The following is a 144,179-nucleotide window of genomic DNA, read 5'->3' on the forward strand; positions in this document are numbered from 1 at the left end:
TATGATGATATTTTTAATAAGTTATGTTTTGTTCTCTTTTCAAGTAACATTTGCACCCACTGCATCACCCATACCTCCTCCTACTGTTTCCTCTCATTCTTTCCACCCTCTTCCTGACCATGAATCCAATAGGAGATTAGAGTTCATTAATAACTCCTTTGTTCAGCTGTTGCACCAACACCAACTTGTAATGAACACGACTAACTGTTGGGTTTGTGGTATTATGCCTCACACAACAGATAAAGGTATCCCTTATCTGGTCCTGCCTTTCAGCCATAATGGTTCTGTGTGGGCATACAGAACAATGTTCATATACGCACGTGAAGTCCAACCCCTACGTTCTGTAAAAGACAACCCCAAGACTAGCGCCCTAGTCAAAGGTATAGTTGACATGATTAAGGGAGAAATCCCCTATGAAAATACCCCGGACGATGAGATATTTGCATATATAAATTGGAACGTGACCGGATATGAAGCTACTCTGAGTGAGAAACAGCAAGCTAAGAGATCCTCCCCAATTTGGATTGTACCCCATCAGGGTCACCTGTGTCTGCAAGGTACTGGCAAGAATCCCAGAGCTCAGTTCGGGAAGAGTGTCTGTACTGAAACGTATGTTTTTGGGTCTCAGACTTCCCCTGCGTTTTTAGCAGCTAAGGGTACTTATTTCATCTGCCATGATAGAGCCTATACATGGTTGCCCCCTGACTTTTCGGGCTCATGTTTTGTTTCATTCCTGTTGCCTCCCACCTACACAGCAGCGGTAGATTACCACAGGACAAGGATAGTTAGAGGTGTCTTGAGTAAAGAAGACACTGCAGGTCAAGAATTTGGGGACTTTGCAAAGGGTTTCTGCCGTTCTGGGGATCCATGGCTAACAGCAGGAACATAAGGCAATTGACAAGGGTAGTTGAGTCCACTGTGATTGAAACTGCTGGTGCCCTTAGTAACTTGACTGCTGTGCTCCAGTCGGATTGACTTATGACCCTTCAGAACAGGGTCGCTTTAGATGTCATACCGGCAGACCGAGGTGGGGTATGCAGATTGATCCAATCGAGTTGCTGTGTTTTCATCCCAGATAACGCTCCAACAGTGTACCAGGCCATCTCCAAACTGCATAAGATTTCCGAATCTATTCATGTGGATAAAGGAGATTGGTCGTTAATGGGGTGGTTCTAGGAACTGATATCCGCCTGGGGATGGAAAATTCTGATGGTCATTGGGATGGTCTTAGCCATTCTTTTCCTGTTTCTGCGTACAGTGTGCTCCTGCAATATGTGGCCTTTGTGTCACATCATGTGTAAGGAAGCCTGTATCAATAAATGAACTAAGTACTAGAATGATGTTACAGCAACATCTCAATGACTTTAGGAATATAGATCTGGACTCAGATTAGCATGAGGATGGATTAGTTGCCTATGTAAGGGCAAAAGGAGGGTTTGTGGTTCTGAAAATTCTGGACTTGTGTAATTATTCTGGACTCGAGAATAAAAACTTCATCGCAACATGACGAGTTTAGTATCAAAAGACCGAGAATGACGAGTACACCATGTACAAGCATTTTCAGCATATTCGAGTGACGATTTCACCTCGAAATCATCATTATCGTTCAGAACCCTTGGCTTCCATTTTAAGTATGGAAGACATTTTGTAAGTTGCCCTTTACATAGGCTTATAATCCAGCTGAATTCGATTCCAAAAGGACACGTACACCTTAATCGACTTTCCTATGACCTGTGCAAGTTGGAACCATTGCCCCAGGCCGAACCTGTTAGGTCAGTTCCTCTCCCAGTGGCCGAACAAGATAGCATCAAGGCTCAACAAGCCATAAAACCTTTTCATCGCACACACACCTGCCGTATCTTGCTCACATCTGTCTCTGCTCTTTTTGCTTCACTTGCTTTATGATGGGGAGGTGCCCGTTTTATTGGGGGTCCACCGATATCTGATGGAAATACTGGACCTTGCCGGGTAATTTATTAAGGGCTGGACGAAGTGAAATATGGGCTTGTCACCATGACTCTGCTTTTCCTTTGTAAACTAAAGTATGGGAATAGTATATTGTAAATTCCAGAATGTTTGCCTGAAGCTGAATATTTTGTATAAAAAGAGAAACCTGGCTTTGTGAATTCGAGCAGTCTCCTGAGAATATACTTCCCGTGTGTTGTACTTCTAGGACACTTGTTACCTTGGTTGCAGCCAATAAAATCGATCCTTGACTTCACCTAGAAGACTCTGAGTTTCTGTGGTCTGAATCAGGAAGGACTCGAGGTCTCTGGGTGTACCCTGACACCGCTGGGTTGCCGGTTCTGTGCCGGTTCTTAAAACCCCAGTACCTCAACGTCACCGGAAGTCCGGCGGCGGCCATGTTTTGCATTGTCGCGCCGGACTCCGAGACGGGGAGAAGCAAAGTCCGGCGCTCCCGGAGTTATTATAATTATTGAATAAATAGCAAAGCATTTACGCCTATACAGCGTCTGTAGTGGTCATTGCCTGGAACCTGGGCTAATTTACTATTTTACAGTCATTAACAAGGGAATGGTCTTTTAAAGACCTGTGAAGGTGGGGGGGGGGGGGGTGTGTGTGTGTTTTTTTTGTTTTTTTTTTTGCGTGTTTGCTTGCTTGCGTGGGGGAGATGGTATGCACTGCAACAACCTGCCAGGCCAGTGCACAACCCTTGCATCACCCTCTCGCTGCATGTCATTGCGCTCCATGCTACTGCGTATCTAAATAAAACACAAATCCTTGATCTACATGTTAGACTGTGTGCTGCATAGACTCCATGCTACTTCGAATCAAAACTGTGACCGGAAAAAACACATAACTGTTACGATATTATAATTTATAATCTCATAATTGCTGAGCACACAATGATCCGTTCACCCTATCACATACTCTCATGCATATCCTTGCTGCTAATTTCATTGAAAGCAGATTTTTATTTTATTAAAGTACAAGTTCACTGTTAGATGATGATTTTCATGCTCTGCCACCTTATGATCATTCCACCCAATGTTCTCTGCCAGACTTTGATCCCCCAATTAATGGGTTTCCGGAATATATTTTTTTCATCGCAATTCAAGCCCTGGTTGTACCGACACACTTTCATCCCCTATCCCAAATCGTTCGTAGTCTCATCAGCCGGAGTATTCCCCCCCCCCCAATTCCAGACCACTCAAACCTATCAGACACACCAATCACAGCTGAAAGCGCGCCTCGAACAGTACTATTGTATGTACACAGTAGATGCACGTGGGGATTTTCAGCCAATGAGCACTCCGGATTTTTTGAAGCGTAGTAGGCAAGGCTATGGTGCTGGCCTGCCCCAATCCATGGCCAACTTACATTTGACGAGTCCCTCCCACACCAGAATGGGTTCAGCCATCGAACTGGCTGTTACACGACCCGGAAGCAATACAATTTCGTTCACATGCAATTTGGGACGAATAGTTGCCAATAAGTCCGAGTCGCTGACAGTCCGGGTATTCAGTGGAAAGGTGGTGTGTCATCTTTGAGCGAGGGAAATAGTCGGCGATATATGCCCGGCGAAGTAAGCCTCATGGCGAAAAGCCAGAGGGAGCGAGAGCTGCGAGGGAAGAGCTGCGAGGAGTTGCGGGAGATGTTGAAGCGACAAGAAAGTCTCATGGGAAACAGGCATGTTTGACAAGAAAGATTTTGCGTGTTTGTATGAGACTTACCTTTGCTTTCTTTCGCCCATAACCCTCCTCTTAAGAATACGTGTTACCCTTCACCTACCTTACTGTACGGCTTTCAAATCCTTATCAAGAACGTTTTGTGGCCGCTGATCACCTTGGAGTCAAACAGTCCTGGAGCACACTTCAATGTGTGCACTTTTTATAAATCGTCAGTCTGGCTAGGATGTTGTGTGTGTCTGTTTAGCACCATTCTTATGTTTGTACAGTCGCACATCCATGACTTTGAGTGAGATGGAAAAATGGGGGCTCACTAAAAGGGTAGCGGCCAATGTAATTAAGACTGTTACTTAAACACGTAAACTAAATTTCTCTAATTACCATGGTGTTCCACCCAACCTGTATGGTTTTCCCTCTCTTAAGCTTTCCGTGATTGTATTCAGATAAATAACCCAGCAACTGGCATACATCTACAACCAGCCAGGACCATTGTCATTAGTTGTTAGATATTCAAGATAAACGAGTAACAAATAAATATTGAAAATGTTTCAGTTCTGAACTTTGTTGAGACTGTGAATTAAACATTATTGAGGCCGCTTCAGAGATCTCGTGGCCATCATAAACACCCTACCCAAATCATTTTTAGGTCTCGCCTGTCGATGCGCATGCGCATCGAGCAAGCGAGACTATAGGGGCTCATCCACTCTTTATCCACACTGCAAGGAATCGTGGCGATTCCTTGCAGTGCCCGTGACTTTTAAGCTCAATGCGCATGCGCATTGAGCTTAAAAGCGCGTGCACAGCCGCCCGCATTCCTCCGACACCTTCGAAGTGAAGCTTAGCTTCACTTCAAAGGCCCGGCTTCCACGGCCGCCAGGCCACATCAAAGGCTTCCCCAGCACTGCCCCGCCCATCAATCACCCTCCCACTGCCACCCCCCTCCCTCTCCATATGGTGCGCTCTGCCTTGTTTCTCAAGCCGCCCCTCTTAGCACCCATATCAAGGCCACCGCACTGTCAGTAACTTTTAAAAACATTTTGCTTTCAGCATGGCACTCATCTAACGACCATCGCACTGTTCGGTAACTTTTAAGGATGGCGCCATGTGGAGCCACATGAGCAGTCATGCTGTAAAAGAAAATAAAGTGTGTGTACGTTTAACATACATACCAATATAAATTGTGCATGTTTAAAATACATAACGCAACTAAGTAGTGCAACTGATCTCTAATGCTGCTGGCTACACTCCTGTCTTTAGACGCTGCAGATGGTCTTACTCTGCTGACTGGTGTGGTTCTTCTAATGTGAATGTTATGAACCACCCTTTTCATGCAATTTCCCGTAAACAGCCTGCAGGCTCCTCTGCTGCTGGAATTTCCCCCTCCCTTCTCGCCCAGTACTTTGCGCGCAGACACCATCTGCCTTAAACAGCCTGCAGGCTCCTCTGCTATTGGCATTTCCCCCTCCCTTCTAGCACAGTCCTTCACCTCGGCGTGCACTCGCACCTCCTTTATCCCCTTTCGGCCGCTTAGATGTTCTCAGTTAGCCACGTGCTCTCAGCCTCCTCTATGCCTTTTAACTCCGTATTTCTTGCTCTAGGTCCATTCCGTTCTCCCCATTTTTTCCTTCCTCACTGACTTTATCTGCATCTTTCTCCCTATCCTTCCATCCTTCAACTTTCTCAAGCTTTCTTCCTCCGGATTTCTGAATGTTATGAACCACCCTTTTCATGCAATTTCCCGTAAACAGCCTGCAGGCTCCTCTGCTGCTGGAATTTCCCCCTCCCTTCTCGCCCAGTACTTTGCGCGCAGACACCATCTGCCTTAAACAGCCTGCAGGCTCCTCTGCTATTGGCATTTCCCCCTCCCTTCTAGCACAGTCCTTCACCTCGGCGTGCACTCGCACCTCCTTTATCCCCTTTCGGCCGCTTAGATGTTCTCAGTTAGCCACGTGCTCTCAGCCTCCTCTATGCCTTTTAACTCCGTATTTCTTGCTCTAGGTCCATTCCGTTCTCCCCATTTTTTCCTTCCTCACTGACTTTATCTGCATCTTTCTCCCTATCCTTCCATCCTTCAACTTTCTCAAGCTTTCTTCCTCCGGATTTCTGCTCCTCCATCTCATGTGTGCTTTCTTCACGGGCTTCTGTCTCCTCCAGTGTTGATTTCCCACTCCATGCCTCTGACGCCTTCTGCTCGCAGCCAGACTGTCCGTTTCCTCTCTGACACTGTCTGATTGCTAAATATTGCATCTGCTGGTGTCATACCACCAGCCTGGCTGGGGCGCCTCCTGTGGAATATGACCGAGCCAACATTCCTCTACCAGGCTTGGAACTCGTCCTCACTCGTCCTCACACTACTTTATGACACACACACTGAGCCCACACACTACTTTAGGCCACACACACTGCGCCCTCACACTACTTTAGGCCACACACACACTGCGCCCTCTCACTACTTTAGCCCACACACACACTGCAGCCTCAAATTACTTTAGGCCTCACACACTACGCCCACACACTCTGCACCCTCACACACCCTGCACCCTCACACATACTACACCCTCACACACACTGCACCCTCACACACTCAGTGCCACATAATTGATGTGCACGCCTGTGTGCACTGAGTAGACCTTCAAAACAATCCAAGTTCTCTACCGGAAAACTGCCAGTGAAAATTCATATACCAACTTCTAGCTCCGCTCCTAACCGTAGCAGACCTCACCTTGAACCGCTCCGCATCCCCACTGAAGCGTCGCACGTCAAACTTAGCCCCGGCTCCGAGCTTTCGGAACAGATCGAAGGCATCCATGTCGATCCCAGCATGCTCCGGGGCAGCCGCCGACCAGCCAGCATGCGAGCCACGGAAACTAAAGAAGGACTACAAGAACAGGCCAAACACTGTCTTAATTATTTGCATTTGGCACGCGACCTTCTAAATCTGCATCCTGTCAGGCAGTTCCATTTTCGGTGCGCCTTGCACCTTTTCCTGGAGTCTCCTGCGTGCATTGAAATGTACTTTATCCGTATTCTCTGAAGTTATCCAAGTTCTGGCAAGCACCATGCAGGAGTCCTGCAACACCGCCGCTGCTGCCGTGAGCAATTCACGGATTTCCGGCTATTTGCGCGTCCACAACACTGTACGCAGAACAAGAATATCTGGGGGCGCCGCCATGCTTTCAATAATCTCCAAATTCTCCACGGACCACCCTCCGGCGTTTTTCACAAAGCTGCTCCTATTTCACACTCCCCAGTCTCACGTGGTACACCCCTCCTACCAGCCTTAGTGGTACTCAACCCATACCAACCCCAGAGATCTTCTTGCCATTCCAGCTTCGCGCGGGTTCTCTGTCCTGCCACTGTCCCAGTGCGTTTCTACCCTGGGAATGCCCCACCGTGCGCCGGTCACAATATCTCACACAGTTCGCACCTTGCTGTCTCGCTGTGGTGCTCTCTCTGCCCTGCAAATCTCTGGCCGTTTTCCCGCTCTATCAACTCCCAGTGGTATTTATGCTATAGCCCCCTCCTGTGGTATTTCTGCCCCCCATAGCTTTGCGGTCCCTCACTCACCCTCAACCCCTCACCCTCACTCACCCTCACCCTCACTCACCCTCAACCCCTCACTCACCCTCAACCCCTCACTCACCCTCACCCTCACTCACCCTCACCCTCACTCACCCTCAACCCCTCACCCTCACTCACCCTCACTCACCCTCACCCTCACTCACCCTCACTCACCCTCACTCACCCTCAACCCATCACCCTCACTCACCCTCACTCACCCTCACCCTCACTCACCCTCAACCCCTCACCCTCACTCACCCTCAACCCCTCACCCACCCTCACCCTCAACCCCTCACTCACCCTCAACCCCTCACCCTCACTCACCCTCACCCTCACTCACCCTCAACCCCTCACTCACCCTCACTCACCCTCAACCCCTCACCCTCAACCCCTCACCCTCAACCCCTCACCCTCAACATCAACCCCTCACCCTCACTCACCCTCACCCTCACTCACCCTCACTCACCCTCACTCACACTCACCCTCACTCACCCTCACCCTTACTCACCCTCACTCACCCTCACCCTCACTCTCACTCACCCTCAACCCCTCACCCTCACTCACCCTCACCCACCCTCACTCACCCTCACTCACCCTCAACCCCTCACCCTCACACAGTGGAATAGGTCTCGGAGCATTTGAGTTCGAGCTTTTAGAAATGTTTATGGTTTTTTTTTTTTTAATTCTTTAGCATTGGCTACAGGAAACAAAAATGCTAAAGATTTACAAAAAAACCCATAAACAATTCTAAAAGCACTAACTCTAATGCTGCGAGACCTATTGCATTTCCAATGCTTGTTTTGTTTGCCATGATATTGCAGCTGTCGCCAGATGGAATGTAAACCTAAAAAGAGGTTTATGAGTACTACAGAGGTGCTTTGGCTCTGCCCGCATGGAGGTAGCCAGTAGTACATGCGTACTGTACTTAGGCAGTCTTAGACAGGTCTTAGTTGTAGCAGCAATTTATGTTACCGGCAGTGACCCAGACCTCCGGCCTCAGAGCTTCAAGTGGCGCCTCAGGGCAAATAGCGTCACTTCAGTGAACTTCACTGTCCGGTCACGCTGGTTTGTGGTTGTCTTCTCCAGAGCCTCTCCTCGCACCTGTGGTTACAGCAACTTCCCACACAAGGGCGATGGTCCAATTGATACAACACCATTTATAAGTGCCCAACGACAACTCCTGGCATACGGGTCGCCATCCTTCACAAAATACTGCACACAGGCAATGGCCCGATCAATGCAGCCATGTTCTGGGTGTGCGGCGGCCCCTCCTGGTGTACGGGGTCACTGAACTTGATAACACAGCCCACGGGCATGGCCCGATCGGTGCAGCACATTTCTTTGCACAGGAGCTCCACACGTCTGGGCTGCCCTGTGGATCTTCCTTCCTCCAACACACTCCTCTCTCTCATGGGCAAAACTGTCTTGGCGAGCAGGCAGGTACTGGGGCTCCAGGGAAGGTGATCTTAGTTTCCCTGGGTAATGTACCCTCACCGAGCAGGGAGACTAGCAGGCTAGGTCCCTAGTCCTGGTCACAGACAAACGTCTTGCAGAGCTTCTCCTCCTCATGCAGCCCAGCTGGCTGCTTGGCAGATGACAAAGTATGGGTTTCCGGACTCCCCTACTATTAGTTCTTTTCCAGGCATAAAATGTTATTTAGGGTCTGGACTTTTGAAGTTTTATGTTGGGGTTCTGCTCCTTTGATATGCCATCGCTTCCCTTCAGCCTTCCTTCTGAAAGATTTCTGTCACAGCAGGCAGGATTCCAAAGCTGATTGACCCACAACATGATTTATGGGAGGGGACAAAGTTCACACCTGGATGTCAGCTACAGTGATCTATGCATCCCATTTCAAGTCTGGGCCCTTAGCCCTACCCTTTATGATTCCCTTATCAACCTCATCTCCATCTTCCTGAGATGTCTCCAGGCCCTTGCCTTGTGAACTGTCACTGAATGAAAGAGCTCTTTGAAATGCACAAGTAGAAACTGGCTCCATCTTACCCAGTACTTATTTCGCCCAGCTCACAGGAATGCAGCAATGTACAATTCTGTCAGTGGAGATTCTTCTACTCATGTTTTCTCCAGGCAGGCCTGGGCTTCCCAAATCGGAATCCAAGGTCCTCTGTGCGGTGTTCCATTACATGCATTTCTCCTTCAGCATACATGCACAGCACACACTACTGTCTAGTATTGGTGTGCCCATGTACCATGCTATCAGCAGCATTTCTACATGCAGCACATGCACTCAGTTGCACACACTGTTCAATACTACAGTCTCTCTGTACTGCACGAGTGTCACTTTAAACCCACACTGTCAATGTACACACATTTACCATGTGCACACTGTTCCTTACTGCATCGTCTGTGTAGTGTATGTCTTGTGCACTCACATGCACTTCGCACATGTTTTCACTAGGCACACACTTCTACATCAACCTGATGTAGTCCAAGTATGAGCTTTACACACAGCAGCAGAACCTTTGAAAATGCGAGTGAGCCTGTAGGCCTCACTACAATGACTCAAGGGAAAAAGGACCTGGTTACTACTATTGATGATCACACAGTACTGCTACCACCGTGCTTGTGCTGTTTAACTCTGGTGAAGGCAGTAGCCTTCTACCATTATGAGGGCAGCGATTTGGGTGCTTCTCCCGGTCCAACAACACCGCAGTCCATGAGACAGGCCTATGCCAATTCACACACGCATGATCCGTGTTCACCTATGGCAGAAAAAATCCGCTTTAGGAATCCAGACAATTATACAGTTGGGTACTCAGGACAGGGGTACATGTCTTTACAATGCAGAGGACTTTTCCATCCCAATGGCAGACATGAGGGATGTAATGCAATCCCATCCCCTTACATCATTAACTTTATACATCGGAGTGCATTTTTGTGTTTGCAAGAGTTCAGTCGGAGCTGCCCAGAGAAACACTAATCTACATGAATTTTATTGACTGGCTTAACAGTGCAATTGTTGACTGACCATAGGTGCTCCACAAAAATGAGCTTTCAGAGTACTTCTGAGAGAGACGTTTATGCTCCACAAATGTTGTAGTGAGTATAGGATTTGATTGGCCCGAATTTGTGTGCTTCCACATAAAGACTGCTTGTAGTGTAATTTTTGACTTATGGCAATGTCTGTACTCGAAACAGCGGGACTGAGTTCGTTATGGTAGCAAGCCAATGAAAATAGCTTTACGCATAATCTACTTATTACGACATTTTATGATCAAGGCAATAGCAGGGATATGGAATTCCTATAGCCCTACGCCCGGGACATATTTTTTGGGATCAAGGGCTACACGTTTTCATGTGTACTTTGTCCTTGGGACATGTAGGGCCAACCCCCTACAGCACAAACCCTTTGGCTGCCAATTTACAGTCCCACATATTGGATCAGGGACGAGCATTGTCTGTAGTTAAGGTAATATTTGTGTCCATGTGTTAATTCTGTTCAAATTTGTATTTATGGTTCATTAATGCAAACCCTTTATTATTTTTGCACTTGATTAAGATCAACCAGGTGTATAAATGATCTGTTAGATGTTCAACATTTGATTCAATGCCTTTTAGACTCCCCATTTCACTCTTGTTTCGATTATTGTTTTGGGTACTAGTTATTATTCCTGTATATGATTATTGTATGTACTCCCCTTATCTCTCTATGCTCCATCACATAGCCCTACCCTACTCGTGCACTCAGGTTATATTGAGCTGTTATGTTTGTACTAGTTGATTCAATGCCCATTAGATTCCCCATGTTAGACTAATGTTCTGATTTGTTACCTTTGCCTCAAATTGTAAAGCGCTCTGATATCCTTCGGGATCAAGTTTGCGCTATATAAAACTTTATAAATAAATAAAATAAATAAATTAGGGTGCGCGCTCTAAGTGAATGTAAGCTCAGATTGCATTACTGATAGAGGTTCCAGTATAAAAATGTGTACACACGTTTTCAATGTTTAGCAATATGAGGCTATGTATAATGCTCCCAGAATGCTACCTGATTAGATGCAAATATTTGCAGATGCTTGAAAGCAAGATTGGTGATTCTTTGCTTCCAAAATAAAATGTTCACAAACAAATGCAAAAACATTTAGCTAAACTTCTGCAAAATTGTAGGTATCATTTCATTGCAGCATCATTTAGTAAATGTGTTGATGTATGCTAGTATTCCCCAAAAATATTCATAATGGAAAATCATTGTAACCAGTTTTAATAAGATTATGGGGAAAATAGAAATAAACCGGCATTGGTAAAGCAAATAGGTCTGAAATTGTTGATCAGCCTTTTGGTTTTGTCAATGCGTGACTTGTTCTGGCATGGTTTTTGTAAAACCTTATTGGTGTGGAAGCTGCTGGGCCCTCACCATTATAACAAACATTGGCAAAAGCAAAAACAGTTTTGGTCTCAAAAAGCACACCTTGCCACAGTAGTTCCTGGCACTGAACAAAACAATTGTTTGTCGATGTGCTCCTTGTGAAAGAACAGAATGCGGTCACTCACAGTGAAGCGAGCCGATAGAGACAGAATGTTAATAAACATTAAAGGCCATGGTGAAGCCAGACCTAATTATGGGCCCAATTATTAAATAAAGTCTCAAAAGTGCACCCATGTCCTTGCATTAAGTGCAGAAATACAGCTTTCGTGAATTCATAATACTTTACAGTAGCAGGCCAAGAAATAGTACTCCTGGAAGATATTTGTGAACTGCATTTTAGCATGAGCAAATATGCAGATGAATTTGCTCATGAGAAAATCTGAGTGTTTGCAAGTTCACTTTCCCTCCAACCACTTTTTTTCCAACCCCGGAAGACGTTTTATGTCTGCCATTGTCAGGAGTACATTTCCAACCTTTCTCAGTAGGGGAAGAGATTATAGATGAGTTGGTGCACACCCTTCAAACATGTAAGTTAGTAAGTTTGCACAGACTTAATAGGGCATTCTAACCCTGGAACTGTTGCTTACCATTACCTTCAGCCCCAGTATGTACATCTGTGGAAACGTAGCAACATAAGGGAATTGCTAGTACTCAAACCCTACTATCCTATGGTATGAGCCCTGCCATAATCAGAGAGGCTATTTCAGATCTCTTATATAATGAGATGTCAGAAATAATTTGTCGCCGCATTACATGGTTCAAAGGGGACAAGTGGATTTTTTTACAGGACAAGTAGATTTATGAAGCAACCTGCTCCATGGACTAGTAGACATTTGATTAAATTCCACACCCCTGCAAAAGGCTTAATCTATTTACTGTAAAAAGCATATGTTAAAGTCAATAGGCCTTTAAGGCTGGATTGTTATTCCATTCCTGTAATAACAATCCTAAAAGCCTACAGATAGGTATTTTGATACGTGGATTATCACCGTTTACTGAAGTAGGCAATTCTTTTGTTGTAGGTGACTCCATATGAAAAACTGCAGATATAGAGGAGTTACTCTTTGGGAATTCTGGTTAGGCCATTTTAGGAGAGAGCGTATTTGCTTAGCAAACTGTGATTTTGCATATACCTTTCTAAGTTTAATACTGTTTGTCTGATTGTTGCCTTGTGGGAAAAGTTTATGCTCAAAACTGCAGGTCTCAATTTATTATGGTGATGAGCTATGGGTGTGACTGGTACGCTCGGAAATGTTATGTCCAAGGCAATATTTCTAGCCTGCTTATTATGAAACGCTATGACTAAGGCAGTTGGTTTAATTTGTTTGCTTTTGTCATTATTTATTTTAGTTAGTACTTTTTTCCTTGGTTGGGTAAAGCATCCTCCTTGTACTGCTGTGGCATTATTTTAAAATCAGTTGATTGGTGGGTCTACATCAATTCGGTTCCATATATTCATGAGCAGCACATATAATTGTCCACCCAGGATAATGTCTTTCAATAGGGATAACTCATTACCAAGCAGACATCGGGTCCTTAGTTTACCTCGAAGTTTTTTCCAAAGGTATTGCGCCATTCTTTCTTCAAAAGTATTAGTAGCATTACATGGCACCTGATGTATACAGATAATCTACATTTTTCAGTACCTCACAATCACCGGTCTCCAATATATCCCACTTTTGCAATTGAAAATCTGATTCTTGGGTTGCTTTTTTCTCCAGCATTTCATGAATTTTCTCAACTTACATTTATGTAGATAGTAGGAATAGGAAGTCTGTGAATATAATCAAAAGGAACGTCTCAAAACTATTGCAGCATTTAAATTATATTTTAATATTCATCATGGTTTCTACAGTGCCACCCTCATTTTCTTCAGCAAGTTTATTTCTGGTTACTTGTTCCTAATTGTAAAATACTTCTCAAAAATACGACCTGTAGCCTAATTTATTTTTTCTTTAGTATATTTCCATTGTTATTTTCGTTTAATCTCCAATTCATGTTTTATCACTTTATCATGGATAATTTGAAGCTTTCACTGGATGTTTGTTCATCATATGTTGCTTATTTCTGCAATAGTTTGTCATCTCTTGTAGAATAACTTCACGGTCTATCCATTGCATGTTTAAATATAATTTCCAGTATTCAGTTGGAGTCTCTGTAGCCCACTCATGTATGCACTGATTAGGATTTGCATGCATAGGAATAGTGTAAATGTAGTCCTCTTGGGATGTGACTTACTTCACTGTACCTCCGTAATTAGGTCCCCTGCAGCACTTATTGAGTTGTCTTTTCAACAGTTTCTCCAACCGTTGTGATTTCTGTTGCAACAGACTACTCACACTTTTTTGTTGACTGTCCTACCTATTAAGATTTATATACTGTTTCTTTAAGTAACTCAGCTGCTTTCCCCTTAAGTCTTTTTTTTAGTGGCATTCATCCTCTAATTTTATATAATTGTATACAGTAAACGACACTCCTAGTTTAAAAAAGAAATATATTAATTCAGGGCTAATAATCTATGTATTTCTAAGTAAGAAGCTACATGATATTTGTCATTAAGTGCTTACTTTTGTTCTTGTTGTGCACTTTGCTTGGTCTATTGTTTTACTGTGATATTGGAGCACTATTGAAACAAAGATAGGGCTTGTAAACATTCACCATGATGAAGACCATGCAGGTTGAAACATGTTGGTGTCAGCTGCTGCTAGTTATTGATATCCCTATGAAACTATGGAATTACTGCAATTTAGGTGCAGATTGTCATTTCATTGTGTTCTTATGAGCACCCACACACATTCCAACAGTTTGTAGCAACACTCTTTAGTACAGAAAAGCAACACCAGTGCATTTCAGCTCAAATATGCCTTGTTTACAATAGTTTGACATAAACTCATGTGACGTCTCAAAGACTCATGCAATCTTAGCTGTAGCCAATATGTATATTCTGAGGCATTGTTGGAATTGTAGTTCCCCATTCTCCAAAATTCATAATATTTATCCATATCCTTTTAGGTTTTATACATTTTCAATTTTTTGTTTTTAGACAATTGACTCATTTGTCAATAGAAAGTCCCAGTTGATCCAAACAATAATATATACACATTCTATGAAATTTGCAGAGCTCCTTGGAACAGAATTAAGGAGAGTGACAAGGCAATCATTTTTTGTAGTGGTCCACCGTAATTTTCAGATACTGTTGTTCACATTATAGTTGTCAGAGAACTGCTGTAACGATCATTAATCGATTGTGCAGCATGTGCGGAATATTTGATTACCGCCATATCTTAAGCCGTTGTCTGCTATTCAATACATGTATCTTATCCTGCCCTGTGCCTACCTTACAAAAGTAATTTTCTGTATGAACTGGCATATTTATTCCCTACCCAAGTGGACTCTTGCTGTTCAAAATGTACATGTTTTCACAATAATGCCATCATTCTGTTGTTGGGCAAATCAACATTACTTTGAGGTGTACCAAAAGTTAATTCTTTGCCAAGTCAATAGCTCTTTTTTTGGCCAGTATAGCCAGAAAAGCACACATAAAACCCAAATATAACATTAGATAAGATGCAGTACGCATTACACCTGTACATACAAACATGCATTAACACAAATATACAAACAGTAATTTAAAAAAACAAACCTGGCACAGAATTCTGTGTAATTGGGGTAAAGAAACACACTAAATACAAGATCTATATTATTTCATCATCACAAAAACAGGCCTTATTCTGTGTAATAACAGTGCATGTTGGATAAATATGTAAATCTGACTCTATTCAGTTCCTTTTGGTACAAAATTATATTTTGTTCCCATGGCTATTCACTGTATATATTTGTAATTATTTAATTGGATCTTCTTTTTTCGCTGTTTTGATATTTTCAGTGATTATTTTTATATACATATAATTCATTATTTACAATTCACAACCACATATGTGCATAACACACACATATATATATATATATATATATATATATATATATATATATATATATTGTGTATCACACAGACAATACATTACAGTGCTATACGAAAATTCACATTCAAAACTAAGAGAGGAAGTTACGTGAAAAAACAAAATCCAGGATATATAAACTGTACAGAAAAAGGAGAATTAAAATGTGAATTTAAAGTTCCTTAAATAGAATAAACCCAGATACAGCTGAATCACCCGTGAACAGAAAAAGTTTTATTACTTCGATAGTTAATTAGCCATGCTCACGACCAAGCTAAGGTCGATGGAAATAAAGAAAAGAGAAACAGGAAATCACTGCATTGGTAATCCTTTCTGTTTTGCTGTCCATAGACTAAACTATTATTGTCTTCAATCTTATTAAATTATTCATCATTATTTATAACCCGTGTGTCAATGAGATAGTGGGTGAATAAAGGATAAATTAGTGTCATTATCCTGTAGTCCTAAAGCAAAGCAATGGTCTACAATCTGTGACAGCTGAAGACAATGTTCCTCAGATACGGTGAAGCGTCACATGGGTTCATTCAACTCTATAATAATATGAAGCATAAGGAAACATGAATTAATTATCTCTATACATTATTTTATTGTTCAAAATACCTGATTATTTGAATAATCTATGGAGATATTGTCCTATTATGTACCTGATTGTAAAGAACTGTTGAGTATCAAGAACCAAATATTGATCTGATTGATGACTCCCAAGGGTTACTCAATCTGTAACAAGCATTTGCAATGCAATAGGTCTCGCATTTTTGCGAGTTTAAGCTATTGGCATTGTAAATGACAATGCCTTTTATTTATGTTTTAAAAAACAAAAATCATAGGCATTGTCATTTACTATGCCAATAGATTAGACTTGCATACATGCGAGACCTATTGCATTGCAAATGCTTGATTAAAATTTCCCTTCATTGCTTCCCCGCCCTTCTCTGTTCCATTCTGTAGCTCATCGTTTACCTGCTGCCCTATCCCTCCACTCCTCCATTGCTCCCCAAACCCTACCCAGCCTGCTTCTTTTTTAATTAATTAATGTTTTGCATACTTTGTAGGAAGGCCAGGCAGCTGCAATTTGCTTCCAGGACGCCCCTCTCTGCCTTTCTGTATATACGCTTTCACATTCCTTTTTTCCTTTTTAGTTAGTGCTCCAAGATGGCTTGGAGAGTTAGAATTGAAAAAAAATACACAATTCAAGTCACTTGATGATTCATGCGCACATATTGATCATGCTTGTTCGTATATACATCAGTGCTATTCAGAGTTAGTAATACCCATTATTTTTTCGACTGATGTTAAATAGAATCGGGAAAACCAATATCATAGCCAAAATGTGAGATGCCTTTGCTTTCCAATGATTGTGATCGGCAGTCAGTGGCTATCTCACACAAAATGAAGGGTCCGGTCTGTCCTGCATCGTATGCATGCGGGAATAATGGGTAACTCTTCCCTGCCACAATCTCTGCCATGCGGTCCTAAAGATACATACACGATTTGCTTAAAGTGCCCTCAGTGGAACAGATCTATAAAAACTAGGGAGCTTTAGGTCAGTAAACACTGCCATTACCCCACACCTCTGTTGAATGAAACGCCGCAGCCCGGCTTCAACAGGAAGCCAGGCAACCTTTGTTGGGATGGGGGCGGGGCCAGACAAATACAGGAAGCAGACGGGAGTCTACCCCACGCTCCTGTGCCCGCCGGAAGATTTGCGTGACTGCGTCTCAGCGCGGCACCCGCCTGTTGCCCAGAATGACTGGATGGCTGCCGAGGGACACGAACGAAGAACATGGTGAGTGGGGCGGGTCTGGTGGGGCGGCGGGGGTCTTGGTGCGCTTGTGTGTGTGCTGTGTGTGTGTGCGCGCGCATGTGTGTGTATGCGACGGCGGGGGTGGGTTCTCTGTATGTATGTATGTATGGGTGCATGCGTGCATGGGCGCTTGTGTCTCTGTGTATGCGTCTGTGTATGCAGTGTGTGTGTGTGTGTGTATGCGACGGCGGGGATAGGTTCTCTGTATGTATGGGTGCGTGCATGGGCGCTTGTGTGTCTCTGTGTATGCGCATGCGTGTGTGGTGTTGGAGCTTCCGAGGCAGGAGATGGGCACGGCGCCGTGCGCGCCCACGAGGTGCAATCTGCGCTCGTGCATATTTCTTGTTCACATTCCCAAATACGGGTGACAATAGGTTTCGAGCCAGACACAAGCAAGCTTCGCTTGCTTGCATGTCTAGGCTCGACCTAAAAATGAATTTGGACAATATTTGAAAAAAAAACCATTACTCTACAGTCTGTGCTAAAGTTTTAATTTGAGAAAAAGTTTATTTTAGCGTGCTAGTCTTATAATATTATTGTGGGATTGGGTTGTAATACTCACAATATATTTAAATAATGGCACTCCAGCATCTTAGAAATTGGAAATAAAATTGAATAGTTATCTTCATATATCTGATAGCTGGTCTACGATGCTATAAAGGGATTAAATGATAAATAAAGAACAGTCTTTGACAAGAGCCACCCAATGGCATTCCTGATTACCATTGTTATCAATCTAGTCTATTTATACTTACTTAAGAATTTTGCAACTACATCTGGAAGGGATTCTAGATGGAGTCCTCTGCCATTTATATCATATTTATCTCCCACCCGTTTTATCTGGAACAATAGATATAAGCATGTATGAAATAACCTATGTGATGCATTTCCCCTGTAGTAGGTGATATCAATGTTTCAGATGTTATTTAAATTGTGTATATATACACCCGTGAGCAAGAAGCTTAGGCTTCGAAACGCGTAGGGTTTGTTTCTCCGTGTGATAATAAATACAGCACTTTGAACACCATTGGGGCCCCGGTTCTGGTCTTTTTTCGTTGAAATACGGACTCGTTGTACCAAGAGTGTGTGGTATATACATATGTATATATACTTTCGGGGTATCAATTCATGAAGAAGTTACTATTTTAGGGGTTTTGAGGTATTCGGTATCTCCCTATTCCATTCTGTACGTTCTCACATGAGATTTGTAATGCGGGTGTCTGTCACGAACAGTGTATCTTTATACCCTGCTGATTGAACAATACACGGACCCACATAAGGCTCACAATCAAATTGCCATATTAGGAAACGTGTGGTTAGGTTATTATTGCAACAACCCGCTGTGTATGGGGCTGTGTGGAGATATCCACCTCATTCTGCCTTAAATAGAAATGGGAGTTGTATAATGGCATCTAGTTCTTAAACTCTATGATTATATTGCGCTTTTAAAGACAATGTCACAGTTGATATCCTGAAATTGCTACTTAAACTGTCATGTAGTGGTCACCTACTAAACTTCTATAGCATTAGTGCAGGGGTCGATTATTCACTTACCCACATGAGGGGCGGCAAAACCTCTGGCGGAGTGCTCTGTTCTGCGAAGAATCAAAAGAAACAAATAGATTTGATCTTGGTTGCTTTTATAGGATCTGAAGTAATGCTTAAATGGTGTCTGACGTTATGTTATGTTAATTTCGATTTATATAGCGCCAAATCACCGACAGGTCTCTTAGCACTTGCTTTGGGAACCCGTCCTGGCTTTCCCTGCGAGATTACCCCTACTGGGCATCCCCAAGGAGAAGACCAGGCATCCCGCCGCGGGAGGCCGTAGTGGAGATTAAGCAAGCTATTGCCCAGAGCTGCAGAGTGTGAACCCATGATTCGAGTAGGCACCGAGACGAGAATTATCGAGTCCGTGGACATTTGGGCTCAAGACCCTGCCGCGTCGGGAATTGAACCCTGGTCCCGGGTCTGACCTCTGCATCAGGGTCTGCCTCCTCTAACCAGTGAGCCACACTTCTCCGAAGTGAGACAAGCGTTGGATGTTTCCCCTTTAGTTTGTCTACGCAAATCACTTCATGAACATGAGAGATGAACTAGATGGTATTACAATGGCGGCGGCCATCTTGCAGTGGATGCTCCTACTTCTTTTTACCGAAAGAAGCATCTCATCCTGCGTAATTTAAATGCCCTATTCCAATCGACATCACTAATTATTCTAAAATACAATGAAAATTGAAGAAAATGTACAAAACAATAACAATTTAAGTTCCTTTTCTGCCGATAGGCCGGCTCCAAAATTATAACAATGAGTAAGACTGTGTCAAATATATGGTAACTATGTATAACTTGACTATTTGTATGGTTACTCAGTAGTTGTATTTTAGACTATGAACAAATTGAACAAAAGCTGCAGAAAAAGACACTTTGCTCATTTCCTGTTGGTTTACACGGCAAACATTTCGCCAACATTGTTAAACCTGTGTAATGATCGACTTGAAGCATTGGCCATTTTTCAACATAGTGGAGAGGCGTATTTGGCGGCACATTTGTTATTTTCATTCTCTGGTTTAGGATATCTTCCACTGTTGCGGTGGTATTGAGGTGGGGGAACTGCTGGCTTATAAGTGAAAAGGGGTCAATTAGAGCTGCATTGAGGCACAAAATGTTTGACTGCCACATAGAGAAAAGAGAATTTTTAAAAATGTCTTTATCGAAGCTAATGAAATGTTAGAGGTTGTTCAAATTGGGAATCTTCCACTGCCAAAATCTCTTTTAATAAGCTTTTTGAAGAAATCATTAAGCATGAAAAGGGATCTTTTGCTTTGTCTGCAGCACATGGAAAAAGCCTCGGCCTTACCTTACTGGAATCTTCCTCATGGAGTATGCAGACTTGTTTTGCTTTTAAGGCCAAATTTACTCCCTCTGTGCTGCGTGATCACTGGAATTTTTGAAGGCGCATCCAAGGAAAAAAGGCTTGGTTGGCTTGTAAGGCCAAATTTACCCCCTCTGCGCCGTGCGATCACAGGAATTTGGGAAGGCGTACCCAAGGAAGAGAGACTTCATGAACTTTTCACTACCCATATACTCAGCAGTTGAAGCTCATCAGTGTTTTTTTGCCTTCCCCCCCACATCCCCATGAGATGGTTTGCGCAAATATTTTTTTCACTTTTTTAAATGTTTCTGTGTATTAATCCTTTGTTTTGTCCCTGTTAGTTGCAATTATGTTTGCATAGCTGCAAACATAATTGCCTGTGCACCTTTTGCACTTTTTAAGTGTATTTGTGTTTTTTTCCCTCAAATTCAAATCACATGGTTTTATTTGTCCTAATTGCATTTTGCACGTCAGCACTTTTTAAGAGTGTTCCTTTTATAATGTTGTAACTATGACTGTGCACTTCCTATGTAGACCTCAATTAAAATTCCAAAACACAAATAATTGCCATTTAAGTGGTCTGGGTCGTGTGAACGGTAAAAAAACCTACTTGTGATAGGATGTCCACTATGTGAAGACCGTACCCGCAAGGGGCTTCCTCATCCTTCCACGGTTAATTGTAGACAAGGGATTGGTTGTCTCCAAATGGTTCACCATAGAGCAAAAGTCATATTTACTAGAGATTTGCCCACCGATGTGGCATTGCTGTCTGAAGGGAGTGGACTCTGTGAGGAGGTATGCACAGGGCGTAGTAGGGTTTTGGCCACCTAAGGGGATTTGGATGTCTGGAGTGAATACGCTGTTCATGAGGGATTATACACAGGACAAAGACCATGCGCAGCAGATGGTTTCCCTCCCATGTATGTTTAGTTGTCCACGAGGGGTTGGCTATCTGTGAAGGTTTTGGTACAGAGTGTATGCGGTGCGTACTAAGTGTTCGACCACCACAGGGGGTTTGAGAGACTGGAGGGCATTGGCTGTCCTTAAGAGGTTATGCACAGGTCAAAGACCGTGTGCAGCAGGGGCATGCCAATCGTGTACAATTGGTTGCCCACTAAGGGTTGGCTGTCCGTAAAGGGTTTGACACAGGGCAAAGGCCGTGCACAGATTGGGTTCAGCCAGCTAACATAAATGTAGTGTTTGAAGAGCGTTGGTCTGCGAAGAGTCCTATAGGCGGTTGGATTCATATTTCTTTTCAGTGGCACCCCACCCCCCAGTATTCTCGCATGGACCCCATGTGTAATCCTGCAGGAGTCCGGGCTGTGTGTCACAGAACGAGACTTATTTTTGCATTTTATTATGAAGCTTTTTGGTCCCCTCTAGCCCCCTTCCCACTCTCCCAATACTGAAAGGGGGACGGGGTACCACTACCATGCCTGCTTATATCTTATTTGTACTGTAGTTTCACGACACCTGGACTTAATCCCTGGGTCCTGTAATGGTGGCAGTCACATTGTTCAGTCCTGCAGGACTGAATGGGCCAATGGGGGGGAAAAGCCCTCCCTGTTAATCAAGTCACTCTATAGAATTTGCAGTACCACTGGAGTCCAGCAGAACCAACCGTCCAGATATCACTATTTCCAAAAATGGCAAAAACAGATTTTAACCAAATTGCAAAAAGCATGCTTTGTAAGTAAATATCTAGCTTTTTGCCAGATTTGGTGTAATTCTGTTGAGGCATTTTTTCTGTGTCACTTCCCAAAATTCCTCTGGGAAATTGCATTGGAAAAACGTGTTTTGGAACTCCCTTTTCTCTCCGCCGCAGCTTGATGGATCACCCTGAAACATTCTAGGAAGGAGCTAAGGTGGGTGAACTTTTATTTGGATAGTTTTGCGAAGATTTGTTAAACTGCACTAGAGGTATTAGCAAAACAAAAAATGCTCCTATTGAAACTCTGACATAACTATAACTATATAGGGGTGTCTGCCACTGTGCAATATATTTATTTATACATATATATTTTCAGAGGGCTGCAATTTTCTACTGGGCAATTTTTCACCCGGGCCGATTTCCAAAAGATCTTTTGCATTTAAATAGTTTTTTATTTACGGCTCCCCGATTGGCATCCACATCTGAGAACTTTAAAGAAAATGTTTGCCATTTGATGCCACTTCATGTTTTCTCCGTGGGCCGTAAGCACTTAATGTCAAGCTTCCGGTAAGTGGTCAACAACTAGAAAAAACTTTTCGAAACTTGCTTGTGGATTGTCTGTCGCATAGTCATGCAAACTGACTACGCATAGCACCCTGGTAGTAGATTTTTCTAACACCTATTTACTGTTTTTATGGTTTACATCTTTTGTTTAGTTTTAGGTGCATAAGTTAAACAAAAACATATTTACAGTTTTTATTGCAATTCTCTGTATTCCCAGCACACGTTTTTTCCTCAAACGCCATACCATGGACTTCATGCGTGTCATCCTGGTCTCTTATTGATCTAAAGTGAATTGCAGGTATCTCTCAACCCTATACCGGTATGCTCATGTATGAAACCTATGACACTATTAGATTGACAGATTTGGTCTCATATACCCTGCTTTCCCTTTCTATGTGGTTCCATTAGTGTGACCATCCATTTGCAGGGCCACATATATTTACCTTCCATCTACTGTCCCTACCAATATGAAACCTTACCACGGATGACCCCTCGCTCTATTAGGGTAGATAATACATTTGAGCATCTGGCGGCCATGCATAAACTCATTATTGCAGCACGCTATTGGACTGGGTGGCTGAAAAGAATTAAGAAATGCTTTTTAAGTTCTGGTAAGAGGCAGCCGAAAGGACATCGGGCTTAGTTTGTACTATGTAGACGGAGAAGGTACCGTTGCTATCTCTGGTTTTTTAAATCATTTGTTGTGTGCACAGTACGGCTGTTTATCTACGTAGCTGTCAACTGCCCCCATGTTCCCAAAGTGACTACCAGGCAGTTCTGTGTTTTCAGTCTGCAGGGCAGGATTTGTATTTCTTATGGGAACATCAAACTAGTTGAACGTCTAGGTCCATCATGTGTAATAGTTCTGAGTGAAAGCCATCCTCGTCACTTAGTTAAGAGCTATGTAGTTATTTGATTGTCTTCCATTTGTTCAGCATCAGTATTGTATCGATATGGACTCAGACATTGATTCTTTCGGGCCACTCATCCAGCATTGCTGATTCTGCCTAATCATAGCATTGGGTGGTAAATATTCCGAGGTGTGTGGGGGCTCTTAAGGCTTTGATATACATCTACACGGAAGTCTCCTCTCACCACGTATATCTACTTTAGGAACAGTCTTGCTTGTTTGCCCTCAATGATGGCTAATTAGCCATTAGATCACATATATACTGAGCTTATGCCTCTCATCGGTTCAAACCTACCTGTCCAGTCACTCTGCCTACATGGACATTTACCATGACCTGTCTGTTTCGTGATGTTCGTATGTAAACGAACAGCACCAGTAACTCCTTCACCCCTAGTACGTCAGTGTTCTAATCCATCTGGCCGATTGCACATTGTGTAAATACCATTACTCCCCTCTCACACAGGCAGTTCACATTGTCCACAAACCTCTCTCTGTACACACACATATACCCTTCCATTTACCCCTAAGTTTGGATCGCTTGCTCTTTTGTGACTACTTTAATGCCCCCTCATAGTCTCCTGCCCTGGTCGTCACTGCTACTATGAACCTCAAGCCACCAAAGGGATTTCAGGTCTCAAAGTAACGGCTCAGTACCTCCACCCTCATTCTAACCACTGCCCTCTGGGCTCCTCTTTTACAGTCTTACATAATTTCCACCCAAATGAGTGCAGTTGATTCCGACACCTGTCAAGTGCCAAGACACAATCATTTGATTTGTGCTATATGAAGAGTAATTTTTATTTTCAAAAAATGGCATTGCATTCGATTTTCTAGACAGCTGTGGTAGTCCATCCTAGCATGATGAGTCTTCTCTCAAAACCTAGTTGACTTAGACTAAGGTATTTATTTTTGTACTAATCTGAACGTATTTGTTCTTTGTTGACATGTCTCTATTTTCTTTTTATTTAGGGCATTCATTTCTAAACTTCCAGATAAAGGTAAAAAGATTTCGGATTTTGCTGAAACCCTGAGAATTGCCATCGAAGAGCATGAAGAGCTGAAAAAAACAACCGAACTGCTGTCTGCTTTTAGAATTGATTTTCAGGAGAACCTTAACAATGTAAGCAAGAGCAAATCAAGCACTATTACTCCAGAGCCCCATTTGCAAACTATACATGTGCCAACAGCCTTAACTTTAAGTGACAATAGCAGCGAAAACCAGCCTAGTGTGACAGAAATTCAAAAAGAAAAAGATTCTATAAGTGCGTGTAATAAGACGAAGATTGCTGTAAGCCAAAAAGAAGGTACAGAAAAGATTTTTGACATAAACAATGTAAAAGAATCGAGCAAGTCTGAAAGCAGTGCCTCCTCAATAACTGATGTGAACAGCAATACAAATGATCCCCAGAAGGAACGCGAGGAAGTTAACACGGACATGCTGATAAGTGCTATCCAGCAAGTTACTATTGATGATAAACTTGGTGACAGTGAAAATACAATAGGACAACATAAAAAAGTGAAATTAAAGATAGCTGTGCCTTTTCTAACTGGTCCACAAAAGAAACTTCATTACATTGAAGTTCTGGAAAACCGAGCAGAAAACCCATTAACAGCGAGACCAAAATTTAAACCAAATAAGTAAGTACTATGAAAACTCAACATTGTTTCGAGGTTGGAAATCTTGTTCATGTTTAATTTGGGAATGCTGATGAAACCTCATGTGCAACTAAATGTTTTTAAATTCAGACCTAGTTTGTGGTTTGTTAATGTGACTTATTTGGAATCAATTGTGCTCTTTCCCCCAATACCAGGCCATTGTGCCACACACTAGATCCATTCCTTCAAGAAACATTGTCTTCCAGATCAGAAAATTATTGATAATGTATGGCAGTGATGTTTGCTCTCCCCGTGGAAAAATATTTTTTGTTCAGTGTACTCAGTGTGCCTGAAAAAGTAATGCTCTATGGTCCCCTCAATGAGCATCTTCACAATCCAGATTTTGAATCATGGAATTGCACTTTTGACCATGTCTCTGACAGCTCTAGGAGTGCTTAGAGTTTCAAGGTCTTTTTTATGTATTATTTTGTGTGTGTGCTGCATATCACGGGTGTTTGAGTAACTGTCCTTCACAGTGGTTCTCATGGTCTGCACTTTGATTTTGTATGGATATCCCAGCTTCCATTTGGTGGGCAACCCATATGCATTCAGGATATAATGGAACAATTCATCGGATGACTTTGATCACCAAAGGACTGGAGTATGTGTGCCTAATGGGGAGAGGATGTGAGCACCTGCAACATTTGGATGACATAAAGCTTATCAGAAGAAATGTGTTATTAGCATTATTAATGCAAGTAGATTGTGATTAAAGAGAAGATAATAGAGTAGGCATGCACAATTTTACAGAAATTGCATGAGGGATTTGCTTTTTAAAGAATTTGTAAGGAGTTTGTTGAGCACTGATTTTAGGGGAGTGGTACAGGAGTGAGCAGTTGAAGACATTTCTGGGTCTATCAGTAGGATTTATATATTGCATTGTGTGCTGAGACAAACCCAATTTTTGGATATATACATTTTTGGATTGAGTTGGTGTGGATGGCCTCTTTCTCTTCATTATAGGAACTACCAGGTTTAGCTGCTTAATGAATTAACACATGCTTTACAGGGATCTGTGTTTCACTGTCTCTGTGGTTACAGACTTGATTATCAGTGAGTCCATTTAGCCGTTAATCTTTCATAGCTCAATAAATGAGTACCATTTAGTTGGGTTAAAATTGTCATTGTCTGTCATTAGAGTCCAGTGACCCCTCCCCCGACAAATAATTTTGTCATGTTTTTCCTGCTAAAAAACGTTTATATCAGCCAAGTGGCTATATGAAAGCCAAGCGTTGGAAAATCAGTTTCTTCATTAAATTCTGCTAGGCGTTATTCAGCTCCTTTCTTCAAGGCATGCCCCAAGGCTGCCTTCTTCTAGCAATCTGTAGAAATGCCTACGTTTCTGTTCCTGTACCTGGCAAGAGGAGTACCCAAACTCTAAAGCTCAGAAGAGGAGTTTTTCAGGCCGCACTGGTTGAGCTTGATGTATTCTGGTAGAAACATCTTGGCACACTGGCTACAAGTTTGTGGCCCACCGTTTTACTAAGTTTACATGCAGAGTTTGTATATTCCAATAGTTCAGCTCTGTGACTGGTTTTGGGCAGTTCTGCCTTTTGCTTATTCAGTCATTTGCTTACGCAGACAGTCCAGTCATAATCCTTAACTTTGGGTGTCAGCAGGAAGGTGGGGTGGAGTAGAGTCTCCTATCTGGGAAATCCCATAAGAAGAGCGCAAAAGAGAAAGAGGTTGTTCCATCTAACTACCTTTTAACCTGTGATTGGGAGTAGGTAGCCCTTCTAGGAAAGAGTGGCAGAAAGTTGTGGGGGAATTTCCCTAAACGTCAAATGGATCCTCTGTCTCCTCTCCTCCACGCCCTAGAATCTGATCTACTACAAAATACCTCAGAACTGTCCTGAAAGGAGCCCCTGCAATTTACGTTGCGGTCTGGGACTCCCTCCAAACTCCGTGTTAGTACCATTTGAATTCAGTAAAGTCGAAAATGAGAAGCCGGTAGGTGACTCTTTCTGGCAGGTGATGGAGAAAAAGGCTTGTCTTGCTACTATAATTAGTTTCTTCTACCACTGTTAATTCTCGGCATTCTATTGAGCTGACTGGAATGTTGTGACCCACCAGACCCTTGCTCTATGCCTCATTCCATGTCACAGGAAGCCCCTAGAGCACAGCATGATTGTCATGTGTGCTTGGGTAAAATGTCAAAAACCTAAGAGGTGAAATGTCAAAAACCTACGGAACCCTGATGTGGTAAAGTCGAGCCAGAGGCACATGTTCCTCAGTGCCATGCAGGGGGGCTTTTCTGCCCTAGCTTGGTGCTTTCATTAAAACAGTAAAGAAAGGCAGTGAAGTCAAAAGAATAAAAAATTACTGTGGACTCTGTTCTACTGTTCTCCCTCATTCCAATAAGACTAGAAATAGCTTGTTGATATATATTTAGTTCAATTAAAAGAATTTTGGAGCTCTTTATGCATGTGTTTTCTTCCATGTGTATTAGCTCTGCCTCTTGTGCGTGCGTCTCTAAGTACCTGTTTTGTTTTCCTTGTCTATTGTGCAGAAAACAATATTGGCTTCTCTGGTGCTTAACTTGTGTTTTGTTTTTCCCTTGCGTGGTGCAGCTCGTTCTCACGACATTTTTTATTTGGATTGGACTGTCTTTCAAAGATCATTCCTCTCTCCATCGTACATTCCATTCACAACTGGCTTCAAGCATGCCTTCCCTTGCATCATGCCGTTCTCTGTAGCTGGCCCACAAAAGCCTGCTTTTTGCATCTGAGGTACCAGAATCCAGTACGTTTCTACATATATCCTGAAATGTGAGGTCACTGAGAATATTTGTACTGTGTATAGATAGCCAATAAGTGATGTCAAAGGAGACCTCAAATCCAGAGCGGGACAGAAGCTACTATCTCCTTGTCGACTTGGTAACCATGCCAAGGACTGAAATAAACAGTCCCTGGTGTGGTTACCAAGTCAGCAATGCCGTTTGATACTGGATAGTTGGTTGTCTTGGTTGACCGGTTACTCCATCACCAGGGTGACTGATATACCGTCTGCTGAAATATAAATACCATTATATCCTATGGGGTTTATATTTCGTTAGGCGGGATTTCTATCACCGTTGTGGTGGAATAACCCGTCCGCCAAGATCCAAATCAGGTCCTAAATTGTAAAAACTGGTGTGCTGTGGTATCGTACAACTTTTTCAAACCAGATCTGGGTAGGAGTGGTACCAGATTCCTGATCCAGTACTCCACCAAAGAAGCTTTGAACACACTTGCCTTTGACCAAAATCCTAATGCTAGCAAGTTTGACCCCTTCCGGGGTTCTGTTCCTAGTATTTTAGTACCATGATTTCCTGAGACCAAGCCGTTAGCATTGAAAATACCTAAAACAACGTATCCTACACTATTTCTTGAATAAGCTGTTTATGGAGCAGAACATAAGGCTTTTGCATCTACATCCGTACTGTTGTGGGTAGAGTGATTCTTCTGCTTATGAAGGAAAAAGGTTTAAGGCATAGGAAGAGGAAAAACCAAGGATAGAAGTGAAATTCCTTCTGTCTTTAGTCTATACTCTTTTTCCAGATCTGAAGTATTTCCAGCAATGTAGCTTGTTTTCCTGCCTGTATTGCATTATGTTTCACAGGCGATACCATATTCTCTGGAGGACTTTGACTACAATTGCCACTTTCCAGTCCCTCCAGAGCTCCTCTTTAATGTGATAGGGAGAGAAACCAAGTGGCCTCCTCTGTATTCTTGACCATTTGGTTGCTGCATGTTGAGACTGCTTTCTGTTATCCTTAGAACAGAAGGAACTGTCCTACTCCTCACTCTAGTTTGTCAGGGCCCTCCTCCCTTTCTAATGAACTTGCATGTTACATGACTTTTTACATTTAAGATATCCTAAAGCTACTACAGATTCCTTTTTATCTTCTCCACTTTTACAATAGAAATGACTTGTACTCTTCTTTATTTGAACAGAAAGAATTACAGCAGGATTATGATGGTATCCTTGCAAAGGACAGCCTAGATGTGTTAAAACATTGCACTGTTTTGACAGATTGCTCAATGATATCAACAAAATTCCAGTTCTGTATTCTTTTGCTGTAACTTCTTCTCTTAGAGTTGATTCTCCACACATGAAGGGGAAGGACCCTGTTCTTTACCAAAAAAGCAAAAAGTAGACTAGCATTCTTTGAAGTCTGATGTTAAACAGGTACACCTGCTTTGATTCTGTGGCATCCAATACTGTAGATGCACCAGTCATTTCCTCCTAATTCCGTTTCTTCAGGTTTCATGTCAAGTTTCGAAAAAAATATGGGCGGTGCAGGATTGACTTTGAATGGTATCTTATTTATTTGACGAATTTTATATAGCGCTGGCTAGACCCAGAGGTATCAGAGCGCTTTACATGAGGATCTGTGGGTTACAAGGTTACAAATTACATATGTTACACAAAGCATAGTAAAGCCTAAGAAAGAAAGAGCCAGTTATGGGAGTTCATTGGGGGCAGGGGCGGGGAAGGGGACACAGCGTGGAGACAGGGAGAACAGTGCCCAATATCTGTCTGGGTAGGTGACTGCCAAGGGGGTGAACCAGGGCAGATCTCCTCTATAGCTGTCTAAGCAGCTCCACAGGGCATCGGCCATAATCACTCGGTCTCCAATGTCAGGGTAAGGAAAGCGGTAAATTGTAAAATGGCAAGATCAAATGGGCAAATTGGTGAGATATGAAAAAGCTAAACCAAAGTGTATGAGGGAGTCCACGAAGGGGGTAGCTTCCAGGGGATAGAGGTCTAGAAGCCAGTCCCAAGCTAAGGGGCTTTCGGTCGGAGTTAATCCTCTGTTGGCCATCTTGAGGACGTCCATTAATGAGAAACGGTGCGGGGAGCACCACTGTGAGCGTCCTGTTCCAGGTGCCAAGATCACAGGTGGGGCCCGAAATCGTGCCTTTTGTTGCCAAGGGCACTCTGGTTGCTTAGTGAGCTGTAGTCACGGCTGCCTTAAGGAAAGAGTAGGGTCTATCTCCTTTACAATTGTTGGTTTTGATCAAAGGCAAAAATATCCTGGCAATTCTTCTCCCTTTCTCAGATAAATGCTACTCGAGTTATGGCTGTTTACTGCTTGCATACTTTTGAAAACTAATGCCTTCAGAGTTTTGTGGGGGCAGGAGGGCATTGTGCTTGCTGGCAACTGGCACGAAAGCTATAATTTCCCTGGAATGGATGCTTTCTAGACAAGTCTTCAAAAATGAACTGATGCCGAAGGGGTTAATAAGGACTCTAATGCTTGCCGTGAATGGGTCGGTTTACATTTAGAGACATTCCGGGTTGAGTATATTTTCCTTCACTGGGATAGTTGGGGCAGAGTCCTGCATTTGCCCTTTATTCCCAATACTTTATTTTCTATTTATACCTATAAGGTGCTAGGAAAGTGCAAAAGATTTGTTGGCACTGTGAAGTCACTAAATATGATAGACACAGGCATGCTTCCTAGCAGTCTTTTAAGCTCAGCAAAAAGTCCAAAACAACAGGCAACAAGCAAGAAATGTGGCATTTTCATTGAAAGCTTTTTTTTTGATAGGTTATGTACTGGGTGGGCATGTGTCCTCTAAAAGCCCTAAAGCTCACATTGCCAGTAGGCGGGAGACTGTCGTCCTTTGTTTATGGTGTTTTGTTCAGATTATTTGGTAGCCCACATCATCAAAAGAGGCTATGCTTTTACCTTCATTCTGTCTGCGCACACCACACAAGATTTCAGAGGCAATTGCCAGAGCTCCAGGAAACTATAGTGATTTTGGCCTTTCCAGAGCACCAACATGTTTGGAATGTTTACACCAGATTCTGTATTGATCTCTAAAACCAAGGGCATATGTCTAATTTGTAGTCCAACTATCTGAATACCTTTACTTTTTTAAATCTTTTCACAGGGCTTTTGCGACGAGGGCATGCAGTTAGGGTATTAGATGACATCTGTGGAGCCCAAAGATGTGCACATCCGTGTTCCAGTCAGGGAAACTCATGACATTTTCTGGAGTTTTGCCATCGTTGTTTTGGCTTTCCTCTGCTCATGTGAGTGTTCACAAATACTCTTGCACATCATCAGAAAATTAATCTACTCCCTTATTTTAGTGACTTTTTAAAGCACATTCTCTGGAGAACCTTTTTCTAGTTTACAATGCTTTTTGCAATCTGGGATTTTCCTTCAAATGGAAGAAATCGCATTTGATTCTGTCACATGCATTTCAGTTAATAGAAAACGACCCTGAGAAGGACCCTGAATTGAGCAGTTATATTTTATTTTCAACTGTTCTGTCACTTTGGTCTGGCTGTTCAAGAGATTTACTCATGATGACCTCTCATCACCATGTTGTATCTGCGGTTCAGCTACAAATGTTTTCAGAATGTAGATCCCAATTCCATGATAACTGCCTTTCCCTGTCAAGTGCTACAGTGTCTTCCACGGTAGAAACCAGGGCCCAACCATATGAAGGGACCTTCCTTTCAGGTCCAGCCCCAATGCATTACAGTGATTATACATTTGGCTCAGTAGACTGAAGAGCTCCTCATGAAAGCCAACATACTCAAGTACCCTTGCAGAATTCTACACATCGGCCACCGAAAGTTCAAATCTATTAATGCTGGTCTACAGTCTTCTCTCTCTGAGTGAAAATGTTTACAGATCCTCACATACAAAACTACAGCAATGTTATACTGTCTAATTTACTTTGCCAGTGCGTTCCCAATAGCATCCTAGCTTCAGGGGAAGAGGAATTGGTAGGCAGAACCTCGGCTTATTAACAGTCCAGTCTGAGGAAAACATAACTATTCTGCATAAGACTAGAAATGATTTAAGTAGCAATCTATACAAAAGTATACTGTTAACATTTTTCCACTGGATATATGATAATTGGTCAACACGCCACATCCCCACCTTCTCGCGGCATTGAATGATCTGCCTTGAAACTAATTTTTGGATGTTATAGAGGTTACAGAGGATTTTTGTAAGTATTATGTTTCAGCCATTCTCTGAAACATCTTAAGTATTCTCTTAGCGGACCAGGTTGTGAATACACACATGCAGGTATGTTTGCATGTTTATTTCTCACTTCTGAAGAGCAGCTTAACATCTACCCAACTGACTCTTCTCCACCCATCAATGGTCCCTCGTTCTACCCAACATTCCACACCTAACTTTCTACATGAAGACAGCTACTGCACAACTTTCACCTTAAAAAATAACATTCTGCATGAAAAACGGAAGTACAACATAACAAAAATAATTACAAAGACATAACATTTGCATAAATTTCAACAAGAACATTTTGCATGAATTTCCAGATCAAAACATTTGGTATATACCCCCACCTCCCCTCCCACCCAAAATGAAAGTATCCTTTTCGACATGGTCACACCCACTTTTTGCATGGTATTTCTTTTTTTTATTTTTTTTTTATATATATATTTTTATTAATTATAACGCAAGAGTGAAAATATACATATCGGGCATCATTCGGAGGAACATATCGTATTGGCGGACGGGCAAATCAATTAGGAAAATACACAACAAGTACAAGCATCTGAAAGACATCAATAGCAGTGTAGGGCAGAGGTAGAACAGTACGTTACTGTTAACCTAAGCAAACATCGCCGAATCCCGCCCATCCAGAATACAGGATATGAAGACCAGACACTCGATACCCGAATATGAGGAATAAAAATCAGGAGAATACGCCACATTTCTTGTGAAGAAGGGAAAAGGGAAAAAGAAAGGTCATAGAACAAAAGAAAGGAAAAATACCAAACCCCCCTCAACCCCCCACCCAGCAACCCTGCGGATGGCTACGACCTAACCCACTAGCAGCGTGCCTGTCGCCCACTAAACTAACCCCAGGGAAGGGAAAAGATGGAGGAGGGAATATCCTAAAAGCAAACACCCCCGGTCTCCCATACCCCCCGCCAGCAGTGACCACCCCGAGATATAATCGAACCAACATTTTGTGGTATATAAATAAATAATACCGGATCTATTTTTGTCTAGGCATAGCAATAACAGATAGCTCAATAAATAAGAGTCAAGATTCGAGGTAGTAGGAGTTTTTGCAGGTTTATTACAGCATAAAGGACAGGAGCGGGACAACCTGCATAGGAATAGGATGGCAGGGCCCAGCAGCTGCCGGGGCTGGATCTGGGATGAGCGCGCTAACATTTAATAACAATACACGATCATATATACTAAAACAGTTGCATTACAATACATACGATAGGCGGAGCAGTGGGTGTGGTGAATAGCAGTCGCGAAAGATAAGGGTGAAAGATGGGTGTAACAGGGACGTATACATAGACATGTGATGCAAACGAAACAGAATATGTCATAAATGGGGCGGAAACATGGAGGGGGCTACCTAAGGAGCCGGGACCTCTGACCTGATGGTGCGCGCAAACTGGCAATGACGTGTTACTAGGAGAAGCTGGGGGCTACGAACTCTGTGCTAGGAGCAGAGACTGAAGTCTGGAGAGTCAGGGCGACATGTACCTAAACAGTATCTAGTATCTGATGTTTAGAGAACATGTTGATAGAATCCAAAAGTTATCGGGGTAAAGGCGAACAGACTCTAAGACTAGAGCATGCATTATTCTACATGTAGTGCGTGATGAAGAATATTAAATGACCATTAAATGCAGTATTTCTCTTACATGGAGACGTAAAGGCTAGACAATGACGGAAACTATTGATGCAGTTCAGTAGCTTAGGAATGCAGAGAAGGAGGGCTGAACTGATAACTGGAATCATAACATACTCTTGGCAGACTCAGAGGCAGAGCTAGGCTGAGCCGGGCACTGCGAGGCAGGAAGTAAGTGAAGGGTCGAGGATACAGGTGGGGGCTGTATCGCTCCTCAGCGAGGCTTCAGGAGACAGGAGCTGAATCTGGTGTCCGGGCCCTTTTGAGGCCTAGAAACGGGGACTTTACAATGGAATAACGTGCACACTGAGAAACGTGGCAACGTAGCTTTACATAGGCCTGATATTCGTAGTGTTCACGAGAACTGGAAACTGACATACTAGAGGTGGACACAACTGTAATTGCGTCTTTAATCAAACATGGGGAATACATATGCATATTAATCATGCACAGATAACATATGATGGAGGACGCGTAGGGACACAGAACATGGCAAAATTTATTTTTCCACATTCCCTCCTTGTCACTACGTTTCCATCAGGAAACATCAATATTCATGATACCATCTATCATTTCATACAGTATCATTTGCTCGTCTCGAATTTTCTTGGAACGGGTTTTAGAACGGGGCTGGGGACTAGGAATACAAGAGGTAGCACAAATGCCGCAAATCGCAGGGCCACATTGTATACAGAGGCAGCAGCTGAATATGATCGCTACTGCAATACCCAGAAATGACAATACTTTCCATCCCCAAGCGGAAATTATAGTCCAGAACCAACCGGACCATGTCCAGGTGCCTGGATCTTGGTGTAACAGATGGGCAATTTTATGGAGTCTGGTTATAGCTGAATAAACAGACGGCGCGTTATTTGGAATGAAAATGCAGCAACTAGATCCGATGACTCTACAGGCCCCGCCCCTATCGGCCAATATGACGTCAAGGACGAGACGATTCTGGAGCACGACAATTCTCATAAAGGATTGTTCTTCGGTTAAATTACTTAGAGCAGAAGTAGTCTCAATTACTACTGCTTCGAGTGTTCTGGTTAATCTACGTATCAGTTTACTATTCACGACTGTACCTAAATAAGGGAAGACACCTTTATTGATATCTATATATTGTTCTAGAGCAGTTTCAGTATAATCGACAATCGGGAGGTTTCTCTTGTGTCTAGTATGTACTAGGTGGGAATTCCTATGGTAGTCGGGTGGGGCTAGAAAAACCGGTGGCAGTAGGAAGGCAATGTAACAGGTTCCCTCCCAATCGAGGGGCAGACGAACATATGCGGTCTGACCACAAATAAAATAAGAATGGCGTGAAGCTTTGAAAATAGATTTCCCACTGTCACTGTACTTGACAATAGTAGTACAATCACTGTCCTACATGTACGGAACCATTATTTCGGACACATAATTCGCCTTTGACTGGTAGTACTGAAATAGTAGGTAAGTCTGGAGTAGTATCAGACTGAACATTCAGGACCATGAAATTCGAAGAATAATTACCTAAATTGTAAACTTCATTTTCTAGATCTAACCCTGTTCTGTGGGGAAGACCTTGCTTGTCTGGGAAACATGTACTGTTAAGAAAAGACATATCTGTTAAAGATGACGTTAACGTGGACCATGCTCCACACGAACCATTATGTGAGAATGGATAAGGAAAGAGTGGCAGAACTCCCTTCGGTGTCTGAAAAGGGGGGAGTCGACCACACACCCAACAATCAGTGGCATTGCTGGTCTGGTGTGAATAATGTAACATGCGGATAAAAGAATTATTACGCATAGCGAGGCGGTAAGAGAGTTCATGAGGAGGCAGATCACTAAACGTGTGCTCTACTGTAACATTAGAAGACTTATTTACATGAGAAACTGGAAAATACAGGTAAAATGCATAACTGGTGCAGGAAATCATAATACTGAGAAATAATATGAAACATAGAAAAACGATACATCGGATTGAGTTTTGACTAACTCTCTCCCTATGGGGGTCTATTTTATACATGTCCGAAACCGGTCTAACCGTTTCACCTAGGGGAGGACTTAGACAATCAAACTGGCTGATTAATTTTACTAGACCTTAACTTGAGCTTATACTCCTGTTGCGGAGTTGTCTCTAACTGGGAAGGGTTCGTAGCAATGTCTTTTGCGAGACAGTCCTTAAGAATAGTACTTTGGCAGTCTTTAGAATCCTGGGAAATGTTCTTTGAGACTGGCTTCAATCCATAAAATTTTTTAATATGCGAAAGATGCACCCAGCCTTTGCGTCCCTCCAACTTCACGGCTGTACGGGTGGCGAGGAGGACCTGTCGGGGCTCCTTCCAGCGAGGCTCCAGTGGACTTGAGCGATCGAAATTTCGCACTAGGACCATGGATCCGGGAACGATTTCATGCGGTGCCACCTCAGTATTGTCTGGAAATGCGGCGGCAACCTGTGAACGACAAGAGTTGAGGGCAGACATCAAGGAAGCTAGGTAATCTGTCAGCATATTACTTGAAACATCGGTAATACTTCGGGGTCTAGGAGTACCCCACATGTTAGGGGGGCGGCCGAAAACGACCTCATACGGGGACAGACCTGATCTGGAATGTGCGACCATGCGCATATAGAACAGGGCGACTGGCAGAGCTATGAGCCAGTCCACACCTTTCTCTTGACAAACTTTTGCAATTCGAATTTTCAGGGTCTGATTATGTCTCTCTACGAGACCGGCTGCTTCAGGATGGCGTACACAATGGAACTTCCACTGGTACCCTAACAATAGGGAAACATGCTTCATGAGTTCAGATGAGAATGGCTGGCCGTTGTCAGAATACACGACTCTAGGGAGTCCATAACGGGGGAAGAACTCACGAACCAACTGCTTGGCAGTAGTCGCGGCTGTGTAATCTGGAACTGGATATGCTTCTGTCCACCTGGACAAAGCGCATACAACTACAAGGACATACTTGAAACCTCGACATCGCTCCATCTGAATATAATCCATCTGGAGGACTTCAAAAGGGTGGTCAGGGGGCTGGAATCCACCTTGTTCCACCGGGACACTTTTACCTGGATTGAACTGACAACATATCATACAGGTACGGACTTTCTGCTTGGCTGCAGCTCGTAGATGCTTGTTGAACCAAATATTCTGGATACTGTCTAACATAGCTTTCTCTCCTAGATGTGCTGGACTATGTGCGGTATTGATAATGACTTGAACCATAGAGTCGGGGAGAAACCATGTGGCTTTACCCTTCGTTACCCATCCCTGATCTGTCTGGACCCCTCCTTGTTCGGACCATTTCTTGATTTCATCGGGAGTAGCGTGTAACTGGATATCTATGACATCTTGAGTAGGGTCCTTAACTGTCATACAGGTAGTCAGATCTGGAGTGTATGTCGGTGTCTTATTAACTGGAATGTCTGGAGTCTGAGCTGTAAGCTTGGCTGTGCGATCTGCTAGATCATTACCTTGGGAAATAGTGTCAGTAACTTTCGTATGTGCTTTGCACTTCATGATAGCAATGGATGTCGGTAAATGTATTGCATCTAACAGAGCCTGAATGAGGAGACCATGCTGAATCTTGGTTCCGTGAGAAGTCATGAAACCTCTCTCCTGCCAGAGCACTCCAAAGTCGTGTACGACTCCAAATGCATAACGTGAATCTGTGTAAACATTAACTTTCAGGTTCTTGGCGTGAATGCAAGCTTGTGTCGGAGCAACTAGCTCTGCTGCTTGAGCAGACAGGGTGTCAATACGGTGTGTTTCAATAACTTCAGTGTCAGTAGTCACTGCATACGCGGCTACTAGTTCTCCTGTACTTGTTCTCATGCATGAACCATCCACATAAAGTGTCAGGTCGGGATCTGGTAATGGAATATCTGTCAGATCTTGTCTTGACTTGGTCATGATGTTAACTACTTCCACACAGTCGTGTGTGGCAGGATTTGGATCAACTGACGGTAACAGTGTAGCAGGATTTAGGACGTTGCAGCGTCTGATTTCTATGTGTGGCTGAAACAGTGTCAATTCATAACCTGTTAAACGTGCAATTGTCAAGTGCTGAGTTTGTGTTCGGTTTAAAAGAACTTCCACGGAGTGTGGGACTTGTAATGTCAGGGAGTGTCCTAAGACTATGGAATCACTTTGTCTGATAGCTAGGGCTGTGGCTGCAACTGACTTGAGGCACGCAGGCAGAGCCTGGGCTACAGGATCTAATGTGCTCGAAAAATAAGCACAGGGCTTGTATTGTCCTGCTTGGTCTTGTGTGAGGACAGATAATGCTGTACCTTCGCGTTCAGTGACAAAAAGTGTAAAAGGCTTACTGTAGTTCGGTGTAGCTAGAACCGGAGCTTGACATAGGGCTTTCTTTAACTCATTAAAACTAAGTGTATGTTCAGATGTCCAAGGGAGGACAGTCGATACGGCTGCCTCCTGTGTCGTTAACTGTATCAGTGGCTTGGCTAGAAATGCATACTGAGGAATCCATTGTCTGCAGTAAGAAGTGAGGCCAATAAAAGCACGTACCTCCTTCTGGGTCTTGGGCTGAGGAAGACTCGCTATTAACTGGATACGGTCTGGTGTCAACTGCCTACCCCTCTTGGACAGTAAGTGTCCTAAGTAGACCACTTGCTGGACACAGAATTGAAGCTTAGAAGGGGACACCTTGTGCCCCATCTCGGCTAGGAAATACAAGACTGTAAGTGATGCTCGCTCGCAAGCACGTTCAGAACGGGCTGTGATCAGTAGATCATCGACATACTGGAGCAGGGCAGTGTCAGTTGGCATGTGAATATTGTCTAGTTGTCTCTTAAGTGCTTGACTGTAAATACTAGGACTTTCTGTGAAACCTTGAGGAGCTCGTGTGAACATATAGCTCCTTCCATTTAAACAAAATCCGAAAAGAAACTGGCTGTCTGGATGAATGGGAACACTAAAAAATGCGTTCTTGAGGTCTATGACTGTAAAAAATGAAGCTTCGGAATCAATGGCTGTCAATAGGGAAGAGATATCTGGGACAACTGGGTACTGGGGAATAATACATTTATTAAGCTCTCGGAGATCAATCACTAATCGATATACTGGAGGTGCATTTGGATCAGTACGTTTCATACCAGGAATGATCGGAGAATTGCATACATTGGAGTCAGTTTCTACAACTACTCCTTGAGCCATGAGCTCGTCAATAATTTTGGATAAGGCTGCTACAGCCTCAGGTGGCAATCTGTACTGTCTGATTCGTGGCAGGACTACACCTGGCTTGAGAGTCACACGATGGGGTGTGATTTGCATATAACCAACATCAGTTGGACCTTGCGCCCATAGATGCTGCGGGACATTGGACAATCTTGGATCAAAATCTCGTAATACATAGTGACCCTTGAAGTCACGTAGGAACAATCGTATTCCCTCTGGGGAACAGCATATAACTGCACCTAATTCTTTCAGTGTTTTAATGCCTAATAGATTTTCTGGACATGACTTAGTAAGTAACAGGTCAGTAGTGCGGGACAATGGACCTACTTCTAGAGTAACTGGCTTTGAAATTTCATTTACAATAGGTTTTCCTGAAAATCCAAGGGAAACATTTCTAGAGCCTGAGAGCGGAGCCCCTGGAACTTCGGCGTGACTTATAGTGGTCCTACTTGCCCCTGTATCAATCAGAAACTTTCTGTCTTTCCCTAGTACTTGACTATGAACATAGGGACCTTCTTGATCTACAGGTATCTCGATGAGAGGCAAGCCTACCTCCCTCTCTAGGCTGTTTCATGAATACGGTTGATACTCTGGATACTCGGACTGTGCATACTGATACATCTGCTGTGTAACATGCTGTGTTGCAGCAATAGGCTGCGGTACAGTAACTGTCTGTGGTGCATTCTGTGGCTGAGAAGTCTGTGAAACTTGTTCTTGTCTAGGCGGACGTGGTCTTTCTTTAGTCTTACCAGTAGCTATGTTGTGTTTCAGAACTACACACTCGTTTATAAAATGACCTGGCTGTTTACAATAATTGCATGTCCCTTTAACGGGAACTGCAAGATGACTGGCTTGATTCGGACCCCTCTTCTGACTGTCTTGAGGAACGGATTGTGCAACTAGTACTTTCATTTTCGTGTCTTTCATACGTTTCCTTTCATGTTCTTGCTCTTCTCTGATTCTATTCTGGTGATATTGAAGCATCTGTAACATCTGGGACGGGGTATTAGCTTGCCAGGTACTTTCGACCTTCAAAACTCGATTCTTAACTTGTGGACTTGAATTCTCGACTAATTTAGTAACAAAAAGATGAGGGTATGACTCACTACTTGTCTTGAGACCACTGTTTATGATAAAACATTTTTCAAATCTAGAATAAAAATCACTAGTGTCTTCGTCTTGTTTCTGTTTACAGGCTGAGATTGCATCCCAGTCTTCCTTTTTAGTTGCTAATAGTCTGGGCAAAACTTGTATTAACAGTTCAGGTAATTCTTTACATTTATCTCCAAGACCGGTACCTGGTACTCGTGCCTTGTCTTCAGCGTCTAGGACTGCCCAATCGATCTTTTTCTCTCCCACCTCCCATTCTTTTTCCTTGAGTTTCTCATATACCCCTGCGGGCAACAAGACTTTTAACATTTTAATAATATCTGGATACGTGTATTCTCCCATACGGAGCATGTCTTTTAATTCTCGGTGGAACCCTGCTGGATCTTTGTCATGACAGGGAATTAACTTTTTCATCTCTAAGAGTTCCATCTTTGTGATCGGGGTGTAAACAAACACTCGTTGCATTTCACCACCGTCTGTCTTAACTGGGTGTACTTCTCGTAACGGATTCTGTCTGTCTATGTAAAAGGGTTTATTTTCTGGGGGTGAGACATGAACAAAATGCGGGTTCAAAAACATACTATATTTGTGGCGCTGTTCTAGAATGACACTAATTAAATCGGTACCTAAACCTTTCCATTTATACTGGAGTAACTCGTTCAGGACATCATGTAACGGACCTGGATCAGAATGTTGACCCTCATACAATGTAATGAGGTGCTGAATCATATACATACCCGCCAGTCGTTGCTCGGCTGGGGGCATTTTCAGAAACATTTGTGCCACTATTTCGTCTGGAAAAGTGGTAGAATCAGTAGTCCATCGGACTGCTGATCGGACTAGTTCTTGTTCATGCATGGTACTTAACTCGCTATAACCGATTCGTGATTTCAGAATGTGATCGGTGGCTTGAAATACTTGTTCTAGAGAACCTTGTTCTGGTGCTGGATGGTGAAAAATTGACTTGTGTTCTAGGCGCAAATGGCGATCTGGAAATTTAGATTTTCCTACATACGCTATTCTGTCGGGATTCTCGTCCTCTACCTCTTCTGTAGAAGAGTCATTTTCTTTCTCGCTTACTTGTGCTGCTTTACGTTGATCGTGTAACCTTATTATTTCTTTACGAATTTTCTTGTACATACTCTCTATACTACCGATAGTCTTGTGCTTACCCTCGGCTATATTATCACTCCACCTTGTCAGGACTTTCATTTCGGCTCGATCTTTGGTCGGATAATCTTGTTCCCTTATTAGACAATTAATCAGAAACTTTAATAGCATGAGCTGGACTTCAACTTTTCTTTGGCACATGACGTCACTAATACTTTCTGGATCATTCCCTGTACGGATGAAACGATATATTCTGTCTAGATCTTCTTTCATATCTGGTAGGGTAACTAGATACTCGGTCACTTTTCTCACGCGTAATGAATATAAAACCATACTATCCTCGCCTGGGACTGGATCATAGCCACATTCGTTAAGGGCTTTTCTTATTTCTGCAACAGACTGATATCTGGGCGTACGCTGTGACGCTTGTGCATGTAATTCGGCTAACGTTAAACGCTTGTGTGGCGGCGGGGTTTGAGGAGGACCTCCCCCTGCGGCCCCTAAACTAGAGTCGTCTACTGATGCTCTTCGTCCTGGCAGAGTGGGAAATGGAAATGCAGACTGGACTTGTATGGCGGGCTGGACCGGGGGTACCGTAACAGGTACTCCGGTGTCTGGAGGAGCGGGAAGTGCCTGATTTACAGGGACTGGCGGAGTAGTAACAGGATTTGCATATTCTGGGACTGTGTCGTCCAAATAGGACGAGATGAAAATATCAGCTGCGGTCGGTTTGTGACGTAGCTTGGTCGGAACTAATGGTGGCGGAAAGTTACTGGATGCCTCCGGGGTCGCTTTTGGCAAGCCCTCGGCAAGAAGAGGATACATACCCTTAATAAGAGCATGCCTCTGTCTGTCTGACTGTTCGGTTTTAACTCGTTCACCAATCTCGATTAATTCCCTTTCTTGGGCTCGTTCCAAGGATTCTCTACTTAATTCTGACTTTCTGATTTCTTTTTCGGTTCTTTTATGAGATTCTTTGCGCCATAACTCGATGGCATCTTTCTGTGACTGTCTGGCTTTCTTTTTCCATAATGCTTCTTCTACTCTCATGATGCACTCGGCATCCCATGTGCCTGACACAGGCCATCTATACTTTTCCTCTAACTGTTTGGTATACTCGACCCATAAATCTAGATACAATATGGCGCTTATGCCATGCTTCTGATACATAAAATGACCTGGACTGTCCCTAGGCGGGACAGGAACTGCTGCTTCTAGCAGACCTTTTCTAGTTCTCAACTGACGCAGTTTTGAAAAGAGCGGCATGACTGAACTATAATCTGGACACAATACAATACATAATAAACACGATAACTACTTCACACTCATACCACGACATCAAAGTACGTGAAGAACATTTAAAATAACAGTTCGAACAGAATACCACCTGGAATACGGAAAATAGAATACATGAATTTTCTCGAGAACAGAACTGACTAGAACAGAAACTAGATGCACTGCTGAAACAGTACGAAACTCACCGGTCTCATAAAGAGACACGTCAGGACCCGCATCCACCGAAGTGGACACTTCGTTTGTGGGTCTGTGTACCACCAACCCACGGACCAGAGTCAATTAGATCGACCCTGTCTAGATACTACCCCAGTAATGGTACTCACCGGGCAGCAAGAACGGAAGGCCTCGGACTGGACTGGACTGCTTCGACACCGGACGGACGTACTTCGGACTTCTGTTACGGGTGGGCCTCCGGATACCTCGGACCTTGGACTCTCGGCTTGGGCTCTGGTCGGGACTCGCCGCGTTCCTCCACCGTCTCGTCTGGATGCTGGACCGCCTCCTCCGTCTCCTCCGTGGGCCTGAGGGATACTTGAAGCAGAAATATCTGCCGGTGCGCAGAAGAGTTCCGTCACGACTGCAGAGGGTCAGGGGGTCGGCGTGGCTTCACCGACGCGTGGGGAAAGGGCAAGTCCCTGTTCGGGCGCCATTATGTGGTATATAAATAAATAATACCGGATCTATTTTTGTCTAGGCATAGCAATAACAGATAGCTCAATAAATAAGAGTCAAGATTCGAGGTAGTAGGAGTTTTTGCAGGTTTATTACAGCATAAAGGACAGGAGCGGGACAACCTGCATAGGAATAGGATGGCAGGGCCCAGCAGCTGCCGGGGCTGGATCTGGGATGAGCGCGCTAACATTTAATAACAATACACGATCATATATACTAAAACAGTTGCATTACAATACATACGATAGGCGGAGCAGTGGGTGTGGTCAATAGCAGTCGCGAAAGATAAGGGTGAAAGATGGGTGTAACAGGGGTGTTGGACAGGCCACGTGTAAGGCTTGCTCCCTCCCCGCACGACCAGGCCCGAGCCCCGCTCCTCAGGCGTTACACGCAACAACAACCCGTTTCCCGTCTCCTATAGGGCCCCTGCCCCTGAACATCTCCACATCGTGGGCCCGATTCCCTACCGGCTCTCTCGCCCGGCCTGGGCGCCATCTTGGACACGGCACCACGAGGCCGCGTGGCCTCCGATCAACCCTAACCCTGGGCCTGGCCAGGCCCCGACATCCCGGCACCACCATCCACCCAGGAGGTGAGCGGACTACTTGGCAGGTCAATGGGAGAAAGAGGTGTCGATGGCTCTCCCCCGCCAGGTGCCGATCGCCCCCAGCTCCCCCAGGCGCTGGCTCCACCCCCCTGCTGGGTGTCTGGACTCCCTCATCCCGGACCTCCCGACCTCCCAGTGCGAGGGTCCGGACATCAAAGGGCGCCAGACCTATAACTGGCGCAGCTCCAGAGCAGGAAGGCAGTTGTATCCTGGAGTCGAGAGACGCAGTGAAGAACTCATCCTTGACGGACTACTGGCGCTGCCGTAGCCCTGCCTTGCGAACTACCGACCTGCCTGCTGGCGCTGCCGCGGCTCTCTGCACCCATCTTCATCGGGACCTGCTGGCTCCGCCGCGGCCCGATCATCTAGAACGCCGAGCTCGAGGATTGTGAGCTAATTCATCTACAACCACATCCCCCAGAGTGGTAACGAGACTGTCCCGCTACCCCCTTACCCAACCAAGAGACTAGAATAGAGGGGACCCCGGAGTCCAGACCTCCTTGTACCACCTCACCGTACTTAAAGAATTGCTTATAAAGTAACGTTGAACCTTATCCTTGTGTGGTGTACGTCAGTGGGGGGGAAGTTATTGGTCTGTACGATTGCTGGAGACGGATCTCCCCGGAGACCTCTCCCCTTATCCTCGGCCGACCCTCCCGGTCCGTCTAACAAGGGGCGTATACATAGACATGTGATGCAAACGAAACAGAATATGTCATAAATGGGGCGGAAACATGGAGGGGGCTACCTAAGGAGCCGGGACCTCTGACCTGATGGTGCGCGCAAACTGGCAATGACGTGTTACTAGGAGAAGCTGGAGGCTACGAACTCTGTGCTAGGAGCAGAGACTGAAGTCTGGAGAGTCAGGGCGACATGTACCTAAACAGTATCTAGTATCTGATGTTTAGAGAACATGTTGATAGAATCCAAAAGTTATCGGGGTAAAGGCGAACAGACTCTAAGACTAGAGCATGCATTATTCTACATGTAGTGCGTGATGAAGAATATTAAATGACCATTAAATGCAGTATTTCTCTTACATGGAGACGTAAAGGCTAGACAATGACGGAAACTATTGATGCAGTTCAGTAGCTTAGGAATGCAGAGAAGGAGGGCTGAACTGATAACTGGAATCATAACATACTCTTGGCAGACTCAGAGGCAGAGCTAGGCTGAGCCGGGCACTGCGAGGCAGGAAGTAAGTGAAGGGTCGAGGATACAGGTGGGGGCTGTATCGCTCCTCAGCGAGGCTTCAGGAGACAGGAGCTGAATCTGGTGTCCGGGCCCTTTTGAGGCCTAGAAACGGGGACTTTACAATGGAATAACGTGCACACTGAGAAACGTGGCAACGTAGCTTTACATAGGCCTGATATTCGTAGTATTCACGAGAACTGGAAACTGACATACTAGAGGTGGACACAACTGTAATTGCGTCTTTAATCAAACATGGGGAATACATATGCATATTAATCATGCACAGATAACATATGATGGAGGACGCGTAGGGACACAGAACATGGCAAAATTTATTTTTCCACAATTTGGCAAAATATACAAACCAATCTGGGGAGTATAACAAAGCACCACCCAGCTCCCAGCACATTACATGGGACAATCCCGGCAGTGAGTCAAGCCACACAATCAAGTTCAAGCCCTCAAGTTCAACCCTGACCAGTACGGCATTTCAGGAGAGTCTCTTGCGCTCGAACCACCATCACAAAGGAAAAGGCAGAACGTTCATTAAAGTCCACATCAGTGTTGCAGGAGCGACAAAAGGAGAGAAGGTCACGATAACCACATAATGAATGAGGGAATGTGTCCAGAAATAGTAAATCTCCCCAACAGTCACTGTGGAACTTATTACAGCACAGAAGACTGTCCATATCTATACGGGGCGGCAGCAGGATCAAGCAGGGAACGATAGCGACGATCACGGGCTCGCTGAGTGTACATTGGGGGCCGGCAAAGCACAGTGAAGCCAGGTTCTGCCCGGGGACCTCGATCTCAGGCGTACATTGCACCGCTGGTACCACAGATGTATCCGGACTAGACGGAGAGTCGTGCACCGGCCCCAAGATACCGTCCACTTGCACGATCAGTGTCCGGAATACAGCGGCGGATTGCGAATGGAGCGCCTCAATGGCGGCCATGACGGCCCGTAGCGATGGCGTACTTTTCGTCCGCCCCATCTCCTCCCACGAAGAGGCAGAGCTGGATTCGAACCCCGGAGGCCGGCTTCTCCGGGGTAACAGGCCACGCAAATCCGATGACAATAATGGGCGCTCCCCGTCGTGCCAGATCGACACCGTCGCTGGCAGCGAGGGCCCCGGCCCGTCAACCCCGGGAAGGGCAGGGTCTCCGGGGGCCGGACCCCCGAACACGGCAACAGGCGCGGCACGCTGTTGTCTCCACGGTGAATACCGCTCACAATGTCAGCATCAGACAAGCAGTTAACGATGCACTCCGGGGGACCGGGCTCAGTCCAGGTCCAGCGGCCGTTGTTGATCAACTCCAACCCGGATAGGCCAGAAATCGAGGCCCCGGCTTCCACACGATTGTAGGCCGAGAATGGGAACACGGCGTATCTTTGGCATCCAACAAGATAAAAAGCTCGGGATCACACCTTGAGAAGCAGGAATACTTCACGAACCCGGGAGACTGGTGCAAATTCAGGATTGAGAACCGGATATACGAGCTGCTGGCGGAGGTCAGCGGAGCCGAGAGCTTATGCGGCTGTTAGACGGGGACCTGGAGGGTCGGCCGAGCACAGTGATCGCACAGACAGGTAACTTCCCCCCCACAGATGGACACCACACAAAGTTCAGGGTAACACCTTTTATAGGCACTTCTGGGAGTAGAGTGGTACGATACAAGGCAATCAGGACACGATGATCCTCTCAATTCTAGTCTCTAGTAGGGGAAGGGGGTAGCGGGACAGTCTGGGTACCCACGGGTACGGGGGTGTAACGGTGATGGCTCACAATCCTCGAGCTCGGTGTTCGGAGGGGTCAGACCGCGGCAGCGCCGGCAGGTCCCGAAGAGGTCGTAGGTGGCAACGGGCCGCGGCAGCGCCAGCAGGTCCCAACGAGGATGAAGGTTACAACGGGCCGCGGCAGCGCCAGCAGGTCCCACGAGAATGCAGGTTGCAACGGGCCGCGGCAGCGCCAGCAGGTCCCAACGAGGATGAAGGTTACAACGGGCCGCGGCAGCGCCAGCAGGTCCCACGAGAATGCAGGTTGCAACGGGCCGCGGCAGCGCCAGCAGGTCCCACGAGGATGAAGGTTACAACGGGCCGCGGCAGCGCCAGCAGGTCCCAACGAGGATGAAGGTTGCAGAGGGCCGCGGCAGCGCCAGCAGGTCCCAACGAGGATGAAGGTTGCAGAGGGCCGCGGCAGCGCCAGCAGGTCCCAACGAGGATGAAGGTTGCAGAGGGCCGCGGCAGCGCCAGCAGGTCCCAACGAGGAGGAAGGTTGCAGAGGGCCGCGGCAGCGCCAGCAGGCAGGACAATAGTTCACAAGGCAGGGCTGTGGCAGCGCCAGCAGTCCGTCAAGGATGAGTTCGTCGCGGTGTCTCTCGACTCCAGGATACAACTGCCTTCCTGTCCTGGGGCTGCCTCAGTTATAGGTCTGGCGCCCTTTGATGTCCGGACCCTCGCTCTTGGAGGTCGGGAGGTCTGGGATGAGGGAGTCCAGACACCCAGCAGGGGGGTGGAGCCAGCGCCCGAGGAGGCTGGGGGTGCTCGGCACCTGGCGGGGGAGAGCCATCGACACTTCGTACTCCCATTGACCTGCCAAGTGGGCCGTTCACCTCCTGGGTGGAGGGTGGTGCCGGGATGTCGGGGCCTGGCCAGGCCCAGGGTTGGGGTCGGGCTGAGGCCGCACGGCCGCGTGGTGCCGTGTCCAAGATGGCGGCTGGGCCGGGCAATGGTGCTGACGGTGGCCCGGGCCCTGTCCTGCGGGGAGGGAGCGAGCCCTTCATGTGGCCTGTCCAACAGCGGCCATCTTGGTTGCTGGCGTAGCTCTTCCTCCTTTGCATGGTATTTCGACTGAGAGTGCACTGGTTTCCTACTAACCAGGTCCCTCCTGTGCTAGATCTCTTTCCCAAAACTGTGTAGTTGTTTCCCCTGATTGGCGATACCGTCAGTACCCTCTGTAATTCTCTAGTAAATAGTACTCCTGGTACCTAGGGCGTGAGGTATTAAAGAGGGTCTCAAAGGGCTGCCGTACGAATGTTGCCACCCTAATGGACCTCTCACCAAGCTCATGCAAACTGCCACTGCAGGCTGCAAGTTTTGGTGCAGACAAAATTGAAAACATGGCATGGCATACAGCCTGTGTGCCATGCCTGCCGCAACTGCATGCAGTATACGTTAGTCCCCCCCTACAGCAGCCTTGCCGTCCAAAGACAGGGTGCACAGTACTGTATCTGAGGGCCTAAATGCCTGAGCAGATCTGTCCCCCCACCCCCCACATACTAGTGAGTTCCATTCCTGCCAGTACGAGTAATCAGGGAAACCATTTTAAAAGTATGTGCTGGACACTGGTGGAAACCAGTTCCCCAGCTACATGATGGCTTCATGGAAAATTGGTATAGAACATCTCATGTTAAGAAACCCACACTGATGCCAGTGTCTCATTTAGTAATACAGCAGTACAAAAGGTGGTGATGGACGGAGCATCTGAACCAATCAAACATTCACACCCAGTCAAAAGATCTGGGTTTAATCCATCACCGTTCGTTAGCCCACTCTGCCATCCCAGTTCAGACATGGCCATATGCAAATCCGTCTGACCCTGTGCCTCATGGGAACAGTCCAGCCCGAACTGCCAAGCCATGCCTTCCCTGGACCGGAAACAAGCTTCCTAGGAACGGTTTCTGGCATTTCAGCCGTCTTCAGCCAGGCTTGCTTGAATCCAGTGCAAAGTGAGCAAGGGACTCACGTCTGAGCATACCCTGCCAACTTATGGCGAACAAAGTGGTACAAAAGGGGGTGGATTTAATCCATCACCGTTCTTTAGCCCACTCTGCCACCCCAGTTCAGTAATACATGCACCCAGAGGGTGCTAACTGACTCATTTTTGCCAGCCTGCCACCAGAGACGGGTTTCTGACCCCCAAGTGAGAGAGCCTTTGCTCTCCGGGGACCATAAACCAAGCCTGTTTGGGCAGATGGTGCTTTGCATCCCAGCCCACAGGATGACCTGCGAATTAGCATTCCACTGCTAGAGAGCTTCAAAGAAGCATTTGATATTCAAATCTGTTTTTTCTCACAAAAGAGGAACCCAACCAGTTTGTCCAGAGCCCTTTGGCAGCTGAACAGGCGGGACAATTAGCTAGGAAAGACCAGCGTGTCCACCCTCAGGCAATACCACCCCTGAGCTGTGCTACCTGAAGTGGACCAAAAGTGACCATCTAGGTGATGGCAAATTTAGGATCTCTGCTACAGGGTAATGCCCACTTCCCCCTGGAAGTAGTCATATAGGGTGTGTAGTGAACAGGGGGAATTAGCCAATTGGCTACTACCCTATAGTCCCCTAACGCCCCTCAATTCAGTATTTACGGGATCGCTGGCACCAGGTCAATCAGATCCTGCCGACCAAAAGAAGTCGGGCTGAAGAGCAGCAAAAGCAAGTACTGCAGAAAAAGCAATTGACTTGGCACTCTAGCCCTGCCTGCTTGTTTGCCTATTCTCAAAAATCGAGCCAAATTTGTCTCGTCCTGCAAGCTGCTGATCCTCCAACGCCTGGAAAGACAGTCCGCATTTCCCCAAAGACTCAGTAACTCCCGTAGAACAGCAAAGCTTTTCTCCTGCATCTTGCAGGTACCAAAGACTGAGTTGTGAGGCTCCAAGACCATGAAAATCTGACACCAGAAAGCACCCCTGCACCTGAGCCGCCTAGCCCGAGCTGAAGTAGGCCTAGGGATGAAAACCGAATGCCTAAAGACACCTCTGCACCTGTGGCCCCAGGCCCGTGGAGAAGAAGGCTGACGGTGTCCTGAAGCATTGTGAGGCCTGAGCCCCCTTGTTGGTTCAGCCCAACTGGTCCCCCAGACTGAGCCTGCAGCCTCTTTTCCAACGAACCGATCTCCATTGACTTGAATAAGGCACCTTTACACCCGGCCACCCCAATGCTGCCCAAAGTAAACTGTTGGTGCTGCCTTGGACCGTGCCTCATACTCCCCTTAAGTCCAGAATATTAGCCCCGTAAGTCACAGTTGAGTGCCTGATTGCAATGCATGTTTTTCCTCCGAAAGTTAACATTACCACAAAGTGCTTCAGTTACAATTTAAAGTGTCAAAATTACCAACGCCGTAAAACAAACCTCTGCACCCAGATGCCTCATTGCCCCCAGAGGTGACCCGTTGGTGTTGCCTGGGACCTTGCCCCATACTCTCCTTAAGACACAGACAAGGGTCCTGTAAGTCGTTAACTGACCGTATGTAGCGTATGCTTTCTTCCTAAGTTAACATTGCTGCAAAGTGCTTCAATTACGATTTAAAATATAAAAAACCTGTTTTTTTCAAACCTGCTATTTTTAAAAGTGCTTACCTGATTTTGATGATCTTGGAGCCTAAAGTTATATAAAGAAAAGTGTTATTTTTATAATTTATTGAATCATTTGTATCATTTATTGGCTGCATGTTTGCATGGATGCGGTACCTTGGAAGAGAAGTTATCAAAGTCGATGAAGTAGCCAGGGGCTGTTCGATCTTCTCGGCAGCTCAGCAGGTTTAGTAGAATTGGGAGATGACTCGATCTGTGGTACATTGATGTAGACCATGTTCTTTTCCGGTTTCTGAATTGAAATCTGTATTTCTGTACTAGTTGACTGTACAGTTGCTGTAGTTGTAGCAACAGGTAGAAGACATACTTTGATTTTTGTTTATTGTTGTCTCTGGTTGGAGAGAGGATGCTTCATTAGGTATTAAGGCTTCTGTTTGTTTATTGTTGTCTCTGGTTGGAGAGAGGATGCTTCATTAGGTATTAAGGCTTCTGTCTGAACTTTCTGCACAGTAGCTAGAGGAGGCAGGTAGCTACTCAGGAGCCCATGTGGCTTAGTGTTGAGAATCGGCCACATAGTATGGTTTGATCAGATCAATGGAGACAAATCTTTTGTCTTTGCGACCGGCAAGGAGCAGAAGAAGCACAGTTCTTGTACATTCAACAGCCAGGACTGGAATTCTTTCTTGTCCACACTTTTCTCTCCGACCAGCTCCCCTACCTTTGGGACTCAGGCGGATCTTTCTGGGACTTCCTTCACTGCCCCAGTGGCGGTGTGTTTTACTTGGACATTGCTGTTCTCGTCCAGGAGGTGGTTCAGTTCCTGTAAAACAGCTAAACAGTCAGTGATGTCAAATGGTGATTCTGCCACCACTGCTGATATTGTCAAGGTCTGCGACCCACACCTTTACCCCAAACAGGATTTCGTAGTGAGTTTGACCACCCAGGGATTTTTTTTAATGCAGGTTATAAAGTGCCCTCTCGACTCTGTACTTCACTTGCCTCTTTTTGCACCTCTCTTGGCTCTTTCTGCTTCTCTTGCCTCTTTTTGTATCTGTCTTGCCTCTTTCTGCATCTGTCGTGCCTCTTTCTGCACCTTTCTTTCTCTTTTTGTACCTCCCTTGCCTCTTTCTGCACTCTCTTGCCTCTTTCTGCACCTCTCTTGCCTCTTTCTGCACCTCTTGTTTCTGTGCCTCTTTCCTCTTTCTGCGCCCTTTTCCTCTTTCTGCACCATTCTTCCTTTCTGCAACTCTCTTGCCTCTTTCTGCACCTTTCTTGCCTCTTTCTACATCTCTCTTGCCTCTTTCTGCACCTTCCTTGTGCCTTTCTGCCCCTCTCGTGCCTTTCTGCCCCTCTCGTGCCTTTCTGCCCCTCTCGTGCCTTTCTGCCCCTCTCGTGCCTTTCTGCCCCTCTCGTGCCTTTCTGCCCCTCTCGTGCCTTTCTGCCCCTCTCGTGCCTTTCTGGTGCCTTTCTGCCCCTCTCGTGCCTTTCTACCCCTCTCGTGCCTTTCTACCCCTCTCGTGCCTTTCTACCCCTCTCGTGCCTTTCTACCCCTCTCGTGCCTTTCTACCCCTCTCGTGCCTTTCTGCGCCTCTCGTGCCTTTCTGTGCCTCTTTCTGCCCCTCTCGTACCCTTTTCTGCCCCTCTCGTACCCTTTTCTGCCCCTCTCGTACCCTTTTCTGCCCCTCTCGTACCCTTTTCTGCCCCTCTCGTGCCTCTTTCTGCCCCTCTCGTGCCTTTCTACCCCTCTCGTGCCTTTCTACCCCTCTCGTGCCTTTCTACCCCTCTCGTGCCTTTCTACCCCTCTCGTGCCTTTCTACCCCTCTCGTGCCTTTCTACCCCTCTCGTGCCTTTCTACCCCTCTCGTGCCTTTCTGCGCCTCTCGTGCCTTTCTGTGCCTCTTTCTGCCCCTCTCGTACCCTTTTCTGCCCCTCTCGTACCCTTTTCTGCCCCTCTCGTACCCTTTTCTGCCCCTCTCGTACCCTTTTCTGCCCCTCTCGTGCCTCTTTCTGCCCCTCTCGTGCCTCTTTCTGCCCCTCTCGTGCCTCTTTCTGCCCCTCTCGTGCTTCTTTCTGCCCCTCTCGTGCTTCTTTCTGCCCCTCTCGTGCTTCTTTCTGCCCCTCTCGTGCTTCTTTCTGCCCCTCTCGTGCCTCTTCCTGCCCCTCTCGTGCCTCTTCCTGCCCCTCTCGTGCCTCTTCCTGCCCCTCTCGTGCCTCTTCCTGCCCCTCTCGTGCCTCTTCCTGCCCCTCTCGTGCCTCTTTCTGCCCCTCTCGTGCCTCTTTCTGCCCCTCTCGTGCCTCTTTCTGCCCCTCTCGTGCCTCTTTCTGCCCCTCTCGTGCCTCTTTCTGCCCCTCTCGTGCCTCTTTCTGCCCCTCTCGTGCCTCTTTCTGCCCCTCTCGTGCCTCTTTCTGCCCCTCTCGTGCCTCTTTCTGCCCCTCTCGTGCCCCTCTCGTGCCTCTATCTGCCCCTCTCGTGCCTCTATCTGCCCCTCTCGTGCCTCTCTCTGCACCTCTCGTGCCTCTCTCTGCACCTCTCGTGCCTCTCTCTGCACCTCTCGTGCCTCTCTCTGCACCTCTCGTGCCTTCCTGCCCCTTTTGTGCCTTCCTGCCCCTTTTGTGCCTTCCTGCCCCTTTTGTGCCTTCCTGCCCCTTTTGTGCCTTCCTGCCCCTTTTGTGCCTTCCTGCCCCTCTTGTGCCTTCCTGCCCCTCTTGTGCCTTCCTGCCCCTCTTGTGCCTTCCTGCCCCTCTTGTGCCTTCCTGCCCCTCTTGTGCCTCTTTCTGCCCCTCTTGTGCCTCTTTCTGCCCCTCTTGTGCCTCTATCTGCCCCTCTCGTGCCTCTATCTGCCCCTCTCGTGCCTCTATCTGCCCCTCTCGTGCCTCTATCTGCCCCTCTCGTGCCTCTATCTGCCCCTCTCGTGCCTCTATCTGCCCCTCTCGTGCCTCTATCTGCCCCTCTCGTGCCTCTATCTGCCCCTCTCGTGCCTCTATCTGCCCCTCTCGTGCCTCTATCTGCCCCTCTCGTGCCTCTTCCTGCCCCTCTCGTGCCTCTTTCTGCACCTCTTACCTCTTTCTGTACCTCTTGCTGCACCTCTCTTGACTCATTTTGCACTTCTTGCCTCTTTCCGCCCCTCTCGTGCCTCTTTCCACCCCTCTCGTGCCTCTTTCCGCCCCTCTCGTGCCTCTTTCCGCCCCTCTCGTGCCTCTATCTGCCCCTCTCGTGCCTCTATCTGCCCCTCTCGTGCCTCTATCTGCCCCTCTCGTGCCTCTATCTGCCCCTCTCGTGCCTCTTTCTGCCCCTCTCGTGCCTCTTTCTGCCCCTCTTGTGCCTCTTTCTGCCCCTCTCGTGCCTCTTTCTGCCCCTCTCGTGCCTCTTTCTGCCCTTCTCGTGCCTCTTTCTGCCCTTCTCGTGCCTCTTTCTGCCCTTCTCGTGCCTCTTTCTGCCCTTCTCGTGCCTCTTTCTGCCCTTCTCGTGCCTCTTTCTGCCCTTCTCGTGCCTCTTTCTGCCCTTCTCGTGCCTCTTTCTGCACCTCTTACCTCTTTCTGTACCTCTTGCTGCACCTCTCTTGACTCATTTTGCACTTCTTGCCTCTTTCCGCCCCTCTCGTGCCTCTTTCCACCCCTCTCGTGCCTCTTTCCGCCCCTCTCGTGCCTCTTTCCGCCCCTCTCGTGCCTCTTTCCGCCCCTCTCGTGCCTCTTTCCGTCCCTCTCGTGCCTCTTTCCGCACCTCTCGTGCCTCTTTCCGCACCTCTCGTGCCTCTTTCCGCACCTCTCGTGCCTCTTTCCGCCCCTTTCGTGCCTCTTTCCGCCCCTTTCGTGCCTCTTTCCGCCCCTTTCGTGCCTCTTTCCGCCCCTTTCGTGCCTCTTTCCGCCCCTTTCGTGCCTCTTTCCGCCCCTTTCGTGCCTCTTTCCGCCCCTTTCGTGCCTCTTTCCGCCCCTTTCGTGCCTCTTTCCGCCCCTTTCGTGCCTCTTTCCGCCCCTTTCGTGCCTCTTTCCGCACCTCTCGTGCCTCTTTCCGCACCTCTCGTGCCTCTTTCCGCACCTCTCGTGCCTCTTTCCGCACCTCTCGTGCCTCTCTCCGCACCTCTCGTGCCTCTCTCCGCACCTCTCGTGCCTCTCTCCGCACCTCTCGTGCCTCTCTCCGCACCTCTCGTGCCTCTCTCCGCACCTCTCGTGCCTCTCTCCGCACCTCTCGTGCCTCTCTCCGCACCTCTCGTGCCTCTCTCCGCACCTCTCGTGCCTCTCTCCGCACCTCTCGTGCCTCTCTCCGCACCTCTCGTGCCTCTCTCCGCACCTCTCGTGCCTCTCTCCGCACCTCTCGTGCCTCTCTCCGCACCTCTCGTGCCTCTCTCCGCACCTCTCGTGCCTCTCTCCGCACCTCTCGTGCCTCTCTCCGCACCTCTCGTGCCTCTCTCCGCACCTCTCGTGCCTCTCTCCGCACCTCTCGTGCCTCTCTCCGCACCTCTCGTGCCTCTCTCCGCACCTCTCGTGCCTCTCTCCGCACCTCTCGTGCCTCTCTCCGCAACTCTTTCTGCACCTCTCTTGCCTCTTTCTGCACCTCTCTTGCCTCTTTCTGCACCTCTCTTGCTTCTTTCTGCACCTCTCTTGCTTCTTTCTGCACCTCTCTTGCTTCTTTCTGCACCTCTCTTCTTTCTGCACCTCTCTTCTTTCTGCACCTCTCTTGCCTCTTTCTGCACCTTCCTTGTGCCTTTCTGCCCCTCTCGTGCCTTTCTGCCCCTCTCGTGCCTTTCTGCCCCTCTCGTGCCTTCCTGCCCCTCTTGTGCCTTCCTGCCCCTCTTGTGCCTTCCTGCCCCTCTTGTGCCTTCCTGCCCCTCTTGTGCCTTCCTGCCCCTCTTGTGCCTTCCTGCCCCTCTCGTGCCTTCCTGCCCCTCTTGTGCCTTCCTGCCCCTCTTGTGCCTCTTTCCGCCCCGCTCGTGCCTCTTTCCGCCCTGCTCGTGCCTCTTTCCGCCCCGCTCGTGCCTCTTTCCGCCCCGCTCGTGCCTCTTTCCGCCCCGCTCGTGCCTCTTTCCGCCCCTCTCGTGCCTCTTTCCGCCCCTCTCGTGCCTCTTTCCGCCCCTCTCGTGCCTCTTTCCGCCCCTCTCGTGCCTCTTTCCGCCCCTCTCGTGCCTCTTTCCGCCCCTCTCGTGCCTCTTTCCGCCCCTCTCGTGCCTCTTTCCGCCCCTCTCGTGCCTCTTTCTGCCCCTCTCGTGCCTCTTTCTGCCCCTCTCGTGCCTCTTTCTGCCCCTCTCGTGCCTCTTTCTGCACCTCTCGTGCCTCTTTCTGCACCTCTCGTGCCTTTTTTTGCACCTTTCAACCTCTTTCTACATCTTTCTTCCTCTTTCTGCACGTCTCTTGGCTCTTTCTGCACGTCTCTTGGCTCTTTCTGTACCTCTCTTGGCTCTTTCTGCACCTCTTGCCTCTTTCTGCACCGCTCTTTTTTCTGTGCCTTTTTTCCTCTTTATGCACCTCTTGGCTCTTTCTACACCTGTCTTGTTTCTTTCTTCCTCTTTCTGCACCTCTCTTGCCTCTTTCTGCCCCTCTCGTGCCTCTTTCTGCCCCTCTCGTGCCTCCCTGCCCCTCTCGTGCCTCCCTGCCCCTCTCGTGCCTCCCTGCCCCTCTCGTGCCTCCCTGCCCCTCTCGTGCCTCCCTGCCCCTCTCGTGCCTCCCTGCCCCTCTCGTGCCTCCCTGCCCCTCTTGTGCCTCTTTCCGCCCCTCTCGTGCCTCTTTCCGCCCCTCTCGTGCCTCTTTCCGCCCCTCTCGTGCCTCTTTCCGCCCCTCTCGTGCCTCTTTCTGCCCCTCTTGTGCCTCTTTCTGCCCCTCTCGTGCCTCTTTCTGCCCCTCTCGTGCCTCTTTCTGCCCCTCTCGTGCCTCTTTCTGCCCCTCTCGTGCCTCTTTCTGCCCCTCTCGTGCCTCTTTCTGCCCCTCTCGTGCCTCTTTCTGCCCCTCTCGTGCCTCTTTCTGCCCCTCTCGTGCCTCTTTCTGCCCCTCTCGTGCCTCTTTCTGCCCCTCTCGTGCCTCTTTCTGCCCCTCTCGTGCCTTCCTGCCCCGCTCGTGCCTCTTTCCGCCCCGCTCGTGCCTCTTTCCGCCCCGCTCGTGCCTCTTTCCGCCCCGCTCGTGCCTCTTTCCGCCCCGCTCGTGCCTCTTTCCGCCCCGCTCGTGCCTCTTTCTGCACCTTTTTTCCTCTTTATGCACCTCTTGCCTCTTTATGCACCTCTCTTGCCTCTTTCTGTACCTCTTGCTGCACCTCTCTTGACTCATTTTGTACTTCTTGCCTCTTCCTGCACATCTCTTGCCTCTTATTGCACCTTTCAACCTCTTTCTACATCTTTCTTCCTCTTTCTGCACCTCTCTTGCCTCTTTCTGCACCTCTCTTGCCTCTTTCTGCACCTCTCTTGCCTCTTTCTGCACCTCTCGTGCCTCTTTCTGCACCTCTCGTGCCTCTTAATGCACCCCTCTTGCCTCTTTCTGCACCTCTCGTGCCTCTTTCTGCACCTCTCGTGCCTCTTTCTGCACCTCTCTTGCCTCTTTCTGCACCTCTCTTGCCTCTTTCTGCACCTCTCTTGCCTCTTTCTGCATCTCTCTTGCCGCCCCTCTCGTGCCTCTTTCTGCACCTCTTACCTCTTTCTGTACCTCTTGCTGCACCTCTCTTGACTCATTTTGCACTTCTTGCCTCTTTCTGCACCTCTCTTGCCTCTTTCTGCACCTCTCTTGCCTCTTTCTGCACCTCTCTTGCTTCTTTCTGCACCTCTCTTGCTTCTTTCTGCACCTCTCTTGCTTCTTTCAGCACTTCTCTAGCTTTTTTCTGCATTTCTCTTGCCTCTTTCTGCACCTCTCATGCCTCTTTCTGCACCTCTTCTTTCTGCACCTCTTCTTTCTGCACCTCACTCTCTTCTTTCTGCACCTCACTCTCTTCTTTCTGCACCTCACTCTCTTCTTTCTGCACCTCACTCTCTTCTTTCTGCACCTCACTCTCTTCTTTCTGCACCTCACTCTCTTCTTTCTGCACCTCACGCTCTTCTTTCTGCACCTCACGCTCTTCTTTCTGCATCTCACGCTCTTCTTTCTGCACCTCACGCTCTTCTTTCTGCACCCCACGCTCTTCTTTCTGCACCCCACTCTCTTCTTTCTGCACCCCACTCTCTTCTTTCTGCACCCCACTCTCTTCTTTCTGCACCTTTTTTCCTCTTTCTGTACCTTTTTCCTCTTTCTGCACCTTTCTCCCTCTTTCTGCACCTTCCTTCCTCTTTTGCAGTTCTCTTACTTCTTTTGCCTCTTTCTGCACCTCATTTGCCTCTTTCTATGCCTTTCTTCCTCTTTCTGCACATGTCTTACCTATGTAGGTATAGTTAGAAATTAGCATTTAAAAAACATTAGAGGGGCGTGGCCAAGATGGCAACAGAGTAACAGCGTTTGTCCGGAGCTCCCTTCGCCAAGTGCGATAAATAGCACCCACAAGCAAATCTGGGACCCAAATCATGGTGAAAAGAGGCCCGTGATTAGGAGAGCAGGCAGCAGAAATTGTGAGTGATCTATAGACCTCCGTGGCCCGCGATCTGCGGCTGAGGTGCCCTGGAAGCAGACCCCGATGAAGAGCCGGTGAGCGCCAGGGCGGACGAGCCTCATGGTCTCTGCCCGGGACAGTGATCATGACCGCTGTGAGCAAGGCGGTGCGCCCCACAGAGAGACAACGGCGCTCCTTGCTGTAAGGGGCTGGCACATCGATGACTGGTTCAGGACATGGAACGAGTGGCCTGAATGGGAGGGAGCCTGGCAAAGATAGAAAGGAGCAGCGGTGAGGCGTGGCCTGTGCTGGAAGTTAAAGGCCTGTGCAGTGGATATCGGAGGTGCCGCAGCTGGAGATAGAGCCCGTGAGCGGCCCTGCTAAGGTGAGCGATGTGGGGATAGCCGGGCTTCCACGCTGGGAGCTAGGCCGGGGACCGACTGGAAGGCCACACCCCATGCGCTGAGTTAAAGAGAGGACCGTGCAAGTGATGATCTGGGATGCCTCCTGGTGATTGGTCCTTGGTGGGAGCAGCCAGAATCGTCTAGTGAACTGGCCGGGTCCCACTGCTAGGGTCTTCGGAGACAAGTGGGGAACCGGCGAGGTCCCCTAACAGAAAGATAGAATTGGAGCTAACCCCGGCTGCCCACAGCGGCTGAGAACTAAGCCACGGCTGTCCCGGAGTGCAACATACACACCAATCAGCGTACCAAGATCCGAAGCAGAGCTTGGGGCACGAAACAGGCCGAACAGAAACATTGGCCATTTTGAAAGCGAACTGAGGCTGGGCCCTGGTACCGAGGCCAAGACCCTCCTACTATTCCTGTAGGTGAGCCACGGAGGGGGCGTGGCTTGACGCACGGCAAGATGGCAGCATAATATCACGGCTCTGCCGGCATAATCCTGCATTAATCCTATTCCCCTATAGCCATTGCGCCTATCAACACGACGGCGCCTGCTGTCCAGACACTGGGTGATCGGACTGCGGCGGTTTTGCAGCGAAAAAGGGCCCAGGATGAGAGAAATCTCAACTGCAGCTGCCACCCCGTCCGTGACAACATGGCGGGCTCTACCTCCATGATCTAGTGCGCCGGAGCCCTGGAGACGTGAAGCGGCTGCGACTACCATGCTCCCCCTGGCTATCGCCCCTGTCGACTCCTTCATCGTTTGGTTATCTGACGTGGGGCCCCCAAGGCGGTAGGCACTGGCGTCCTGCCGTCTGGAAGGCCCGCTGGCGAACGTCGGAGGTCTGTGTAGCAGGACTTCTGGAATGCAAGGTCAGCTGCGTGACTTGCCAGCCGCTCTACGGCGCTTGTTGATGCTGTGGAGGATCCCTGAATAGCGCAGTGCGCGGCGAGGGGGGAGAGAACCAAAGCTGGATACCGGCAGTGAAGATTGTAGACCCTGGGCCGCGTAGTGGAGCAGGTTAACACCAACACCGGGGGCAGACATAGAGACGAGTGAACACGCAGAGTTGAGACACTACATAGGTGCTTACTGGGACTGCTGAGGCCAGGCTATGTGCGCATTGAGGACCCCGTTGTGATGCATGCTGGCACTCTGGTTGCAGCGATTGAGATCCTCATGCCTGATTATTTAACAGCACCCCGTGTAACGAAGGCTCTACCAGAAGTACCGCGAAGGATGCCACTATTGCGCTGTGCTGCCCCAATCTGCAGAGGTTTGAGCCCGATTGTATGCTTCATTGACATTGTGCCTCGCATCTCCTGGTGTGCTGCTACTATTGAATCTGCTGGCCTGAGGAGGACCTGCGTAGCCACATGTTCGTAGAGGCGTGGTAGACTGTGATCCCTTCAGGGAGGGCATCTGCTGTTCTTCTGTAGCTCGCAGCACACCGGCCTGCACGGGTGTTCTGGAACTGTGCGTGTCCAACGGTGCGCCCCAACGCCACGCTTGTCATTGTAGACCCCTTTCGCATACTACTATGCTGATAGCGTGGGGAACATCGGCACAAGTAAGGTGCTCATCCTATTCTGCCTCTACGTTTTCTCTTTCATGCTGCTGCACTCACGCTGGTTACCTGCAATGGGTACATCAACCGCGACTCACGTTTGAGTTGCGCAAATCTGGCAAACCCCAGCATTCCTCGGACTCAGAATTAGACAACGCCACTCTGGTCCGACCGCTTTGGAGAAATCCCTTGCCGCTATACAAATGAGTTTACAATCTATAAACGACAATATGGAAGATCTTAATGGTCGAATTGATAGTATCTCAATTAAACTCGATAAGCAAGGCGTATGTATTGGTGAAGCAGAGCAATGCATTTCGAACGCAGAGGATGACCTACAAAAGGTTTAGACGAAAACATCCGATACGGAGCAACTGCTGGCGGTCATTCAAGCCAAGGATGAAGAGCTCGAAGCGCGCTCATGGCGCAACAACGTGTGTATCCTAGGACTTCCCGAATCAACCAATATTGGGCGCCTGGAAACGTATGTAGAAAATCTGTTTCGAGAGCTTGTGGCGACGACACACTATGAGAGGGCTCATCGCTTGCTGGCATCACGACCGCCCCCAGGAGCGCCGCACAGACCTATTATTGCCCAATTGCTCAATTATAGAGACGGAGAAACTATACTCAGTGCTTTCAGACAAAAAGTCACTGTCAACTACCAGGGTAACACCCTATCCTTCTACCCTGACTTTACAGCAGCAGTGCAAACCGCGCAAAAGGAATGCCAATTGACCAAGAAAATCATGATTGCTGGTGCTATGCTCTATCCAGCGCATCTTTGTATAGGGTCTGCAGATGAGGCTAAGATCTTTACTAATCCCAAACAGGCCTTGGACTTCGCCAAAACTCTGCGTCGCAAAAAGACACAATCTACCACCACCTCGGACTTTGAAGACTGAATGACCCACTCTTACACTCGTAAGATAACGTCTCTTCGCAACTCTGTTGGGAAGGCCAACCCCTGGCGCTCTCTCATGCGCCTTTGGTTCTGGATCTCCACTGTCCGGGCTCATCGTCTGTGCCTCTGCTCTGCGACAGCAGCGCTAAGACAATCTGCAATTCCTATATCCTTTTTGATTGCTGTTCTTGTGTTCTATGCAAACCTTTCTATGCACACAATAGTGATTTGTTGAATGCATGCCCTTATCTAAATGACAGATGTGATGGCTCTGGTATTACACCTGGACAATCGGTGGCCACCTCCCTTGACTATTGGGGAGTTGGTTGTGTCGCTATGCCCCCTAAATGGGTATACCCCACATTACTGTACTACTGTTTTCCTTTTTATTGGGGTGTTCTGTGGGTATTGGGTATGGCTTTGGCAATGTAAGGGAGCTGAAGTGGGCAGGGAGGTTCTGTAATGTTGTTCTAAATTTAGTTCGATGTTATCGTACAGTTGCACGAGATGAGGTCGCACCTTTTATGACTCACGCGGAGACAACCTTTATATCAGGTCCTGTTGTCTTTTTGTATATGGATTTGTTGACTGGGAACTAATGCAACGTATGGGAGTGTGGGGCATCGCTGCTCTTCATGGGGATTTGCTTCACGAGATTGTACCTATATGTTGATCACGTTGTACAACTACTATTATGGTCATGCATGCTTTAAGTCGACACTCGCTTCAGCCAAATTTTGTCACTATAGCTTATGTACGATAATCACACCTGTCTGACGTGGAATGTCTGTGGGCTCAACACCCCCCAAAAATCCATAAAGTGCTGGCTTATCTGGACAGACACACTGTTTAAATAGCCCTCTTACAGGAAACGCATCTTACCAAATCCTCAGAATCCAGAATTTCAATTAAGTGGGCTGGGTACAAGCCGGGTACAAGGGAGGGGTTCTTGTTCTGTTTAAAAGAGGATTGCAGTGCACGCCACTCAAAACGTACGTTGATGATGAAGGGCAATGCGCTATGTCATGGGAAGCTAGGACAATCTATGATCAGTCATTAACATTTATGAACCCATTTTAGACGAACCACAAGTATTTCTTTGAATGCTTACGTTGCACACTTGGCCAGATGCAGCCATTCTATGTGGGGTGACTTCAATACGCACTCGGACTCTGCCAAAGACAGATCGAACCCGCAGGGGGCACGTACTATTAAAGTCGCTCAATGTATACGTGATGCCATGCTGGAGATGGGGCTGGTCGATGCTTGGCGCCTACGCAGTGAGGAAGTTAGGACGGGCACACACATTACACCTGCACATAATACTTGGTCCAGACTGGATTATTGGCTTTTAAATGAAGAATGCAACAATTGGGTCACCCATGTCGTTTCGCTTTCACTCACCTTATCAGATCATAACCCGGTGAAATTGTGTATTAGTATACCCACATCCTTACACCGCCCATTCACTTGGCGCTTTAGAGCTGAGGCACTACTAGACCCTATTTACGTTGACACCGTAAGACAAGGGATAGCACAATTCTTTGAAATAAATGTGGGCACGGTGGAAAGTTCCCCCACCCTATGAAAGTCCTTTAAGGTCACTGTAAGAGGGGTCTGTATAAGCACAACAGCAGGTATATTGCGAGACATACGTGGCTAACTCTCCAAAATAGAAACCACATTAGCAGGCCTGGAACGGTACTACACAGCAGATCCAAACACCACCGCATTGGCGCGTTTTTAGGAACAGATAATGGAATAAAACACAATGGCGGAAACAGAAACCCGTTACCTATCACGTCATCATGTTGCACATGCATATGGCGAGAGAGGCTGACCTGGACGTCAGCTGGCCAACAGACTCAAATTCAGAACTGAACATTGTCCCATCACAAAAATAGTGGATGCACACGGGGGGAACATTACACACCCCAGGGGATAGTTGAACAATTTAGGTCCTGTTACTCAGAACTGTATACCTCGCGTGGGAGCGCGGATGAGGATGCACTTGATGAATATCTCTCAGATATTGCTTGCGCCTGGCTGGCGGATGGTCACAGTGAAAACCTTAGTCAGCCAATTGCAGAGGAGGATATAAAAGCAGCCATCCAATCTCTGCCAAACAAAAAAGCCCCATGTCCAGATGGACTCACAGCGCAGTTTTACAAGGAGTACGTCGATCTTTTAACTCCCTATCTGTTAGAGGTGTAGGCAGAGGCCCATGAAACTTGCATCTTACCATCATCTCTTCCGGCAGGCCTTAATTATCACATTACTTAAAAAGGATAAATCCCCATCCCAATGTGACTCCTATTGACCTTTGTCCATAATTAATTTAGATGCCAAAATACTAGCCACTCGACTCCAACCTCTAATGACCTGTCTGGCACTGCCTGATCAATCCGGCTTTATACCGGAGCGCTCTACGTCCCATAGTAACACTTTTTGCCATGTATCATGTTTTAACCCCAGATCTCCCGGCTGCTTCAGTAATGTTAGATGCAGCTAAAGAGTTCGATTCTATTGAATGGCGCTATATGTTTTTTCATCTTAAAACGGATGGGGTTTCCGCCCATTTTTTATGAGATGGGTGCAACTTCTGTAGACTGGTCCGTCGGCAAGGGTCCGAGTAGGGGGTCTCACCTCTGAAATTTTCTCCATTAACAGGGGCACCCGACAGGGCTGTCTTCTATCGCCGCTATTATTTGCCCTTAAACTTCAACCATCGTCCCGTCTGCATATCTTTATATGCTGATGATATGGTGCTTTTTATCCGAGAGCCACAAAAATATCTATCCCCAATCCTTCGGGAATATTTCTGCTTTGGCCTTTTTTCTGGGCTTTTATTAAACTGGGATGACTACACCTCCACAGATGGAATACCAGTTGATCTGGTCAGCATATCCTATGAAATACTTGGGAGTATGGGTGCATTGCGACCCGGAGACTAATCAGGGACAATTATGGCACAGCTCGACGGCCGCTAGAATCTCAAGTAGACAAATGGTCCTCTTTGCCTATTTCCCTTGCCGATCTCATCGCCATTTATTAAAATGGTCGTGTTACCACGGTTTCTCTATCTTTTCAATAATATTCAGATTAAATTACTGAGCAGCTTTTTCACACTATCCGAACCCATTTACTACAGCTTATTTGGAATGGCAAGCAAGCTAGGGTAAGCTGGCATACACTTACTCTGGATTATGCACAAGGTGGATTCTGTGCCCTGGATGTATACTTATATTACCTCTGTGCACAGGCACAATATGCCTACTACTGGCACAACCCGCATGCCTTCAAACCCCATGTTGTGGTGGAAGACGGGGATGCGCACCCCATTCCACTGGCCGGAATACCTACACATACACGCAGAGGCACTCAGCGAACTGAAATAAACACTGTAGACACTACTATTGCCGCTTGGCAGACTATTGGTGAAATGGCTGCTAAGCTTCCAATATTTGTCCCAGCGCTCCCGATTGCTCATGACTCCCTCTCAGTTACACAAAAAACTGGTGCGATCCGCTCGTTGCAAGCGGTGGGTATTCAACACATAAAGGATCAGTCACTGTTATTTAAGTTCACTATTCATCGCCTGAAACAGGCGCTTAAAGCACATTATAATTCGTTCCCAGCGGAGCCACCTCCATTACAGTCTTTACAGCTTTTATTGGTGGCACCTACGAAGCGAAAATTGGTAACTAAATTATACAAGGCGGTGCACACTGAGCTGGTAAGAGTGGGGGATGAAAGGCTGGTTCGGTGAAATAGCAAATTAGATCCTCCGCTGACTCCATCAGACTGGGAACATATATGTACACTAACTGGTAAACTGACCCCAAATGGCAATCTCAGAATTATCCATTTTAAATATATTCACCATGTCTACCTCGCGCATCTTAAACTGTCCAAAATCGGCCTCCGGGATACCAGTGATTGTAAAAGATGTAGCCAACCTGACACAGACTTTTGGCATTTAGCGTGGCACTGTGTGAACTTGTCGCAAAGTTTTGGGTAGAAGTAATACACTGTTTACAGGTTATGTCCCTTCAACAATTGCAATGTACGCCTGCAGTCGGTTTATTAAGCTACGTACCTCATGTAAAAGGCGCCTTGGGCAAGTTTTCGCGGATTGCTCTATTACAAGCAAAAGTCGATTAGCGCGGACCTGGGAGAGTTACTTGGCTCGGCCACTGACCACTGGATAAAATACATGGTTTATTGTAAGGAGTCCCTTTAGTTGTATGCGGAAGAACTTGCATCATCCTCTAAACCCAAAGACATCTGGGAGCCATTGCGGCACTATTTGCTGACGAATAATCAGCATGAACCAACACCTACTAACTAGGTGACATTACAATGTAATGTGTACTCCCTGTTTTGTGAATTGTAGACGATGGGCGATATCTAATTACTGTATGTGAATGCACACATAGTATTGATCACATTTGTTTGATTGTTTTAATTGTTGTGGTTGACTGTATACCGCCCTGCGTTGCGGCTTTACGAAGTACCTTGTCTTGAAAATCAAAAAAATATTATTATTTTTTAAAGTGAGCCACAGAGATGACACTGTTCTGGGGAAATCTGAGAGCGAGTTGACTCCTTAGAAAGAAATGGTGACCGCAGAGAAGAGGAGAATACCAAACGGGCTCGGGAAACTGCTGGAGCTCAGAGACCATAATGAGGAACTTTACCTCCTCATATAAGATCTTGAAAACTGCTCTAGGCGGTCCAACAACCACATTAAAGGCGTTTCTCTACAGGCTGATGGGGGAAGCTGCCGGAATGTGTAATCCGCGGTTTCCGGTATGCTGCACCAGTGCAGGGAGACAGACATCATTCTGGATCGCACACACCGGGCCGGAAGGCCAGCCACTAGCCCAGCTCAACAACAAGATATTCTCACCTGCCTCTACTCAGCAGAAGGAAATCATCATGATCGCAACCCGGGATAAAGCTACCATTGCTTTTGAGGGTCTTCAGGTTGGAGTCTATCGGGACCTATCGCCACTTAACCTTCAAAGATGCAATGCCCTAAAAACAGCCACAACTGACTTGCAAGATAAGGGAATCCGGTTTTGCTGGGGATACCCATTCAGGCTTTCCTTTGATTGGAACAAGGAGCTACAGACAGTCCGGTCCCTAAAGGAAAAGCAGGAGGTTCTGGGAATCGATTTAGATGAAGAGGGAACTACTGAGTTACAGAAAGATGATACCGCACCTCATTGGCCATCATAGCCGGGCAGAAGACTGGGGACCAGACTGGAGAAACACAGCAAACCTTCTCAGATGAAGAGACAGAAATAGAGGGAAGTGATGCTCAGGCAGATACACAATCGAGACCGGTCCAGAGAAACTTTGAATGACTTATCGCACATGTTGAATTTGTCTTCTATCCACGAGCCGTAGCAGCCGGCCAAGGAGTCCCGGGAAGACTAACAAGCATTTACAATGCAACGGTCTCGGCATTGCAAAAGTTAGAGCTATTAGCATTGTACATGAACGCGAGTTTAAGGTCTTGACATTGTAAATGACAAGGTCTTTTATTTATGTTTTAAAAACCAAAACATAAATAAAAGTCATTGTCATTTACAATGCCAGTAGCTCAAAGTCGCGTAATGTGTATGGCTAACTACAGTAGCCTCCTGACGAGTGCCCTTTCACTTAATTTTTTACAAATGGAAGCCCTGGCACTTTTTTTTTTTACAAATTAAGCATGGGTCGTGTCCGTGTCTGTGCATGGGAGTGGTGGTGTCCGTGTGTGCATGGCAGTGGTGGTGTCCGTGTGTGCATGGCAGTGGTGGTGTCCGTGTGTGCATGGCAGTGGTGGTGTCCGTGTGTGCATGGCAGTGGTGGTGTCCGTGTGTGCATGGCAGTGGTGGTGTCCGTGTGTGCATGGCAGTGGTGGTGTCCGTGTGTGTATGGCAGTGGTGGTGTCCGTGTGTGTATGGCAGTGGTGGTGTCCGTGTGTGCATGGCAGTGGTGGTGTCCGTGTGTGCATGGCAGTGGTGGTGTCCGTGTGTGCATGGCAGTGGTGGTGTCCGTGTGTGCACGGCAGTGGTGGTGTCCATGTGCGTACGGCAGTGGTGGTGTCTGTGTGTGCATGGCAGTGGTGGTATCCGTGTGTGTATGCCAGTGGTGGTATCCGTGTGTATGGCAGTGGTGGTATCCGTGTGTGTATGGCAGTGGTGGTATCCGTGTGTGTATGGCAGTGGTGGTATCCGTGTGTGTATGGCAGTGGTGGTGTCCGTGTGTGCATGGCAGTGGTGGTGTCCGTGTGTGCATGGGAGTGGTGGTATCTGTGTGTGCATGGCAGTGGTGGTGTCCGTGTGTGTATGGCAGTGGTGGTGTCCGTGTGTGCATGGCAGTGGTGGTGTCCGTGTGTGCATGGCAGTGGTGGTGTCCGTGTGTGCATGGGAGTGGTGGTATCTGTGTGTGCATGGCAGTGGTGGTGTCCGTGTGTGTATGGCAGTGGTGGTGTCCGTGTGTGTATGGCTGTGGTGGTGTCTGTGTGTGCATGGCAGTGGTGGTGTCCGTGTGTGCATGGCAGTGGTGGTGTCCGTGTGTGCATGGCAGTGGTGGTGTCTGTGTGTGCATGGCAGTGGTGGTGTCTGTGTGTGCATGGCAGTGGTGGTGTCCGTGTGTGTATGGCAGTGGTGGTGTCCGTGTGTGCATGGCAGTGGTAGTGTCCTTGTGTGCATGGCAGTGGTGGTGTCCGTGTGTGCATGGCAGTGGTGGTGTCCGTGTGTGCATGGGAGTGGTGGTGTCCATGTGTGTATGGCAGTGGTGGTGTCCGTGTGCATGGGAGTGGTGGTGTCCGTGTGTGCTTGGGAGTGGTGGTGTCTGTGTGTGCATGGCAGTGGTGCTTACGCTGAAGCATTAGTGTACATGTTCACCTCCAGTTATCACTTTCTTGTATATGTTACTAGATTGAAATGAACCGTGAAGTTGGTCATAATATTGTTTTAAATTTGAGAGGAAGAATCGTTGATAAATTCATCAGCTGTGCGCTCAGGTTTCAAGTGATCAGTGACACTTGTGGTGCAGTTACATAATAACAGACTCAACACCTTCTTCTTCAGTGCTGGTAACTTTAGGGCCGCCTTAGAGGCTTTGAGATTTTAACTAAAGGTGCCTGATCTTGTGGGAGTTCCCTGTTTCAGTGTTTCTGCGATAACGACTTTGTTGGTTCATGCTTTTTAATCATTGTACTATTATTGCAAAGGATTTCTTTCTTTTAACAAGCAGCTGCCACTTATTTGTGTAAGGAGAAAGTATTCTGAAATATTCTCAGTGCCTGCCTGTTTATCACCGCCGCGCGCCTCTCTGCAGACTCCCCCTGCATTCCAGAGAGGCGCGCGACGCGATCCGGTCAGCCCTGGAATGCCGTGGAGACCAGACCTGGCCGCGCGCACAACGTTATCCTATGGAAAAACGCTGCGCGCGGCCAGGTCTTGTCTCCCTTCGGCGTCTCAGACTGCTGAGACGCCGACAATAGTTCTCGGCGAGAACGCGCTTTCAGCGCGTTATAGCCGAGCCCTAGGTGGAAGTCGTCACTTCCACCAGGGCAAGGTGAATTGGGTCTCTGAGCAGTACACCGGTCAGGTGTGTAGGGTAACTCAGGAACAGGGGCAGGACTTTGACCACCCCATGGCCCTAGTATCCCTGGAATAGGGTGGGGAGGTGAACCAGAGGAGGGTCATAGTTAGTCCCCAGATGCCCATTGACTGCATTCTGGGGCAAATAATTGCCATTGGTGATAGAAGAGCTAGGAGAGGTGGCCGCCCAGGGAGCACTGACAGCTTTGCCATCTGGGCATACCATTCCCAAACAGAGGGTGCAGAAGCCAAGGTGGAGGGACAGGAGAGGAAGGACTCACCGCTTGACTCCTGTTCAGCTTAAGGGTAGAGGCCCTGTGTTGAAGGACCATTTTCAGGATACTACCCCTGAACTGGTGGGAGGTAGACTTGGCATTTAAACCCCCTTGCTAACCCTTAAATTCCCCCTTTATTATATATAATACACCCCTAAGGTAGGCCCTAGGAATGCTTGCAATTTGTCTAACCACTGGTTAGCTGGTTCCAGACTGAGGTGGCATGGTCAGCAAAGGAAAGATGGGTTGGGATGCTACTTGAGCGACTGGCAGTGGTTAGACAAATTGCAAGCATTCCACCCATCACCTTTTGTGTGTTTCATGTACCGTCCTAAGTAGCATGTGTATGTCCATAAGTGGGTCCCATGCTCTTTATGTCACTGGAGCCCAGCTACACTTGCCTGATGAGCCCATAACTAGGGCAAAAGCACTCCTGGGTTGCTTGTGTTCCGGTCCATGAAGGACCTGGCCTGACAGTTTGGGCTGGACTGTTCCAACGAGGAGCAGGGCCAAGACTGATTTGCATATGGCCACTTCCAAACTGAGCTGGCATGGTCAGCAAAAGAACGATGGGTTAGGATCCAATCCTGAGTGATTGCTATCCGGGCAAATTGCAATCTTCCCTCCCATCACCTTTTGTGTCTTTCAGGTATCGCTCTAAGTGGCCTGGGTATGCCCAGAAGTGGGCCCCATGCTCACTGTGTCACTGGAACCAAGTTGTACCCAGCTGCTGAGTCCCTAACTAGCGTATAAATGGTGTTGGGTTGCTAGAGATCTGATTCAGGAAGAACCTGGCCTGGCAGTTTGGGCTGGACTGTTCCCATGAGGAGCAGGGCCAAGAATGATTTGCATATGGCTGGTTCCAAACTGAGCTCGCATGATGAGTAAATAATGTTGGGTTGGTATGCTATCCCAACTAATTGCAAGCATTCCTTCCATCACCTTTTGAGTGTTTCAAACGTCACCATTAAGCATAAGCCAATAGCTCTCTTGTAGTCAAGATCTATTGCCTTTGGCAGTGCTTTCTTCTGCTGGGACAGGAGTGTGTGAGGGAGCAAGCAATAACACGGGGACAGGAGGGTGGGAGGATGCAAGCAACAACAACACAGGGGATTGTTGGAGTGACAGTAGGGTGGGAGGGAGCTTGCAACAACATGGAGGGATGGAAGGGTGCGAGGGAACACACAGCACCACGGAGGCACGTGAAGGTGGAAGGGAACATGCAGCAACACGGAAAGATGGGAGGGTAGAAGTGACCACACAGCAACATGAAGAGACAAGAGACAGGAGAGTGAGAAGGAGCTCACAGCAACACAGAGGAAGAGGAGGGTGGGAGGGAGCACACAGCGACACAGAGGGACAGGAAAGAGTGAGCAAGCAGTAACATGGAGGGACCTGAGGGTGGGAGGATGCAAGAAGACACATGGAGAGTGCAAAAAGCTAGACCACTGAGGAATGGCAGGGTGAGACGTTGCAAGCAGCAACACCACTGAAATACTACTAAGGGAATAATGAATGAAAAGCAGGAAGTCACTCAAATTGTGCACAGTCCATAAGTGTATACATATAATGGTAAGCAACACAAGAGATAACTAGGGAGTTGGAACGCAACATCACAAAGGGAAGGAATGGGGAGGGGGAGGAAGCATGCAGCAAAATGGATGGGAGCACACAGCCACATGAAGGAACAGGAGGATGTGAGGGAACATGCAGCAACACAGATGAATAGAAGAGTGGGAGGGTGCAAGCATTATCACAGAGGGACAAACGAAGCATGGGAGGGTGTAAGCAATAACACCACAGAGGGACGTGAGGGTGGGAGAGTGCAAGCAGCAACACACCGGAGGGACTTCTAAGTAAATAATGAATGAAAAGGGGGATGTCACTCATATAATTAACAGTCCTTGAGTTTGCATATATATGATCAACAATGCAAAAGACAACTCAGGAGGATAGGAGGGAGCACTCAACAACACGCGGGGACGGGAGGATGAGAAGGGGCACTCAACAGCACAGTGGGACAGGAGGGTGGGAGCAGGGGCGGCTCTAGGCTCATGGTGGCCCTGGGCAGGGAGCGTAGGTAAGGGGCCCCGGAGGAACAGGTAGGGGGCCCCCCGGAGGAACGCAGGCACGGAGGCCAGTGAAGAGGGGGGGGGGTCAGGGTGTTTGGAAGTGGAAGAGCCGGAGGCCGCCAAATCCCTGCCTGGGGTCGCCACGCAAACATGTAACCAGCCTCAGTGGGTTATTATATTAAGGATATATATTGGCGTGGTGGCCCCTGGGGTTTGGTGGCCCTGTGCAGGTGTACAGCTTGCACATGCCTAAGGCCGCCCCTGGTGGGAGGGAGCACACAACATGGTGAGAAACCGAAGTGTGGAAGGGAACAGGATAGAAGGGAACAAAGAGCATGTGAAAGCAACGCCAAAAAAGAAAGGGACCAGGAGGAAGACGACCTAGAAACACATGCACTCTTGGGGGGTGCTACATGTCGAAGAAAAAAGTAGCTAGGTGCCTCTACCATGTGCCTCGTTTAGACTTGCATGAATGAGAATAGCAGACTGTGGGCTGGAAGGACGCCCTTCCATTCCACACTCTAGTAGAAACGCCTTATTGTTGCGTTTTTAATATCTCCGGAGCCCATATGAGAATCTAAAATAGCATTACCTGAAATCTCTTTCCTGAGTCAAGAAGTTGTGTTCTTGCCCTTTTCGCCTATCTTCTCTCCTCCCTCCACCTCCTGTTCACCCTCCTGTTATCCATCATAAAAACACCTAAATAAACTCTCGAATGTGACAGTAAAATCACGGTAATAAAAGATTGCGTTTTTCAGTAACACGACCGTTGGCTGGAAATTGTATGTTTTTAAAATGTAAATTTCAAGAAAAACAGGGCATGATTGAAATGTTAGAAGTGGAATCACGAATGTGTATTTTCGGTGAGATCTGGAGGCCAGAACTCGGCTTGCCTGTGATAGATTTCACGCTCCCCCGCCCTCCCTGCCACTCCGCTGTTTCTTATATGGAGATTTACAATGACCTTTGGGCATTGACATCCTGCAATTTGCCCGCTCTTTGATAGAAAAGTGCATTCAGGCTGGCAACTTAATTCCCTTCAGAACGGTGTGATGAGGCTGCAGCAGTCACGGGTTCCATTGCCTCACAGGGACACAAAAGCACGGAAAAATATTCTCAGTGCCTGCCTGTTTATCACCGCCGCGCGCCTCTCTGCAGACTCCCCCTGCATTCCAGAGAGGCGCGCGATGCGATCCGGTCAGCCCTGGAATGCCGTGGAGACAAGACCTGGCCCCGCGCACAACGTTATCCTATGGAAAAACGCTGCGCGCGGCCAGGTCTTGTCTCCCTTCGGCGTCTGACTGCTGAGACGCCGACAATAGTTCTCGGCGAGAACGCGCTTTCAGCGCGTTATAGCCGAGCCCTAAAAAACGGTCTTTGTGGCTGGAGCTCGCTTCCCCAGAAGAGATGACCGACTACTGGACACATGATAGTGCGATCCACGCCAGATATACTGTGACTTTTTTGGTCCTTTTATTTGTTTTGTTCTCTCGAATTCCCTCTCCTCTCCTCTTTTTCTCGCTGTCGGTGTCTGCGACTACCTCTACCACAGTCGGGGAGGTCTATCAACCAAGTGGTCTGGTGGCACATAGTACAACAGGGGAAGCTGAAACACAGATGGAGGAAGATGGGGAACGATTGAAGGGAGGATACGTCTATCTTACGCAGATTCATGTTTAAACCCATTGGACACTAAACTACGCATTGCACACACATTTGAACACCATGTGGGAAACTGATACGTGGGCTGCAGCTACCTCCCCAGCGACGCCTGGGGTGGAAGGGAAGGAGTGCCTACGCTGCTATATCTTGACGACATATTGGGCACTGGGTTGGTGTGGCTTGGGAGGTATTGACTGCGATCCTCATGGGAAACCTTGCAAGCCGCACCCTGCATCCTCTTAACCCCCTCATGTCAACATTTACGGTCTTCATTTTGAGTTTTAATGTCTGAGGTCTCAATACATCAATTAAACGACGCGCGCTCCTTATGATGCTTAGAGACGTCAAATGCAATATTTGCTTATTGCTGAAGACCCACTTGATGCGCGCCGGCTGGAATCACCTTTGATCCCAATCGTTTGACAGACAATATTTCTCTTCGGCGATGGGGAAAAAGGCAAGGGTGGCCATCCTCTTAGCTACACAGTTCCTGGCAACAGTGCTGGGTGTACATGCAGAAACACCAGGCAGAATGTAGTCACTGCGAATATCGCTGGGAGCCCACATATATTCAATAGCTTCTATCTATAGTTCAAACGAGCCTCAAGAAACTTTCCTCCTGCACACGCTGAATACCATTCTCGAAAACCCAGGGAGGCGGGGGGAATTTTAACAGTGCCAGACTCGCAAATAGGTCAGTGCTGTGGGTTAGACACTCAGGGTCACTCTCGGACTCTATGGTATAGAGGCTGAGGGAGGTAGGCTTGACCAATGCCTGGAGGCACCGTTATCCCACTGACCGGGAATATACATTCTTCTCAGTGGCACACCAAACCTATGCGTACATAGATTTATTCTGGACATCCCCTCGGTCACAAGATACACAGAAGAAGTTAGAATATGGACGTCTGCTCTTTCAGATCACTCCCCGATATCTCTGTTGCTACATTTGCCTAGGGGACCCCCCCCGCCAGAGATCATAGAGACTAAATCATAACATACCCACATACAAATCCAACGTCACTGACATACGGGCAGCTGTACAATCATATTTGGCCACCAACAATGATCGCTCGGTCCCGGTACCCCTAGTGGGGGACGCATTAAAGGCTGTCATAAGAGGACTGTTCTTGGCCATTGCAGCGGGACTGAATAAAGGCAGGAGGGACAAGCGGGAGTAGTTTGAGATGCAGATCAGGAAGTTGGAGGGAGTTCACAGGCGCGGTTCAGACAAGAAGACAACTGATCACCGCGCGGAAGCAGCTGAGGGCATTGGACTGCAACTGAGTGGAATACGGTCTCCTGCGCCCTAAGCAGTGCTACTATGAGAGGGGAAACTCTTAGCACACCTGCTGAGGTCCCAGGCGATCTCACGTCGCATCGCAGGAATAAAGAACCATCAGGGAGAGATCCTTCAGACTGACTGCTATTGCGGCTGAATTCGAAACTTTCTACACTGCTCATTATGCGGCGGAGCACTTAGATTCGGCTGCAGCTGAAGTAGACGCCCGCCAGGCACCGGTGTCATCTCTCCCCATTCCAGACGCAGATATGCTGGACCCGGATATCTGTCCAGAGGCAGTCTTACGGGCTACTCAGGGACTTGCTTCAGGGAAAGCTCCAGGGAAGGACGGTTTCTCAGAAGACTTTTATAAGGTCTTTGATCCCGACCTCATTCCGCTCCTTGTGCGTCTATTCAATATATTTAGCAAAACAGGAGCTCAAACTCCCACAAGGTCTATGGCTGAGGTCGTAGTGATACCTAAACCCAGAAAGGATCCACTAGAGTGCTCTTCTCATTACCCTTTATCCTTACTAAATGTTGATCTAAAGAACTTCACTAGCATATTGGCAGCCCGCCTCGCCCCATACATGCAGGGGCTGGTGAAACCAGATCAGTCCTGCTTTATTCTGGATCGTAACTGTAGCGACGGGACCAGATGACTCTGCCACCTTCTAGATAAAACTCAACCCATTCAGCAGCCTACGGTGCTTTTGTCGGTAGATGCCAAGAAGGCATTTGACTGGGTACACTGGCCATATCTGAGACAAGTCCTCCATAGATTTGGTATTGGTGATCGCTGTCTACGCTGGGTGAATTGGATATATAACGACCCGGAGGCGCGCATTAGGGTGAACGGAATAGCGTCCCGACTTTTCGTGCTCTATATGGAGCCGTTTGCCGAAAGAGTCAGGAACCTCCCCTCTGTCACCTGGATTCAGATGGGGACAGAGAACACAAAATCTCCCTATAGGCGGACTATGTGGTGCTCTTCCTCACACAGCCTTCGCTCTCTGCCCCCCCCCCCCCACCCCTTAGATGAAATGGAAGCATTCCGCAAAGTCTCGGGCTTCAAAATCAATATCCAGAAGACACTGGATCTCAGCTTGACCCTGCCCAGGGCTGAGCACAACAATTGGCGGATCGGTTTTGCATGGGCCCATGGACGCATCCCTTACTTGGGGGCTGCAGATATTCCCCACGATTGAAAAGACCGTTCAGGCGAACTACTCAACGCTCTTAACTGAGACCCAACGGGAGCTCCTCACTTGGAAGAAGCACGCAATGTCATGGCTAGGTAGGCTAGCGGCCATCAAGATGACCCGTCTGCCCCGCATCTTGTATGTGATGCAGACTCTCCCATTGTACCCCGCCCCGATTGTTAGCTCAAATACAGCAACTTATCAGGGGCTTTATATGGAAAGGAAAGAGAGCTCGCATGGCACAACATCAGACTTACCATTCATAGGCAGGCTGAAACACCTTGAGAGATACTTTTAGGCAGGCCAATTGTGTTATATGATAGACTGGAATCGGAGAAGCATTGGTTCTTTATTGATCGCGCAAACGCAGGCATACACATTTGGAAGGTACCCTAGCTCCCTAGGCGATACCAGTCGGTGGGGGTTTAAGTTTCGCCGGTGCTGAGGGCTACCCTTGGGGTGTGGGACAGGGTGCAGGAACCTTGCAGCCTCTCCACCTCGCCTCTGACCCTTTTCATTGGTAACCTGGACTTTCCCCCAGTGATGGAGGGGAACAGATATATTAAATGGCAAGAGGCCAAATGTAAAAGAATCAGCAACCTTTTTGATGAGAAAGAAATCATGGAATTACCCTGGCTCATGTCGGATATTGGAATCCCCAAAGATGCATATTGGCAATACCTTGCGATCCGCCACTGGGTGACCCAAGCACAGGTGCAGCCTCATGCTAGCCGCCCCTCACTAAATTTGAATTATGGTACATAAACCCGCACCTCAGACTAATGCCTGTTGTCAGCTATCTACACATTCTTGAATTAGCTTAAAAACAATATTAAATCCCCTGTGCAGTGTGGATGGGAATCTGAGCTAGACCGTGAGTTCTCCCCTAAAGGTTGGCAGGGCATCATTCATAGAGCTAGGGCCTCCTCCTGTAGCACTGGAGGAAAAGAAATGTTTTCTAAAGTATGTCACTACTGGTACTATACCCCGATTAGAACCGAGCGATGGAAACTTGGTGGGAATGACCTTAGCTGGCACAAATGTGGACAACCACATTCTTTGGCAGTGCCCGAAAATACAGGCCTACTAGAACACAATTATGCAAGATATTGACACTATTCATCACAGAAATAACAGGATTCCACAGCTACACTTTGTTGGGACTCCCCAACCCCCTTGCTTACCCTCTCAAATTCTGCCAGAGTAGGGCAATCACTCTAGCGTTGGGGGCCGCTCAGCAGGTGCTGCTGTCTGGCTGGGCAACAGAGAAGGTCCCAACTAAACCGGACTAGCTATATAAGATCTGGGAGATAGTGGGCATGGAGAAGATCATAGCAGGCCTGTCTTGCGCCTTACCCAGATTCGATGAAACATGAGGCTCCACCATCGATTTCCTCTTCTCGGAGTTCAGGGAACTTACTTGTCCGAGATAACTCCGGGTATTTCCAACTCACTAATACAAACCCCCACCCGAAGACCACCCTCATGAAGAATAAACACCCCCCTGTGGTCAGCCGTCTGCACTACTGAGACAGATAACACCTTCAGGCACCATAATCCTTAACTTTATTCTATATACTCTAATTCTCTTTACCCCCTCTGACGTTCAATTTTCTTTGTTCCCCACTGACTATTGGATGTGGTTGGTGGCTGTTGTTTCAGGGTCGTTCTAGTTAAAATTAGCACTTAAAAAACCATAGAAATTCACAGAAAAAACACAGGTTTCGGGGACGTTATAGTTAGAAATTAGCAATTAAAAAGCCTTAGATATTCACTGAAAAAAACAGATTGTAGGGATGTTATAGTTAGTCTGACATTTCACTCGTACAAAACCAGGGAAATTCAGCCGTTATAGTTAGCTGAGCTAACTGTAACTTGTGCCCCCGCAATGCATTACTTATGATCTCTGATATTACATCACAGATGCAATCAGCCAGTGACTGTGGGTAGTATTGAAAGGTTTGAGTGTTCAATAAATATGCCAAGTTGTGGTAATGAATCAGTGGGTGTTTTTAGTGCCTGAATGGATGATTCAGGGGGTGCGTGACTGGCTGTGTGAGAGATTAGGTGCCTCAGTATGAATGAGTGACTAGGTTGTGTGAATGTCTCTACCAGTCTGTCAGTTGGTGTCTAAGTGACTGTATGGGTTGGTGAGTAGATACACGAGTGGCTGTTTGTGTGATTGAATGGTTGTTTGAGTAACTGCATGGGTTTATGAGGGTCTGTGTTGGTGGGCGAGTGTGTGTGACTGCCTGCATGGATGAGTCAGTGACTGTATAGGTTAGTGAGTGCCTCTGTCTGGGTGACTGAGTGTATGGCTGTATAAGTGAATGAATGTGTCAGTGGTATATTGGTGAGTAACTGCATATGTGAAAGGCAGTATAGGTGAGTGACTGTGAATGAGTGATTGTGAGAGTGGGTGTATGGATGATTGTGTGCTTGTGGCAGTGACCGTACAGGTGAGTAAGTATGTGAGAGTATCTGTATTTAATAGGCGAGTTGGTGTGTGTATAACTGTATAGGTGAATGCGTGGCTGTGTGATTGACTCTGTGGGTGAGTGAGTAGGTGGGTGAGTAGCACTATGAGTGACTGGCAGTGTGTGAGTGGCTGTATGGATGTATGAGTGGATAGATCAGTGGATGGATTAGTTGGTGTATGAGTGGCTGCATGGGTGACTGAGTGGATGTGTGTGTGTAGACCTATGAATCAGTGAGTGAGTGTGTAAGTACTGGTATGGGTGTGTTTGTGGATTTCAGATAAATGATAGTGTGGAAGTTGGAGAGGATGTATGAAAGGTTATATTTGGGTGTGAGTGGGTGCTTCAGAGATTTTGCTGATGATGTAATTTGAGATGTCATCAGTGATGTCAGTGACCATGTCATGAGTGATGTAATATGTGAGTTCAAAAGCAGTTCACTGCGGGGGCACGAGTTATAGTAAGCTCAGCTAACTACAACTGCTGCATTTCTCTGGTTTCGTGCCAGGGAACCCCGATCCTAACTATAACGTCTCTGTAACCTTTGGTGTTTTACTGTGAATTTCAATGGTCTTTTAACTAGCAGTCACATTTGCATAGTGGTGGATAAAGGGGGTTGGGCCTCTGACCAGCGATCAGGAATCCTGCTGTGTAGGACTTACAGGAGGCACCAGGAGGGCTGCTTGGCCCCAAAGGTCCCTCAGGAGTAAAGTGGACTTCATCTCCCAACCAGCAGTGCAGCACGAGCCGTGTTTACAGAGTGGTGGAGAAAGGGTACGTGGCCTCCAAACATCCCTTAGCAATCCTGCTGTGTGGGACTTACTGGAGTTAAAGGAAGGGGTAGTTGGCCTCCAAGGATGTCCTTGGGGGACCAACTACCACTCCTATTACCTCAGTAAGTCCCATACAGCAGGATTGCTGAGACATGATAGCACGCCACGCCCCCTTTCTCCACCACTCAGCAAACGCGCTTGCTGTCACACCACTAGTTGGGGGAAGAAGTCTCCTTAGCTCTTGAGGGTTCTTGGGGGCCAATTAGCCTTCCTGTTACCCCCAGTAAGACCTAAACAGGTAAATTGCTGAGAGGTCGTCAGAGGCCATGCCCCATTTCTCCACCACTCTGCAAACGCGACTCCTGGCGCACTACTTGTTGAAGGGAGAAGTCCACTTTAGTCCTGAGGCCCTAAGGAGGCAAGGGGACATCATTTCTCCACCAGCATGAGCCTCGAGGCTCGTTTGCAGAGTAGTGGAAAAGTGGCTGGGCCTCCGGCCATTTGCTGGCTTTTTTTTAAAAAAAATTATTTTTTAGGAAGGGCGGGCTGTGTAGTCCGCCTTACCTGGACCATTTTGTAGCCGGAGACCCCATCCCCTGGGACCTGACCCTTTTTTAATGAAAAAAGGAGGGGGCCCTGCGTGGCCCCCATCCGGGCAGGTTCCAGCCCTGGGGACCCCATCCCCCAGGGCATGCCTCTTTAAAAAAAAAAAAAAAAAAATTATTTAAAGGGAGGGGGCTGCGCAGCCCCCCTCCAGAGGCTGTTAGGCTCTGGGGGGGGGGGCTTCGGGTGTATATATATATATATATATATCTCTCCACCCCCCCCCCACCCCCCGGCGCCTGTTCAGCCCTGGAGACCGCATCTCTGGGGCCAAGTAAGTATGTATATATTTTTTTAAAGGGGTGGAGGCCGCGCAGCTCCCCACTCCACAGGCCGATTTAGACCCTGGGGCTAGGCCTTAATATATATATTTTTTAATGGGGACGGCGGGCTTGTGGAGACTCCCTCACCGGACCGATATTAGCACTGGAGACCCCATCCCCCGAGGTCCGTCCACTGTGTTGGGGACCGTGGGGGAGCCGGTTAGCCCCCGCGATCCCTGCCAGCTACCTACCTCCTGCGGGAACCGGCATTGCTTTGAGATACAGGGAGCTGCTGAATATGCATGTCCCACGATCCCAAAAAACACACTTGCTCGACTTTGAGCCAGCAAGAGCATTTTGTGCTCTTGCTTACTGAAAGCAGAGCACTTGTTTGCAATGGCTTGGTGGGTGCAAGCCATAGCAAACTGCAATGTCCTGGGAGTGAACAGACTTATTGGGGACTGGCGGGAAAGTTAGCAAATCAAGAAGGAATGTCCCCACGAATAATGGACAATATAAAAGTGTCCAACTTCAATGTGTATTTCCTAGAAAAAGCCTATTATTTAACGGACAGCACGCCACCAATTGGGCGGGAAAGGCAAAGGTACAAGGTTTGGCGTTGTACTTCTCCAATTCGCATTCGAGCTACAAGGTTTTATCACTGACACTAATATTTGAAGGAGACCAAAGTACAAACATCAATCATAAAATACAATGAATAAAAGAAGATAGATGATTCCCACACTATGCGTTTTATAAAACTCTGTTACAATTTATTTTGATACAAAAACAAATTTACATCATCACAATATTTAAAAACATGTCATACAATTTTTAAAAAATTCCATGTTACATTAAAAACACAAAAGAATCAAAAAAGTCGACGCGGCGTTTCAGTATTCTGGTAGTAGACCTTCTTCAGGACTGATTCTAAACAAATTTGAAAACATAGTTACCATTCTTTTTTAGTGACAGAATCATCAAACATCTCCCTGTTTGTCGGAATCAACTTCCTAACCCTTGCAAATAAACACCTTATATCACATGGGCAGTATTATTTTCTATACTGGTTCCTTATCAAACAAAGTAATGCCAAACATTATGTTGATCTTATTTCTTGAACATATTGTCAGTTATAAAAAAACATCTTCATCAAATATATCTCCACATGGCTACACTATTCACAAAACTAATGTTGTTTGCCTTTCCCTTGGACATATTGTCCAATGCTGTTAATCCCTTATTTAGGAATATTCTGCACGTATTTACAGTGGCCTTGCCATTACGCATACCTTATTCCAGTAGGATTTCTTATGACTACTGGGCACTGCTTTATGCTTTGCAAAAGGAATCCTGAAGGCTTCGGAATAATAGACCTGCCCCCGGTTTCTCTACACACTTCTTAATTTGTGGTGTCACTAGATGGAATGAACAATTTTTATTTATTTTACATTTTTGTTCGTTCTTAGTTCTACAATGATGATTATTGTTTCAATTAATACGTTTTCATCACTAACTGAATATTTTCCATACCTTATTTAAAGACGAAATATTCGCAACCCTTTGAGTTGTTGTTTATATTATTCCATCGTCTGCTGAGCAAGTATCTCTCTGCTCTATAGATAAAGAAAGGAGAACAACCGCTAAGTTCTGTCTCTACCATTTCATTAACTGTCTTATGTTTACCAAGCCTGTTGGTCTTTCTTATACCTGTCTTGGGTTATACATGTTTCAGGGTATTTGACCACCAGGAGGAGCCACCGTTCTATTGGTCGTGGTTGCCGTGTTATTGGCTATTCGATTTGGGAGACGGCTATCTCTTCATTAAGCCCCATTAATTCACGGTCGGTCCGTTTTCAATTCGGTCCGTTCTGTATTTTGGTCAAAACAAAGAGAGAGACACAAGAATAAGAGATGTCTTGAAGTTATCCACCTCGTCTATTTTTCCATATATTTGATACCTCAATTGCTACTATTTAGTTTTCACTAAAAACGTGTTTTTTGGGGGGTTTTCAATGTACCCTTTCATCCCCATCATTTTAATAGTTATGGGCGGGAGTTGGGATACCGTTCACATTGTATTGGGGCTTGATACTTGCTGACGTTACTTCAAAGGTGCCCTAGTCAGGTTTATGACTTACCCGCGATCATTAAGTCGGCCTCCCCGCTCCTCGGTTCCTGGCAGTCCGTCCTTGCTCCTTACGTCCGGGATCTTCCGAAACGAGGAAGGAAGCCCTGTTTGTTTTCGCGGTTTATAAGTATGCCGTTTTCTAATTGGACATTCAAAACCCGTTTCCCATTGGTTGTCGTTCCACCTATTGTGCGTGTGTTACTATGGTGACGAGACGCAGTTCAAGGTATCTATGGGGCGTTTCCTATTCGCTGTCGTCCAACCAATACACACATGTTACCATGGTGAATGGACGCAGCTCAAGCGGGTTCTGAAACGTTTAATGTCCGCTAATGTACTTTCTTATGTTACCCTTTATTTGTGCAAAATTATAAACGCGCCGCATAGCATTTGACATTTCATAGCGTCCGCACCAAGCATCGAGCACCTCCCCGTGGGTCTGGGTAGCCGGTTATTATTTTGTTGTCATTTTCTTCGCTATTATCGGTTCTCTTTATTGTTGCAAAAGACTGAGTGTGGCATTGTAACAGGGACCAACCAGACGATCGACTATAGTTTTAATCGCTTAAATCATTCTCTATGTCTCATCATCATTTTTTATTTTTTCGTTCCCTCGCACATGCTGGCAACATCCATACTAAGATGGCAAAATTCATTGTGTGGCTATGGTATTATTCACCTATTAGTTTATTTCACATTACTATGATTCTTTTAAATAATAGGATTGGTGATATATTACCAATTTTATTTCTCCATTACATTAATACAGAAAATTATATCCATGCCTATAAGCTCTCATTCCGCTATTAAGGTATTATACCGCCTATTTCAGTCTGCCTGACGATTATAGATTATAGTCAAGTGTGCCTTATTTAATGATTTTTTCCCAGTCTTCTCTTGAGTTCAGTCCACACCTCCCACTGTTCAGAGTAGACATATAAAACTGTTCTCTGCTTTTCCTTTTATTATTTAGGTTACCGCCTCTCATGTTACTAACTATTTTTTCTAAACCGCACCATCTCAGGTCATTCACCGTATGACCCGCTGACCTCCAATGTTCAGTAAGGGGTGCACCTACTTTATTTGTTCTCAATGCTGATCGATGTTCATTAAGGCGCAGCCTAATCTCCCTTGAAGTTTCTCCTACATAGGATTTTTCACATGGGCATTGAATGAGATAAATCATATTCTTTGTTCTGCAGTTGATAAAACTTTTGATATATATTGTTTTATCGTTTGCTGTGATCTTATCTCCTTTAATAATGTTGTCACAATTGACACAACCACTACAGGGATGTGTCCCCGTTGGTAAGGGGTTGCCATCCATAGTTGCCTGTAGGTTCTTAGGCACTTCTCTGTAGGTATGTACTAAAGAATTTCTTATTGTCCTATTTCTCCTAAATGAGAACATGGGCTTTGGTATTGCGACTTGTGATTTGTCTGAGATCAGATGCCAGTTTCTATTTATAATATTTTTCACTTTGTAACTTACTTGTGAAAAGTTCGTTACAAACATGATTGGTTGTGGACTATTGAGACTTACTTCTTTGGGATTGAACAGATTCTCTCTATTAAAATATTTGGCCCGTTTGTAGGCGTGTCATATCATTTTTTTCGGGTATCCTCTTTCACCAAATTTAATTTTTAGATTGGTTGCATGAATTTCATAGTCCTGCATCGAGGTGCAATTCCTCCTAAGTCGAAGAAATTGCCCAAATGGGATGTTGTTTTTCTGTGACGCCGGGTGGTTACTCTCATAATGTAACATACTGTTTCTATCCGTAGGTTTAGTGTACAGTTCCACTGACAATTGGCCATCTATGTGCTTAATAATAATATCTAGGAATTCCACAAATGACTTACTAATATGTGATGTGAATCTCAAATTCACATCCCCTAGGTTTAGCCATAGGAGGAACTCATTCAGGGTATCTAAATCGCCTGTCCAGATGAAGAATATATCATCTATATAACGGCCCCATTCCGAGATGTTTTCATGGAATGGGGCAGTTGGATTATAGATGTGTCTGTCCTCAAATCTGGACACGTACAGGCATGCTAAGCTTGGGGCACATGTGGCCCCCATGCTGGTCCCCTTGATTTGCCTGAAAAGATCTTCTTTATATAAGAAAATATTATTTTTGAGGATCACAGTGATGCACTCTATGATAAATGTCTGATGGTCTGTTAAGTCTTGCTGGTTCTCACTTAAGATCTCTTCCATAATCTCAATAGTGCTATCTTGGGGTATATTGGTATAAAGTGCTTCAATATCCAAAGTCACTAATACCTGTGTCTCTGGATTGAAGCTCAAGCCCTCTACTTTTTTAATCATAGAAGTGGTGTCCTTTACATAAGCTTTCTGTTGTTGTACTAGGGGCTGTAAGAATACCTCAACGTACTTGCTTAGTGGTTCGGTGAGGGACCCTATGCATGATACTATGGGCCTCATTGGGGGATCAAGGGTATCCTTATGCACTTTCGGAAGGCCATACAGTGCCGGAATCAGGGGATCTGTGTTCAACATGAACGCATATTCCTCTTCACATATTATGTCCTCATCTTTGGCCAATCTTAACATTCTCTCTATATCTTTTTTCAGTGTGAGCCATTCTTCCTTATTCGATTTTTTTATAGTGTTCCTTATTATTTAGAAGTTTAAACATTCTATCGTCATAGTCCTTGCTTTCCATTATTACTACACTACCACCTTTATCTGCTGGCTTTACTGTCAGGGTATTGTCATGCTCTAGTAATTCCAGTGCTTTTTTCTCTTCCCTCGTGAGATTATAGGGTATCCAATTTTTATGTTTTAAAAGATTGTCTATACTTTTATCCACAGATCTTTCAAAAGCCTCTACATCTTTGTGTATAATGTTCAATGGAGGAGTCCATGTGGATTTATTTTTTAGACCTGATTTATTGTTTCTAGGGAGTTTCTCTTTACCATCAAAGAAAATTTGAAGCCTCACTTTTCTAAAGAAATTTTGCAGATCTCTCTCTAGGGCATATCGATCTACTGTTGAACATATTGCATATCCTAATCCCCTTTCGAATAGTTTAGTCTCTACTGGAGTTAACTGGTGGGTTGATAAGTTAATGACAGCTGCCTTTTTAGTTCTATTTAGTCCCACTGTTTTTGGCTCCTGGTTCGAGGACGTTGAGGGTTTTGGGCTTGTGGGTATTGGGTCTGAGGGTTGTAGCTGTTTCGACCTCTCCCTCTCCCCCGTTGTTGGCTGTATGTTTGATTGCGTTTCTCTAAAAAATATAGCCCTTCTTTTGGTTTAGCGGGTTGCTCTTTATTTGAATCCCCATTTTGTTGTTTCTCATTGACTACTTCTCCCTCTGAGTCTGTGCTGCTGTAGGAGGAATCAAAAAACCTAACCCTTCTCTTGGGTTGATTTCTGGGTTGGTTTTGCCACTGTCTCCGGGGTTGGAAGTGTTCCTTTGGGCGTTCATAAAAGTCTTTCTGGCGATAGGGGTATACGATCTCAGGGTTATAGTTCTCTATATCTTTTTTCAATTTGTTACTTTTCTTTTTAATTAAGTACTCATTGTATCCTTCCACATCATTTTGAATTTCTTTTAATTTAGATATAGCATCTTCCAATGCCGTACTATCCCTGAGTTGGCTCTCCAATTCCTCTATGTCTCTCTTTATGATGACCATAAATTCATTAGCCGTCTCAATAATAAGGAGGATCCAATCCCTACTACATCTATTCGCCACAAGTGTCCATTTATCTAAGAATTTTTTATCTGTTATAAAAATGCCCGGTTCATTCGTTACCTGCAGGCCTTTGGGAATGATCCCACAGTGAGCACACTGGGACATTGCTGGAGCCGGCCCTGAGAGCTGGCGGTCCCCAGGTCCATGTAGGGCTTCTGGAAGAAGGCAGTGCAGCCCCCTTTCCTTTGTTCATATTTGCTCCGGGGAGGTGGTGGTCCCCAGGACCCCCTTAATTCTTGTATTTGTGCCCCGGGGAGGTGGCACTCCCTGGGACAGCGGGGTAGACGATAGGGCCTCTCTGCATTTCTTTAAAAAAACAGTCTCCACCAGGGAGGCGGCGGTCCCTGGGGCAGGGGGTCCGCAAGGCCCCCCCCCCCCATATTATTGAAATTGGCCCCGGAGAAGTGGTGGTCCCCGAGGCAGCTCTAGTCTGTGAGGCTCCCCTGCAAAATTGGAATTAGTCCTTGGAGGGGGGCCCTGCTCGCCCCCCCTCCTATATTTAGCATATACTGCTCCTGCCAAGCCATAGCAAACTGCTCCGCTTTGACAGAGAGGAAGCTGATGTTCACCAGCTCTCTTTGTCAATGCAGTGCCGGCTCCTGCGGGAGGTGGGGAGCCGGCAGTGATCGCAGGGGCCTTGAGGCTCCCCCCACAGTCCCGTACACTTCAAAGTGGGTGCCCTGGGTGGAACAAGGGCACCCACAACAGATTCGGGGCCCCGGATCCTAAATTGGCCTGGAAGGGCGGCCCTCTTCCCTTGTTTATTTTACTTTTTTATTTTTATTTATTAACAAAGAGGCAGATCCCCAGGGGATGGGGTCCCAGGGGCAAAAACGACCCCAAATAAAAGGTCAGCTGATGGGAGGTTTCTTTTGGGTACGTGGTGGGGGACTCTGTCATTGAGGTATTTGGGTCCGGTGTTGTGTAGGTGTGGGTGAGTATCTTGAAAGTGACTCTCTTCTTTATGGGGAGCCAGTGGAGCTTCCGTAGGTGTTGACTGATGTGCTTGCGTTGAGGGATGCCGAGGACAAGTCTGGCGGCGGTGTTCTGTATTATCTGGAGTTTGCGGAGTAGGGACTTGTTTATGCCGGCGTAGAGTGCGTTTCCATAGTCCAGCCTGCACGTGAGGATTGCATTTGTGACTGTCTTCCTTGACTCGGGGCCGGGGAAAGGGGGGGAATCCATTTAAACGTCTTACGGAAGATGCAGAGGGTGTTGAAGCAGCTGTAGGCGACGGGGTTGACCTGTCTGTTCATGGAGAGAGAGGAGTCGAGTCGAATGCTGAGGTTTCCGGCATGGTCCGTGGGGGTCGGTGGGGTGCCAAGGGCGGTGGGCCACCAGGTGTCTCATGCTGAAGGGGTGGTTCAGAGGACGAGGACGTCTGTCTTCTTGGAGTTGAGCTTTAGGCAGCTGTTGCTCATCCAGGCTGCGACGTCCTGCATTCCTTTCTGAGAGGTGTTTGGAGGCCACGCCCCCTTTCTCCACCATTTTACAAAGGTGCCTCCTGGCGCACTACTTGTTGGGGGATGAAATCCTCTTGGATGCTGATCGTTCTTGGGGGCCCAAAAACCCTCTTGTTACCTCTAGTAAATCTGACACAGCAGGATTTCTGAAAGCTGCTCTGAGGCCTGCCCCTTTTCTCCACCATTCTGCAAACGCAACTACTAGTTACAAAATCATAGAAATTCACTATAAAAACCAAAGGTTACAGGGGCGTTATAGTTGGATAATGTAATTTAAAAAAACTTTAGAAGTTCACTGAAAAAAAAATAACCAAGAGTTACAGGGACGTTATAGTTAGGCTCATGTTTCACTGGTACAAAATCAGTGAAATTCAGCTGTTCTAGTTATTTCAGCTAACTATTACTTACGCCCCACCATTGCACTTTTTATGACCTCACATATTACATTATTCATGATGTGGTCAGTGACAACACTGATGACATCTCAAATGATATCACTGATGACATCTACAGAACCCCTCATAATGCCATACAACCTCTCGTACGCCCACTCACACACCTGCACAACTACTCGCATACCATTCCCTGACCCATACCAGTACTCACACTCACTCTTCCATAGAGGTACTCACACAACCATTCACTCACCCAAACAGCCACTTATACAACCAGTCACTCACCCTACAAGCCAGTCACATAGCCACACACTCTCCTATATAGCTACCCACTTATTTAACTACACAGTCACTGACACACCCACTCATTCACCCATACATCATCTCAACACAGCAACTCACCCATACAAGCACTCACATACTCACTCACACAACCACATTCATACCAATACAGACATACATACAAGCACTCACCCATACAGCCACTCACACATATACCCACCCACTCCCTCCCCATACAGTCACTACACACAAAGTTACCCGCCCATAGACACTCACGCCACTCACTCACCTTACAGCCACTGATGCACCTCTCCACTTACCAATAGAAGAACTCAGACAGCATCTCACTCACCCACACAGCTACTCACACACCCACTTATACACGCATACAGCCACTCACAAGGATACATGCAGTCACACAGTCACTCACATAATATATGTTAGAAGTAGAATCACTCAGTAGTGGTGCACCTAGTATACTAATTTAACCTTTGTAGTAGGCTAGAATATATACTCAAACTCTTAAAACCATGCTCTCTTGATGTCATCAGTTTTGGCATTTGAGAGGTCACTGACTATGTTTAGTGATGTAATATGTGAGGTCATAAGTAGTGCACTGCGACGGCGTAAGTTGTAGTTAGCTCAGGTAACTATTACTGCTGAATTTCACTGGTTTTCTACGAGATCGGAGTCTAACTATAACATCCCTGTAACATTGTTTTTTTTAGCATATATATATATATATTACCTACTGGCGGTCGCCAGTAGGTAGTTATAGTTAGGACCTGGTTTCCATAGGAAATCCGCAACATTCTATTGGGAATAACTTTGGCGCCGGTGGACGAATCTTCGCGAATTTCTCAAAGAAGATGGCCCGCTCCGCTCCTTCCCTGAAAGTTTGGGGGGGATTCGTCAAGCGGGGGCCGAGATAAAAGGGGGGTCCCAAAACGTGTTTTCCCCATGTTAATTTCCATAGGGCGGTTGGACTCACTTGTAGCCCGAACAGCTGAATGGATTCCCACCAAACTTGGCAAAATTGTAGGGACTGGTAGCCCGATGTGCCTTTGCTATGTCTCAAGATATGTGCTCCAGTGGATTTTGCGTAATTTAGGTTAAAAAATATATATATATCTATAAGCGTGCCCTGGTACGCGCACCGGGGCACATACCAGCGCGCTACGCGAGTCCGCACGCGGAAAGCTGATTGGCTCTCGGGTGTCTGTCAACAGATTGGCTCTCGGGTGTCTGTCAACATTCCAAACAGTCCAGAGCGGCCGCCATCTTGTGTCTCGGTAGGATCGAGACACAAGAGGTGGCAAAAACAAAGGTGGAAATGATCAAAAGGGGGCAGGGTAGACCCCCCCCCCCCTCCCCCCCCCCCCCCCGACCCCCTAGGTTTGATGTGGCGGCCATAAAAGGGCCCCGCGGGGCAAAAAAAGTTTTTACATTTTTTTTCGATTTTTACGGGGGGAGCGCACCGGGGAGCGTACCATGGGGAAAAAAGAATTCGTTTTTAGGTTTCGTCCTGGCGTTGCAACTGCGTAGCAGTCGCTCCGCCCAGGCGAAATCTAATGTTATCTCTATAGTGGGGACTTGAAACCGCCCCTTCTTCCATTGGCTAGCTCCATAAATGGAGGCTAGCCATTGGAAGAGATTGGCTGTCAATCACGTTTTCCCGTGAAAACGCGATTCGGGGGCGTTTCTGGGTCTTTTTTTAAGCCCCGTCCCTTGTTGCCGTGTGTCCCGGGCCGCGCTGTGATTGGCTGCAGGCCCGGGACACCCCAGTGACGTCATTTCCCGGGCCGCGCTGTGATTGGCTGTCGGCCCGGGACACCCCCGTGACGTCAGCCAATCACAGCACGGCCCGGGACCTGACTTGTTTTACTTGCGTTCGCTCTTCACTTTGCCACATTTATATATCTTTACCATTATCGTGACCTGTCTTTTACTCCCACACACCATATATTTAATCTATTCCTTCAACGTGTAGTTTGGTCTGCCATCAGTCAGACATGTGTCGAGAAAGTGCCTGGCGGGGTTGGGTGCGGGTGGAGGGGTGGAGGGAAGAGCGGCTGATCTCCCACAGTTATGCCCTGTTTTTAAAATATATCATCTGATGTTCTTTGGGTATGGAGATGATGGTGCCAGATTATAAGGTCCCACCAGCCAGCCACGCTGCTTCTGGCAAGAATCTTCAGTCCCTGCCAGCATCAAAGCAGGCTCTCTGCGGCCACGAAGGGGTCAAGTCTGTGCTCCTGCTACAATGAGCGGACAGCAGACGCCTGCCTTACTCTGTCAGCCCAAAGCCCCACAGGTGGCAAAACACCCAAAAAGTTGGCACAAAAAACGGTCTTTTTTTGCTATGGGAAAGGGAGCGTCTCGCAGGCAAAATGTCATTTTGCCCGGAGCTCCAACAATCCTTATATTAAGTGTTTGTTGTTACTCTGTGCCTCTGAGCTTTAATGTTCACAATCACGAAAGCAAATCGAAAGAGTTCATGGACTGTAATAGACTTTGGGAAATGCACACGGCGGGCCCCAGATGTTTACCTCTGTCTGGAGGCGGGTTTCAGTGAATAATGCAGGCTAAACCCTCACTCCGTGACTGACCCCGAGGTGCGCGTGAAACACGACTCATGGGGCGGAAAGGACACATTATATGAGCCAGCCAGTGACGTCAGGTTATAATGTCGTCACAGGGGCATGCTGCGGGTGTGACCTCGAGGAGGTTATAAATGTACTGCTTGACAAAAGACCAGCCCCCTTTAAAAGGACGGTAGCGCTGGGGCGGAGTCTGCCAGATGCTGAAGTGAAAGGCCATTAAAGGGACACACGCTGGGCCAGTTCCCCTGAAAGGACAGTGGGTTGGGAGGGAAGACGCCCTGTGATCGTTAAATACCTCTGACAGCCGAGGCCAGGGTCTGCAGGTCGTATGTGGACACATCGCTGCCGGTGGGGCTGGGGAAGAGTCTGTCAGGTGTCAGGCTGGTGCTTCTGTAAGATGCTATCTAACGCACGAGTGTCTCTGCCCCAGCCCCTCCAGCCTCGGAAAGGGCCTGGCCTGCCTGTAACCTCCTGGTGTCCATCCTGTTTGTGATTGGCCGCCGCAGCCCCCACCCAGCCCGCATCTGGGAGCCCTGGGGGCAGGCGGGTGTGGGTCCAGCTCTCGTCCCACCCCTCTCTGCCCCCTCCCTCTCTCTCTTCCCCTCTGCCCCCTCCCTCTCTCCCTCTCTTCCCCTGTCCTTCCCCTCCCTCCCCCCCTCCTCATCGGGCTGCCTCTGCTTCTGTCTCACATGAGCCCGTGGAGTTCACTTCCCCTGGAAGCCCCTGCGGCTCTCGCGCTCCCGATGGCCGACTCCATCCTCAACCACTCGTGGCCCTCCTTCTCCCGGCTGTGAATGAAGAGATGGTCCTTCAAGCGAGGTAAGTCCCGGGGGAGGGAGGGGCGCCGCTGGGGGGTGCCCGGGACCCCCGGGGACGGCCCCCTGGACACTGAAGGCAGGGTGTGCACTTGCACAGGCAGCTCTGCCACGGAAGAGCTCCTCCAGTGGTCCATGTCGCGATAGGGAAAGATATCACGAGAGGCGACGTTTAGTAAATGATGTCACGATAGAGCACATCTGATGATTGAGTCACAGTGCGACTTTTATGATGTGTAATATCTCAGGGTATATGATGTCACGATAGGTCTCAGCTTGATATGTCATACGGTCTAGTCTGGTGAATGATGTCACATCGGGGCTGACGTAGAAAATGATGTCAGAATTGCCCTCGTCTCTGTGAATTGTTTACCACTAGTTAATAGGGCCATAATAGTGAATGACGTCACAGCAAGAATCGTCTGGTGAATGATGTCGCGATAGAGCACGTCTGATGGTAGTGTCATAGTAAAGCTTTTATGATGAGTGATATCTTAGTTGGGCTCAGGGTGAATGACGTCACAATCAGTCTCATATAGTGAATGAATGCTGTGACAATGGCTCTTATCGGGTTATTGACACCACACGTTTCATCTAGTGGATAATATTGCAATAGGTCGCTGAGGATGAATGATGTCACGATATGTCTCTGATGTCACAACTGAGCACATCTGCTGAATGTTGTCCTAAGAGGTCTTACATGTTGAAGGATGTGAGATGAGGCCACATGTGGTGCGTGATATCACAGCCAGACCCATCGCTCAATGATGTCACAATGTCACAGTAGGACTCACCTGATGTAAAAGAGGCGCTCTGCTAATGAGTGATGTCATAACAGGACTCATATAGTGAAGGATGTCACAAAAGTCTCACATTATGAATTATGTCACAATGTGTCTCATCTGGGGAATGATGTCACAGTAGGGCTCACCTGATGTAACAGTAGCGCTCTCATAAGGAGTGATGTCATAACAGGACTCATATAGTGAAGGATGTCCCAAAAGTCTCACCTTATGAATGACGTCACATTGGCTGGCTCTGGGTGTGTGTGTGTGGTAGTAATTGCTGTCTGCTGAGCTCGTCCAGTAGGGTGCAATAGGTCTTACATTTGCGAGAGATTAAGCTATTGGCAATGTAAATGACAATGCCATTTATTTATCTGTTTTCAAAACCAACACATAAATACAAATTTTGTCATTTACAATGCCAATAGCTCTAACTTTTCCAAAGGCGAAACCGTTGCATTGTAAATGCTTGTTTAAAAATGTAGCATTTTTTTATAAATTGGAGGTAGTTCTAAAAAGAACTGTTTTTTTAATTCTTTTTGTTGTTTTTATATTTTTTTATTTTTTGAACACTTTTTACTTTTTTTGGCTTTTATGAACAGTTTTATTTTTTTTTGTATTTTTTATGGGGACAAACAAAAAACGGAATTGTAAATGGCTCAACTGGAGCAAAAAAAAACAGGAAAAAATTAAGCGTTCTTTCGGCACCGGTGGTTGTCTCCAGCACGTTTATGAGTGTGATGCTCTGCTCCCCATAAGAAATGGTAGTCCCACAAAATATACAAGTAATCTTGTAATCTCCAAACTTGCGTTGTATGTTTGGGACCATCTCTCTAGTTTCTGGACCCGATGGAGTGGGTTGTTTAGAGGTGCTCGGAGAAGATTGGGAAGGGTTTTTGGTCAGTTATCTGACCGATGCTGCAGAATAGTTATTGGGGTGCTTTCGTTGCATGTGCCGAATCATTGTGTGATTTCCAAATGAATATTTTTTTGCAGGGTTCCCCCTGGAAAGTATTGCACCACAGATGAGGCAGGTCACCTTTGCAGCATTAACTTTCTTTGCACCCCTTGGGATTTTGAAAAACTCCCATATAAAGTGCTCCCTAGGTTTATATGGGGGATTGTCTTCAGGCAGGAACTGCCTTCTCTCCTCCTCCTCCTCCTCTTCTTCTTGACCACCAATGTGATGTTGTGGTGGTCCTTGTGGTGGTGGTGGTGGTGGTGCAGATGCTCCAGCTGCTGCTGCTACTGTAGCGATTTCTCTATCAATAGAAGCAGGTCTTCCTCACTCAAACAACAAAGTGAGAATGAGGAAAAAAGGTGGGGACTTTCATCATTTGGAAAACAAAACTGTTCTGAACCAATGAAAAGTGTTATTTTCAGGTCACATGACCCGGGCTTTCATCATTTGGAAACCAAAAGTGTTCTGAACCAATGAAAAGTGTTATTTTCAGGTCACATGACCCGACGCGCTTACGCTACGCGCCCCGGGGCGCGCCCGTGGGCGCTTACGTAGCGTGGTCGTATGCGCTCGGGCGCTTCCGGAGGCGCTTACGCCATGCGTCATTAGACGCATCACGCGGCTACGCGATACGTCACTATGATGTTTTCGTTCGCGGCAATAGCGCTAACGGGACGCTCACTGGTACGCGCACCGGGGCGCGGCAAGACTGAGCTTACCGGTGAGCGCATCGGTACGCGCACCGGCAGCGCACCAAGGCAAAAAAAGGGAAAAATATATATAAAAAAATAGTATTACATAAATATACAATATAAAATTCATTACAAAAAATAAAAAATATTACATTTCATACCTATAGAGATTTGCTATTAAAAAACCTTTGAAATTCACAGAAAAAACCATAGGTTTCACACCAGTTATAGTTGGGAATTAGCATTTAAAAAACCTTTGAAATTCACTGAAAAAACCATAGGTTTCACACCTCTTATAGTTAGCTGGAAATTTTACTCGCATAAAACCAATGAAATTCTCACGTTATAGTTAGTTGGACTCACTATAACTTGCGCGTGCAATGACGTCACATATTACATCACTCATGACATGGTCAGTGACATCACTCATGACATCACTGATGACACCATCCTTGTGAAAAAGTGACAGACCTCCTTTCACTGAAATGTAACCCTTGAAACACATATTCAAAAATAAAAACTAACATTTTCAAAAAAATGGATACCCATACCAGTTACAACAACCAATTCAGTAATTCCACTATCTATATACTCATGCACTCATTCACCAACAGTTCTATATAGTCACTCATACATATACTCACTCATCATATGTAGTGATACACCTATACATCCTATTACACACCGACAGTCATCCAAAAGATACTCTCACACATACTCACACATGCAAATAAACTATTGAGCATCCATTTATTTGCATATATAGCTATACACACACTACCACTTTACTTGTAAGGAACCTTACACATACTTACTCTCTTAAATAATCACTTATAGAAACACATACTAATTTAAACAGGAACTCTTACAATCCCTCACTCTCACATATACTCACTTATATACATGAATATTCACATATACTAGATTAAAACATATGTAGTTACTGATAAAGACACTAGTGAGGCAGTCATTCACTCACTAACACACACACATATACACACTCATCCACCCATACAGTCCTGCACATATGCTGTCTTCAAAACACATACAAAGAGAGAGTCAGTCATTCATGCATCTATGTGCTAAGTAATACCCCACCAAACCATACAAACACTCATACTGATACTAAGAAAAACATCTAATAACCCATATACATACACATGTAGCTACTCTCCAACCCATGCAGCCACTTATACACAAAGTGAAACACTAATACATATATTTTAAACATTACTCTCTAATATATGTATTCACTAAGATACACTTAATAAACCAGTTAACCAATCAATAAAAAAAAAACATCCATGTAAACACTTATTTAAACATTTATTCTTCCATCAACTTTTACATATACATATATAACACATATTTATTTTTTTAAAAGACACACATTCACTGGATGGTGTCATCAGTGATGTCATGAGTGATGTCACTGACCATGTCATGAGTGATGTAATATGTGACGTCATCAGCAGTGCATTGCACGCGCAAGTTATAGTGAGTCCAACTAACTATAAAGTGGGAATTTCATTGGTTTTATGGGAGTAAAATTTCCAGCTAACTATAACTGGTGTGAAACCTATGGTTTTTTCAGTGAATATATATATAAAAATACATATACTTGGAACCTAATTTCCATAGGAAAAGTGTTTTTTTTTTACACTTGCTATATTTTTGGCGCTGTTTGACGAATCTTCACAAAATTTTCCAAAATGCTGTCAACAGGACTTGGATCTGAGAGGGCTGGACTTGTGCTCTTCTTCCCTTATCACTCCTGTTACTACCCCTGCTTGGTCACCTTTATAAGAGATCCATCGGTGCCGAGTTTGCATCCAACTGCTTCTCGCCATGGCTCGCATCTGCCAGAAATGACATGCGTGAATTCATAGTGCAGCTCGCTTTCTGCCGCCCTGGAACAATAATATCACACTCCCAGAGCCTGGAGCACTACACAACACTCTTGTTCGAAACAGAAAGAGGACTGGTGCCACAAATAGCATTTTACTGGCACCGGAAGCAGGTCAGCATTTGCTGTCCTTTTATGTGTGTTAGTAAATCCTCCTACACGGGATAGTGTTTGGCTAAAAGAAGAAACAATGCACATGAATGCTGTGTGGAAGCCAAGATAGTAAGTCATCCCCCTGCAGTTTTAAATAACTGTTTCCTATGCAAATAGTTCCTGCTATCAGTACTTGAAAATCGATTAATCTGCTTTAAGATATTTGTTAAGTGTGTTCATCCAGTCAGACTTCATGACGTCAGTTCCGCCAGTAGTTTGGTCCTCTTTGAGAGTACTCTGTGAGATTTAAAGTAATCGACGTCTAAAGTAACAGATGCCTCTTTTATTTGCTGTAATCAAACAGGTGAAAGCAGCTATAGACACCGACCGCCTGGCTGGCGGTCAGAGAGTCACTGTTACCACGACGGAGGCATGCAATGCCCATGAAATAGGGTCACAGCACATGTCGTCGCTGTGCAGAACCTCGGGGCATTACATGTACCCCCAGGGACAATTTTCATTGACCTATGATGTCCGCGATCCCTTTCCGACAAACATTTCATGGCGGCTTTCTGGTCATGAAAAGGCTGACGGGAAGGGATATCGTAATCCTGACAGCGGTAGCTGCCTTGGCACCGCTGCCATTCTGGGATACTCCTCCGCCGGCCACACTGTCAGATCTGTGACAGCTGTGGGTCTGACCGCCAGTATCCTAATACGGCAGTCGGACCAAAGGGCTGTCGGCAGTCGGACCGCTACCGACGGGCTGTTGGCGGTACGACCGTCTCAACATAATCAGGGTCTTTGATAGGACAACCACACCATAGAGTGAAATCACGTTCTTGCTTAAAAACAAGCCAAGGTGTAAAAGTTGAAGTATGTCATTTTCGTTTAGTGTAACGCAGTGTGACAGAATGTGTATGGTACAAGAATGCATGAAACCCCATTTAGTTCAGTCACGCTACTGGACTGACTAAGAAGCAGCTGTGCTGTTCTGAAACTGCTAGTACATTCACTCTTGCAAGTTTGCGTGCGGGACATTTGAACAGAATTGTCCTACATCCATGTAAAGACTTAGGCCAAGTTTTCACACTACACCACATCGGCTACTGTATTTCAGAGTGCTTGGATCCTTGCTATAGATGTAGCTTGCATGCAAGACTAGTTCTTCAACATATAATTTAGTTTCTCACAAACTTACGTAATAAGTTGCATATTTGATTTTTGTTTATTTTCTTTTCTTTATTTTTTCTAAAAAGGGAAACCACTCCTTTCTGCTTTTATCTAGGTCAGGGGTCTCCAACAGTATCTGCCTCTGAGTAGCTCACACATAATCACATGCCAGCTGGTTTGACGATATGCATGGGTCTAAAATGCTATGGCAGCGCTTTGAAACACAGTGCCACACTGTCTGTGGTGCTTAGGAAATTTATTTTGCTACTTGGTTCTTTTCATTATTTCGTTGTTTCTTTTTCTATTTTCACTGTTTCGTGTCTTCTTTTTTTCTTCACTTTCCTTTAACTCTTTTCTCCATTTTTCTATTCCTCTCCACTTTCTACTTTTTCTTTATTCTTTCATTCTCAACTTGTTTCTCATCTTCTCTTCTTTTTCTCCTTTCTTTATTCTTCTTTGTCTTTCAATTTTTAGCTGTCTTCCTTTTCTCCATGCTTCCCGTACTTCACTCCCTTGAATCTCCTTTCTGTTTCTTTGTTACTTTTTTCTTCCCCTCTTGTATTATTCAGTTCTTTTTCTCCTTTCCAGTTTTTCTTTCTTTCACTCTTTAACTCTGTTTTTTCTTTTCTGGTCTTTCTATTTTTTCCTATCTTCTATCTTTCTTCCTTTCCTATATTTGACTGTTTCTTTCTTACTTTTTCTTCCTCTCTTTCCTTCTTATTGTCTACTCAACTTGCTCTCTTTTTCTTTTTCCTTCTCTCATTTGTTTCTTACTTGCTCGAGACTGGTTCTTACCTATTTATTTATCTTTCCCCCTCTACGTTCTCTTCCTGTGTTTCTTTGTTTGCTTCTTTTTTATCTTATCCTTTACTTTTTCTTTCTCCTTAGTTTAGTTTCTTTTTTCTTCCTTTCTTTTTCATTCTTATTGTTTGTATTTGTTATTCTGCCCACTCTCCTGTCTTTTTTCTCTTATTCTCTTCTTGTTTGTTTTGATTAGCCACATCTTTATTTCTACCTTTTTCTATTTTGCTCTCGCTTCTCCTTTCTCTTTCTCAACCTCTCTTTCACCTTTCTTTCTCTTACTTTATGTACCCTTATCAAACACCCTTATTTTGGAAGGTAGCTCAGGATTGTTTCCAATGACCAGAAGTAGCTCTTACCACAAAAGGTTGGAAACTTCTGTTCTAAGTAATGCAAATCTATTTTACTCCTAGCTGGTTTATCACTTCAGTAAGGCTATCTTCTAACATCTGATTTGTAAAGACCATACGCTTATGCTCAGAATCATCTGCATTGTGTAAATATGAACCTGTCTTTTCCACCTTCAACTCTGCTTAAAGGTTGCCTTTCATGAGGCTGCAATTACTTTGCTGACCACAACGCATTCTTTTAGTGTAGTACGGTTAGGGTGAGGTAATTTAAAGGAAGTTGGAAAAACTCAAGTTTGTTCAATTTTGGCATGTCTCTGATTACATACCGATGATATACTGGGAAATCTTAGTTCACTGTTGTGAAAGCATACGTTTCTGCACTGAAGCATTGGATACCGTGTCTATCCGAAGGTATATTAGACTTGTTTTGTGATTTGTGATGCAAGTAAATATCCTTGAGCTGTCTTTATTTAAATTGTTTTTCTACTATAATTTTTTGTAAGTCATTCTTTAAACATGTTACTTTTCAGATTGCTTTCTGGATCAAATGAGTCTTCTCACAGTTCATCACCCGGCCACACACCAAGGAGAATTGAATCAAGCCTGTCTGCTGAAGCAAAACTTATGAGAGACCAACATCACAGTGACTACACTTCCGCCAGGGTTCCACCTCTTAATTATATGCCTGCGCAGATACTACCTATAGAAGAGTCAGTAATGCTTCAGATGGTCCAGAAACAGACTTATGAGGTAGAGTTGGAAATATTACCATTTCTGACAGTAAGTGAGAGAAAGGGCATTTTGCCGAATAAAGGCTCATGCTGTTTGCTCAGAAATATTCATATTACTGTTTAATGAACAGTGTAATGAAATCTATAACTATGGTATAACACACATTCATATGAATACTGGGGAGATACAGGAGTTTTCGTAGGCCACACCCTCTTCCCAAGATACATGGAAAACAATAAAGAAAAGGCCCCCACCCCTTAATTTTGAGAACTGAAAACTCATACATTGATTACCGTTTTGTTGTCCCTTTCCTACCATATTCACAAGTTTTCTTAGCATTGGAAAAAATGACTCTCACCCACAGAAGGTCTGTGGCGTCCTTCATCATTAAGTCCACTTCCAGGAGAGATGGTATCTTTGGATCGACTTCACTTCATGCAAGGGAGCTCTTGAGCTACTGGACCCCGTGAAACAAAATGGTACAGTGACCTAGTAGGATGCCCTGTTTACAATGTTTTGTTCTAGAGTCCCCTAGCTTGAACATGTACTACGAGTACAATTAAATTCTCAGAGGTAATTAAGTCCTCCAGCGTAACTACATTTGTTACAGCTGTCATCTGCCCTCCTAGTAACTGGGCCTTCACCAGGACCCAAAACAGGTTTATAATGCACATTCATTTATACACATTCACTTTACCAGTCTCAGTGTAACATTGATATTCCACTAATTGCCGTATGTGCACAACTGTTTCCTGGAGTTTCCACTTTGTTGCTGTTGTGATTAAATATCCTTATTTACTGTTGTGATTGAATATCCTTATTTACTGTATTGCAGTGTAGGATTATCTTTGGCAGGGCAGCTCTATAACCCTCCAATACTGTGTTGTATTCTGCTTCGTTATTGGAGCATGTCTTATGGTTTCAAGTGATTATGAAAGAATGTTGAGTCATCCAGCATTTCCTGAGTTTTTCCCAGATTATATAGCATATTGCTAGTGACTACATTGTAAAGTCTGCAGTTATAACAAATGCAAAAAACCCTTGAGATACAAAATCAGAATTTTCAGTTCAGCACTGTTCTACTAGTCCATAACTGTTCTACTAGACCATAACTGTTCTACAAGACCATATGTAGCAAGCATCCTAGTTTGTTTTACCTTGAAAATTCCAATACTTTACTTATGATGAGACGCTGTGTATTTCAGGACTATGTCTATGTATAAAGATTTTTAGATTTTCAACACAATTATGTAAAACAAAGCAAGGTTTTAATGTCAAAATTCTTACAGAATTAAATGCACAATTGTGGTCCATAAAGCAAGGTCTGCTTCCACCAGCAACTGCAAAAAACAAAAATGGCTTCTACTCAATATGGGAGATAAATATTTCCACATTCCTTTGTGAGTCTATTTGTGTATGTCCTTGCTGTTGTTACAAGGTAAATGTGAGAGCAGCATTTGTGCAGCACTCAGTATTCTACATCCGCCACACTATACTATACTACACAGCTCAGTTTCAAATATAGCACATTTGCATACTGAACAAGAGCCTTAACTCAAATGAGCCTGAGGTTCAAAGGCTGAGTTGGTGAGCATAAGTATGAGAGTGGATATTGGGGATTAGCGAGCGTGCTAGGCTAGACCAGAGTTCTCCAAAGTCAGTCCTGGACGGCCGAATCCATGCCACATTTTTAGGATACCTATGTTTATCTAAATGGGGATACGCTAAAAAATCTGAATAGATCCGGCCCTCCTGGACTGTCTTTGGAGGACCCTGTGCTAGAGTAACATTGCTTGCATTGTTACCCTTTGGTGAACACTTCACAAGTGCACTACTTTGTGAATTATGCATAGAATAACATGTTTTGTGATTTGTTTTTTTGTTTAGGAAATGCATGCCAAATTGGCAGCACAGAAGCTTGCTGAAAGACTGAATATAAAAATGGTTAAATTCAATCCTGATGAAGGGTCCTCCATGAAATACAGAGAAGTTCGTGATGAAGACTATTACTCTGAAGATGAAACCTGAACATGTATAAGATATTGCTAATAAACATTTGCCGTGTTTGTATATCCGATCCTATGTGATCAAAATAGATGGGTTTGATGACTTGCAGCTTTGGAATAGTCACAGACAACTGATCTTGGAAGCACAAATCCTGTGGTGTTTAGAAAATGTGTGCTGGAAATAAGCAGTTATTGATGCAGAGTACTTTTTCATGTTGAACTAATGCTGCTTTAAAATGTATTTATAAAACCATAAATGCATGGGCAGACATGCATAGACTTAACCAGAACATTTAAAGGAAGAAACACTAAACCTATACCACATTGAAGAAATCATGGATTACCTGAAGGTAGATCATTTGTTCTTATGAGGCTTTGACTCGTTGAATTTGGTGTTCGCACCACTGTCAGTGGTCCAAAATCTTAACGAAGTGTAATAAAATTCCAAGCTTTGCGGAGCACTAGACGGCTATCCATCAGTCTGTTTGTAAAGGGTATTTTGTATTTTTTTTCCCGATGTAAATAGTTTAATAATTTTGTTTGCAAAACAGATTGTGTAAGTGCTCTTTACAAACCGTTATACCCCAGTCAGTATTAACTTCCTTTTCATTAGAATACAAAAATGACAATAGCAGAATTTTATTGATCATGTATGCCCATTTTAACATTGCTGCATATGTCATTGTTCTAGAATTTAATTAGGGTACGCAGCGATTCCATTCCACAGGAATTTAATAATATCAGAATCAATATCCTTAACATTCAGAAATGACCTGAGCTATATTCAAGAGTACTGTTGGGACTTATCTTTTAAGCACTTTCCTCAACCATGCCTAGGAGCTTTAAATGAATTATGTTTATAAAGATGCTACTTTATACTTGTATAAATTTGAACTTGTTTCTCTTAAAGACCATTCTTCTTCCATATTTTAATAAAGACAACTTTATATTTTCATTCTATTTATTATTTGAAGAATTTACAATACATAGCTATGTAAAATGTTTGATCTGCTGTGCAAACGAAAATCATATACATAAATGTAGACTTGGGATGCAAATGCAGTAAAAATCATATTGTGGAGATGAGAAAAAAAATGCATAGCATTCGTATGAAGGTCTGTGATACAAAGTAATTATTCATGCATCCATTTACATTTTCTGTGCATCTTTAACACACTGCACATCTGATAGATTTGTGGTTCTCTACATTCCAAATAAGTGGGTTACTGTGACTTATAAGTGATTCAGCGAGGTTCTTAACTCAAGACAAACATTCACTCCATGGAAAAATCAATGGCTGCTCACAGTAGAGTCCTGAAAACAACTGTGTGTAGTTTGATTGCAGACCATGGGCTATACTGTATCATCAAATGACTGTCATAATAATTATGGTGCAAATTCTTTAAAAAAAAGTGTTAACCTAAATGAACAGAAATAATTTTACTCTAGTCTTAGTTTTTGCAATTTTACTATATTCACAAAAAGTTCACCCACTGCCAGTTATAGGTTATGGAATCTTTGAAGAGCAGTCTCTTATTTCCACGTCTCATAAACTATGGATGTGACAATGTTCACCTGTGCCATCCAGGAAACACCCCTAATCCACACTTTGTTGATGCTCATTCTGATGTGTGTAACTGCCACTAAATGGTTTGTGAGTTCTACAAATTTCCAGCTTTTCAGTGTTCTGAAAAACTTTGTGGTAACTCCTCATCCCAGTGCTTTTCCATCCGCCATGTACATATTGAAGAGTAAATGTGTGCCCGGTAGTCTGACATTTATTTCTGAAGTAGGTAAATTGTAGCACCAAATCCTATTCTGTACTTGGGGGGCACACCCTATGAGGATAAAGATCTTGTACTAACCACATTCTTGATGCTAGTTTGAATGGCAGAGAGGGATACAGAGAATCTCATTTAAATAACTATAACTCGTGCCCCGCCATTCACATTGTTTTCATCAATGCTGTAATTTCAGATGTTGCAGTGATGTTATCTGTGATGTTGTAGATCATGTCATGAGTGATATAATAGGTAATTAGCAGTGCTTGGCGGGCGAGGGAGTTCTAGTTGCTTTAGGGCTGAGCCCTTGAGATAACTAGAACTATTAAATTTCACTTGATTTTATTTGTTTAAACCTTTGTTTTAACTGACATTTTCACCTAACTGTAACCCCCTGCCTCGCATTGCCTTTGGCCGCAGGGCCTGCACCCCTGCCCTCCCCACCCCCGCACTCCCCAGGAAGTCACCCCCAGTGCATGGCTTTCGGCTGTTGCTGTGTGAATTTGACCTTGGTCTGTGGCCCCCCCACCCCCCACCCCACCCCCTGGGAAGTCACCCCCAGTGCATGGCTTTCGGCCGTTGCTGCATGAATTTGACCTTGGTCAGTGGGCAGGCCCGTGGCGAAGCCCACCCTACCCCCCAGTATTTATAAATTCGATCTACCATCTTGCTTCAAAACTCACCAATAATTTTAATCAAATGTATATTTCAATATGCATTTCACACTGTGCAATGTTTATTAATACTGTTTATTTAATAACATTTGATTAAAACACATCTGTGATTCTTTCCTTTTACATAGTTTTTACTATTTTATGGGTGAAATATGTGAAAATAAATTGTCAGAGAAATTTTGTTTTTTTATATAAAAAAAAAATAACTCTCTGAGGACCAGATGTAGGTGGCCATTTACCGGCCGGTAACTGGCAATTTTGGCCGTTACTGACCGGTAAATGGGTTTTTGGGATGTAGGGGGCCAATTTTACCGATTCGGTAAATTTACCGAATCGGTAAATTTACCGATTCGGTAACTTCTAGATATAGGTGGGACACTTCTGAGTCCCAAAGGCCTTTCAGATTCGGTATTTTACCACCCAATCCAATTGGGTGGTAAAATACCGAATCCAGGTGTGCATGCACATGTGTGCATGCACACCTAAGCCATGTGACAGACAGACATGCCCTTAAGGCATGTCTGTGTGCCACATGGCACACATGCCTGTATTTGGGGTGCTAGAGGGTGTCAAAGTGACACCCCCTGCACCCTTGCTGGAATCGGTATTTACCGAATCTGTAAATACCGATTCGGTAATGCCCATTGATTCCTGTAGGCTTGAATGCCCATAGGAATCAATGGGCATTACCGAATCGGTATTTACAGAATTGGTAAATACCGAATCTTAACAATTCGGTATTTACCGATTCTGTAATACCTACATCCCCCCCTTCCTCTATTTTACCACTTCTTAAATAACGAATCGGTAAAATTCGGTATTTAAGAAGTGGTAAAATAAAATTACCTACATCTAGGCCCCAATCTTTCTTTTTACAATTTTGAGACTCTAAATTGTCATCATAAAAAAACCTTACAGGTTCTTGAATTTTTTTCATACATCTTCAGGTAAAGAAAAACCATGTCTGAAATGGGGTGGCTGAGTGGGCTAAAGAATGGTGATGGATTAAACCCAGATCAGTTGACTGGGGGTGAGTGTTTGATTTGCTCAAACGCTCAGTCCATCATCCCCTTTTGTATCGCTTTGTTCGCCCTAAGTGTGGCAGGGTATGCTCAGACGTGAGTCCCTTGCTCACTTGGCCACTGGATTCAAGATAGCCTGGCTGATGAGGATTATGAATCCGAAACCGGTCCCAGGATGCTTGTTTCCGGTCCATGGAAGACATGGCTTGGCAGTTCGGGCTGGACTGTTCCCATGAGGCACAGGGTCAGACTGATTTGCATATAGCCATTTCTGAAATGGGGAGGCTGAGTGGGCTAAAGAATGGGGATGGATTAAACCCAGATCAGTTGACTGGGGGTGAGTGTTTGATTTGCTCAAACGCTCCGTCCATCACCCCCTTTTGTATCGATACATCTTCCGGTCCCATAAAATACAGCAATAGTACCAACCCTGAGTGGGCGTTACACACTCAGCTGTAGAGAAAAAAGCTTGAGCTTGGGAAGTGCTTTAAAAAAGATAGTAAGTTCTCCTGGTGTCAATAACCCAGGATACTTATGCTTTTTTTCCAATTTTGGTGATGGGCTTCAGAACCCTTGCAGCCATCTCCTACCCCTCCACCCCCAAATAAAAAAAAAAGAATTGTTGATGCCCTTGTCCCTTCTAGGTAAAGCAACAAAAAAATGTAAATAGCCCTCGCAGAACATTATCGGGCACTCCTTGAAGAAGCAGTGAATAATAAATGAGCGGCTGTGGCTGCTTATTTATTATTCACTTTTGGCCATTTTGTTTTAATTTTTCTGGGTGTCCCGGTACCACCAGAGACACCCAGTGTGTTGTTTTATTTTTGCTTAGGGGCAGCAAGGGAGACACAGGGACCCTGTGCCCCCCTCCAGCTCCCTACAAGCAGCCCTATGAGGCCATGCATAAGCTGACATTTTTTTAAAATATATTTGGGCACCGGCGACCACCTGGGGCACCCCAGTCAATTATTTTTGTTGGTGGCTGCTGGGGGAGCCGCAGCCCCACCAACTCCCTGCTCCTGCAGGAGCAGGCTTTATTTTTTTTAAAGTGGCGTGCCCCCACAAATAACTTTGTTGTCCCTGAGCCTCCCCCCGCAGCCTTCAGGGTGCCCTTCTTGCACCCATTAGGGTACAGCGGGAGTAGTTTTAATTTGTTCCTGCAGAGTGGGAACAATTCAGTGTATTTTCCCTGCCTCAAAGAGAAGGGGAGGAAAATATTTAGTTCTACCACCAGGTAGGAGCAGTTTTGTGCTCCTGCCCAGTGGGAGAACAGGTCTCTTTCCCTGCCAATGCTCTGAGGCAGGGAAAAGCTGGTGGGATGGGCTCTGGGACACCATGCCTGAGCCATGGGTATGGCTGAGGGAGAGGTAGCTGCGCGGACCCCCTTCCCAATTCTTAGTTTACAGCCATGGGGGATGGGGTCCCTATGGCCTTTCAGAGGTTCAGGGAGGGTTCCAAGCGCCCCCTCACCTTAATTAATTATATGCTGCCTCACCGCTGGGAATGAATTTTTTTATTGTGAGAGCCTCTGCTTTGTTTTAAATGTTACTGTAGATTTGTGTCAACATTTGAGAGATAAAGGATTTGACCTTAGGTGGGATCCTTCACGGACCTCACCACCAGGCCTAGGAGGTCAGGGTTTCCCTAACATAACCCCTTATTTCTTTTTTTCATGTTTTCCTATTAGGACTCTGGACTGAGTCCAGAGTCCCAAGATGGCTTCTGCCACATTGTTGTTGATGTGGTTGCAGCCAGTCTGATCTCTCTAAGACATCGGTCGGCCCACGGAGTCCCACGCAGTGGAGAAGTGTGGCTCACTGGTTAGAGGAGGCAGACCTGGAAGCAGAGGTCAGCCCGGGACCAGGGTTCAATTCCCGGCTCGGCGGGGTCTTGAGTCCTAAAATGTCCATGGACTCGACAATTCTCGCTCCGGTGCCTACTCGATTCACGGGTTCACACTCTGCGACTCTGGGCAATAGCTTGCTTAATCTCCACAACGGCCCCTCGCGGCGGGATGCCTGGCTTTCACCTTGCGGATACCCTGCCGGGGTTATCTCACAGGGGAATACCAGGACGGGTTCCCTAAGCAAGCGCTTAGAAACCGCTTGGTGATTTGCGCTATATAAATTCCTGTACATTTACATTTACATTTACGGATCCTCCACAGAATGATATATGCAAAGTCTTTGAGCAATCATTTCTCAAAAATTACTGAACGGATTACACCAAATAGCAAGCATTTTCTATGCAATAGGTGTCGCATTTGCAAGACTTTATGCTTTTGGCATTGTAAATGACAATGCCTTTTGATTTATGTTTTTTAAAACCCACACACATATAAAAGGCATTGTTATTTATAATGCCAATAGCTCAAACTCTCTCAAATGAGAGAACACTTTAATGGTGGCCGCACCCCTTTCTTTAGACGCTGCTTTCCGTATTCAGGTTACAGTGAGCAGCGTCTAAAGAAAGGGGCATGGCCAACATTAAAGTGAAAGAGCGGTATGAGGCACTTTCACCCAACAATTAAAAAATGCATAAAGGTTCTGTAGCACAACCGCTAAAGTTAAATTGGACCGCGCTGGAAAATTAAATAAAAAAAGCGTATCTGCTATGCTTAAAGCGGACCGCACTGCAAATATATAAATAAATATGCGCTGTCGCTATAGTTAAAGTGGAACTGCAGCCATTTCTATTTTTTTTTTTTAAACTGTGGGCTGCGTGAAGCCTTGTTGGAAATCACGTTGTGGATGGAATAGTGGATGATCATTAAATAAAATAGTGCTCACAGTTTTAGATAAATCAGACCGTGTAACAACACAAGTAAACAGTCTAGTCCTTATTGAGGTTACAAATGCACATAAGGCGGTACCAAGGAGGGACTACTAAGCCTATTTACCAATCAAAAGCAACTCTCTTTCAAAATACAGCATGCCTCGCAGAGCAGTGCACTCACTGCCCAGACTCGACCTTAAAAGACAGGCATATTTACAACCTAGGATCAAAAAGTTATGGGAGAAACCCTTTTTAGGAAAAGGGAATGGGTTTGTGTTAAACAAATACAAGAGTCCCCTTTCCTTGTTTTGTAAGGAAATATCTCAAGTGGTCATCTATTCTAAAACTACTATATTAGTCGCCGTTATGGTGAATATAGAATGGAGTCCAGACAAATTAACAAATTTACATATACAAACTATATCCCTTACACATCAAATGTTGTGTCTTTCTAAGTAAATACGATCAGCAGAATACAATAGGAGCAGGAATTGGCAAAGGAATGGATTGTGTATCTTATTTAATTCATCAAACAATCTATTATCTTTTCATTATTTTAATAAAAACATCATATTTATTAAAAAAAAAATACAATACATAATAAAACAATTTGTGTTCTAAGAAGAAAACTGTCGACGCGGCGTTTTGGTGAAAGAGATCGCCACCTTCTTCAGGACAATAGTTTCATGTTAAAAACAACCTAAATCAAAAATATGAAACGTCCATTATAGAAAAAAACTAAACTGAACCGTTGGTTCACAACATCCCTTTGCATCTTGTTTTTTAATAAAAAAAGCCATCTGCCCATCTACATGTTATGTTAACAGAATTTATAAAGCGCATGGCTACCCCAGCAACGGGGCATCCCAGCGCTAGCAATTCGCGCGTCAGAGGTAGTCAGGGAGCAGGCATAGCAGGTTAGAAGGCAGTCCAGCTAGATGGAGGCGAACAGCCGGGTTTTAATCTGTTTCCTAAAGGTCAGGTGGTCTTGAGTGCCACGGGCCGCAATCGGAATAGAGTTCCACAGAAGAGGGGCCAGAGATCTAAAAGAGCGTCCCCCTGCTCTGCATCTGCGCACTTTAGGAGTGCAAGCCAGGCGCAGATCAGCGGAACGTAGAGCCCGTGTGGGTACATACAATGAGCAGAGGCCCTTTAAAATATGGGGGCCCTGGCTGGATAAGATCTTATGAATAATACAGAGAGTCTTGAAGTGGATTCTTTGTTCAATCGGGAGCCAGTGTAGGCGACGCAGGAGATGGGAGGTGTGACAGTATTTAGAGAGGGCAAACAAAGTCCGGGCAGCAGCGTTCTGGGCTCTTTGTAGTCTCTTCGTAACCCTTTTAGTGGTGCCCACTAAGAGTCCGTTACAGTAGTCCAGACGAGACAAGACAACTGCTTGAATGATTGTCTGACGTATGGGGGCAGTAAAGAATCCTAAAATGGGTTTCAGCCCACATAGGAGGCCGAAGCAGGTGCCTGCTACTTTTTTTTACATGTAGTTCAAAGGAAAGGGAATTGTCCATTAGGACTCCTAAGTTTTTTTACTGCATTCTTTGGTTGGGGGGGGGGGGGGGGGGGAAGTCCCATCTCAGCGGGCCACCATTGGTGGTCAGAGTTATGCGACTCTTTCCCAAACAGAAGCACCTCCGTTTTTGAGGCGTTGAGTTGGAGATAGTTGTCTGCTAGCCAGTCAGAGATTGCCAGCATGTCTTCCTTAAACCTCAGTTTGTCTAGGCCAGTGTCTTTAGTAAAGGTAAACAACAACTGCGTGTCGTCAGCGTAGGATAACATTTTAATCCCACGGGTCTTGGCTAGGAGGGCCAGGGGACGAATGTAGACATTAAAAAGTGTAGGGCTCAACGCCGAGCCCTGTGGGACACCGCAATTGAGAGGATGGATATTGGACTGATGAGGGGGGGGCATGAATCTGGAAGGAGCGTTCAGATAAGAACGATGCAAACCAAGCCCAGGCCGTGCAGCAGACCCCGATCTCCCTGCACTACATGTATCTGCTCAATCTTAAATCTTGAATTTGTTGCCTATTCCGCATAACATTTAAAAAAAAGTCTGGTTCTTCAGTGCACCCTCAGTTATTTTAAACAAGTTCCTCGGTCACATTAACATCATTACAAGAATCCATATTTTGTTTCGAATGAACATTTTGGGATTTTTCTTAATACACTTATCGACAGCTGATCATTCTAATATTTGTTAATCTGTGGACTCACTCAATTCACATCCACCGGCTAAACAACTAAGCTGTTGATACAACTCTATCCTCGTTAAAAGGATATAGTAACATACCCAAATTAATCATTTTTGCTTCGCAGCCTGGTTCAATCGGCCTTGGATAGGATTGCAGTGATTTTCATGTGTTTCACAAAAGATACTAAAAACGTGTAGGAGGACTAGTTAAATTACTGTTTACAATGGATCATTAAGCATCCTATAAACTTGAACACTATTTCATGATCTATTGTTAGTACCTTAAAATGGAGTCTTGGGTTTATTCATTTTCCCAAATGAGTACTAATAATTTTCCTCTTGATTGGTTGGTATTGGCTACCGCCAACTGTCAGGGTGGAATTCAATGATTTTTATTAGTACATCCCTATTATTAGTTTTCCATACGATTTTTGATAATAGATTGGAACAGTTTGTACCTGGGGTTGAATCTGGACTTTCCTCAGTTTTGAATTTAGACTCCTATAGAGTTATTATCGAATGTTCCTTCCTATGGATATAGTAAAATTTGGTTTTTAGGGATAGGTTCAGATTTTACAGTTCTCCTTATTACAAATTAAACATGTTCTTACCCCAATATTAATGTGAGGTTATACACAGGACGGTCGTATCCCCGTTTTCTGAACTAAAAATGGCAAACAATTAATGTTAACCTTACCATGTAGTTATAAACTACATTTTTATATCCCACTTTAGAGCATCCCCAGTTCTTACCTTGGGGGTAAAATTTAAGACCTTGTCTTCATTTGCACCTTGTCTTAGATTATAGGGTGTATTTGATTTGTAGACTCCCCAATCCTGTTTGAAGGGAAAACATAACCTTTCTGTTAGGGGGTCCATTTATATCTCTCTATTGGCAAGCTTCTAATTATTTTTCTCCATGTGACTTACTTGTAAATCTTCGTTAAGGTGCTCTCCACGTACTGTCCTGCTTTCTTCTCTGGCTGCAAATGACTTATGGTCTCTGGTTGCTCTCTTTTTATACACGTCCTGATTGGTCATTAGGTCCTTAATTGAAACTAATTCGGATCCATATTTACTTAACGCGATTTCCTCAATCTTGCGGCGGCCATTTTAGAGTGTTTCACCAAGTGATCTAATGTTTGTGTCTCAGTGTTGTATTCGTGTCATCTTCCCTCGTGTTGTAATTTAACCGGAGGTTTCTTCCTAAATAATTATTTTAGGTTTGTTTTCATGGACAAAGCAATTTGGACCTATGTTTGTTCATAAATCTAGTATTCGCACACACAATGTCGGCGTGTCCGCCACTTCCCCTGATTTTATTTAGTTTAGGTTGTCATATAGATCACAACTGAAGCAGAGATAAATCAAATATAGATCTCGATTGTGCTTGTTTCTCGATACCATCCATTACCTGTATTTGTGGGCGTCGGTTTCATTGTCACGCTTGCCACAATTTTGCATCATCTTGGACTGTCTGACTGTACCACAGAATCTTCCTGTTTATCTTTTAAATTAATGTTTCTAGGTCTTAAACATGGAAAGCTTACTTGTTGGTTGTTATTTGAAATTTACCGGTCATTCAGACACATTAGACTTTGCTTTTAAGCGAGTCCGACATTTAAAATGCTTGTTTCCATAAACGAACCTAACATTTCGATACTTTAAATGTGCGCCGTTTCCAGTACTTCCTACCATCTTTGACTCAACCCTCTCCTACCTGATTTGACACAATTCTGAAAAAAACTGTTCTGTTTAGTTTTGTTCTTTATAGGGTCTTACAGAACATAAAGCTTTTGAAAAAATGTTTTTTTATGACAAAGTATATAAATGATTAGCTTTACTTTCTGATTTTCTGGGCATAATCTGTTGGGACAAATTATAGTTGGTCAGCGTGGTTAGATTTTTTGCTTATTGTGATCATTATTTGTATCCTAGGCTGGTATTGTTTCATGTTGTTATTTCTCCTACAGAGTCCTGGTTGTGCAGGTTTATGTGGTTCAATTCAATAATGATCTGGTGATCCCGGGATATATATAATACGTGGTTATTTATATACATCTCCTTTGTGGTATTCAGGGGTACAATTCAGTAATGATCTGGTGATCCCAGAGTCTATTTAGAACGTGGTTTATGCATCTTCTTTGTGGTAATACAGTGATCTCTTAGTAATCATAAGTGCAGTTTATATGATTCTTTCCCACTCTTCTCTGCTGTTAAGACCACTTTTATATGTATCAAATTTAGACATATAATATTGTTCTCTCTTTTTGCGCTTTATAGTGAGATAACCTCCTCTGTTGTTTAATCTCTCTGCTTCTATAATGCACCACTTTAGTTCCTCTACTGTATGTTTTTCTATTTCCCAGTGTTCAACTAGGGGGGGCATTTGGTTCGAATGACTGATTTATGCTCATTCAACCGCAATCTGATTTCTCTCGAGGTCTCCCCTATGTATGCTTTGTTTCAGGGGCATTTTATCATGTAAATTACATTCTGGGTCCTACAATTTACCAAATTTTGCTGATTATGGGTTATTCCTTTGTATAGAACTGTGGACCCCTTCATTATCGTACCACAGTCTTTACAGGTGCCACAGGGGTAATTGCCTACTGGAATTTTTCCATCTAGAGTTCCTGAGTTCCTAAGTTGTTTCTATTTCCTTTGTCTGTATACGTATGTACCAGGCAGTTTCTTATTGTTTTGTTCCGTCTAAACGCGAATATCGGTCTTGGTAAAGACGCTGAGTTCGCATTATTAAGTAGGTTCCAATTTCTGTTAATCAAATTTTTGACCTTGTTACTAATGTTGGAGAAGTTAGTCACACAGACTATTTGATTGCCCTTATCCTCTCCTGCTTGTTTTTGTTCAAATAGGCTATCTCCGTTATAATACTTGGCTCTTTTATATGCTTTGTTGACCATTTTTTAGGATATCCTCTCTTAGTAAATTTTTTAGTTATGGCCTTGGCATGTTTCTCAAATTCATGTTTGTCTGTACAATTTCGCCTCACCCTAAGGAATTGACCAAAGGGTATATTATTTTTTTGCTGGCCGGATGGTGACGCTCGTAATGCAACATAGTTTTGCGATCAGCGGGCTTGGTAAATAATTCTACCTGTAAACTCCCATCTACATTTTTTATTTTTATGTCGAGGAAGTCACAGGTCTGATTGCTATAAGAGGATGTGAACTTTAGATTCTCATCACCAAGATGAATCCATTGTATGAAGGACATCAAATCCTCTTCACTCCCTTTCCATATGAAGAATACATCTTCAATAAAGTGTGACCATTTATCCACGTTCTCAAAAAATGGGGCCACTTCATTGAAAATATGTAGTTCCTCGAAGGCGGCCACATAAAGGCAAGCCAGACTGGGAGCGCATGTTGCTCCCATGCTGGTTCCCTTTGTTTGTCTGTAGAACTCATTGTTAAATAAAAAATTATTATTTTTTAAAATTATCTCTACACAGTCTACTACTACAAACCTAGAATGATCGGGAAGTTCATCCTGTTCACTTTTTAAAAGGTTTTGAATCATCATTATGGTGTCATTTTGCGGAATATTCGTGTATAGTGCCTCTATGTCCAAGGTCACTAGGCACTCATTATTCGCATTAAAGGGTATATTTTCTATCTTGCTAATCATGTCTGTGGTATCTTTGATGTAGGCACGTTGATGAGTTACTAATGGTTGAATGAACTTGTCAACATACTGACTCAAAGGTTCCGTTAAAGAATTCAAACTGGACACTATGGGTCTCATGGGTGGGACTGTTATATTTTTGTGCACTTTTGGCAGCCCATATATGGCTGGTATGGTTGGGTGTTTCATTTCTCATGTAATTAAACTCCTCCTGGCTGATTACTTCATCTTCTACAGCAAAATTCAGCCGCTCACCTATTGTCTCCCTAAATCTAGTCATTCTTGTCTGTTGGATGCTGCATAATGAATTGGATTAGTCGGAAGGTCTTTAATTCTTCTTTCGTAATCACTTGTGTCCATGACTACAATGCTGCCACCCTTGTCGCCTGGTTTGATGGTGATTTCCTTGCACCGTTCTAGGGCCTGTAGTGCTATTTCCTCTTTGTGTGATAAGTTATTTTTAGTCCATACCTTATGAGTCAGTATATTTTCCAATCGTTTTACTATCACCTTTTCAAAGATATCTACTTCCTTCCCAACAATGGGACCTGTAGGCATCCACACAGATTCGGGTCTTAGTCCTGATCTATTTTCAGTCACTCTTTTCTCTTTGCCCTCAAAACATGTTTTTAACCTAATCTTTCTGAAAAAACACCTAAGGTCTCTTTCAAGGTTGAATTTATCTAGGGGTCCTGCTATAGCAAAGCCTAATCCCTTTTCTAGTAACTTTAATTAATCTACACTTAAGTTTCTACTGGACAGATTAATTACTGGTCCTTTTGGGTCTAATCCCAATTCTTTTGGCTCCGCGTCCTCAAATAAGGACGTTGTTGGCCCTGGTTCTGGGGGTAGAAAGTTATCCCACCTTCCCCGTCCTCTTCCATTCGGATTTGGGTTCAACTTGTGTCTTTCTAAAAAAGATATACTCTCTCTATTGGGGTTTGTAATGATATCCTTTTCTCTAGATACCCGATTTTCTTGTGCTGATTAGTTTTCAGAGTCAGTACTGGTATACGATGTATCGGAGAATGTAACACCTTTCCTTGGGCCATTTCGTTTATTGGTTTGTCAATTTCTTCTGTGTATAGGGTCTTCTTTTTTGTTTCTCATAATCTTTTTGGAGATATGGATAAGTTAGCTCAGGTTTATATCTGTCAATATCTTTTCTGAATGTATTACTCTTTTTATTTACTAAATAATCTTTGTACAAATTAAGATCTCCCTGAATTTCATCCAGTTTCTTTTTTGCATCTTCTAATGACATATTCTCCCTCAATTTCTATTCCATTTCATCTATTTCACGTTTTTCTATAATTAATGTTTCATGTGCAGTCTCAATTATCAACAATAACCATTCTCTGCTGCAACTATTTGCTATAAATGTCCATGTTTCAATGAATTTATGGTTTTTAGTAAAAAGACTGGGTTCGTTTTTTACTTGCAGACCTTTCGGAATGATTCCCTTTTTACAGTATTCAACTAGGAAATCTGCATGCAACTCAGTTCTTATTAACTACGTATGGAAAACTAATAATAGGGATGTACTAATAAAAATCATTAAATTCCACCCTGACAGTTGGCGGTAACCAATACCAACCAATCAAGAGGAAAATTAATAGTACTCGTTTGGGAAAATGAATAAACCCAAGACTCCATTTTAAGGTACTAACAATAGATCATGAAGTAGTGTTCAAGTTTATAGGATGTTTAATGATTCATTGTAAACAGTAATTTAACTAGTTCTCTTCACGTTGTTAGTATCTTTTGTGAAACACATGAAAATCACGGCAATCCTATCCAAGGCCGATTGAACCAGGCTGCGAAGCAAAAATTATTAATTTTGGTATGTTACTATATCCTTTTAACAAGGATAGATAGTTGTATCACCAGCTTAGTTGTTTAGCCGGTGGATGTGAATTGAGTGAGTCCACAGAATAACAAATATTAGAACGATCAGCTGTCGATAAGTGTATTAAGAAAAATCCCAAAATGTTCATTCGAGACAAAATGTGAATTCTTGTAATGATGTTAATGTGACCGAGGAACTTGTTTAAAATAAATGAGGGTGCACTGAAGAACCAGACTTTTAAAAAAATGTTATGCGGAATAGGCAACAAATTCAAGATTTAAGATTGAGCATCTGCTCAATCATGTAGTGCAGATATATGTAGATGGGCAGATGGCTTTTTTTATTAAAAACCAAGATGCGCAAGGGATGTTGTGAACCAACGGTTCAGTTTAGTTTTTTTCTATAATGGATGTTTTATATTTTTGATTTAGATTGTTTTTAACATGAAACTAATGTCCTGAAGAAGGTGACACAAGGTGTTTTCTGGGTGATAGTGTGTGTGTGTGTATTTTATTACTCATCCATTATTTTTCCACCCCCATCCACTAAAGCATGGGTCAGGCTACTTTTGCCATTGCTTAACTTCATTATCAGTATGAGTCTTCAGTTGCAGGGAGTGCTATGTGGATGTGTGCTTTGTGAGATCAAAGCTAGATATTTCTCTTTACACAGTTATTCTTATACTGGCAGTGGCCTGACAGCTCACTCAACAAAGTTTTGCTTAAGTCAAGATAAAAAAAGCATTGCAAAGCCAAAAGATTGGCAGTGAACGCCACACCTATTGGCTTTGTAAATGGTTGTTTAGCTATCCGGTTTGCTTAAGTGTTATTGTCGTGCCCAGACCTTGTTTTTGGCCTTGTTCAGACTCTGAAATGTTTTTTTTTAGTTGTCTCCAACTTAATATTAACTCTGTTGCATTTGAGTCACATAATAAATTAACAGTAACTAAAGTAGGCTCACTCCTTGTACTTTGAGGTATGCAATGGTATTGGGAATGTAGCAAGGCAAAGTAATACTTTTTTTTCCGTCTCTTTTAGTGTCTTTGAAAGAGCTCTTCAATTTGCAACATCCTGCAAATAAGTGTTATTTGACATTTTCACTTTTACATAGCTACCCCTGTATGTTCTAGCCTTCTATGTAGACATCGTTTTTCAGAAGGATGATTTTAGGCAGTCAACAGAGATAGCATTGCAGTGGCTGAGTGCCCTCCAGGCCCTAACCCCAGTATTGGAGGACAGCTCTACTGCAAGAGCCGATACTGATCTAACATCAGAGGTAGAGAAAAATGGAACAGAATATTGAATTGTTTTTTCAGTCAGCAGAGTTCAATCTGATGACTCGTCCAGTGAATCTGAGGAACATGGTCATGGCTGTTGCGAGATCCCTTTGCAAGTACAATCTGTGCAGTGCGGAGACAGTAGCAAGGTGGACCAACCCGTGCGACAGCTAGCACAGACTGAGTGCTCTCTTGCACCCCCTTGATTTACTGCAACCGAAATTTTCCCCATTCACTGGAGATGCTGGAGTTGAAGCCGATACAGCAAATGTTTTGCCTATTGACCGTGTCCATCTCTTTTTGGATGTTGATTTCCTTGAGGAAAATGTGCACCAAACAAATTTGCATGTCAAACAGATTCTGAGGGAGCACGAAGGAACTCTTTGGTCTTATTCTAGAGCACACCAGTGGATTATCCTATCACTTGGAGAGTTAGAGAAATTTCTTGGCCTTCGCCTTAAAGTTAAGACAGCTCACAAACCATGCGTACAATCTTACTGGTCTGCTTGCACATTTTGGGTAATACCCAACTGCGCAATGGTCCGCTTTGTGTATAGTAGTGTATGCTGCATTTCAGTGATAATTTTGCTGCATTACCCTGAAACCATCCAGACCATGACAAGTTGTTCAACGTTTGCCCGGTTGTGGAGCATTTGTCTGCCAAAGGGCGGCTGATGTTCAGGCAGTAAATACTAATCAAAAGAGCTTGTTATTGTATCCAAATGTACTTGTTATGTATGAGCTCTACCGATTATCTATACAGCCTTATATTGTATATAGGGAAGGAATCCTCTCTAAATTCTGCAGGCTGCCCTTCCTCGCTAGGAGTCACAACAGAGATTGTTTGGGAACTTGTGCAACCACTCCTTCATAAAGGTTGTAACCTTTATATGGACAACTTCTGTATGGGTTTAGAGCTGTTTAGTGAGCTGTACAGAGCTGGCACTGTGGCATGTGGTACAGTTTGATGAAACCACAAAGTATTCCGGCAGGAGCTTGTTTGAAAGAAACTCCAAAAATCCCAGGGCACTGTGTTGCTTTCCAATGAACTGCTCGCAGTCAAATTCTCCGATAGGCCGGATGTGTTCGTGCTCACTACAGTCCATGATGAAAGCACCTCACCGGTCACAAATTGGGGTTAGGTGGCCAAAGTTTACAAGCCCACTTGTATACTTTACTGCCACAAGTATATGGGCAGAGTGAATAAAAATTGCCAGGAATTTCAGCCATACAACACGAGTTGTAAGACAAGAAGCCATTTACCCAGCTTATCCAGTTGGCAACATACAATGCATATGATATTTACTTTCAGGCCTCCACATGAAGACAGATGTCTAACCTTGACTTTCAGTTGAAAATCAATGAAAGTCTTATTGATGCAGAAGCAGTTACCTCCACTTAATATGCTGTGGAGAAAATAGCAAGGCTGCATAATCAGCACTTTGACAACTGAATTAGTGCAACAGCGAGCAAGACTTGACTGTGTTGTCGTTGCTCTAAGCAAGGATAGAGGTAAGAGATTTCTTGTTGCTGTCCCCTGGACCCATCTCTGCCAGCCCTATGTTAGCCAACTTGCTTTATGTTGTACCATACAAAAGGTGACGTATTGGGACATTGGCTAAGGTGGAGCTGCCCAAGTATATATCTTTCAATGACTGCGCATGGATAAACACCTTCCATGGCCCACTCCTACACTAGACAAGCAGCTTTTCACATTGTTTCCTCTCCCTCAAAAGGACCCCATTACCACCAGGCTCAACTTCCAGGAATGAATGAAGGACGTCTCATCCTGGATGAGCAGCAGCTGCCTGAAGCTTAACTCTGAGAAGACCGAGGTCCTCGTGCTTGGACCTTCCCCCTCTGCATGGGACAACACCTGGTGGCCTACCACCCTCGGCAGCCCTCCCACCCCCTTGGACCACGCTCTTAACCTCAGCATCGTACTTGACTCCTCCCTCTCCATGACCCGACAGGTCAACGCCGTCACCTCCAGCTGCTTCATAACCCTTCGCATCCTCAGCAAGACCTTCAAATGGATCCCCCCAAACGAGGAAGACCGTCATCCTCGCACTTATAACCAGCAGCCTGTACTACGGAAACGCCCTCTACGCCGGGATCAGCAAGTCCCTGCTCCGCAAACTCCAGACCATACAGAACACCGCAGCCAGGCTCGTCCTCGCCATCCCTCGACACGAGCGCACCAACCAACACCTGCAGAACCTCGACTGGCTCTCCATAGAAAAGAGAATCACCTTGAAGATACTCACCCACACCTACAAATGCCTTCACAACACTGGACCCAAATACCTCAACAAGAGAATCTCCTTCCACGCACCCCAGTGAAACCTCCGATCCGCCGCCATCACTGTAGAGACCGAACAGGGGGAAGAGCTTTCTCCTACATCGCGGCCAAGACCTGGAACGAACTTCCGATCGACATCAGACACGCTCCCTCCCTGAACATCTTCTGGAAGACGCCCAAGACCTGGCTCTTCGACTGAACAAAGCAGCTTCAATCCCCCTCCCCCTCCCCCTTCCCCCCCAAGCACCTTGAGACCCTCACGGGGGAGTAGTGCGCTTACAATTCCCCTGATTGATTAATTGATAGTTGAGAAAATGTTGGACTTGCGTATGGCCTCCATGACATCTTTATCCACTGTCACAACAAGGCAGATGTAATGTTTGCTATATAAAAAGGGCATTACAGTCACAGCACTGCACATAATGGTGTGTGGGATACATGCCACGTTGCCACAGAGTACCTTGTGGGTCAAAAAACGAACGTCCTTAGTCGTTTGGGACATGCTTTTTAAGGAACTTGGGACGGTCTTCTCCCAACATGTGCACCTTAGTTTCAAAGGTAGATGCGTCCACTAGGCTAGAGGAATCTAGGCCTTGAGGCATCCACAAACACCCCTCAACTCACCTCCACAAACTGGAAGGAGTTGGAGTTAGTACAAAGAGTTTATAAAAGGTGCATGAAAGACCAGTCTTCCTGAGCCTCGTGTTGCTCTATTGGGAGCTGTTAGTAAAGGATCTCCTGTTTGGTATGGCTTAATGCGCCCAGGGAAGCAGATACTTGGCAGATAGTGAAACCTTTACGGGGACGCGTTGTTTTCACTGCCACTGCTGCCACTTACCAGACTCTCTGCAGCTGCCCAATAGGGAACCGGCGCTGTTTGAGGGAAGACTACTGCCGCCATCGCGGTTTTGCCGCTTTTGCTGCCTCGTCGACACCGGGACCATTGGGACTACATTTCCCAGCACTCTATTGGGCGCAGGACTAGCGCATCATTGAGAGCGCCCGGTGGTGCTAAAAAAACACCGAAGCCCTCATGCGGCGTGGGACTCGTTGTTTTCACTGCCACTGCTGCCACTTACCAGACTCTCTGCAGCTGCCCAAGAGGAAACCGGCGCTGTTTGGGGGAAGACTACTGTCGCCATCGCGGTTTTGCCGCTTTTGTTGCCTCATCGACACCGGGACCATTGGGACTACATTTCCCAGCACTCTATTGGGCGCAGGACTAGCGCGTCATTGAGAGCACCCGGAGGTGCTCAAAAACACCGGAGCCCTCACGCGGCGTGGGACGCGTTGTTTTCACTGCCACTTACCAGACTCTCTGCAGCTGCCCAAGAGGAAACCGGTGCTGTTTGGGGGAAGACTACTTCCGCCATCGCGGTTTTGCCGCTTTTGCTGCCTCATCGACACCGGGACCATTGGGACTACATTTCTCAGCACTCTATTGGGCGCAGGACTAGCGCGTCATTGAGAGTGCCCGGAGGTGCTCAAAAACACCGGAGCCCTCGCGCGGCACGGGACGCGCGCGGGCGTGCCCGGGCAGCAAGGGCAGGCCCGTTGGTGCCCGTCTTAGCCCAGAGGAGGCTGAGCTGGGCCACCCCCTGAACATTTCCAGTACTGTAAGGAAATTTAAATTTTTATTTGTGGACTGAGGTTCTGATATTGCCTTGTAATTTATTGCTGGGACACGTCGATTTGCACGCATTTTAACAATGGCAGCACGTGCAATGAAGGGGAGGAGGGCAGCGGTAGTGGGGGGGGGGGGGCTGTAAGCGGGACACTTGACCAATTCATTACCAGGGCTACATCGATACTTGAACATGAAATAGCCCTGACAGAGCATCGCTGTCCCTAGAACCAATGTATGTAAGGCGATCTTCCTTGGGGCCTATAATGTTGGTTCCCTCCCCAAGCCAAGATGAAGGTGAAACCATCTATAATAGACAGATTAGTGAGGGAGATAATACTGAAGAGGAAAGCACATTGGATAGACCCGTGTCAAATGGGACGTCCTCCTATGTCTCACCAAGTGTCCCAAATAGGGAGGATGCTTCTTCTACTGTTGCACCACACCTCCCAACTAGGTCTTGTGTGAGAAGCAGTATAAAAGTCCAAATGCAAAAACAAATGCCAGGACCAAATAATACCACTGCAAAGAGAAAGCGGGAAGGTGGTGCCCATAAGGGGAGAAGTTCAAAGTTAATAACAACCTCCAAATTGCCCAACACTACTATAGAAGAGGCTGTGACCACTCAACCGATTGCAATGCCTATACAAGCATTGTCACATACCCCTTTGCTAACATCCCCTACTAACACGGTGGTTGACCTAATTCTCCTTGCGCCGCAATCACCTGAAGGCCTCACGCCTCAAGTGGAACAACTGATGAAGTCACTTATTTTACCTCTACTAGAAAGGATGAAGGTAATTAATGAAAGATTGGAGAGATTCAAGCAGACTACGGCAGTGAATCTTGACAAGATAAAGAACCTAGTCGAGTGTATATCGAGAGCTAGCACAGGTGGATTAAATATGCCAATGGCATCTGTAGCTCTAGTCATCTCACCGCCTTCCTTGACTGGAGCTAATAGAACCCCTGTGGTACTCACCAGAATTAATCAAGTGGCGACACCAGTTGACATTGGGATAAGTGATTTAGTGAGAAGTAGAAGGGGGGGGAGGAAGGAGGGGCAGACTGATGTGAATACTATCGTAAGGCAGGCCGAGGATAATCTAGTGGCAGCCAATGAAACCTCCAATACATGGAAAAATAAACCAAAACTAAGTTGCATTAACTTACCCCCGGAGTCCTGCCCATACGTTGTTGTACTTACGGGGGTTCCGGAACTGAAGGATGGCAAAACAGAAACCTATTTAGTGTTGAAAAATAAAGTCACCTTTTGGCTAAATAAAGAATAGACCGCTCTTAAGTAATATCGATGGGAAAATCCTGCATGTACGGAGAGTAAGTTGGGTTGGGCAAAGAGCTAAGGACATAGAGGGGGATTCTGTTATTGTCAACTTCAGGGATAGGGATTGGTTGTATTTGTGATTAATTTTACCCAAGTGATGGGAGTAGCATTCATACTTACAATCTAAGCTACTTCTATCCCCCAAGCCCTATGCTACTATCTAACCGTAACCCATTTAGATTGCAAAATGGAGGGATGATGGGTAGATTTAGAAATAATTTCCCAATCCCCACATTCAATCGTTTTGAGGAGGTATGCAGACTCGAAGGGGTAGACTGACTGATAGACCAAGAACTGAGTAAGTCAGCAGTCTTGGTTAGAAAATTACTGGTCGCTGATAACAAAATAAGTATTGAAGAATACCCCAGGAGGCAAGTAAGGTCAACTATTAATATGCCGGACCATAGCTTGCGACTACATAATATGGGAGTGGGCTTAGACCAGGGCATTAATGTTAATATGGAGGACGCGACCACTGAAATTATTAATTAAATATCATGTGGAAGTAGAAATAAAGTCACAACCACACAAGTATGCGTACATGAACCCCATTTGGCACAAAAGACCCAGGACGAGATGACTGAAGGTGCCCCGCTAATCAGGAGTGCGAATAATGCTACCACTGAGATGCAACTAGCGGAAGCTAATAATATATGCTCGAATGGTAATGCACCTAATATATATATATATATTGAAACTAGTGTCATACTGAGGTCTTGGAACATAGCAGGCATTTAAAAAAACCTGAGTGACCCCACATGGCAGGAATACATTGATAGCAGTGACATATCTGAAAGAGACACGTTAGTAATAGATTCCTTACCTTAGAATATCCCCAGGCGTCAGACTGGATCCGGAAAATTTTGCGTAGCAATACACCTGCGCGCCGGCAGGCGTCGTCCGCGGCCCTGCGTCCGTCGTCGTAGTTAGCGCCAGAATGACGTCGTCGGAGTACTTAGACGCCACCCATGCGCTCTGACGTCCGTTCTTTTTTCCACGCCAGCTAGCGCAGATCCGGAGAAGCTCTACCCCTTAGTCATTTTTTGTCTAAACTTTTTGATCTTTTGATCATTTCTTTGCTCAAGTCTTCGACTCAGACGGTGCCGGTAGGGATGCCCGGGTTTAAACCCTGTTCCAAGTGCGACCGACTGATGTCGGTTACCGACCCCCATCGCCGGTGTCTGAAGTGTTTAGGCCTCGACCATGACGACCGCACCTGCTCCGACTGCAAGGCCCTGACGTCTAAAGCTAGGCGGGAGCTGTCCCACAAGTGACTTGAGCTCCGGCAGTCGGCCCCGCGCCGCTCCAGGTCCCGGTCCCACAGGAGGTCGAGGGACCGGTCGCGGGGTCGGAGCCCTCGCAGCTCCGGGAGTGGACATCGGTCGTCAGGATCCAAGTCCTCAGGTAAGAGGCATGAGACCTCATCGTTCCTCCGACGCTCGCGTGATGCGGCTGGGGGTTCGGGTGACACCACCCATGCGGCTCTGACTGAGTCGCGGACGTCGCCGCCTGCCCCACACCTTCCGGTCCCTGGGCATGGTGCGACGCCAGAGGAGGTCGAGCGGTAGCTCATGGCCATGAGGTCCCTCCCTTCTCAGCCGGATTCCGTGGCGCCTCCGGGCCCAACGGCCCCGGCTGGAGGGCCTAGCGGGTCGGGTGCTTCTGCTCCGACGCCGTCGGGTGCTTCGGCCCCGGCGCCGCCGGCGACTTCGGTCCCGGCGCCGCAGGCCCTCACTGGATCTGCTTCCGGATCCGGGTCGTCGCCGGACGACCTCACAACCTCACCGGCGCTGGCCCTGCGGGTGTCGCCCCCTACCCTCGGTCCGGTTCCGGCGCCGGAGCGGCGCCGCTCTCGACGTCGTTTGGAGATTTCTATTTCCATGAACCGGCCCCATCTGTTGACCCTGAACTACAGGAGATCAGTGACGAGGGTGATTGGGAGGGATCTGTGGACCCTCTGGCACAGGAGTGCCAGTCTCAACTGGACTGGACATATGAGCTTGGGGAGGCCAGTGGACTTGACACTTCGCCAGACACTGGATTTGTCTCCCCTCCCACCGTGGCTACGGAGGAGGGGGCTGCTTACAGTGTAGTGTTGACGCGGGCGGCCAAGGCTTTAAACCTTGAGCTCCCTGTCGCGGCCGTGAGGACTAACCTCCTCACTGAGGTCCTTAAACCGCAGGCAAGCTCCAATGAGCCTCTGCTGCCGTTTAATGAGGCCTTGTGTGACGTTCTTGTGGGCACTTGGTCCAAGCCCGCCACAGGTCAGCCTGTGGATAGGAGCGTGGCCAGACGCTACCGCCCGGCACCGGGTGACCCTTGCTTTTTGTCCACCCATCCCACCCCCGAGAGCCTGGTCATCCAGGCCTCCACTTCCCAGACCGCACTCCCGGCGGCTCCGCCCGATCGGGAATCCAAGAGGTATGAACAATTCGGGAAGAAGGTGTTCTCGTCCCTGAGTTTGGGACTGCGGTCAGTCAATACCGCATGCCTCTTGGGCCGCTACACCCACACCCTGTGGGACACAGTCGCGGACGTGCTGCCACAATGTCCGGAGGAGGCCCGGGCAAAACTCACCCAAGCCCTTGCGGAGGGTCGAGATGCAGCGCGGTATTCCATCCGGTGTGGGCTGGATACCATGGACTCACTAGGCAGGGAGATGGCAACGACGGTGGCGGTTCGACGCCTCGCCTGGTTGAGGTCCGCCAACTTTTCTGCCGATGTCCAGGCCACTCTTCTGAACATGCCGTTCGATGGCCGTCGCCTCTTTGGCGACAAGGCAGACCATGCGCTTGAGCGTTTTAAGGACTCGAGGGCTACGGCCAAGTCCTTGGGCCCCTCGGCCCCACGCCAGCAAACGGGTGCCTTTCGCTCCTTTCGTGGCCACGGAAGGGGCACCCCCACACGTGCTGCCAGCCACGCGCCGCAGAATGTTCAACAGCGCGGTGGCGGCCGTGGAAACCGCCGTAGCGGTGGTCGGGGACAACGGCGAGGCCAGTCCACACCTTCCCCCGCAGCACCTGCCTCAAAACCCTCCTAGTCCGTGCTTTCAGGCCCATGTGACGCCAGTGGGAGGCAGGCTTCGCCATCACCTCTTCCACTGGCGCACAGTCACGTCGGACAGGTGGGTGCTGCAAATCGTCCGAAGGGGCTACTCCCTCCCCTTCGAGGCGACCCCTCCAGCCATGCCACCGCAATTCCACCGCGTGTCGGGGGATCACTTGCAACTTCTACAAGAGGAAGTCACGGCCCTCTTTGCCAAGGGGGCCATAGAGCGCGTTCCTGGGCCAGAAGTAGGGTGTGGTTTTTACTCCCACTACTTTCTGGTACCCAAGAAGGGCAAAGGGGGCCTACGCCCTATCTTGGACCTACGGAACGTCAACGGCTTCCTCCGACAGGAGAAGTTCAAGATGCTGACTCTGGTTCAGGTCTTAGCTGCCCTGGACCCCGGAGACTGGATGGTAGCGTTGGACTTGCAGGACGCTTATTTTCACATCCCCGTCCTGCCGGCCCACCGGCGTTACCTGCGGTTCACGGTAGGCCACGAGCACTTTCAGTTTACCGTGCTCCCCTTCGGCCTTACCAGCGCCCCACGGGTGTTCACGAAAGTGATGGCGGTGGTCGCAGCCCATCTGCGCAGGTTAGGGGTGTCAATCTTCCCCTACCTTGACGACTGGTTGTTGAAGGCGGGCTCGCCCCAGACAGTCGTCAGCCACCTCCAGACTACGGCCGACCTCCTGCACCTGCTGGGGTTCTCCATCAACGTGCCGAAGTCACACCTGTGTCCCTCACAGAAGCTCCTCTTCATCGGAGCCGTTCTGGACTCGGCGCAGTTTCGGGTTTATCCTCCCGAACAGCAGGTTCGGGATATTCAGGCTCTGATTCCGATCTTTCAGCCTTTATCCCGAGTCTCGGTCCGGTTGACGCTGCGGCTTCTGGGGCTGGTGGCCTCCTGCATCCTTCTGGTGCATCACGCCCGGTGGCGGATGCGTGCTCTGCAGTGGGACCTGAAGTTTCAGTGGGCCCAGCATCAGGGCAACTTGTCCGACCATGTCTTGTTCTCGGAGGGCACTGCAAGACAGTTGCAGTGGTGGCTCACGGACCGCGATTGGGTCAGTGGCAGATCCCTCTCCCTACCCCACCCGGAGCGCGTAGTTGTGACGGAAGCGTCCCTCCTGGGCTGGGGAGGCCACATGGGAGAGGCAGAGATCAGAGGCCTCTGGTCTCCGGCGGAGTCCCGGCTCCACATCAACCTTCTGGAGCTGCGGGCGATCCAACTTGCACTGAAGGCATTCCTCCCCTCTGTCCGGGGGAGTGTAGTGCAGGTGTTCACGGACAACACCACCGCCATGTGGTACTGCAACAAACAGGGCAGGGTGGGGTCGTGGACCCTATGCCAGGAGGCTCTGCGGCTCTGGCAGTGGCTGGTGGTTCAACACCTGGCAGGTTCTCTGAACGCCAGGGCGGACGAACTCAGCCGTCGGTGCATGATGGATCACGAATGGCGTCTGAACTCGGACGTGGCGCAAGGTCTCTTTCAGCAGTGGGGAGAACCTTGGTTAGATCTATTCGCCACAGAAGAGAACGCGCAATGTCATCAGTTCTGCGCTTTGGAGTTTCCAAGGCGGCACTCGCTCGGAGACGCTTTTCGTCGCGAGTGGAGTTGCTGTCTATTGTACGCCTTTCCGCCTATACCACTTCTACCCAGAGTGCTGAAGAAGATCAGGCGCGACCGGGCCCAGGTTATCCTTGTGGCTCCGGACTGGGCACGAAGATACTGGTATCCCGAGCTACTCAGCATGTCAGTCGATCCCCCGATTCGTCTGCCTCTTCGGGAGGACCTTCTGTCGCAACAGCAGGGGACGGTCCTCCACCCGAACCTGTCCAGTCTCCACTACAAGCTTGGAGATTGAGCGGCGACAGTTGAGGCCAATTGACTTGCCTCCCGAAGTCTGTAATGTCATTCTGGCAGCCAGGCGTCCCTCCACAAAGTCGGTATACGCCTGCAGGTGGAACAGATTTGTGGCATGGTGCACAGCAAAGGCTGTGGATCCACTCTCTGCACCCCTTTCTGAGGTTCTCCTCTTCCTTCTTTCTCTTGCCCAGCAGGGCTCTGCTCTGGGCACTATCAAGGGGTACCTTTCTGCCCTTTCCGCCTTCTTAAGGCTACCTGATCAGCCTTCCTTGTTCAAGTCCCCTAAATAGGTTTTTGAAGGGCATCACACACATGTTTCCTCCTGTTCCTTTCATGATGCCCCAGTGGTACTTGAATCTTGTACTTACTTACCTGATGTGTGCTCCCTTTGAGCTGCTCCATAACTGTCCTCTCCGTCTTCTTACTTTGAAGACTACTTTTCTGGTTGCCATCACCTCTGCCAGGAGAGTGAGTGAGCGCCAGGCTCTTTCTTATACACCTCCTTTCCTCTCTGTCCATCCGGACAAGGATGTATTGCGGACGAGACCCTCTTTCCTGCCCAAGGTTGTCACGGCCTTCCACATCGGGCGGTCCATTACCTTGCCCACCTTCTTTCCGCCTCCGCATCCCTCGAAAGAGGAAGAGAGGCTCCACCGTCTGGACCCAAAACGCACGCTCTCTTACTATCTGGATCGCACACGCCAGTTCCGGGTGGATGACCAACTCTTTGTTAGTTACGTGGGCGCTAAGAAGGGAAAGGCGGTGCACAAGCGGACCATCTCGCGGTGGATCATCTTGTGTATCCAGGCGTGTTACTCCTTGGCTAAGAAGGAGCCCCCTGTTGGACTAAGGGCTCATTCCACTCGGGCCACAGCGCCTACCACTGCCCTGGGCCGAGGAGTGCCCTTGCAGGACATTTGCCAGGCAGCTACGTGGGCATCGCTGCACACGTTTGCAAGACACTACTGCCTGGACAGCCAAGTCCGGAGGGATGGCTTCTTTGGCCGTTCCGCCCTCCAGGACTTTCTGGTGTGATTATTGGTTCGCAGACCCACCACCGGGGTTGGTATTGCTGGGGTATCTATTCTAAGGTAAGGAATCTATCACTAATGTGTCTCTTTCAGATGCACAAGTTACTACTTGTGTAACGATATATCTGTAAGAGACATTAGTTAGTGATAGATCCCTTACCGACCCACCCATCCTCCCCGTTCTGCGAACCGATATCTAGGGTTAAGGTTATCCCCTTTCAGGGCCATAGTTTCATGGCACCAGTGTTGGTTCTATCATGGCTCTGCGTATCTGGCGCGGAAAGGCTGTGTATCAGAACTGACGTCAGCGCGCATGGGCGGCGTCTAAGTACTCCGACGACGTCATTCCGGCCCTAACGACGCCGACGATGGACGCGGAGCCGCGGACGACGCCTGCCGGTGCGCAGGGGTATTGCTACGCAAAATTTTCCGGATCCAGTCTGACGCCTGGGGATATTCTAAGGTAAGGAATCTATCACTAACTAATGTCTCTTACAGATATATCGTTACACAAGTAGTAACTTGTGCATTATTCCAAGAAACCTGGGCCGTTGAAAACTACTTTAAAGTTGGCTATAGATCATTTACTGTACCGGCAACCACTGCAAATAAAGGTAGACCTTCGGGAGGTTTGGCAATTTGGACCAAAATTACATTGGGAACCGATTTTAAGCAAATCGATTCCAATAGCCTAGACATCCTAGGAGTAATGTTCATGGGCCCTAATAAAAGAGAAACTTGTATTCTAAATGTTTATAGTAGGCCTTCAGCGGCAAATAAAGAAGCAAGAGTGATCGAGCAGTTAGATAATATCATTTCTACACTGGATGAGAGAATTTTAATAATTATTGGGGGGGATTTTAACCGCAAATTCAAACCAATAATAGGCCTGGAAAATATTTTTGAATTAGAGGATAATGCTAATAATATTCCTGGAATTGAGACCAGCCCTGCAGTACCATATTCAGCGGCTGCAGCACAGTTACTGCAACTGACTGCAGCACATGGTTTACGTGCTTGCAACGGGCGATTGCCATCTGATAGCCCTAGCCAGCCAACCTTCCATCGGGGCAGTTGTTATTGCCACTTAGACTACCTAATGGTCTCAATCCCACTATGGCCGATGGTAAGAGACCTTGCAGTGGAGGACCGCATCGAGAGTGACCACCGCCCACTTAGCTTGGCCCTAAGCCCGACAATATTTATCTTACCATCCAAGGGAAAGGATTCCCTTCAATACACTGATATCGACCCACTGATTTCAAACAATCGCAGAGCCCTAATGTGACCGGCAGTACTGGGGAATGCTAGTACTGTTAAGAGAATCTACAAGTTGTATGTAGACTTAGTTTCCCCGTATATAAACCTCCCAGTACAGGAGGTCCCCATTATGCTGATCCATGGGAATATGTCTCTGGGTCTTGGAAAACTATTAACCAAAACCATTAAGCAACAACAAAAAAACGGCCTGCGAAATCTAGTTAAGGGAGATATATGGTATGACAAGGGCTGCCGCAACGCTAAAAGGAACAAATAGCGGCGGCGAAAAGTAATAACATGTTCATATTAAGGGAGAAAAGGAGAGGTTATAAGGGGACAATTGCTAAGACTAAGAAACATTGGGATGAAAAAAGTTGGTCTGATCTGTTGGACGCCTGCAAGGCAAATGACCAGAAATTGTTCTGGGGTCTGATTGCAACGGGCTCTAGAGGCAGAACCCCCAGTAGGGATACGTTTTTGGAAGCCAACGTGTGGGTTACGCATTTTTCTGAATTGTACGCCCCTACCAACACTGAGTCTACTAACGCCTATGATGACCCAGGATTTAACTTGTGTGACACATCCTTGGCCTTTAGTATGGCAGAAACTATTGCTGCCATCAAAGCAATAAAACCAGGGAAGGCTCCCGGCCCGGACAGGATACCTGGGGATTTATGGAAGCACGAAAATATGATATGGGCTCCATATATAAATTACCTTTGCAATAACATTGCTAAAGGTGCCCCTATTCCTGATGCATGGCGGGGTGCTGAGACAGTAACCATTTTTAAAAAGGGGGATCGTATGAACCCGGCCCATTATAGACCCATTAGTCTAGTTGATGTTTTGCAGAAGGTATACGCGAGACAAGTTTTAAGCAAGCTGAGTGCTTGGATTGGGGAAACTAGTACCCTAACCAAGTACCAGGCGGGTTTTAGCACAATTGATCAAGTGTTCAGGTTTTTATGTATCATCTGGAAATATATCAAAATAAAGCAGGCACATTTATATGTGGCTTTTGTTGAACTCAGGGCAGCTTTTGACCTTGTCCCTAGAACTGCACTATGGTCAAAACTGAGGGACCAGGGTGTTCCTGGGGAAATCTTGGAACAGATTGTCAGGCTGCATGAGGATAACTACACCAGGGTGAGTATGGGACCAAATGGAGTATTAATATAAAGCGAGGTGTTAGGCAAGGATGTGTGCTGGCACCTACATTGTTCTCCTTGTATGTTAATGATATACCTGACACCCTCTTGGGCTGCGAGCATGACTCTCCCAAGCTGTGCGGCGACCATGTGCCTGCACTGTTATTTGCAGATGACACTATTTTAATATCACAGACACCAAAAGGACTACAAATTTATTAGATACCTTTCAGGTTTACTGTGATACTAAAGGTTTAGAGATTAATTCGTCTAAGACCAAGTATATGGCGATTAGTCCCCATAGAGGTTTAAGAAAAACACTGACTGTTAACAATGAAATGATAGAATATGTGCAACATTTTTAATTATTTGGGTATTACTTTAGACAGTAAAATGGATTGGAAAACTCAAATAAATAAAAGTAAAACGACCCTCACACAGAACCTAGTTCCAATAGCGAGACGCCACAAGAGTAGTTATACTAGAGCTGTCTCTCCAGCATTAGAGTTATACAAATACAAAGCTCAATCTGCCTCTCTTTATGGTGCCGAACTATGTGGCTATGCTGTTAAACGTGCCTTCACTACACTAGAGAACGTCTTTCTTAGAAAAATATTAGTAATCCCAAGATGCACACCCTTACTTCCACTTTTAATGGATTTGGATATACATCGTACTGATGACCACGCGGCATTGCGACCTCTGCTATATTGGATCCGCGTGTGGTCAACAGACAAATTAGTGGACTATCGAGAAGCCCTAAAAGAAATTATTAAAATAAAAAATGGAACAAGGCTGGTATGGTTGAACCATATTGAGGATTGGTTCGTAAAGTTGGGGCTAGCTCACTTTTGGGCAGACCCTGAGTGTCTCACTTTGAGTTGTAAAACGCTGCTAGAAGAAAGAAACTGGGAATTTGCCCTAAATTCAAAACTTCATAATCCGGATTTAGGAACTTTAACTCTCAGATATCTTGGCATGAAGTCAGTGAGCAGATTCGAATCCTTTATGGATGAGATCTGACCAACTCTAGCCAAAACACTGTATTTAAAATGTCGTTATGGCATACTACAAGTTAAAGTAAATACTGCAAAATGGGTGTGCAACGACGATAATGCAAGAAAGGACGATTTGGTTAAATGCGAATTGTGTAGTATTGGCGCCAAAGAAGATGAGGTGCATGTATTATTTTTTGCTCTGCTTACACACATCTCAGGAAAAGGTGGATAAAACCTATTTGCCGCCTCTTGGGCTTTAGACGGTTCAGTGAGGCGGAAAGAATTTTAAGAACTGAAACAACTCAATCCATTGTCTTCAGTGTAAGCAGATATCTCTTCTCTGTGGAGATAGCAAGAAGGAGAAGGGGTCTTAAGCTTTAACGATAGAACAGCTGGAGATGGGACGGGGAACCTTGAGGTTTAGTCAGTACTGCCCAAAACTTTAAGTAGCCAGTTTTCTTCCTAGGAAAAAAGTAGCAATACCACTGATATTAAATCCCTGTCTAATGAAATATCATCTGTAATGTATTGGCTGCACTTTTTTTCTCTCTCCAAGGATTGGAATATGTTTATATATTTGTTATTGTATTTATTGTTTTAAAATCGCAAATGCCCCTGATTGATCTTCAATTGGCAATAATGAATTGTGGATAGTATAGGTACGATATTGGAAATTGATTCATGCGACCTTCTTGTTTTTAAACTGTATGTACATCTTTTATGGTTCTTGTTTTAACCGAAATAAAGATATTTTGACTTTGAAACCTTTATTCATAGTTTATTTTCTGTAATGTTGTGAAGTTTGTTAAAGCACCAACCGATAAAATGGCTGGTAAGATCTGTGTAGCTGTTTGCTTGTAGTTAATGTGTATGTTTGTTGGTTGATGACTAGGTGAGAAGTGATTTGATTGAAGATTCTGTCCTGTGTTATTTGAATGTGATGGTCCCTTGATTGGTGGAGGTGTTGATGTGAGTGTACTACTGTATTTGGACGGGCAGTATAAAATCTTAGTGTGCTATCTGTGTGTGAAGGGCACATAAAGTGGTTGTTCATCTTGTTGTGGCTTCATAGCTTGCCTTCAGCAGTCTTGTGTTCAATATACTGATACTGCGTTTAGTATTTTCACTTAGAAGGAAGCATCTCTGGAGGTGCCAAAACCAACCTATGTAAGTCTGTACTTAAGTAGTCGTTTCAATTCAAAGGTACAGTAGGAACTCTTCACTTTGTTGAGGACTTAACAAACTTGCATTGATCCTACTCTTTTTCCTACAATGCCCTGTAAAATTTCAAAGTTTGCGTCAATGGCTAAGATAACTCATTTATTTAAATTTTTGATAGAAATTTATGAAATCTGTAGCAATCCCCAAATTGCCAACCACCCCCTATTCCCACATGTTTCCACATAAAAGTGGAGCCCAATTTTTGTTGATGGGCCTAGTGCCGGCGAAAGCAAAGGGCACAGAACACCACACCCCGTTTTTCAACTGAAAACCCCCCTTGTTTTGCAGTGTAGGTAGCTCTAGATTTTGGGACTTGTAGGAAATCTTTTGCTCCCTGTCTATTCCAGTACTTTCCTTCACAGGGAGGTTAGGAAAATGTGTGTTTTAAGCCAAGCTTCTGTGTAGAAGAAAAAAACCTGGAAAGACCCATGCAAGGCATCCACTCTGGACTTCCCCGGCTGTCTTGTTTTCAGTACTGTGCAGATATGGTAGGTTTCCCTAGATGCCGGCTGAGCTAGGACACAAAATCCACAGCTACCCAAATTGCAGAAAGTCGTTCTATTTTCAGTGGAAAAAGTTGATATGTCCATGTTTCTTTTTGGGTCCTTTTCTGTCACTGATGCTAAGCCCACTCACACAAGTGAAGAGCCATGTTTTATTGTGAGACAGTGGTTTGGGGGTTGGGGAGGGACACTGCGTGGTAGAACATTTGTGCTCCCTCCAAAAATGTTCCATCTCACAAATATGAGGAAAATTTTAGGTTTGCAAGGAGTTCTGGGAAAAACACAGCGTTATAGCCATATAAGTTACACCACCATAGGAACCCCTGGTATCTAGTTTTCAGAAAAGAAATTGGTAGGATTTCTTGGGTGGTGGCAAAACTATTCCCGAATACTCCGAATCCGCAGCTACCCAATTTGAAAAATGAAACCAAAAACATGAATTCCGCTGGGTAAAATACATCTCCTGGTTGCTTTTTAGTGTGCATTGTGTTTCCAATGCTAGGCCCAGCCCCACAAGTCGGGTAACATTTTTTTTTTATTTTCACTTTTTTTATTTTTTTATTTGTGAACCTTTATTGGTAGCAAATACGATTACAAGGATGGGCCTACAACCATCACGGCCGGCCGCTAAAAATATCAGACATTGCAAGCATAACGTATAGTGGCAACAGTTCAGAGCGTAAGGTAATATCAAAACAGCATAGAAGTTGTAAGTGAACACAGCAGCTCGAGTCAGGATGGAAAAGGTTCATTTTCAAATAAAGAACTAAGAAGAGGTGTCGCACATTTACTCCCACTCTCGCGATAGTATACGAATCAGGATATGAAGAACAATGACAATACGGGGGGGGGCCCAGCAGGGGATAAAATACAAATGGTAGGAGAAGTGGAAACACAACCCCCTCATGCAGCGAGTCTAAACCCCGCCCTTCCGCTCCAAACACCCCTCAGGAAACATGGGCAATGACGACACTGAAAAGAGGAAGAAAAAAAAGAGAGACTAAAGGGCCATAGAAGCAAATACTGATCCAATACCCAACCCGCAACCTCCCCACCCTGCACACCCGCAGAAGGCCATGGCCTACCCCCCAGCCGCGTGCCCGTCGCCCTAAGAGAACCCGAAATATAGAAAGATAGGAAAGGGAAGAAGAAAAGGAAAATAAAACATAAGCGGAGGAGGGCCCACATCGCGCCGCCCGGCCCCGCCCAGCACCCCAACACTACAGAAATCCCACGAAGGAAGCAACACCACAAGGAAAATGCAAATCACGAGCACAAAAACAATAAAATATCAGTCGAAGACACCCACTGCATCGTTTAACGGTAATAAATCAGATGAGCCGTATGCCATCTCATCCCTGACCCTGTCTGTCGGTGATACAGCCTGAAGTCCTCTCAGTAATCAATGTGGAGCACAGTCTTGAGGGTCCAAACAGGATGAGTGGGCCCGGAAGGGACGAGGCCATAAAAAGGCATTATAATATAAATCCATCCCAATATAGATAGTGAAGATCAGGCAATAACAACGCCGGTCCCATGAACTTCCCAAAGCTGACAAGGAGTAGAAACATCCAGGATATGAAAGTCAAACAATCTGGCCACTGCGGCGATACATCCAGGCCAGTCCAAGGAGGAGAGCAACGCTCCACCTCCAACCGCCGGTCGGAGATGTGTCCCAGGGATATGGCCATATGAGCAATCAAGACGGGTCGCACGGGCACAGGAGTCCAGTCTCTAAACGGCCCGAAGGGCACTCGAAGATCCGAGACCTCCTCCATGATGACAGTATCAAGTTCAGTGGCCAACCCCTGAAGTAGAACTGCGGCCTCCACTCGGGTAACATTTTTAATGGGAGTTGTGCAAGAACAAAAAATAGCAGAACTTTTGTTATTACCTATTGGATTTCTCTGTAGATGTGCCTTCAAAATGTAAGCCACTGTAAAAGAAGTGTGTAAGAAAGAAGTCCTCTTGTAAATGAATCACAAGCTAGAATGGGTACACACAAAATCAGAGATGTTAAAATAATCACTGCTCTGCATCTGGTGTACATTTCAGAAATATATAGGTTTCTTTCATACCCATTTTTCACTATTTATATTTTAGCATATGAATTGGTCTATACTCAATGGAAAACCATTGTAAGGTGTGCCTCAGTTGTTGGCTCTGTGTACCTCTGGTTCTTGGAAAACCTACAAACCCTATATATCCCCACGACTAGAAGAGATCTTATTTGTGGATTTCCACAGGGCTCCTCATTCAGCCCAACACTATTCAACATCTACATGACCATACTAGTCTGTCACACAAACTCACAGCAGAAACATCCTCACTTACACTGATGGCGCGCAACTGATACTCCCTCTCAGACAAAACAAATAAACACATGCATGACAGAGGTAGCCACCTGGATGAAATCCAATTGCCTCATCTCGAACTTCGACTAGGACGAGGTGGTAGTCTTCAAGAAGAATGCCTTAATATTGGACTCCACTTGATGGCACTCATACCTTTGACCCATGCCCTGCTCGCAAGCAAGAAACATTAAAATCGTCATAGACAGCAAATGGGACATGACCGCCCAAGGCAGCGCGTGGTCTTGGCTTGCTTCAATGCACTAGGGACACTAAAGAAAATATTTAAGTGCCTACCAGACTACACCAGGAAAACTATCACCCAGTTCCTCATCACCAGCAGACTAGACTGGAAACACTTTGAACACAGGGATTATCAACCAGCTCCTAAAAAGACTGCAGACTGTCCAAAACACAGCAGCCAGAATAGCCCTCAACCTTCCATGTCAAGCACACATCACACCACACCTTAGGGAACTCCACTGGCTCCTGATATGCAAGCACGCACATGTTAAACTCCTCACCCACACCTACAAAACTCTCCACAACACTGGCCCTGCCAACCTGAAAAGGCCATATTCACTGCCGCTACCCTTCCAGACACCTCTGTTCTGCCGTTATATCACTAGCACACACCTCAAGCTTACACAAAAGCAGAGCAGTGGGATGCATCTTCTCATACCTGATCCCTGAAGCCTGGAATGACCTACCACTACACAACAGAGCCTCCTCCTCTCCTTGACTTTCCCAAAAAGATGAAGACCTGGCTTTTCCAGTAAGACCCCCGGGGCTGGCCTCACACACCTGCTGGAGAAGGCCTGGATATCCTCACGGGTGATTAGCGCATTAACGTACCAGTGTATTTCTTTCATAAAGCGGCCATTGTGACACAAAGTTACACATGAATACATTGTCACAAACTGATGTTTTTTTCCTGCCCATTTTTCAAATTTTTTTTAATTTCAACAGTTACTTTCTTTTGGAAAACCTTAAGGAAGCTACACAAATTACCCTTTTGTGAATTCAGAATTGTGTCTACTTTTTAGAAACGTATAACTTTCACACCTGATTCCACCACAAACTGAAAGTAGGATGAAAGCAACAAAATTAGAATTAGGAGAAATGGGCTACCTCTTAGAAATAAGCCAACACTGGTAAAAAAATATATATTTTTATACAGCTCCTCAAGTTCCTGAAAGCTGGGTAGATAGTGATTTTAGCACAGCAAATTTTGTGTTGATGCCATTTTTAGTAAAAAATCCAGACACCTGCAAAACACTTTTGTCACCCAAAAACCCACAATTGAGATATATTTTTACTATTTTCTGAGTGCCTTGAATGGAATTCACAAACACTGGGTACCTTTAGAATCCACATGATGTTGGGAGGTAAAAGGACTTAAATTTGACATGGTTCCCCAATGTGGAAAAAGTTATGAAGATCTAAGCGTGAAGTACCCCAAATAGCCAAAAAAGGGCTCGTCACTGGGGTGGAAAAGCCTCACCATAACTATAGTCCTATTTAGACACAACAATAAATATGTATCATCATAGAAAAAACCATGAACCCGCAAGTTGCAAACGGTTGAGTCCAAACTGAGGTGGCATGGTGTGCAAAATAACATTGGACACAGGGTACTATCTGAGTAATTATCAATGGCTGAGATTAATTTAAACATTTCTTCCGTCCCTTTTTTTTATACTTCAATGCATATATATTAAGCAGAAACATATGATTAGTGAATATTTTTTATATATGTTTTTGAATCACCAAAAAAGTAATAAATATATGTATTGAAATCAACTTCTCTAAATATATGCATATAATTATATATACCAATCTCCCTGATTAGCTGACTGGATAGAGAACAGCGGCATTTCAGGGGTATGATGATTTGCAGACTTTCTTAATTAGTTACAACTTTTGGGTAAAAAGAAAATACTAAATAAAAATTATACATAATTATAGAAACCACACTGACATGGCCCAATGCTTTTTGGTTGACGCCTTCAACTGGACCATGATTCCACTGTTCAGTTCACATACATATAGTGAAGCCAGTTCCTCGTCAATTTCAGTCACCCAACAACTAGACCGTGCACGTCTCCTGCACTCAATAGAAAATAATGTCCACACTTTTATATCATCATTATTTGTGTTATTGTGTTGGTTCACATTTTATTTCAATTTGCTGTTTGTACTCTCTTTATCTGCACACATTTATGTCTCATTGCACATTTGCAAATTCATTTGGAAAGCATTGATCCCATGATTACTTGTATAGTATTAGTAATGGCTTATTTCTGCATATCCCATGCTGATCGTAGTATCTTTGAATTCATACTGAAATATGCATAGTTCTAATGAAAATATACACTTAACTAATACTACTTGATATTACATCAAATTACCGTATCGTGCTTATGGTATTGCATATTAATACACTCATGACATGGTCTATTACATCATTGATAACATCAATGGCATTTCATTATCATCAGCTTTATTTATTTGAAAGCCCAAGACAGTGACAAAATCACATAAATAACTTCAATCAATCAATCAAAGCATTTGTATAGCGCGCTACTCACCCGGAGGGTCTCAAGGCGCTTAGGGGGGGTCCGCTACTGCTCGAACAGCCAGGTCTTGAGTTGCTTCCTGAAGGAGAGGTTGTCTTGGGTCAGGCGGAGGTGGATGGGGAGGGAGTTCCACGTCTTGGCCGCCAGGTAGGAGAAGGATCTTCCTCCCGTTGTGGCTCTTCGGATGCGGGGAACGGCGGCGAGGGCGTGTCTGGTCGATCGAAGCTGGCGGGTGGGAGTGTAGAAGGTCAGGCAGTCGTTGAGGTATCTGGGGCCTTGGTTGTGGAGAGCTTTGTGTGCGTGGGTGAGGAGTTGGAACGTGATTCTCTTGCTGATGGGGAGCCAGTGCAGGTCTCTCAGGTGTCCGGAGATGTGGCTGTGTCGGGGGATGTCCTGGATGAGTCGTGCTGAGGCGTTCTGAATGCGCTGGAGTCTTTTCTGAAGTTTGGCCCTGGTTCCGGCGTAGAGGGAGTTACCGTAGTCCAGTCGGCTGGTGACGAGCGCCTGGGTGACCGTCTTCCTGGTTTCGGTGGGGATCCACCGGAAGATCTTCGATATATCTTCGATATATCGATAAAACAATAAGCACAAAAATAGTTATTTAAAATGTCAACATTTACAAAAATATACAACTGATTTAAGAAAACACCCTACTCTGCAGCATACATTCTCATTCAGTAACAATTGTAGAAAACTTACTGCCAACAGAGTAGGTTCAGAGTTTGGACAATGAATGTCAGTCTGTGAAATGGGAAAAATAAAAATCTCAGGAATTAATTTTTACTTATCTATAGAATGTTTTCAAAGGTTAAAATGGTCTCCAAAGTAAAAATAAAAAAGTGCGGAAACTCTACAACCGGTAATTCAAATTCTGAATGATAATTCTGGGTCTTAATGACAGGATTACGCATTTTCTCTGGATCCTGTGGAATCGGGATTACAAATGCACAGGCTGGGCAGAAATTTCCCATCGGCATACCGTAGCTGCAGATCATGAGTTTCAGGCCATGGCTGAAGTAGCAAAGGTGGAGCCCAACATCAAAGGACAGCTTCTGGTGCGTTCACCACCAAAGGTACGGAGTATATTGTAGCCCTTACCAGTGAGGTTAATGCTGTCTCCACCCAAATTGACTTTATAGTTTAGGCCTGTATTTCATCATGCTGCATTTCATAAAATACTATATTCCAGTTTCTGCTAACATTTCTTTCTTGCAGGTAGTCACACACATTATAAGTTTAGAATAGATACATTTCTGTAGTAGAGATAGATACATAACCTGAGAAGCAGACCTTGATGAAAGTACAGGGGACACCAAAGAGCAAATGAAAGGACTATTCTTTACGGACCTGGGTGTGAGAAAAAGATGTTGTTCCCATGTCCAGTGTGGGACAATCTGTTGTAATTGGAATGGACTTTGAGGTTTAGACTTCTGTGTTTACTTTGAATTTTGTCCTAAGTGTGGCTTAGGCTAATGCTTATTCCTGACCCACTGAAGACGCTTCTAAGATGCTAACCCTTGTCCCGCTTAATTTTGCTTCTCTTGTTCTTGTTCCCTACATCAAACTTTTCTGAAACTCTGTAGATAACGAACCATCATTTGCTTTGGACTGTGCTTCGAAGATTTAGATTATTAATGTATAAACGAGAAGTTATGATTCTTTTATGAGCACCAAATTCTGATGCTATTGCCCTACATTGCCGTTAATGAATTGTTTTTCTGTTTGATATTGGTCCATCTCAATTTCTTTAAGAGGCTCGGATTTTGGAGCATCGAAAGCATGCCTTATAGATGAGTGCAATAGGATAGAAGGGTTGATTCATGGGACGTTTTTGGAAAACAAGAAAGAATGTGCCATATTATTAAAGGACACTGTTAAAAGACATTTGTACTCCGGTGAGAAGATGGGGATTAAACCTGTTCCCAAGAGCATGCTGAAATCTGATTGGTCAACATGAAGAAGATAGAATATTAATGTTGCAACATAGAAAACATGTGTTTATATTAGTGCATGTTTTTAGACTAGTTGGTGTGTGTCCCTTATCCCATACTCCCTGAGAGGAGACTCTTTACTGAGTTTTATTAGACATTTCTTCGTGAGAAGTCTTAGCTTTTTTTCTTGATCTGCTGTTATTTGAGCTAAGAATACTTTCCAGCTTATTATGCTAAAGCTTTGTTTGTATGCTTGATTCTCTTGTCAGGAGCCTTCATGCGTGACCGAACTGACACCTTTTATTCCTTCTTGCATTTAAATTGATTTATTTAGAATTAGGAAGTTTCTTTGTGGAATTAGTTTGCTGCATTAGTATTGTATTGATTGCATTATTAATATATTGATTAACTTGATCAAATATTGATTCATTATATTAACCTTTGATGTGACTTCGAAAATAATAATTACTAAAAGGATATATAACTATAAGATTTGAAAATAAAAGACCTTTGACTCGCACTAACTCTCTTTATTAATTGAACTGAATTAAATAATTGATAACTCTTTAGATTGATGTTGACAGAAATGTAAGGAGCTGAAGTCAAAGACCCATTGACCTGTATGCAGAGTTTATGATTGATGTGTAAGTGATCGTGAGACCCTGTGCTTCAGTAGTGGTTGTAGAGAATGGTTTCTGTTGCGAGAGAGGAGCTGAAACAATTAGTCCTCGTTTAGAAATGCTCATGTCCTTCAGCCCAAAGCCTGAATTTAAAGATTGATGGAGTCTCAGTTTTAAAGGCGGTTGAAGTGGTGGAGGTGTGAGTACCAATAGGGTAATGCATCAATATTGTCTTAGTTGAGATTTTTTCATATTGCTTGTGCTTGAGAATAGAGGTGTTACAGCACTAAATGTTGAGCAGTTGAAGTTATCGGACTTAAAGAAGTGTAAGATCCCATGATTAACAGTTGAAATTGTGGTGTTATTTGTCTGTTAAGATTTGTGGTACAGATTCATGAGATACATTGAATTGCACAATTGAGATAGGAATATAACATTTGTTGTGATTGTAATAATATTGATTGGTGTTAGTGGATCCTATTCCACAAAGTGGAAGCTATATCAATGAAAGTGATTTCCAGCTGGGCGGAATTTCAATTGTGTGTGTGTGTGTGTGTGTGTGTGTGTGTGCATAGTTGTAAGGAAGTCGGAGGGTGTAAAAATCTTATTTCTTATATGAATTAATTTCTTTAGTAGAGCAGAGAAACGTTATTTGTGTATTATGCTTGCTTAGAGTTGTAGAATTTGTGTACAAGAAAAATTCTAAAGGAGTGTGAACTGCCGCGAGGACTGAGAAGTGTGTCTTATTGTACTGTGCTGCGTTTGGTTGGTTATTATTAGTGTTGGGCTATTATTGGTTGATGATGACAGAGCTGTACTGGGACCGGCCAGTTGTTGTGATGCAATGTGCTGAGATTGTTTGGCTAGTCAATAATAATTATATTAATACTGAAACTTATAAAGTGCAAACAGCTACCTCAATTAGAGGTGTCCCGGCACTCTACCAGCAGGCATTTCGCGCATAGAAGTCAAAACATTACTCCCGAGCCTAGTCGGGCCTGAAGAGCCATGTCTTCAGCACTTTTCTGAAGCAGGTCTCTGAATCAGGTTTGTGGAGATTCCCAGGCAGGGCATTCCACATTTTGGGCGTCCTCACTGCAAACGATCTACCACCCTGGCGGGCTTTTGCAAAGTGCGGGGTGCAAAGCATATTTTGTGAGTTTGACCGTAGAAACCGATTTTGCCTATAGCAACATAGCATATGTTTAAGGTATCCAGGGCACTTTCCCTTTAGGGCCCGGAAGGCCAGAGTCATGGCCTTGAATTTGATTCTTTTGGCTACTGTAAGCCAGTGAAGTACGAGTAGATGCGGAGAGACGTGGTGCAAAAAAAGTATGCGTTCGATCAGTCTCGCAGCCACATTCTGCACCATCTGGAGGCGTTTAATCGAATATTTAGGTAGGCCAAGGTAAAGTCCATTTGCGTAGTCTAGCCTAGATGTCACTGTGACATGGACTACGGATTTGCGGCAGTCTTCTGGGGGGAAATATAAAAGTTTTCAGAGGTTTCTCAGTTTGCTAAAGCAAGTAGCAGAGACCTGCTGAATTTGGGCCGAAAATGAAAGATCAGCTTCCCACTTCACACCTACATTTTTTATATTTGTGGCTGGTGTAGGAGGTGGGCCCATTTCAGACGGCCACAATAAATCTGGTGCTGGCGCTGGGCCCTTTATATAGAGTATCACCTCTGTTTTTCCCACATTGAGTTTTAGCATGTTTTTATTCAACCATGATGCTATGTCTCTCTGACAGCCTTTAAAGTTCTTGAAGTCATCAAGTATTAAGCTGTAACAGGATTGGAGAAAGAGATTCACATATACATAATTAAAAACAGGACTAAAACCTTTATATTTGAATTTGATCACTGCACAATATTTGTTGAAATATTGCAAAACCCTTAAAGATTTGATGAGAGGTGATGTAAGAATTCCAGTTCAGGAAGGTGAAGAGGCACTACAGGAAGGTATGTCAGCTGAATGTATAACAACAAATGTAGGGCTCCATACATGTTCGTGGCTTTGTCAATGGTGCATGATTACTGAGAATGAGGGTCCATTTACATTTCCACAATATGCTACATTTGATTTAAATGTAATTAAACATTTAAGGGAAAAACTATAAGGGTTGAAACTCCCTGCTAAGCCCACACAAATGAAGCACTAAATGCTTGGGAGGGAGCAGCATCTGCTAAAGAGAAATACCAGAGTAGGGCAAAGAGAGCTGTGCAGCAGAGGTGGAGAAAATTGATAATCAAGGGAGATAGATTGTACCCAGTTATAACCACAGAAAAGACAAAAAGAATCATAAACAGGGAAATGAAGAAGAAGCTGTAAAGAAAGCAGACACTGATAGTGATTCAGAGGATGATATTCTGTCAATACAACAAATACTGACAGTGATACAACTTCTAGTGCTACAGTGGATCTTTCAAAGAGTGTTCTATGGGTCCATAGGCGAAGGCAGTAGAAGAACAATCTGCAACGGAGCTGCTCCCTCTCACAGCGAGCCCTCCGACCAATTTGAGCCTTTGGTGCCCCCAGACGCCTTGATTCACTCAGGCGCTGTCCTTCCTAACCCGCCCCCGCCTTCACTAAATAGGTTGCAGGTTGTTCTTCTACTGCCTTCGCCCATGGACCAAGGAACCACGCGGCCATCGGCTTGATCATAACACGGTCGGGACTCGCTGCAATTCCAGGTCACCCACCTAGACCACCCAGCAGCCCACCTCTCGTTTATAGACAAGCACTTCCTGAACCCGACAACCCTGTCCTGAAGACGATCCCGACTCACGGGGATCAAAACGCCGTCGGCATCACAGCACAACTCTATGGCGCATCCAACGTCTTTGGCTCTTGATAAATGTGGAAACCATGATCTAAGTGACTAAAACCAAGTCCTGCGGAGCCACCACTGTATATTTCTTTGTCACCTTGCGCCGTTCACGCTGTTCACGTTCAGCACTTGCATCATCACCTTTCACCAATTGTATATATCACCACTCACCAAGTGCCTTCGGGTTGTCACATGATTTCCTCTGTACAGTGCTGCTTAACTGTATTTGTATTTCCATGTGAAACGCCCTTTTTGAATCGGTGAATAACTAGCTCTTATACCGCATGAGTCTCCTTGTTTCTTTCCTATGTAATGCTGACGGCATACATCATTGAACTGCCTTAAATTGATACCTGTTGGGAACAGTTTTTTATACACATCCTACACCCATCCCGACGTGGTTTATGGGTTTCTCTCCTGTTGTTCTTTCACAACATGCTGAATTTGGCGTCCTTGTTGCCATTACATGAAAATGAAATTGATGGGGATAGGGTTGAGCGTGATTTTCTAGATGTTATGGACTTCTGCACCAAGCCGAGACGAGACATAAACGATAAACCTCTGCATGAGTCCAAATATGTCATCTTTGTGGACAGCTCATGTTTACAAAACTATGAGGGACCGTTGAGAGCAGCTTATGCAGTCTGCACATTTCAAGAAGTGGTAGAAGCTTCATGGCTTCAAGGTGTTACCTCTGCACTAGGGGCAGAATTGACTGCTCTTACGAGAGAGCATGCTGCCTCTCAGCACAAATGAGAGTGACCATATTTATAGATAGTCAGTGTGGTTTTGGTGTGTTCCATGACTTTGGACAGGTATAGTCACGAAGGGGATTCGTGACATCAGTAGGTTCCCACATTAGTAATGGGGAATATGTGAAAGAATGTTTGGATGCTTTGCAGTTTCCCCAAGAGTCATGTGTGTAGCACTCAGAAACAGCAACAATTCTGTCTCAATTCGTAATTAATTAAATAACAGAGAAAGTTGCCCGTGTTGTACACTTGTGGCTTACACATTTAACTGAGAATATGCAATTGAATCTGAAGAGAACACTGTATTTTCTATGTTGTTGTCAGTAGCTGACACTTGGGAAGAGATAAAAACATTGCAAGAGGAGGTTTCAGAATCAGAACAATAAAGCTGGGTCAAAGCAAGTTGTGTTAAGGAAGAAAATGCCATTTGGTTTCAGCTGATGACCAGTGTTGCCCGACAGTTTGTTTCCCATGACACAACATTTCCATGGCCCTGCACACATCAGAAGAGAAGCAATGATTAGATTGTTTAGATACAATTGGTTCAATCCTCAATTGAGAATTCTAGCATAATAATTGTGCCACAGATGTGTAACATGTTTACAGATGAATGTAGGAAGGAGAACACCAGTAACCATGAATCACGTAGAAAGATCGGGTGGACCATTAATACAATGCAGTTAGACTTTACCAACATGCCTGTATGTGACCGGCTGAGATACGTCCTGGTCATAGTGTGCATTTTCTCCAGATGGGTGAAGCCTATCCAACACAGAGAAATTATAGTCTCACTGTAGCTACACTGCTGTTGTGTGAACTCATACCAATGTATGGATTTCCAGGTGTTCTGGAGTCAGACCAAGGGGCTCATTTCAATAAACTAGTGCTGAGAATGCTGTGTGTGGCTCTTCAAGTGGAACAGAAATCTGGGATAGTGGAGCAAGTAAATAGAACCTTGAAGTCCTGATTAGCTAAAGTTTGTGCTTCCACTTCTCTGAAATTGCCACATGCATTACCATTGGTTCTGATGAGTGTTCTAAGTACTCCTGACAAGAGAACAGGACTAACGCCTCATGAAATCATCATGGGTCATGCAATGATACTGCCTGCTGTACCTTCAAATGCGCTTGTGAACATTACAGGTGACTTGATACTAGATTACTGAAAATGACTGACTGAAGTGGTGTGCTCTGTTTCTCACCAGGTTGGTACTGTCACTGCCAAACCACATCAGTAGCAGAGTCCATGACCTTAGCCCTGGGGACTGCGTTTTGATAAAGAAGAATGTGTGAAATCCTGTTTGGAGCCAAGGTGGAAAGGTCCCTTCCAAGTCATACTAATCAAAAACACTGCTTACAGATGTGCTGGGATACCTAACTGGGTGCATGCATCGCATACTCAGAGAGTAAGGTTTTGATATGAAGAAATAATGTTCTTTGAGCTAAATCAGAGAGTACCTTTGACAGTACATTCAGAAGAACAAGAGAGGGGTGAAGAACAGCAATATTACACACAAGTACAAGATCCTGAAATATCACAAAGTGGTGTGGAAATACTCACTGAAAAAACTGTATTACAAGAGTAATTGAACGACCCAGATGAAGGAATGAGTATGAGAGGAGAAAGACCATTATGGAGATTTGAATATCCAAGTGGTAGAATCCGATTAAGATCAAGTGTGTCAAACAAACGGATACCACCAGCAATCATCGAAGAAACAGAATCCAGCATTATAAGTGAAACAGAAGATCAGCAGAGACTAATGAGATCCAAGAGAGCAAAAGTACCTTGTAGAAGGTATTCAACCCCTGAATGGACTTGCTATGTGAGAAGTGTGCCAAATGGTTCAGATCAAAGTCCAGATGAATTGAGCTCCGAGTT

General features: G+C 45.6%; 1 protein-coding gene across 1 annotated transcript; it reads left to right on the forward strand.

Annotated features, from left to right (window-relative positions):
* Nucleotides 1-3,397: 3,397 nt before the first annotated feature.
* On the forward strand, nt 3,398-100,612 carry POLR2M (RNA polymerase II subunit M). The gene is made up of 4 exons (XM_078684914.1): nt 3,398-3,651; nt 24,349-25,017; nt 97,450-97,669; nt 99,539-100,612. The coding sequence occupies exons 1-4, from the start codon at nt 3,536-3,538 to the stop codon at nt 99,677-99,679; spliced, it is 1,146 nt and encodes a 381-aa protein (XP_078541040.1). The 5' UTR covers nt 3,398-3,535; the 3' UTR covers nt 99,680-100,612.
* The last annotated feature ends 43,567 nt before the right edge of the window (nt 100,613-144,179 follow it).

This window comes from Lissotriton helveticus, chromosome 3_2 (assembly GCF_964261635.1).
Source record: "Lissotriton helveticus chromosome 3_2, aLisHel1.1, whole genome shotgun sequence".
Taxonomy (NCBI): Eukaryota; Metazoa; Chordata; class Amphibia; order Caudata; family Salamandridae; genus Lissotriton; species Lissotriton helveticus.

Coding starts and splice junctions, on each gene's coding strand:
- POLR2M (XM_078684914.1), top strand. CDS start 3,536: ATGCCCGGCGAAGTAAGCCTCATGGCGAAAAGCCAGAGGGAGCGAGAG. Junction 25,018..97,449: donor CCAAAATTTAAACCAAATAA/GTAAGTACTATG, acceptor GTTACTTTTCAG/ATTGCTTTCTGGATCAAATG. Junction 97,670..99,538: donor TCCAGAAACAGACTTATGAG/GTAGAGTTGGAA, acceptor TTTTTTGTTTAG/GAAATGCATGCCAAATTGGC.